The sequence below is a fragment of the Rutilus rutilus genome (genome assembly GCF_951802725.1).
Source record: "Rutilus rutilus genome assembly, chromosome: 9".
In the NCBI taxonomy this organism is placed as follows: domain Eukaryota; kingdom Metazoa; phylum Chordata; class Actinopteri; order Cypriniformes; family Leuciscidae; genus Rutilus; species Rutilus rutilus.
The window spans coordinates 15,874,062-15,996,368 of record NC_140223.1 but is presented as its reverse complement, the minus strand read 5'-3'; the positions used below and the strand labels follow the sequence as shown (position 1 = coordinate 15,996,368).

At 37.0% G+C, this 122,307-nt stretch overlaps 4 protein-coding genes across 9 annotated transcripts; 2 read left to right on the top strand and 2 right to left on the bottom strand.

Annotated features, from left to right (window-relative positions):
• The first annotated feature begins 2,701 nt into the window (after nt 1-2,701).
• phldb1b (pleckstrin homology-like domain, family B, member 1b) lies at nt 2,702-66,586 on the top strand. Of its 4 annotated transcripts, XM_084419483.1 has the most exons (27): nt 2,702-2,824; nt 3,904-3,999; nt 8,195-8,318; nt 10,442-10,612; nt 21,905-22,030; nt 25,760-27,261; nt 40,354-40,635; nt 41,672-41,818; nt 42,016-42,153; nt 42,819-42,878; nt 44,651-44,779; nt 46,728-46,883; nt 46,963-47,073; nt 47,975-48,064; nt 48,471-48,575; nt 49,637-49,762; nt 50,974-51,132; nt 51,336-51,479; nt 53,958-54,074; nt 54,251-54,353; nt 55,687-55,972; nt 59,549-59,639; nt 59,741-59,887; nt 61,358-61,577; nt 62,272-62,357; nt 62,564-62,593; nt 64,797-66,586. In XM_084419483.1, exons 1-27 carry the CDS (start codon nt 2,789-2,791, stop codon nt 64,935-64,937), a joined length of 4,923 nt encoding a protein of 1,640 aa, XP_084275609.1. In that variant the 5' UTR covers nt 2,702-2,788; the 3' UTR covers nt 64,938-66,586. The 4 variants fall into 4 exon arrangements, with proteins under 4 accessions (XP_084275609.1, XP_084275610.1, XP_084275611.1 ...); XM_084419484.1 differs by lacking the exon at nt 48,471-48,575; XM_084419485.1 differs by lacking the exons at nt 48,471-48,575; nt 49,637-49,762; nt 50,974-51,132; nt 51,336-51,479.
• Nucleotides 66,587-68,104: 1,518 nt separating this feature from the next.
• Nucleotides 68,105-88,641, bottom strand: LOC311297591 (alpha-2-macroglobulin-like protein 1). The gene is made up of 36 exons (XM_084419946.1): nt 88,533-88,641; nt 85,667-85,850; nt 85,194-85,350; nt 85,015-85,067; nt 84,809-84,829; nt 84,527-84,695; nt 84,358-84,442; nt 84,119-84,242; nt 83,026-83,131; nt 82,833-82,945; nt 82,448-82,615; nt 82,113-82,337; nt 81,423-81,486; nt 81,153-81,298; nt 80,891-81,040; nt 79,704-79,883; nt 79,526-79,613; nt 79,318-79,447; nt 78,932-79,157; nt 78,690-78,816; nt 78,095-78,216; nt 77,757-77,808; nt 77,201-77,284; nt 76,856-77,032; nt 76,399-76,480; nt 75,605-75,761; nt 74,720-74,794; nt 74,425-74,587; nt 72,567-72,760; nt 72,241-72,456; nt 71,862-71,980; nt 70,776-70,866; nt 70,610-70,678; nt 70,322-70,427; nt 69,944-69,992; nt 68,105-68,262 (listed from the first exon to the last, which is right to left on the bottom strand). The coding sequence occupies exons 1-35, from the start codon at nt 88,625-88,627 to the stop codon at nt 69,952-69,954; spliced, it is 4,359 nt and encodes a 1,452-aa protein (XP_084276072.1). The 5' UTR covers nt 88,628-88,641; the 3' UTR covers nt 68,105-68,262; nt 69,944-69,951.
• Nucleotides 88,642-103,953: 15,312 nt separating this feature from the next.
• atf5b (activating transcription factor 5b) lies at nt 103,954-107,322 on the top strand. The gene is made up of 4 exons (XM_084418340.1): nt 103,954-104,510; nt 105,215-105,434; nt 105,698-106,829; nt 107,037-107,322. Exons 3-4 carry the CDS (start codon nt 105,703-105,705, stop codon nt 107,221-107,223), a joined length of 1,314 nt encoding a protein of 437 aa, XP_084274466.1. The 5' UTR covers nt 103,954-104,510; nt 105,215-105,434; nt 105,698-105,702; the 3' UTR covers nt 107,224-107,322.
• Nucleotides 107,323-112,990: 5,668 nt separating this feature from the next.
• On the bottom strand, nt 112,991-119,465 carry LOC311297238 (uncharacterized protein). 3 transcript variants are annotated; one of them, XM_084419457.1, is made up of 11 exons: nt 119,134-119,416; nt 118,513-118,634; nt 118,397-118,421; nt 118,270-118,316; nt 117,557-118,161; nt 116,773-116,878; nt 116,537-116,683; nt 116,379-116,439; nt 114,563-114,726; nt 114,390-114,473; nt 112,992-114,214 (listed from the first exon to the last, which is right to left on the bottom strand). In XM_084419457.1, the coding sequence occupies exons 1-11, from the start codon at nt 119,318-119,320 to the stop codon at nt 114,194-114,196; spliced, it is 1,569 nt and encodes a 522-aa protein (XP_084275583.1). In that variant the 5' UTR covers nt 119,321-119,416; the 3' UTR covers nt 112,992-114,193. The 3 variants fall into 3 exon arrangements, with proteins under 3 accessions (XP_084275584.1, XP_084275583.1, XP_084275582.1); XM_084419458.1 differs by lacking the exon at nt 118,397-118,421 and having other exon boundaries at nt 112,991-114,214; nt 118,270-118,335; nt 119,134-119,465; XM_084419456.1 differs by lacking the exon at nt 112,992-114,214 and having other exon boundaries at nt 114,272-114,473.
• Between the last annotated feature and the right edge of the window lie 2,842 nt (nt 119,466-122,307).

Below are 122,307 nucleotides of genomic sequence, written 5' to 3'. Positions count from 1 at the left end.
GCAACCAGTTATTCAGCTGTGTGTGCAGCAAAAGACTGCTATTTTTCATGTTTGAGATTATATAATTATGTTAATTTTATGCATTCAGCATTTTTCCCCTGTGTTCATGACCCTATACCAGAACAGACCCAGTTTTGAGAAGCACAGTATCTCAGAGCTTACCACCAGGTGGAGTTCTCTGAGCAGGCAGCTCACAAAGATAACCAACTAGCTATTGAAAAAGCTCATTATCTCCCCCTTTCTCTCTCTCTGTCCCTGTACTTTTAAGCTCAACTAAAATTCCACTGATGAATAATCCACAGCGCCTCAAGGCAGGAACTAGAAAGCTGTTATTACCCTACAACAGTCAGGACTCGCTGCAAGCGTCTTTACCACATTTCCTCACTCTTATAAACCAATTTCAAATTTCTTCTCCTTCAGCATTTCCTGAGCATACAGAATATTATCTTTAAGGGAAATCCTTTAAATGAACCTCAGCAATATGTATGAGAGTGTAGATCACATGTGGTGGAACATCTACATTCCAAAAAGCACCATCATGTCTTTCCATTCAGAGATGTATCTACCATTAATCCGTGGCCTCCTTCCAGCCCACAATGCTGTCATTTTGAAGAGCTGAATGTTGTGTCATCCACCTTTCAAAACAATCCAACATCTCTTCTCTAAACTTGATACTTAAGGATTATGAAAGCAAGCCAACCCTCAGGCATTAAAAAAGTTTGAAAGAATAGTGTCACTGTAAACATTTTCTTATACTTTCTTTCTCGTTTAACATTTTTTATGGTGTCAAATATTTTTCAGACTTTTTTCATATAATATAATATATCGCAAATACACCCAGACAAGGGTGATTAGGTGGGATCTTGCATCACCCTGAAGAAGTTTATTCTGCAATAAAAACCAGATGGATGTATATTATTCCACTTATTATACAGCTTGCCACATAAGTAAATAATTAGCCTAGGGGTTGTTTGCACGACACCGTTTTCAATTAAAAACGTTAAAACTTTTATGCGTTTTGGCTATAAATTTACACGACAACATCGCTTTGAGTGCCTGAAAATGCAAAATTTTGAAAACTGGTTTCAAAGTGCAAGTTTTTGAAAACGGTCTCCGTGTAAACAAAAACGCGAATCTCTGAAAACAATCACGTTATGCACATGCATATTACGTGTTCAATCCAAAGTGTTTCATTGCCATCTAATAGCCTGGCAGCAGAATACAGCGTTTTTAGTCGTATTCGTGGATCCGTGTGAATATAGGGATCATTTTGACAATGGTGTCGTCAGTACGCGGAAAACTCAAAGGAAAAACTTCTTCGATTTAAGCATATCGTTGTCATGTAAAATGTTATGTTGAAATTTTTTATTAGGTTTTAAAATGCAAAGCTTTCGCAGAGAGAGAGAGGTGTGCTAGCAAGCGGCAAGTTCAAATTATAAGGACATTTGAGGGATACGGTACAGTCATTCCATTTATTACATGGCATTTCGCCACATAAATTAATTTAGGGGTAAGAGATTTTGATTTGAGATTAAACTGTTTTAAAATCTTAACTGTTTGTAATCTTATAATCCATTGCATTTTACAAAACAGTCCTTCCAAAATGGCAGCAACTGCGTTTGTATGAAACGAGAGCGAGTCTGCGATACCCAGATGACATAATTAAATAAGTGTAGCCTACACAAAATAGAGTTTTAATGTTGTATTAGCTCCCCAAACAAAAAACTTCCACAAAGAAAAATCGTTCCTAGCAAGTAGCAAGCGTATAACGCTGACTTCAGTAACCCGGATGAGCCGGTGTTATCAGTTTTTACCGGTCATTATCGGGAAATAACATACCGCTGGATGGCGCGATTGACCAATCAGAATCAAGTATTCCACAGATCTGCGTAATATAATATAATGTAATATAATAATCAAACTTTTTTTTATTAAAATCACTACACAAATGAAAAGAATCAAGATGATGTATGATAACATAGATATCGATTAGAAAAAATATTTTTAGAAGTGCGGATCCAAACATATGATTTGTTTCTTCGCTTAGTTACATGTGGGCTACAGTTTGGAGTAAGTGAGCAGCTAGATGCCGATCGACCACATCTCTTCATCTTTTTTCCATTGCGCTCTTCAGGCAGTGTCCACAGAGAGTGCTTTCCTATTTAGAGAGACAATCCCAGCCTTTATGCTTCAATTTGAAAAATGTGCTGTCCTTCACATTGTTTTTGTCTGGTAATATGTGAGCGTTTGCAAATTGGAACAGATTCAAACTCTGTATAAAGACACTAGAAGGGAAATGTGACTCAATGCCTTTTTATATTGTGCAAATTGGCTTTGATGAGCTAAGAGGCATGTGGCAATCCCAGAGTTTTGGAGTGTGATCAAACCCAATCTCAGTCTGTCGGATCTTCTGTCTGTCTGCCTCATAGTCTTTGTATATTTCCCACATGATATACATCAATTATTACTCACTTGTGTTTGCTTCAACTTGTTAGGCTTCCTCTCTTGTTCATCTTTCATTGTAATTTGCCGTCTTTCTTTTTTCTTTTATGGAGCTCCATCCTTTTATTGACCAACGCAGTAGGCTAACATCTGTTATCAGGCCTGTAGCCAACAGGCAGGAATGTGGGATTTAGCTCAAAGCAGCATGTATAGGCAGGTCCGTGCTGTTTTGAATAGGAGCAGGTATCCTCTAAATGAAGATGTTGAGAGACTAGAGAGACAGAAAATAGCAGTTACATTTTCTGAGGACTTTGATGCTGTAAAAGCTTGATCTCAATGCTCAAAAATGGATGCGTTGTGCTTGTTGGACACCTGGAAGAAGGTAAATTTGTAGAATTTATTTTGTATTTCACCTTTTAAACAGGATATTTCTTTTTTCATTTTTTAAATTCTTGGTGGATACATGCTCGGTTGTTAAATATTTAAAACCTCATCAGAATTTCATGAGAAGGTCATTTAGGTTGTAGATCCAGGCCTTTTTGTTCAGGTGAAGTGGTTTCAAGTATTAAAAGGTTAGATATGTGTGAAATTTGATTCAGTGCCGAGCAATTTAAATTCTCCAGCCTTCAAAAAAGTGTTTTTGTATCTCATAACAAAGGTGCTATCATCGAATCTCACAGACTAATTACAGTAATTACCTCAGATTATGCAGTTTTGGGTTTCACTGAATTCATTTCACCACAAGCCTGTTTCTAGATCCGAGGCTGCAAAAGTTACAATACATAACGCAGTTCTGCATGTGACTAGCCAACAGGTAAATGTATAAATTTAGCCATTGGAGGGATACGTTCTGCTCTGGTTGAAGTCAAAGACAGCACAGTGAGTAAGAGCACTGGAATGTCAGGGCAGGAAGGTCCGTGTGCGTGTATGTGTCAGGTCTCAGAGGAAAAGGCAGCTTACGGCCGATGAGAGTCAGTGCGAGTTGGGCCGACGGGGTAAATCAGCGTTATCTGTTTGTAAATGCCATTTGTATGAGTGCAGGCTCTATTCGTCAGGGCAGTGAGTCAGCTGAGGATGCAGACGGGGAATGCCGGAGGCTGCATGTCTCCCACTTTGCACTATTGTGTGTTTACTGTGGATACTTGCCTGGCATAGCATAGTTGTTATGTACTATAGACAAGACACCAATTAATGAGAATATATGTGAAAGAATGTAAAGTGGATCCAAAAAGGGAACGCTCACCCACAAAATTAAAATTCTGTAATCATTTACTCGCCCTCGAGTCAGCCGAAACCTATGATCTTCTTTCATGTAACACAAACAAAGTTAGTAGAATGTCCTAGTTGCTGTAAGAATAAGAAGTTACTAACAAAACCGAGAGATATACTGGTGAGGATTGTAAACTGATTCATTTGATACGATTTGTAAGGTCGCATCAACACTGTTTTTGTCTCTTGCAGGATTCTCATGTCCCCGAGCGAGTAAGTGACACACTGGTCATGGATAGTTTGAACCAAAATCTTAGCAGTGGACATCAGTCTCATCAGCTGCTCCAGGTGAGATCGAACTTTACTTAATATGTGTGACAACTAATTCATTCATACTCTTATTTGATAAGTAATATAATTGCATTATATCTTAATTATCATTAATATGTATAGTAAATTTATTAAAGAAAATATGCTAATACTTTTATTCAGCAATGAACTGATCAAAAGTGACAGTAAGGACATTTTGTAAAGCTACACAAATTTTGTATTTATTTATAAATATTAATATTGATAATAAAAAATGCATAAAAAATGCACCTAATCTCTCCCTCACATCACACACACACACGTGTAAAAAGTGTTGTTTAATTAAAAAGATGCAGAAAGTTTTCTGTGATGGTAGGGTTAGTGTAAGGGCATAGAATATGCATTTGTACTGTATAAAAACCATTACGCCTATGGACAGTCCCTATTGTAATGCTATTTTTGTACTTGTTTATTTATACATAAAGAATAGAACAAAAAATATTATATACGGTTATATAAATTTTCTATTTCTATTTTTTTGGTATAAGCAAAACTTCAGCTCAAAAAGGTAGAAAGCTACGTTTTATGCAGTCCTAATTAATGAATTTTACAGTTTGTATGACAGTAAGAAGGTAAATCCAGTTCTAATAGCGACACCTTTGTTCAGCACAGAGGGAGCTTTTGTCTGGCAGAAAGAACTGAGTGTTCATAATACGATGTGACAGTCAAAGTGTGAAACAGACCCTTGGGGGCATCATTGCCATCTTCACCTTCTGCTTCAACATGGCTGCTTACTCCTCGTGATAGATAATCCATGGCAGATGTGTTGATGGTCTTACTTATGAAACACAATGATCATCTCTCACTCACATCCTGCAAACTCTGCCTTAACCGATTACACTAATTACCTCCTGCTAATCTTGTTTAAGCATCCGGGTTTATCCTAAACTCAAGCATATACCGCAGCCCTGAGGTGATGATATGTCTTTAGCAGATATTTGGGAAGGTGGGTGCACAGCAATTATCTGGAAGGCTGGCGTACGGTTAAAAATAATATGCCTAGCCTATATTGCATAAGTCTGTGCAAAATGAAATCCTGTGCATATTTACATATCATCATGATTGTGCATTGAACAGAATTTACCATCAAAACAAGTTGATGGATTCAGCTAATTTCCAGTTGAAAAATGATGTCATTGCATGATAGCACAATTACAGGGTACAGTCTTCCATTCCCAGTCATTACCAGTTCACCCTGTTGCCATGACAACCTCCCCCTTGCTGAGCCTTTAAGTTTCCACGGAGGTCTACTCTCAAGATGTAACTGAAGGTTCTTCTCTCACTAAAGGGTTGAAGTATGAGCACCTAACCGCCTGCCTAGAGCTCAGCTTGAATTATTACTTCGGAACTTCTTATTGTTGTGAAATATCAAATCATCACTGACTGTATTTATAATGTTTTTTATCAGCAGTGTAAAAAAATGGCTTTACCTCTCAGATCAGACACGAACATTAAAAGCAGCAATTCTGACTCCATTGGTGACCACAACATTTAAAGGCCTCATGACTTTTCCTGCTGTTTATGATTTACTGAAAAAGGATTACGGATAAGGATTTTAAAAATATATATATACGTATATATTTTTTTTAATCATAATTTCAACCCAATACCCAATAGTTTAGTTTTTAGCAGTTTTAGTAAAAAAAAAAAAAAATTACACTAATGCAAATAGAGTTTTACCATTTTATTAATGTACATGACTTGTCCAGGTCTAAATATCGCACTTTTAAAATTGGGCTTCCTAATATATCCAGGTTTTTCAAGACATTTAAAAGGAAAACCTGAATTCAAATAGAAATATCTTGATTTTTTGTTGCTTAACTTATTTTAATGCATGTATTTTACATTGTTTTATATATATATATATATATTTATTTATTTATTTATTTATTTTTTCAGCAAGCAAAAAGAGTAAATCAGAATAGATAGTATCTAAAAAACTGTAGGTGAAAAGTTCATGGATGACCTACTACTTCCACTAAGATTCCGAAGTGCGCATATGTTAGACTTTTTACTATCCCATGAGGCCACGGGAGAGGAATTGTGAATGGTGGGTAGCCTATCCACCTTATTTTGCAATGCGAAAGTAAGCTATTATCTGTGAATGTGTGAGATTTCAAATTAATTTGGTAAATATCTATAGGTAAATAAAGTAGACTGTTTGCACAAATCAGTGTGTGTATTATTATAATGATAAATTAAAATAATATGATAACAAAATATCAGTTTGCAATATCAGGCAGCATAACGGACTGTTTTTGTGCAGCTATAATAACGGATGTCACCGGAAGCCTTGCTCATTCAAGTAACAAATGGCCGCACCCGCTCTCACATTAACCCTTTCATGCATGAATTATGATATCCTCAGTCAGGATTTTTTTCCTATGTGTTTTTATTGCTCTTAGGGCATGAAAAACAAGAATTGATTTTTATTTAATTTTTTTACAAATTTTTCAAAGAGATCTTCAGATGTCCACTTGAGTGGACAGCATGCGTTTATGGTTTAAACTGAAGATATACTGTATTAAATAAGACAATAATCAAAAAGATAAAGTATGTGAATTTAACAAACTAATCAATACAATTATATCAAATCATGTGAAAACTATAAAATATATACAAAAAATATAAATGCAAAATATTGCAAAGGCTTCATACAACTTCATACAAGTTGCACTTCGCGTATCTTTGATATCAGAACATGAGGACGTGATTCCATCAGAATTTTCTACAGCGTGTCAAGGTACAACTGTGGAAACCACTCAGATGCTCCCTCCAGTGCACCAGAGTATGGATATTTACCCTTATTAGCTGATCATTCTGATTATGTTCAAGATGGACATGCACATTTCTATCATAGCCCTCCTCTGAGAAAACCTAGCGATACGTTTTTTTCAATCTCATCTGAAATGATCAGTGTTGGATGTAATGCATTACAAGTAACATGCATAACCCATTCAGATTACTTTTTTGATGTTACAAGTAAAGTAATGTGTTACAAGTAACATGCATTACCTAATCAGATTACTTTTTGATCTAACAAGTAATTAACTACAAGTAATGTGCATTACCTAATCAGATTACTTTTTGATATAACGAGTAAAGAAACGCATTACAAGTAACATGCATTACGTAATCAGATTACTTTGTGATGTTATGAGTAAAGAAACGCATTACAATAACGCATATTACATAATCAGATTACTTTTTGATGTTATGAGTAAAGAAACGCATTACAAGTAACATGCATTATGTAATCAGATTACTTTTTGATGTTATGAGTAAAAAAACGCATTACAAGTAACATGCATTATGTAATCAGATTACTTTTTGATGTTATGAGTAAAAAAACGCATTACAAGTAACATGCATTACGTAATCAGATTACGTTTTGATGTTATGAGTAAAAAAACGCATTACAATAACGTGCATTACGAAATCAGATTACTTTTTGATCTAACAAATAAAGTAATGCATTACAAGTGTCATACATTATGTAATCACATGACTTTTTTCGATGTCAATGAAAATTACTTTCTAATAATACAAATACATTTATTTACAGTAAAAAAAGTCACTGCAGATTAAGTTTTTAAGTTTTAAATTTCAAAAACAATATTCACATTATAATTATGAATTGTAGCTGAAATATAGCAGTTGATGCATGACGTCCACTACAGTGGACATGTGATTAATCAGAGTTTTCTCTCAATCTAAAATCAAAACTTGGAAAATTTTACTGTGATATGACTCATTAGATATTGCTTGATGCTGCAATATTTTTTTTACCTACAAGAGTCTCCTAGAATAGAAGGAATGGGTGGATATTCCGGAGCAACTTGGCATGTCTGACTGACCCTTGGCCATCTTGGTTTGGAGGGGGAAAAAATCGAAATACAAAGGCTTGCCACTTGGTTGCAATTTATAGAATGATGCACAAGGGTCCAATGAAGAGGCTGATGTGCAACTTTGCCATAAAAACCCGTGCAAATTCAAGAAAATGCATTTTTAATAGCTGTCCACTGTAGTGACCACTATGCGTGAAAGGGTTAAAAATAAGGAGTACCTACCTAGACTGTCAGAAAGCTATTTCGGATGCAGTCAAAGTCGTATGGATTTAGAAACACATGAGGATGAGACAACGATAACATTTTTCATTTACGATACTTTTTAGAGCACTCCACTGGATTTGTTCGAGACCGGGAAAGCACTGAAGTTCCAAGCAGAGCGCCCCCATTTGGTCAGTCTAGGAAGTGGCCGTCTCAGTACAGCCATCACCCTCTTGCCCCTGTCTGAAGGTAAGGTTATTATTAAATTGGTATAGGTATATATTTATATGTTCACTCTTTAGTTTAGGGTCCGATTCTCACTGTTAACTAACTATTAACTCCGGCTTTTGCCTCAATAAACTCCTAATTACTGCTTAATTATTAATAGTTAGTAAGATAGTTGTTAAATTTAGGAATTGGGTAGGATTAAGGGATGTAGAATATGGTCCTGCAGAATAAGGCATTAGTATGTGTGCTTTATACTAATAAACAGCCAATATCCTAGTGATATGCATGCTAATAAGCAACTAGTTAATGAGAATTGGACCTTAAACTAAAGTGTTACCATTCATATTAATGATATTATTATATTATCATACAGTACTTCAGTGGACTGACTTTTTCAAAATGTTTGCGATCTTTTCTCCAAGATTCTCAGTCTTTACAAACTTAGAAAGTTTGGGGGAAAAGTAGAAAGTTCTCAAAATATGATCCAATAATGCAATTTTGTGGGAAGAAATACAAACCTTTAGTATAATACATATAGGCCTATTACACAGATGGTCAAATCCCCTGCATCCACCTCTGTGTTGTGATTGAAAAGCTAATAACCCAACCCGGAGCCTTAAGCAGCATGGGGTCTTTAAAAACACCCTCTCTTAATTAGAGAAACCCCCTCCTTCGCTAACCTCCCGCCATCATCTCCACCTACTTACTTTCTCTGATACTGACAAGCCATTCACACCAGTGTCTCCTTTATCAGTGTCCATCTGCCTGAATTCCTCAGAGACACATGGAGTACTCTTTTTAGGCTATGAAAAGGGCACAGGAGAAGAGGCTTTGAATGCTTATTTAATTTATATTAGTCACTGTGCACTGTATTAATATTATAAACTGATACACTAGCTTGTGTGATTCTGAGGTCCTCTCAGGTCACAGGCTTTTATCTCGTGCCTGATAACAGATGAGGGTGGACGGGGGCAGATGGGAAGCGGGTTGAGGAATGTGGTTCTTCTCTCTGACAAAGAGCAGGCCAACATCAGTGATTTCGCTTCAGTTTAATTTAACATTATAGGCATCACACTCTGCTGGAAGATGATAAATTACACATACTGTTTATGTTTGAAATATTATATAATTGTTATTTATGGTTGTTTCTTCAACTATTTGCACGTTACATCTCTTAAAACATTATTCACACTCTTGCTAGTTTATTGAATGTCCACTTACAACATCTATCAGTGAATACATTTATTATAATTTTGTACATAATTCACATGCGTCTTATACTTATATCAAGCTCTTCACTGACAATTTCATACAATAATTAAGTTATAATTTTTAAAATCTCTATTAAGATTGTTTGTAATAGACAAGATGCCATAGTCTATTTCTGTAAAAATGTAAATAAATCATTCTGACACAATAAATATTGCTAGATATTTTGTTAGATTATTATTATTACATTATACATATTGCTATGCTGCATTTTCATTGAACATCTGATGAGTGTTAAGGCAATAAAATCTATACACATACCGTTCAATGGGGTCAGTTAATAAAAGATATAAAAAATCCTTTTATTCAGCAAGGATGCAATAAAATGATCAAAAGTGACAGTAAAAAAAAACATTTATAATGTTACAAACGATTTCTATTTCAAATAGATGCTGTTCTTTTGAACTTTTTATTCATCGAAGAATCGTGAAAAAATGTATCACGGTTTTCATAAACATTTTAAGCAGCACAACCGTTTTCAACATTGATAATAATAAATGTTTCTTGAGCACAAATTCAGCATATTAGAATGTGATGCAGAAGACTGGAGTGATGTCTGCTGAAAATTCAGCTTTGCCATCTCAGGAATAAATTACATTTTGAAATTATTAAAATACAAAACAATTGCAATATTACTGTTATTTTACTGTATATTTGATCAATAAAGGCAGCCTTGGTGAGCATAAGATACTTCTTTACAAAAAAAAACCCATCAACATTAGTGTGCATAAAAGTAAAATAGTGCCTGGGTTTTCATTGACCGCTTTCCAAACTTCACCTGAGTTGTACTTTCAACCTGAAATTTTCACTAGTACATGTTGTCTGAGAGCAAATAATCTTTGAAATCAACATCCTGTGGGGGTTGTTTGTTTTAGGCAAGACCACTCTGGGTCACGGAGCCATGGACATCAGCATCCAGGGCCCAGGGATCTCAGCTCAGCATTGCTTTATCGAGAACAGGGCTGGAGTCATCACTCTGCACCCCTGTGGAAACCAGTGCAGCATGGACGGACTACCGGTCACCAAACCTGTGCGCCTGTCTCAAGGTAGCTTTTGTTCATTTACAATAGTTAAATCCTTCAGGACTTCGTTCAAATCAAATGTGGCCAAGAATTTCAGTCATTACCTGGTGATCCGCATCAGTCACGCCAAAATTCAAGCATGATTCTGAAGTGTAAAATCTATGAAAGGGAAACAATGCACCCAAACCGAAAGAAAGTATGCTCCTCCTCTGAGTCTTTTGTCTGAGGGAACAATTTGACTAGACAGGTTGGGGGGAGGGGTGTGTTTAGGGTAATCTTCATTGTGTGAGCTTCTAGTGTTTCACTATTGTTCAATACGTTTGCTCTGAAATATTTCGTTTAATGATCATAGTAAAAGTCTCATTTAGTGCAGCCCATGTTTTTATGATCTTCTATGTGTAAAGTCATAAAAGAGCAGGAACCTGTGGAAAGAATGTTAAATGCAGTAAGTGACCAGAAACCCCCCTCTTGCCCCCCCCACCCCCTGACATGCAGAGATTGGAGGCTCTGACTCAGGGGTGAGCAATTACACCTCCTCCTTCCCATCCCTAATCTGAGAGGGAAATTTGTTGCACCAGTGACGGAGACAGCTGTTCAACTTTACCACCCATCAGTGCGAAAGCGTGCAGGGGTTCAGTGACTTCAAAAGTGCTCGGATACAATACACCACCTCTGGGTTGCCATTCGTTGGACAGGATTATATTTCTGTGGAGATGTATGGTTTATAGTGGAAGCCTCCTCACTACGACTGCGTGCACCGGACAGCTGTTTGCACTGTTTCAAGTTAACGATAAAGAAATCTTATAAAGCATGGGGAATAATTGATGAATACTCCATGAACAAAGGATTTACCACGACCAAGAAAGTCAGTCTCTGCGTGCTACAGTTGTAGTATAAAACCATGTGCTTTCCCATTTAAAGGGACAGCTAGCATGTTACCTACAGATGGGACGGGAAGTTGACCGTTTGGATTTAAAAGTAAGTGTATAAAGACCTGATAAATTGGTTTGAGTTGTGAATAATTCAAAATAGATATTTAAAAGCAGCTTTGCTGCAGACAAATCTCAGATATAAGCTCTTTATTAGATACGTTGCCTTTACAATGTAGCATTGCATTATGTTGTTGTATTAACAATACTTTTATTCAGGAAGGAAGCATTCAATTGATAGTGCTAGTAAAGAAATTGATAATGTTACAAAAGATGTATATGTAAAAATGCTGTTCTTTTGAACTTTAGTTTAAGAATTTAAAGATTTCTGAAGGATCATGTGACTGAATAATGGAGTAAAATTCAGCTTTAACATCACAGAAATAAATTACATTTTAAAAATATATGAAAATTGAACAATTGCAATAATATACAATATTGCTGGTTTTTTATCAAATACATGCAGTCTTGGAGAGCATATGGGACTTCTTTTTAAAAAAATTAAATTATCAAAACAGAAAATAGATGGATGATAGGAATAAGATAACTATAACTACACTAACATGAATATAATATTATCATAATATGTGAATACGCAGGACGCATAACCCACAATAAACCGGTCCAAATCTTGCCGAGAGGTTTTCTCTTCCATGTTGGCCGAGGCATGAGTGTGTGTGTATAGTGTTACACTTCTATTCCTGGTCAATGTGACCCAAGAGTGCTGCTAATCCTGTTTCTATGCAGCCCTTCCTCATTCTCAACACACTGTTTGCTCAGTCTGACTATCCACACATGCTTTTATTTGTCCTGAACGTATACTGGCAACCCTGCTGGAATAGTTGACGGAAAGATAAGGCGATTGCTCCTTATTATTCTGCTTTAAGTACCCTGTTGTCACCATGTTCATACATAACCTCCTCTGAACTAAATGTAAAACCATCTGCTCAAGAAATGGCCTCCATCTAAGAGGTTGGTCCATGTCTTGAAACTTGAAAGTCTTTTTTGTGTGTCATCTACATTTTACATGCGGAATGATTTGTTACAATGCATTTTCACAGCCTTCACATGAGATTAAACACTTGGTGTTGTGATCATTGTGATTTATCTTATTTATATTTATCTTTGGCACACATAAGCTGTATCGTTTATGGATGTGAGCCACATGATTTCTGGTATGTGTGGAATTGGTGTAAGGTTAGAATGAAAAACTGGGTTGCTTTCCAGACGCAATAAAACTTATTGCCATGGCAACCGTTGAGCGTTCTTTTTGGCATTTTTGTCTTGACGTCTTCTGTCTCCTGTTCACATGCCTGTGTTTTGAGTTGGAACGATTTGGGACCCGTGACTCACCATTCTCTGTTCTGACAGCTTTATTGAGATCTAAACAATAATGCAATAATTTATGCAATGGGTTTGACACAGATCCAGCACTTTTATTTTTATTGAAAGTGCATGAGGCAGATCTGTACTGCACTGTTATATGTGGTTTGGATAACAACTGGTGTGAATAACTCTATGCGGCCCTTTTCATCGCTGTGATATAACAAGTCAAGATGAAGAATTGGGTCTCTGAGTCACTATTGTTTCTTTTAGAAGAAATTTGAACTCTTCCCACCATATTTGTGATGCACTACTGGATTTGTGCTATACAGTAAGGTCATCTGTTTTTGTATTGATTTCATGTGTTAAAAAATGAAGAGATATGGCATTTTTAAACTTATTTAGAAAGTTTGGTACTTTTTATTGACTCTCATGTTCTGTGTGATGTCTGAGAGACCCCGAGGGTCTTGCCTAGCTCATAAAACACACTTAACATTGAAGGATAAATAACTAAATTGTAAACTAAATTGTACTTAAACTCTCTAAAATGTTACATTATTTATATTTGGGGTCTCAGAGATTTATAATAAATTATACAATTATAATAACAATATTAGTACTTAATTATATTATATAAAGTTTTTTTTGAATTACTTTATATATAATGAATATATTGTAAATAATATATTATAATTTATTTAAATATATACTGTATATTTAAGTATTTTAACTCAAATAAAAATATAAGATGAACAACAAATAATCTTTATTTAAAAAAAATGACCTTCACTGCTATGTTTTTTTAATTACGTTATATATAATTAATATATTGTAAATAATATATTATAATTTATTTAAATGTATACTGTATATTTAAGTATTTTAACTAAAATAAACATATAAGATGAACAAATAAACAAATAATCATTATTTAAAAAATGACCTTCACTGTTATGTTTTTTAATTGTTATATATAATTAATATATTGTAAATAATATATTATAATTTATTTAAATATATATACTGTATATTTAAGTATTTTAACTAAAATAAAAATATAAGATGACCAAATAAACAAATAATCTTTTTTTTTTTTTAATGGCCTTCACTGCTATGTTTTTTAATTGTTATATATAATTAATATATTGTAAATAATATATTATAATTTATTTAAATATATACTGTATATTTAAGTATTTTAACTAAAATAAAAATATAAGATGAACAAATAAACAAATAATCATTATTTAAAAAAATGACCTTCACTGCTGTTTTTTTGTTGTTATATATAATTAATATATTGTAAATAATATATTATAATTTATTTAAATATATATACTGTATATTTAAGTATTTTAACTAAAATAAAAATATAAGATGAACAAATAAACAAATAATCATTATTTAAAAAAATGACCTTCACTGCTATGTTTTTTTATTGTTATATATAATTAATATATTGTAAATAATATATTATAATTTATTTAAATATATATACTGTATATTTAAGTATTTTAACTAAAATAAAAATATAAGATGAACAAATAACAAATAATCTTTATTTAAAAAAATGACCTTCACTGCTGTTTTTTTTTATTACATTATATATAATTAATATATTGTAAATAATATATTATAATTTATTTAAATATATATACTGTATATTTAAGTATTTTAACTAAAATAAAAATATAAGATGAACAAATAAACAAATAATCATTATTTAAAAAAATGACCTTCACTGCTATGTTTTTTTTATTGTTATATATAATTAATATATTGTAAATAATATATTATAATTTATTTAAATATATATACTGTATATTTAAGTATTTTAACTAAAATAAAAATATAAGATGAACAAATAACAAATAATCTTTATTTAAAAAAATGACCTTCACTGCTGTTTTTTTTATTACATTATATATAATTAATATATTGTAAATAATATATTATCATTTATTTAAATATATATACTGTATATTTAAGTATTTTAACTAAAATAAAAAATATAAGATGAACAAATAAACAAATAATCTTTATTTTAAAAAAGGGCCTTCACTGCTGTTTTTTTAATTACGTTATATATAATTAATATATTGTAAATAATATATCATCATTTATTTAAATATATATACTGTATATTTAAGTATTTTAACTAAAATAAAAATATAAGATGAACAAATAACAAATAATCTTTATTTAAAAAAATGACCTTCACTGCTGTTTTTTAATTACGTTATATATAATTAATATATTGTAAATAATATATTATCATTTATTTAAATATATATACTGTATATTTAAGTATTTTAACTAAAATAAAAATATAAGATGAACAAATAACAAATAATCTTTATTTAAAAAAGTGACCTTCACTGCTGTTTTTTAATTACGTTATATATAATTAATATATTGTAAATAATATATTATCATTTATTTAAATATATATATACTGTATATTTAAGTATTTTAACTAAAATAAAAATATAAGATGAACAAATAAACAAATAATCTTTATTTAAAAAAATGGCCTTCACTGCTATGTTTTTTTAATTATGTTATATATAATTAATATATTGTAACAATATATTATAATTTATTTAAATATATACTGTATATTTAAGTATTTTAACTAAAATAAAAAATATAAGATGAACAAATAAACAAATAATCTTTATTTTAAAAAATGACCTTCACTGCTATGTTATTAATTTATTACTTGTCAGGTGATTTTGGCATGGTTACACTTGCACTTTCTTTAATGAGCTTGGCTTCTCACAGTGCAGTTATGGCTGTTTAAGAGGAACGGTGGGGAATCAATCTCTCTGATTAATGTTGGGGAGACGGGCTGTGCATGGGGAACAGACACTTTCCTGCTGTGCTTTCCAGATTCACGCGCCTCTCTCCACTCTTTGTCATGCGCCAGTGAGGCCTGTCTTCTTGCAAATGGCCTCATGAATTTGATTACAAAATGGCTCTTAGTCATGCTTTGCTGGGGATGTCATCTATGACAAGGGGAGGTTATTTAGTGGTTTTGCTCTTCAGAGCAGGCTGTTCTGGAAAATGTGTCTTATTTCAACAGAAATTAAACAATTTGTCATTGGTATGCTTTATACTTTTTGTGCAATATTTTTCTGTTACCCAAGTTGCTGCATATATATAGTGGTTTTGAAATAGAGGAATTCACTATGATAATGGAACATTAAGTAAATATAAATATAAGTCTTGTCAGTTCACGATTCATTACATTTTTTTTTACGGTTGTGCTTCTTTAAAAGATTAGCATTTTTCAAAATATATGCTATTTTAAAGGTTCCCAATTTTCTTTTGGAGGTCTCCTACAATAGGGTTATATGCATCCAAGGTAAAAACAAAACAAAAAGCTTTAATTTTCCCATTATATACATTGCACATCATCTCTTTTCTCACTGTAAATTAAAGGGATAGTTCACTTTGAAATTAAATTTTGGTATGTTTTAGCTTACCTCAAGGGCATCCAAGATGTAGGTGTCTTTTTTTCCGCAGTAGTTTCAATTTTGATATTTTTAGGTCAAACCGTTCTTGTCTGTCAGTCATATAATGCAGGTCTATGGTCACTGTCTCAAAGAGCATGCACAGAGTCCAAATTAAAACAATTCCCCGTCGTCCAAATTAAACAATTCCCCATCGTAAGTACACATTGATGGCCTAAGACACGAAACGAGCGGTTTGTGTGAGAAAACGAACAGTATTTACATCGTTTTTACCTCTTATACACAGCCACGTCCAAGTGATCTGAGGGCGCGCGCGCATCCTGGTGTGTGACGTGTATATATCTAGACTGGTGCATAGATATATACACTAGATGTCGCCTTGAAGACATTCGTTCCAATGAACTGCCGTAGACAAGGCGACATCTAGTGTATATATCTATGCACCAGTCTGCGTACACGTCAGATCAGATCACTTGGACGTGGCTGTGTATAAGAGGTAAAAACGATATAAATACTGTTCGTTTTCTCACACAAACCGCTCGTTTCGTGCCTTAGGCCATCAATGTGTACTTACGATGGGGAATTGTTTAATTTGGACAACGGGGAATTGTTTTAATTTGGACTCTGTGCATGCTCTTTGAGACAGTGACCATAGACCTGCATTATATGACTGACAGACAAGAACGGTTTGACCTAAAAATATCAAAATTGAAACTACTGCGGAAAAAAAAGACACCTACATCTTGGATGCCCTTGAGGTAAGCTAAAACATACCAAAATTTAATTTCAAAGTGAACTATCCCTTTAAGGACTCGATAAAGGATTCAGTCTCTCTAAACCCCTCCTCTCTGAGAGCCTGCTCTGCTCTGATTGGTCAGACGGCCCAGTCTGTTGTGATTGGTCTACCGCTTACAGTGTGTCTGGGAAATGAAACACTCATGGCAGATTCTTAGCTACAACTACAGTGTTTGAGGGCAGGACAAAGTAGACATTGTTCGCTGGCAGCCAATGAAGACCATAGGCTGACATTATGCTAATTTGTTACAAACCTACATAGATACGTTACGGAAGTGAGACAGGAATTGCTGACGATTCGTTTCAGCAGTTCCGAATCAATTCTTTCTTTCAGGAGACAATAACTTTATTTGTCATGCACTTTGATATTTAATACTTTGCAGACCTTTTACATTCACAAACAGCTACACTCTCAGAAAAAAAGGTACAAAAGCTGTCACTGTGGCAGTACCTTTTCAAAAGGTACACCTTTGAGTGCATTTAAGTCCCTCAAAGGTACATATTGGTACCAAACGTGTACATATTAGTACCTAAATGGTACATATTAGAACCCTTTTGAAGGGTACTGTCCCAGTGACAGCTTTTGTACCTTTTTTTCTGAGAGTGTATATTACGCACTAGGTAATATTCGAGAGGGATACAAATTCTCTAAACTGCATGAATGGAACCTTATGCATTGTTTGGTGTGCCTCTCGAGATTCAGATTCATGATTTGCAAAAGTAATCTTTAGACCTCTTTGCAAACCAGTTTTAAGGATTCAAAAATGTATCAATTGATCTTTGGCATCACACAAACGGACAAAAATAAAGAAATATATACTAGTATAAATATAAGCTGCCACTGAAGGGAGATCTCAAAAAAGTGATTCAAAGTAACCGAACTGAACAAATGGTTCACTGATTCACTGAAGCTTTACTACTGTTCATTTCTTGCACTTTCCAAACACAAATGTAAGGAAAAGGTCTGGATAAATGTATTGGCGTAAAAGACTCAATTTTCTCTTTAAAATACAATGAGGTAAAATTGAAGTTAAGAAAAAAATTTGTAAAAGTAAAAGTCAAGTGAATAAAAATGTATAAAGTAGAACTTTCCAAAAATACTTAAAATAAATGTATTTGTAGGCCAACTACACCTCGGTTTAAAAATAGGTAAAAAGGCCTCATTGAAAGCACCATGATCACACATTCATACCTGCGGCGAGGGGCAGTGCCACAGGGGGCTGAAATCGTTATTCATTACATCTCCTTGACTTCCAAAAATATCTGTGTTAAAAGTATCCATAATGACTGGCAGAGAGAGGCCATCTATAAACAGCAGGGGAAACACTGTCCGTGTTTAACTTTGGATTTTACCCCATTGCTTTTTCAAACTCAGTGCCCCCTTCAGAACAGAATCATCAGTGACTGGGCGGTTTGTGGGCTTGATGTCTGATGTTTTTATGAATATTGTAATTGGGCATCATTCGGTAGATGCTGGCAGCACGTCTGAAACGCATGACGGCCACAGCGTAGATCGATGGATAGATTCCCTCCTCGGCAGGTGTGATTCTTGGCTCATGTATTTTCCCTTGTGTGCTGTAGTGTTGTAAATTACCCTCCATCGCTGCACTCCATAAATCTACTTTCAGACTCTTCACTTAGCATTGTGGGTAAATCCATCAACCTTTGAGGCACTGTAGTGGCCAATCTGAAAATATATAATGGGTTTTCAGTGATTTTCACTGACACCTAAAGTGTTAAAATGCAGGTTGGTCATTCACTGCAAGCTATTTTCTTCTTCGTGAGACATTGTGTGTGTATCATATTAACTTATGTAATATTACTGCACTGTTCTCAGTATGGCGGACACCATGGGGATTTCTTACCTCCTGTTTTACTGTTGGTATTACTCTATCAGTCATTTTGTGCATGCCAAGACTGTATTGAACACAGACCTTTTCACTTTCTGCCACACATAAACAAAGACATTATATTTGATATCCCACTGTTCTCTGCATAATAGGACCTATGTGTTTATGTGAAATGTTGCACTGAAAGAAAGCTTACAATAGTCCTCAACCACTTCCTGAAACTTTGCTCTTCATAGTGATAAAAGGTAACTGATATACATAAATACTGCTGAACTATGCTCTGTAAGGAAAGTTGCTGCCTTAAATGTTTAAGTACAATCAACTTGGATATTTAAGTCATTTTAACTTAAATTACATTAAACTGACTTAAAAAATGATTTGAATCTTGTATAACTTAATAAAAGTTTAAACTTATTTTGATGAGTTAAAGCAATGTAAAAACATGTTGTCATAACTTATTGATCATAAAAATGATTTTCAGTGTGCCTGAATAGTAATGATGGTTTACATGGTTAGTAGATCTTAAGGGCGAATACGTTTTTACAGTCGTGGCCTAATGGTTTGAGAGTCAGACTAGTAACCCGAAGGTTGCGGATTTGACTCTCAATACCGGCAAGAAACGACTGAGGATCCCTTGAGCAAGGCTCCTAACCCCCAATCGCTCACAGGGTGCCACAGCAAAAATGGCTGCCTATGCTCCGGGTGTGCGGTTTGCAGTGATTGTGTGTTCACTCACTGCTCCTAATGTGTGTGCACTAACTTTTCACTTTCTTTTTCTTTTTTTCCATCTGTGTATTGATTGAATTGCAGTCTGAGCTGTGGTCTGGAGCTCATTTGAGCTCTGCTTACTGCTGGTTTCCCTCATGGTGGAACAGTGAAGCTCAGCTATGACAATGCATGATGTTTATTTCGTTCAATGTTAATTTGGGGTATTTTGAGGCCCAGATAGACACATAGATTTTCATTAGTGGAGTCAGATGAAGTAACGAGGTAATACATATGAGAAAATGTATTTAATGTAATCTTGTTGTGTTGCGTGATAGATACAGATAGATAGATACAGATAGATAGACACAGATAGATAGATACAGATAGATAGATAGATAGATAGATAGATAGATAGATAGATAGATAGATAGAGATATATAGATACAGATAAATACAGATAAATACAGATATAGATACAGATAGATATATTACATTGAACTAAGTGTTTTCAATATCAGAATCTAGCCTTTGTTAAACCAACAAGGCTCTCCAAGTAGGCTCTGATTTAGTGGAACACATTATGTGTTTCGGGTATAACTCACTGTAATTTTAGAGTTTTGCAACCTTTTCTCTTACAGCAGTGCAGATGAATTGCTCAAGCTTGCTTGCCATCACAAGCACATATTTACCACATTACTTAATTAGATGCTGTGCGTCATTTTTAATGGCACATTTGTACTCACAATTTGAGCACAACGCTTGTAGTGTAAAATAGGAAGGCAGTGGAGCTTCTGTCGGTTTGTTATTTGGTGGCTTGTTAACATTGATTGAGCTGTCCAGAGCGGTTCGTGCTGATGCAGTGGATGCCACGGATATTGTCTGTAAAAACAATCAAATATGATTTCGACAAGGACCAAAACATGACATATATGAAACAACATTTGGCTGATGTGGTTTACACCACAGACCTCAATATACTGTTGCTTCAAATAATTATTTTCATTAAAAGTCTTTTCATTAAAACACTACACTGTAACTTGTCTGTTCTACACATGTGTTTTGTGTATTATGATTTTCTTGTTTATTTTCACCTATAGTTGACTTTGAATGGGCAGAGCACGTCAAGACTTGAGCAATCCTCTTGAAGAGTCTTGTTATGACAACAGCCACCATCAGTTAACAATCCATATTCTTTTATTCACTAACAACATGAAAGAAAACACATCGATGTGAGAATAAGTACACAATTTACTTTACTTGAAGCGGTTCTTAGTTTCATTGTGTGCTCTAAGCGTACCTTGTCCTGTCAGAACCTGAGGGGTAATCAAATGTTCTTCCTGGAACAAAAGGGCATCTGGCACTCCGCATTCATCACACATCTGCTACGGCTGGAAAGGTTTCCATGAGACCTTTACCTGCCTTCAATAAATACGGAAATTGGCCAGAATAGATCAGGCAGAGTGTTTTTTAAGTCTGATCCGACACCCTTACCCCCCCCCCCCCCCCCCCCCCCCATTGTTGTTTTGTTTTGTTGAGAGATCACCAACTGAGTCATCATATAAATACCTTGTACATTCTATTTTCTTTATTTTTGCCTTGTATAATGTGTTAAATATGTGTTAACAGTGTTCAGGACTGATAAATAATTAAACAGATAAATGACAGATGTTATTGTATACTATAAAGTAAAGGTAATCTAAAAAACAGAGAGAAATAAGCATTCACAAATAAATATGGTACTAATATATTAAAAACTTTAGGACAAGGCTTGATTTGATCTGTCGGAAATACATTTATTTGTTAAAAGTGATCTTTCTATGACAGATGGTTGGATAGAAGCGGCTAAAAAATAAGAGGGCTTGGTGACATCAGCAAAAAAAAGAAAGAAATCATTCATTATAAGACCAGAAACATGTATTAAGAAAGTAAATAGGGTTAATTTAGATCTCATGTTGACTTTAACTTTCTACACTACCAGAGTTTGGCTTGTCTATTTTTCCCCTCACTCAGCAAGCCAGGAGTCTGATCCGACACCAAAGTGTGAGATGTTCCTGCTTGTTCATGTAAAACGATGGCAAATATTCCTTTCCCCCCTCCGTACCTCTCGCACTGCGGTATAAAACTGGTCTAAAACTGCCAAGATCATTTGAAATGCTTTCTTCGGGCATATGTTTGATGTAAAGTGGATACACTTTCATTCTCAACTTCATAATAGTTGTTTTGGTTTGTGTGCAGGCTGTATGCTGTGTTTCGGCCAGTCCGCATTCTTCCGCTTCAACCACCCCGAGGAGGCTTTCCGAATGAAAAGCATGATGCCTGAGGGAGGACAGAAAGCCAGTGTGAAAAACTGGGCCCTCACAGGTAACGCAATATCCCACAGGAGAACACAACACACCATGACTCTGGCATGAATTATCTAACGCTTACCTCAAAGCCTGTGTTAAGTAGAACGTCATTTGTGTGGAAAAAAACATTCCTTCAGAGCTTAAAAACCTTGTGTGTACTGTCTGGAATAATAATACAAAAGAGTATGTGACATCTATGACATAATTGCATATAAATGTGCTTTACGTATGTATCATGTTTAAAAAAGAACCCAGAGAAAACAAGTGGTGTAAGAATAAGAAACAGATGCATATTTACACATGGGACATTTATGCAAATTTGGGTTTACAGGGTGTTGCCACATGGCTGAATGGCAAGGTTTGTTTCAGTAGCACAGGTAGCAGCTTTCAGCTGGGCCCTACTGCATTTCCGTTTCAAACTGTTAGCAATACAAGCCTGCCTCGATCCTGAGTTGCACCATGCAACTTTTATGAGAAACTCATTCCTGTGGGTCTCCTGACAGAGCGCTCTACATCTTCCACTCCCACTCACAGTGCTACACAGCAGCCAATGTTTAAACAGAGCATTTACAATATTTACTGAGTTGTTTTCCTGACTTTTCCTGTTGTGTGGCAGAAAAGGACACGTATAGCATATAAACACAGCTGGTGCAGTGCATTTCCTGAGCTGGTAATAAATTCTCTCCACCATGAAAGAAATTATTTTCCAACATACCCGCTGCATCCCCATTTCCCATTTATTTTTTCTTATTTCCCCATTGTCTATATTATATATAAAACTACATAGCTAAAAGATTTTTCAGACTTGCATGTATAAAGCTGTTCATGCGCTTTTGGCATCTGATATTTGTTTATAGACTGATTTATAGAGAAAAAGAACCCCCTTCACACTTTCTCTGTGCCAGAGCTATTTCCTCTTGCATCTCTTTTCCAGTTCAGACGGCTTTGTTGGCCATGCTCTGCTTATTTAAAGTTGAGGGGTATCTTTTACAATATCTATTTTTATCTTGCCACCCACCCTGCTCTCCAATCCCCTCCTAACTGTTCCCCTCATATTCCCTCAATATCCGGCTGCCTCGTTCTACGTTCTTGATGATATTTCAGTATGACTCAGAGAAGCATGCAATATTTTATTGTTGTGTCTGTCTACATTATCCCACTTCTTCTTTGGCTAATTAACATAAATAATAATTATATTATATTATATTATATTATATTATATTATATTATATTATATTATATTATATTATATTATATTATAAACTAGTATATACTGCATATCAGCTACCAGTTTGTGTGAGAAATTTTTTTTTTATTTATTTAAACCCACAGCCACGTTCGTGTCCATTTGAATATAGCATTAAAATGGGCACTGTCGCTTTAAGAGTGTAGGCCCCGCCCCTGCAGCCAGCAGTCAGTCACATCAGCACCGTGGACAGGGGAGGGAGGGGGACTCAGCGATGGTGTAGCGGCGCCAGGCTCACCAAGCCCGGCTGGAATATCTCATCTGCGGCGTTTTACTCCTGCCTGGGTACCGTGTGACCGGCACAGCTGGTCTAGGTCTACACTCGGAATGCGGGAGCAGTTCTTTTGAATCTGAGCTCGGTTATGGGTTATAAACCAAACGCAACGGCTTAGCGTTTCCACAGGCGTGTTCTCATCTGTAAGTAAGCTACTGATCATTATAGACGAGGCTGTATGTGTCAGATCGGCATACGGACGTATAGCATATGTATCATTTTATAGTCGAAGCTGACGTGTTATTTAGTGACATGTAATAATTAATGTATTGTCTTCATCTATGTGTTTGTGTATTCTTAAAACCGTTTCTTGTTCAGTTGGATTTGAATGGAAAATTAAGCCAGAGGCATCGTCAGCTGCTCTGACTTATTTCTAAACCATGATGATAATAAAAAATAATAAATAACACTTGGAAAGGGGGTTGTGTTTTATGCATTATTTATTTGTGAGGAGTTTGAACAGAGAGTGTTTTGTAATCAAGACAGAGATTTGTGGGTTAAACGAATTAGCTGGCCAGAGCAAGATTGATCAAGTTTTGGATGTTGTGAAATCTGTTCTGTGACTCACAATCTTATGTAGACTATAAATCACATATCTAATAAGTTTGATAAATGTTACATTTGGGGTGTCAAATCAAAAATGATTATTTTGTTCCAAATTGACAGGGAAATTATTTTAAGTATTGATTAGATCAGAGGTTTTCAAACTTTTGTGATGCCAAGGACCCCCAAATATGACGATTGTTTTAGGGGCCCTTTCCTAAAATATAAAGGATCTCTGTATCTCATCTATACAGGCCCATTTGTAATGTGTGAGAAACATCCTTAGCACGATATTATAGAACATGTTGTCTAAAACTAAACAATTGGCTTTTGTTTTATAATTCTACTACAGCCAAGCAAATGATTAAAATATTATTTAGAAATATAATTACAAATATATTTACAATAAGTCCCCCCCACACTATTAGCCTATACTATGTTATTTGTATAAACCTGAATTTAAGTATTTCCAACAAAAAGAAAAAAGAAAACATTTTGTTTAATCAAATGTATTTTAATTGAATTGTCTTTCATAGTAGAAATTGTTCCAAAGCAGCTTTACAAAGAACGTTACCATAGTATTACCTTGCAGCCCCCTAGCTCCCCCTTGCAGCACCCTGGGGTTTCCGGGACCACAGTTTGAAAACCCCCAGTTTAGATAATTACCATCTTTAGTTTGTAGGTCTGTCTCATTTTTAGCAGATGAACCATTTGAGATGGTCAGTTGCCTGAGAGATAGATTGAATTACCAGCAGGGCTGTCTGTGATTTAGCTATATGAGCACATATTCATTTGACGTTTATCCTCTCAGACTGGAGCCTGGCAGACTTTTTGGTAGCCACTGTTTCTACTTGAGCATTCGTCTTCTGTGGGATTGGCTGCAGTGTTAAACTTGGAGGTTGTTGAATGGGGCTAATGGATTAAATGCATCTCTGCAGTGCCAAAAGAGCTGCAGGTACTTGCATTAAAAGCTCAGGTGTAGTACTGAGGATAATAATTGGGGTTATGTGAGGAGAAGAAGCCAAATGCATCCACTTACTCTTAAGTGCCTTTCTCGTTTTCTGTACTCGGATTGGCTCATCTGACTAGTGATGGGAATTCATTTTGAGAATCGATTATTTTGAACCGGTTGTTTCAGTTAACAAATTCAGCATTTTATTTACATCATGTAATGATGTCATTTAGACACAAAATATTAAATGCTCCAAAACTTTGTCCCAGTTTAGTTTAGTTTGTTGCATGATTCAGCAAAAAAAATTCTAAATATTATTTGTTAGTGCAATAAACAATACTAAAATTCATTTACATTTATTGGCTGAAGCTTCTGTATCTCATTCATTAACAGTCATTAACATATTTCTAGTATGTTTTTTGTAACATTTCTGCTATTACACTAATGTAACTTCCTTTTTGATCCGTCAGTCAAATCCTTAAATACTGTCCAAGTGCTCACCTAGTGCTCATTATCAGCTCACCTAATAGTTTGAAAGCGATTAAATTATTTGGTGATTTGTCGACAAATCGTTCAGACTGGCTTTGTAAACCATTTTCACTGATACATTGAAAAGATGGAACGGTTTAATCATGAATCAATTATCAATCTACACCTGAACTGTTCTAAAAGATATGCCTTTTGATTTTTGTGTATGGCAAATGCTTATAATTGTTATCTTTTCCTTCAGATTCTGAGAACTTGGTCAATGGGAACCAGCCGTCAGGAGCGCCAAAATCTCACTTGGTCTCCAACGAGAGAGTGCGCCCTGAGCACAGTGCCATTGTCAGTTCCATTGAGAAGGACCTTCAGGATATTATGGACTCATTAGTCATGGATGACCCTCAGCCCTCTTCCTCTGAGTCAAAGAAGCCCTCCGGTCATCCTATCTCCCAGTCTCCCCTGTCCCCCATGTTAAATGGAGGGGGCCGCTTCCTTCTCTCACCCCCAACGAGCCCTGGTGCTATGTCTGTGGGCTCCAGTTACGAGAATAACTCCCCTCCTTTCTCTCCACTCTCGTCCCCATCGGCCGCCAGCAGTGGCAGCTACACCAGTCCCTTGCCTAGTGGTTGTCAGGACCAGTTTCACACGCTTCCTCCTGTGCCAGTGAGGTCTTCTAGTTACAATTACACCAGCCAGCCACCCATACCTCAGCCACGGACCATACTGCCCAGCTATTCCGGTGGCAGCAGTGGGCCAAAGGTGCCTGAGAGTCCCAGACTCCAGCGAAAGGCTCTTTTAGAAGCACCGCCAAGCCCAAAGCCAAGTCGTAGGGGGTTGAACCAAGACAGCTTGGTGGCTAAATCCCCAGACAGCCCCATACAGACTCACATTCTGCCCTTAGTCTCCATCTCTACTGCTCTGTCTGATGCCCCATCTGTCAGTCGGGTACCAGTTCCAGGTAGTCCCAGATTCACCCCCAAATTCTCCACCACATCCCCATCCTCCTCACCCTCTAGTCCCAGATCCAAAACTGCCATTGTTCTCCAGGATCGCCCCTCAAGTCCTTTCCGGGAACAGCCTCAGCCAGACCGCTCCTTGACGTCCAGCCCCTCTCACCAACTCTCCCCACCCTCACGATCTTTCCAGCCCCCCTTAGACCCCATTGTCCACATCATTCAGGGTGGACCTCCACACCCGCATCCTCGCACACTACAGCCTCCAGAAAGTCCGCGGCTGGCCCGCAGGAACCTTGAAGGGAGCAGCATGAGGGAACTTCCCCCTCTCAGCCCCTCTATAGCCCGCAGGGGGGTTCCTGTGCTCCCAGGAGCTCTACCAGGAACCCTGCGAACTCCAGAGATTCCATGCCCAAGAATTGTGCCAGAGAGTCCCAGACTCCGACGGAAAGCAGGGTCTCCTACGGAGGAGCCGTTCAGTCCTCGTGGTGTGCGTGCTCGTAGTCCTTCACCCACCTCAGGACTGATGGGGGAAGGCAGTGGACGGAAGGGTAGTTTTGGGAACTCGCTGTCTTCGGCCTTCAGCCTGGGTTCTCTACCTGGGTCATCGCCCCGATCCAGTCCCAGAAGCCACCGGAAGATGTCAGCAGGCCACAGGGACCTCCGGATGCCTCACCCAGGCATGAGGGAGCGCAAAAACAGCATTACGGAGATCAGTGACAATGAAGATGATCTTCTGGAGTACCACCGACGCCAAAGAGAAGAGAGACTCAGAGAGCAGGAAATGGAGAGGCTGGTAAGTGAGATGCACACTTAAAAATACATGCATTTATATAACAAAATATAAAACCAAGTGAGATTTATGAGAAATCTGACTTCACATATCCACTAAAATGTCCTTGAGACCGAAGTAAAGTGCAGTTAGCTCTGAGGAAATGTCTAGAGTCATTTGTTTGCTGATGCCCACTTGAAAGCCACATCATAGTATAAAGAATCTGTCTAAGAAATATTTCCCGTCTCTGTTTCTACATGTCATGTACGGTGTTGCCTCTACATGCCTTCGGATGATATGTAAATTGCAAGTTTCTGCAGTTAATATTTTCCAGAGGAGCTCCTCAGTGTACACTGATGGCTGAATCTAATCTTAACACACCTAACAAGCATTAGCATTTGTGCTTTTGGTGAGAATGCAGGACATTTGGAGGAAATGCTACTACAGGTCTCTGGCAGAACTGACACACTGACTAATCCGCTGTCATGCTGAGGCAGAGGGCTCTGATTTTACCATGGCAACCCCATTGTTTGTTGTCTCTTTTATTGAGAGGTGGGAGGGAACAGTAGACATCTTGGTCCGGTTTGCAGCCCAGAATGAAGCCGCTGAGACAAAGGCCCCTGTGAAGTTTTATATGTGTTTGTGTCTGAAACGTCTCTTGTCTGTTTCCCTTGTAATTACCCATTGTCGCTGTTTATTTCTCTCAGAAAAGGAGGTGATCTAATTGAGCGTACAAAGTTATGCTTCAATACTCACAACAGAGAGTATCTAGTATGTTATTTGCTAAGCATGTGCAGTTCTAGTAGATGCATTTAGTACGTTTATTTGGCTTTTTGCCGATTAACTGTGCTGGAATAAATGTAGAAAGAATGAGCTAAAACAAATGAGCTCAACATGCCAATGACCTCATCCCCACAAATGTGCTTTCTCCTGAAAGGTTCAGTACAAAATAAGTCAAACAAAAAATGACCTTTGATACAGTCCTTGTTCTGAAATATTTGCAAATTGAGTGTATATAGCAAAGAATGTTTGCTTGGTGAAGTAAGATCTGACTTTCTATTGATTTTTTTTTGTTACTGTATGACTGTCAGCCATTACATCACTCATTATCAGAACCATCTGTCTTGTGAATTGACTTTCACATAGTTATTTTGACATGAGCTGGTGTCTTCTGTGGTCCATTAACAAACAGCCCTCATCTGTTTAGGCGGTTATGTATCTATACAGCAGTTTGCATATCAATAAAAAACATCAGAGTGTGATGCATCTGACATGCGAATCAGCCACGTTGAGCTCATTTGACTGCCCGGCGGTGACTCTTGACGAGAAGGAGCGGGAGACTACCTAGCATGACAAGCAGAAATGTGCTCCAGGGAGTGTTGCACTGGGTTTTGATTTTGGGGTTTTGACAGCTGACTGTCATACAGAAGAGAGGCCAGGACTGTGGCAAAACATCACGTAGCATGGCACGGCACAGCACAGAAAGCACGTTCACTGCAGGAATCAGCAAGGAGACAGTGGTGTTGACCGCAGTCTGCTGGCTAAATCTTTAGCCTCCATGAGCAAAGGTGGCAGATTTTAAATCGGATACTTCCAAGGGGTCCCACAACTAGCTAAGCAATGAATTTGAATGCAAACGGATTGGTTTTTAGGAGTAGGGGTGTACAGTTAGCTATTTACTAGAAATTTTTTGAGTAATGCACCTAAATTATTATTATTTTTTATGAAACAGCGAAACCGAAATTTAAGTTTTAATTTAGCCAAAAAACTTTTCTTTTTTTTTCTGTTTTGGCTCAAAATGTTTGGTTGCCAAAATTTCAGTGCAACATTAATTTTGATGAACTAGTCACTGGTCATTTTGTTGCATAAAATCTTTGAGCAATACTCCAAATTCCAAATATCTTCGTATTACGCTTTATTATTAGTTATCACAAAGTCATTTGCAACTAATAAGCAAGAAAAGGGTTTTCTTAAAGACTTTTTGTCAGTAGGCCTTTAGGTTCAGTATAAATATGCTCTTAATGAGCTCTATGAAGGACACCACTTAGCAAACTAAGAGCATCTAAATTATTCGTTTTTTTTTCAAGGAAAATAAATCATGAGTATGTCTCAAAACTAAACAGTGTTTGTAAGTATGTAAGTGTATAATTTTTCTTCATTTTTTTGCATGTACAGCTGAGTGAATGTGAGCCAGTTCGGTGTGCAGTGCATAATTTATCATCCCTAAACTGCCACAAGGCTCCAGAGGCACACATGGTTACCTTAGATACAGCCTTGGCACACACACACTTGGCATATGGCGTCAGTCACTAGAAGACTTTTCTGTCAGTCAGCTCGAGTGCCATACTGATGCCAGCCCTGCTAAAGATTACCTCGTTTTTTTGAGAGCTCCCACAATGACATCACATTTCCATTACTCTATAAAACTGACATTTGCTGCACAGTGAAAGCAGAACTGTCAGTGAGGATGCATACTGTTTTAGAGAGAAGTTTATTTTATTTTATTTATTTTATTACTGAGACACGGATGGATTTTTTAAGTGGACATATCAAATTGATTAATCGCGATTAATCACATCGTTAATCAATTTGACGGCACTAAATATATTGTATTATATTATTTCATTTTATAATAAATATAAAATAATAAATATAATATAATGAAAAAACCTCTTTCATGATATGTCATGATAAACCTCTTTCATGACTGGAGAAAAGTGTCCCAATCAACCTGAATTCACCCTATATATATATATATATATAATGTTTATTAAATATATATCTGTGTGTTTCTCTGTGTGTGTGTGTGTGTGTGTGTGTGTGTGTATATATATATACTGTATATATATATATATATATACAGTATATATATACACACACACACACACACACATGTATATATATATATATATATATACTATATATACTGTATATATATATACTGTATATACACACACATTTATTATGTAAACACAAACTTTTATGTTAGATGTGATTAATCGATTTGACAGCACTAGTTATATTATATTATCAGGAGAATTTATTAGGATTTCTATTTGTGCTATCCTTGCTGACATATTTTAATTACACACACACAAAAAATACATTATGATATAACTCCTTTAAATGAACTGGAATGGTTGTAGGTTTATGAGGGATGATGACAGATTGATTGTAAGCTGTTCTACTATGAAGACATAACCACCTCCACACTGTTAGGAGGGCAGACACGGGTCATCTGCACAGGAGACACAAGGGGGTCTGTATGTCAAGCATCTGTTCCACTGCTCTCATGGATTAGCACACTAAATATATATCAACTTTCACTGGCCACAATATGCAAAAACATCAGTGTTTGTAGCTGATAGACAGGGAAGAAGAGACAAGAAGTATCTATTGTGATGCGTTAACATGGCATGCAACTGCGTTATGACCCAGTAAAGTGCAATTCGAATCTTTTCGATGAAGATAAAAGCAGTATCCTCTGACACAGCAACACGCATATGAGCTCCCTTTGGAGCATTTTGTAGATGGTTTAATGTGTTCGCTTCCTGTGCTCTTGCAGTTCAGTGTAAAGTGAGTTATCTGCTCTGGGACGGACGAGAGAGAGAGAGAATTTGGGTAAAAGAGACAGTTAACTGACTTTCTGTGGTGCTGATTATCTGGGTCAGTGGCAGTCTTTACTCATTCTGACCCGGCTCTTGTAATTAAGACAGTGAAGAACAACACTGAGTGCTCTTAGCAACAGCACATTTTGTTATATAAAGCAATGTTTAAGGATTCCCAGAATGATCTGTTCGACATCTGTGCAGGTGACCATGAAATCCTAAAAGACACAGCCATTGATTCTAGAGTGTGATGCTTTCATGAAGGGTTTTGTTTTGGTTAGATGTTTTTATCCTGTACTGTCCATCACCTTTAGTGCTTGTGTTCCCATGATTTAGATTAATAAAGACTTGTGAATTTATTACTGGTGCAAGTATCACTATGACTGTTGCTCTCTGCTTATGAACAAACTTCAAACCCCAAGTATTAAACATCATTGCATAGATCGTCCCACTTGTTTGTGGTACCAACACAAATGAAACCTCAAATAGTACAATTCGTTGAGGAGAGGGAACACATTTGCGATTTGTGGAGGAAAAAAATAAAGTCTCCATATCTACAGCCCAAAATATCATAGATACCATAAAGCCAACATTCTACTTCCAAGAACACTCTAGCAACCACTTAACAACACTCTATACAGCAACTGCTCAGGAAACGCTAAAACTATTCAGAACACATTAGCAACTACTTAGCAATACTCTAGCAACTCCCCAGAACACACTAACACCGTCTACACCGAATGTAACAGCTTGAGGCTGTCTACACTAAACACGACAAAGCAACCATTGTAAATCCATTTGTTCTCCATGTCAGAAGTTGCGCGAGTGCTTGAAGTATGTCAGAAATAGAACGGGGCATCAATTTGTTGTCGCATTACACCGCACTTCATCCAGTGTAGACCGCATCACTGACAGCATTGTCGCACCGTTCGCGTCTGGTGTAGACACGGTGTAAAACTACTCAGAACACCTTAGTAACACCCCAAAAACAACCAAGAAGACTGTAGCAACTTTTTGGCTATCACCCCAAACAACCTAGCAATCACTTAACTATAGCAGTCATCCAGAACATGCTGAAACAAGAAATGCAAACAATGACTATTTTTGAAGTAATTTTTATTTGTAAAAACTGTAAATTCAGAAATAATAATTGTCTTTGTTTTTTAGTATTAAACTTTGTAGATCATTTCGTGCATACTTCCCCATGCAATATTACTGTAAATCTTTTCATTTTTACAGTAAAAATGCTACAGTAAAAACATGTTATTTGGTTGGCTAAGTCTTACCATATACTGTATTTACGGTAAAAAAAACAAGTCCCTGCGTGACATCACACAATTATAGTTTATATAAAGAAGATTCTTCTAATTTTATGTTAACAGTGATGTATTTTAATAATATTTAGTATTTATTGCATTATTTTAGTGACGTGTTACCCTGGTGTTTCGTCCTTGTGTGTATGACCCTGTGCACCATGAGTATTGGCCATGACAGAGGATAATTTTTTTTTTTTATGTCACACATATAATGTAAATGTGTGATAAAATTCAAATTAATCTTGGCCCCTCATGCAGAGACCCTCCTCTCCCTCCACAACGGTGTTTTAGATAAGAGCTGGCAGTGAACTATAACTGTTCAAAAGCGTGCCAGGGGATTCACACGAGAGACGGTTAGTTCTGTCCTCTGCTGCATCTCGATGATCTAAGCTTGGCCATGAAGCGACTAGGGGTGGGAATCTCTATAGGCACCTCACGATTCGATTTGATTACGAGTGAATTCAAACGCGTTCTCACTGGATTTCCCAGCGCTGTGTAATAACAGTGTCGCGTAATAGAGAGCCTAAGTCCCTCCCCTCCGCTTCCGGCTCATGGGACCTTATTTCGGAAAAAATATGTATGGTAGTCAATGGCGAGGGACAACTTATCTTTTTATTCCGTATGAACTGTGCCCTGAATTACACATATGATGTTTGTCAATTGAAAAGATAATTATGAAAGTCAAGAAAGTCGCAGTTTGTCATAAAACAGAAGAGTAACATTTAGTTTTATGTGAAAATCGCTCAATGAACTACATCTCTCATCTCGCACTATGTTCGTCACCAACATGGCTCGTATGTGTGCAGTCTGGTACAAAACACTCAGGCATGACGGCGTAACGTTACGATTATAACGTAAGACTATAGAAAAAATGACAGACGTTAGCTTCAGTAAAGTTAGCTTCATTCATTGAGAGAAAAGGTATGACGTCACATGTGCGCCTTTTGGGTTTGTAGTCTTTGTAATTACGTATTTTCACAGTCTTATACCTCAAAAGTTTTACATCAAACTGCGACTTTCTTGACTTAAAAATGTATCTTTTAAATTGACAAACATCATATGTGTAATTCAGGGCACAATTCAAACGAGATCAAAATATTTGTTGTCTCTCGCCATTGACTACCATACAATATTTTTCCAAAATAAGGTCCCATGGTGGTCCAGGGACTTAGGCTCTCTATTGAGATCGGCCCACAAGTAAACCTATTCTGAGCTCGCGCCATTTCATGTTCATGTTCTGAGCTCACGCTCAACGTTCCGCACAGCGCAGCTCAAACGAATAGCGCGGTTTCGTTTCACTTTCGTTTCGTTTGCCGATTGATGTTTCTCGTATGTAACAGAAGTTGCAACTCTTATCAATTGGACAGCGTGGTGGTCACACCAGTGCGACCTCTTGTCGCCCATTTGGTCGCAGACTGGAGCCCTACTTGCATAAAGTGTGGCTCTTGTCCAGGTCCTTTTTACCTTCAACTTCATAGAAGCCAAAGTTACGCTAGATTTTAATGCAGAGGGTGCCGGTCGGATTTCTCGCTCAACCTTGCGTCATGCGTCTCTGTTATGTGCACAGCTGCACGCCACAGACTGTGGCATTACGTCATCAACTAACATTTAGAAAATCGATTTTTGACATTTGTGATTCGATTCAGAATCGTCCACATCCGCATCGTGATGCATCTAAGAATCGATTTTTCCCCCACCCATAGAAGCATCACGGGCAGTCAAACGATAAACCGGATGAGGCCATTGACCACAGGCTGATATCCTCACCTTTTTAATGCATTTGTACACATAACAGTCAAGGTCTAATAAACCACTATTTATGGCTTGTTCTTTTGCCAGGTATCTAAAGGCCCTTAGAGAGTGTTCTGTTTTCACAGAGGATATTGCATCCCTCATGTGAATTATATGCCATATTCTGTACAATAGTAGAGAAGTTTATCTTGAGCCTATTAGAGCACAAATAGACCTTTCAGTCTACTTTCAGAAACACAAGCGAGAGTACATAATGACAGAACTTTCATCTTTGGATGAGCTGTTTCCTTCAAGACTAAAATTTTAATGGTTTTTATGGTTTATCTCAGGCCTGATGAAGAAAAAGCAGACTGGTTGCTCATGCGTAGCTGTTTGTTTAGTCTAGGAATAGAGCTTTTAACAGCTCCTGTCAGATCTGAGAACCAAGTTCACGGTTGTGTTTACGCTCTTTGAGGCTGTATGACATTTCCTCACAACCTTATTTAGTTTCTCAACTACTGCGCGTTTATTGATGGAGTTATCAATGAGCTAAGGACTAATGTAAAAACTCTCCATTGCATTTTTGGACTCTGGATGCTTCATTTTGAGGGTGAAGCAAGGTCCCCATGTTTCACAGCTGCGTACGTCTAGACTTTTTTTTTATATTCCAAAAATGTAAGCTGTTTTCCTCAAACTCTGTGTGAAATTAGAGGTTCCCATCATGCTGAAGTGCAGCATGAACAGATACATCTGGTCCTGTCGACTTAGTTTGTGGTGTTTTTTTCCAAACATATTAAATAAGAAAGCAGTTGTTTATGCTGTTTGAAATATCACATATTTCAGTAACAGAAATGGCGTCCCAGGATGTTTACTGGAGGGCTTAATGTTACTGCTTGGTTTAGTCTGTGTTTGAAAATATTGGGTTTTCTGCAGGCAAGCTTTGAAAAGAGGGAAGAGAAAGACTTTAAAGGAGAAATACAAATTTTGTTGATGTAAAAAAACAACAACATGCCAGGTTAAAGTTGTCATGAAATGAAAGTTCACCCTATGTATTTGCTAAATGCATGCTATAGATCTTATTGTGAACAGTTAATCTGTGCATATTATTATTATTGTGCATGAATTTTATTTAATGAAAAATGTGCATTGTGCAAGTAGCCATGTGCTGGGAGATCACAATATCACGCTTTAAAATCTCTTGGATGTTTGTTTTGGATGCCCAGAACGGAAGCGATTTAAGTCTGTCTGGTTTAAGGTATTCAAACAATCCAGGCACGTCACAGCGGTAAGAGTGGCACCCACATTGACCCCGTCACACATTTAGATACAGAAAAAGATCAGGAAGAGCAGGGGGAGAGGCTCCGACATGGCAGGGGGTTTGAGAGGCTTTGACAAAGGATTTGAGGAGCTGTACGTTTGTGTGTCATTCCAGACTGAGGGAAGACAGTGGAATGTAAGAGCTGGGATCATAAGGCAAAGCCTGTGTCTCCTGAGCTCTGATTGGTCGATGTGTGGTTGGAATGCATACAAATGAGTGAGCAGAAATGAGAGAGCTGTAATGTTTCTACAAATACCATCTCTTAGTTTTTGTTTGGGGTTCCAATGTTGCTAATAAGCATCTGTGTAAAATACTGTACCATTTCACTTTGGATACGTTCACACCACCGTTGAATGTGGCCCATTTTTTCTTTTATATTCTTTTTTTTTTTGTATGCTGTATTAATCAGACATTTTTAAGTCCTAACAGTGGTAGTACTTAGTAATTCAGCAGTTATTCAGAATATTATTCTTCTTCCTTTAATTCAGTGAAACTGTACTGAAAAGTTTTATATTTATGTTATGGGTGGTCCATCATCTCGGATCACCCTCAATTCAAACACTGTACTTATCTGATTCAATCTGTCAGTCAGTAATTTCAGAATTAATAGGATTTTTTACATCAGTCTACCTGGGCATAATATTAGACTTGATTTACTTTTTTTTGTTTGCTTACTTGTTTATTTATTTATTATTATTTTTAACTATTTATTAGATGTACATTATTGATATACTGTGACACTGGCTTTGAATAATGGCAGAAAGTGATACTAAAAGTTATTAGACAATAAAGAACAATGAATGAAAGAGATTTTAGAAAGAAAGTTCAGAGTTTTTATAATTGAATACAATAAGAACATATTATTGAAATTTGAACATCGTGCCAATGTAGGGTGATCATTAAAATCATTAAAAACAAAACAATTCTAAACGGGATATTAGTGGAAAATCCACTTGAGATGTGAATGTAACCCTTGCTGTTTTCCCCAAATGGACACACATCTGAGTGAGAACTTTGCCTTCAAGACACGTTTTCCAAAAAACTCACAGCATAGCCGGGAGATGTGTAAACAGAGGGCTACGTCTGTTCATTGCTGTCATCTGGAAAGTATGAAACGCTTAACGGTTATCCTACATACCGGTACAGTGGAAACCGTCTATATTTTTCCGTCTGGGTTTCAGCATGCAGTGAATAGTAATTTTCACATTACCGGTATTTCTCCATCTGAGAGAACATCTGACCAGCACCCACGCGAGCCATGTTGTTTAGTGAGCACTGACCCCTGAGTGGGTTTCAATGAATGCCGTTTAAACTGACTGTGTTTGTTTTAAAGCCTTGATAGATAAAACAAGCCATCCACTTCAGTGAACCAGTGAATCAGTGAACATTGATTCATATCATTAGCAGCCACCGGCACAGATGTAGTGCGGTTGCTTTATGTACCTACCGGCACAAACTTTGAGAGTGTATGTGTGTGTGTTGGAGGCGGAGGGACTAGGGGCTTTATTTGTTCATCTGTCTCCGTGTGTGTGTGAGTTCTGGAGAGCTACTCAATGAGGAAACATCTGAGAGAACCACAGGACTCGAACTAGTGTGCGACTTTTAACACGTCACAATGAGGGTGAGTGAGTGGTTTTCATTGCATTCTTTTATCAAGGTTAGTTTTATTGTGCATATAAAAGTGTATTTAAGTCTAAATGTACCATAAAACTAGTGTTTGATTTACCAATGTTGTACTTTTAAACATATTAAACTGCCATATTCAGTCAGTGTGCATATTCAGTAGTCTGTTGTTATTCAGTCAGATGTGTTATGTGACCAGGGCTTAAACAAATTCCTTCATGTGTTGAATTTGTGCTCCTTTACAACACAATTAAACAGCATATTGCTTTAGAAGTTTTCAGGTAGCCCCAATTTTGATTGGAAACACTCATGAAGCTTGGCTATAAACTCTGGGATCAGAGGCTTAGCAGGCCTGTATGGAAACAGATCAAATGATTATATTCCCTCCTACGGTTCCTTCAGCCTCTGTGTGTTTCAGAGCGCTTTTAAAACTCAGGGTGTGCCACCATGATCTTAAACAATTTCCTTCCCCTGGGGGACCTGCTAATGATGACAACTACAGAGGACCCTTTAAACTCATAAATGAGTGTTGTGCACATGGGGTCTGCTGTGGTCCTGGTCTAAACTGGGACTAAACGTCTCTTTTAGAAGTGAGAGCCTCTGTATTAAAAAAAATCTCTAAAATGGGTGAAGTTGCTGTTGGCTTTAGTGGAGTGGCGTGAAGTGGAGATAATTAGCTGTTATTGTATACAGCAATTGCTGGTGCAAATTGTAGTTGACAAGAAGTTTTCTGTGATATCACCCCTTTGGTATTAGAAGAGCCTGGAAGCCTGAGGAATGAAAGCTTTTCGTAATTCAGACGTGTAATTTTCTTGATGAGACACCCCTGTCAGGTGAAGACATGTTGATGTGATTCTGATGTGATTGAAAGTTCTCCTGTTTGAGGAGCTGTAGACTTTTAAAGCAATTCATGTCACAGTTGATCAGTTTCAATGGTCTCTCTGAGCCTAATTTAAACCAAAACACGTTGGCTCAAAAATTTATATTCAATCATGTGTGCACACAGCTCTGGAAAAAATAAAAATTAAGAGACCAAAATTAGCAGTTTATATGTATCTGTTTGAGTCAAATGAACAAAGCCAAGCTGCTTGAATTTTTTCGCCAGGAGTGGCATAAAGTCGCCCAACAGCAGTGTGACCGACTGATAGGGAGCATGCCAAGATTCATGAAAGCTGTAATTTTAAATCAGGATTATTTCACCAAATATTGATTTCTGAACTCTTCCTAGGTTAAAACAGCATTTTGTTGTTTAAAAATGAATATGCACTTGTTTTCTTTGCATTATTTGAGGTCTGAAACCATGGGATCTTTTTTCGTTATTTTGACTAGTTGTCATTTTCTGCAAATAAATGCTCTAAATGACAATATTTTTATTTGAAATTTGGAGGAAATGTTGTCAGTAGTTTGTAGAAGTCAAAAATTTTCATTTTACTCAAAAAGATACATATAAATAATAAATCCAGGAAAACTGCTGATTTTGCAGTGGTCTCTTAATTTTTTCCAGAGCTGTACTTTTGACTTTTGCATAGTACTGTATATGCACACCTTGAATATACATATACAAATATAATTTTACTACGCTGCAGTCCGTAACTTTTTTGTGTTCAAAATTTACACAAATTATATAATGAGCGAGTACATCATGAATCCATTTTTCAAACCGTGTTTTTGTCTTATCCTGAATCACTACGGTACACCTATAATAAGTGTTTATATTCGGACTCTTTTAGACTGGTTCAGGTTGCACTACTGCAGAGTAGGCCAGTACCTGCGTGGCTCGAGCCGCTCGTCATAGACATAAACAGTGAGAAGTAGCTCCGGCTACAATGTTCTTCCGCAATGCAGTTCTGTTTATTAACTGCTAAAGCGCCAAAAGTTACGGACTGCAGCTTTAAGTAGCATTGATGGGAAAGAGCCATGGGAACAGTCTGAACTGATTCTCTGCCATGTTCCTCCTCTCAGTTTGATAGTTTGATCTTGGAGATTTAGTGGGCTGATGATTACAGGTTGGGCTAATTAAGGGTTTGGAGAATACTCATCACAGTGCTCCACAAATCACACTGAGCTCATAGAGTCTCTAGAGCACATCAAAGAGAGCACACACAACCTGCTGGAATACCAGCCTGCCTCTTTTTGTTTATCTTCCTTTTCTGGTGTAGATTTAAACATGTGTAATTATTTTTCCTCCTACGGCAGGGTTTCCTAGCCGGGGGTTTGTGATGGAGTGGCTTCTCAAGAGATTGAGATTTCATGAAAATTAAATGTCTTTTTTAAATGTACAGTTAGTCTTTATACTCACCAAGGCTGCATTTGTTTGATCAAAAATGCAGTAAAAAAACAATAATAATAATAATGTGAAATAGTACAATAGCTATTTTCTTGTGTATATATATATATATATATATATATATATATATATATATATAAAATGTAATTTATTCCTTTTTTATTTTATTTTATTTTATGGAAACCATGATAGTTTTTTCAGGATTTTATCATTAATATAAAGTTATTTGTTGGAAATAGATTTATTTGAAATAGTAGTCTTTTGGAACATTATAAAGGTCTTTACTGTCACTTTTGATCAATTGAATGCGTCCTTGCTTAATACATTTTTTTTTATTTCTTTCCAAAAAAAAGACTTACCATAAACTTTTGAATGGTATTGTATAAAATTAAAACAATAAAAACATGATATTACACAATTTACAATTGTACAATTCAACATATTTATATGCTGATTAGCATTGCAAAAAATTAAGTCAATTAATAATTTAGGTCATAGGACAAAAGTTTATAACCCACTGTCCTAGAGATAATATACATTTTATAAGCAGCCAAATATTCACGTATTGATTGTCAGCCTATCACTGAATGATTTCAAATACATGCAAATTTCTCAGTGATAACTGGTCGCACAGTAATAATATGCCGCAATTGCATTATTAAATTGCATTTGTAGGACCTAAACAGCATTTTTACATGCCTTATAACCACACAAAACATTACAGCAAGCATTTATAGATATTAACATATCCTGAAAACGTGAAAAGTTTATTCTTTCCATTTGTGTACCATACAGACTGTGTTACACGGTCTAGAGCAAATGTCATGTAATGGCCAAAGGTCACACTGAGAATGTGTCTTTGAGGTGGGCTCGACTGCCTTAAGAGGGCAGCTGTTACCACATTCAGACCCCCCAGGCTGACACAACGTGAGTTGTGTGTAGTTGCATAGCTGTTTCCGTGTCTGCTGTAAGTGAGGGTCTGTTCTGACAAGCGCATTGCTCTGAGTGTTTGTATGTGCTGAAAACTGGCCCGCATCCTCTCGCTTGAAGACAGGAGCCTGATAAGAGTCGCTCCAGACAGTGGCGCTTCTGTTTATTTCCTCTCCTCTCTCTTCAGATTGGCATCAGTTGGATGCTGAGTGCCAGAGGCTGGCGCAGAGGAAATTAGATAACGTGAGGGCAATTTTTGCCATCCCTGACTCATCTAATGTTGCTCCCTCTGTTGTGTTTTAGGAACGCCAGCGGCTGGAGACAATCTTGAACCTATGCGCCGAGTATAACAAGGGTGACGGGCCGGCGGGAGACCTGGGCAGGATGGGCGTCTCTGGGCTTGGCTCGAGGGAGGGGCTTAACAGACGTCCTTCCATGGACAGTGTTAGCAGCGCTTCGCTGAGGGTGGCGCAGAGACATCGTGAAAGCCAAGAGGAGAACCTGAAGGAGGACAGCAGTAGCACTGAGAGTGCGCAGCAGGACCGACGGACCCTACCAGTTCTGCTAAATGGACAAAATGGACAGGTCGGACTCTTTTTCCTTAGATATATCAGAACAGTTGTCGTTTTATTGGGTCATTGTATGCGTTTTCACCATTAGCAAAGTTTGTATCTACCTTTTAATCAATTCAACAATATTAATACTTATAACTACCATTTAAAAGTTTGGTGTCAGTAAGATTTTTTTTGAGGAAATCTGTACTTATAGTGAAGTTACTGTAAAGACTTTTATATCGTTACAAAAGAGTTTTATTTCAAATAAATGCTGTTCTTTTGAACTTTTTTTTAGCAATCAAAGAATCCTGAAAAATATATATCATGATTTCCAATATATTCCATATATCATGATATATCTGTTTTCAACATTGATAATAATAAGAAATAGTTCTGGAGACTGGAGTATCGCCTGCTGAAAATTCAGCTTAGATATCACAGGAATAAGGGCCAGATTTACTAAACAGGGCAAAGTAGCGTGAGAGTGCAATTCCAAAAAAGCGCAGATGGGAGTGGAAAGTTCTGCGCGTCATCTACTGACGACACGCAAATGAAAGAACAGTCACAGCCGGATCATTTCCGTAATGGCCAACACAATCTCCCGTGAGCAGCTAAAATTAGCGTTTTGGGCAGTAAATAATGGCACAAATACCAGTAAATTGATGAGCTCAGACCTCAGTAAATCACCTTGCATGATTCCTTTAAATACTCTCCTACCATAAATTTTGTGTCTGAAAAGGGAAACCCCTACAAATGCATGCAATAAGGTCATCCGCAAAAATAACTGTCCACGCCTTTTCAACGCTAATTCTTCACTGACAGTATATTTTTAACACCAAAAGAGGGTTTGTGCTGGCGCAAGGTGTTAGTAAATCTGGCCTTTAATTTTAAATATATTTAAATAGAAAACAGTTCCACAATATTTCACGGTAGTCTTGATCAAATAAACAGCCTTGATGAGCATAAGAGAATTCTTTCAAAAACATAAAAAATTCGTACTGACCCCAAACTGAATGATAGTGTACATACACAGTAAATCACAAAAACTGAGTGTGATGTGTATTCAGGCAGAGGACTCTCTGGGATCGGGCAGCATTGGCCGTCTGGAACTGGGGTACCTGGAGGAGGAGCGGGTTCGAGTGCTGGCAAAGGTAGATGAACTCAAAGGTCGAATCACAGAGCTGGAGCAGCAACTTCAGGAGTCCAAACAGGAGGTGAGCCGTTCTCATAAACATTTCTGTATAGCTGGTTAAATACACTGAAGAATATACAGGAAGTCCTTTCCTAATTATAGTGGATAAGAGCAGCAGGAAGTGAAGTGTGGTGGAACAGAGAATGTCAGATGGATCTCTAGGGTGTGTTAATGTGGACTTTGTGAGAATTGCTGTATCTGACGTGTTGATCTGGACAGGCGGAGATGGAGAGAGCTCTGCTGCAGGGAGAGAGACAGGCCGAGCTGGAGCAAATCGAGGCCGAGACTGAGATTATCAACCAGCTGCAGCGCAAACTCAGCGAACTGGAGAACACCATCCAGAGAGAGAAAGACAAGGTAGGACACTCACACCACATACTAGCACACAGAATGTAATTGTTCAATATTCAGACACACATTCCACAATAGGACATTTACCTTGCTGAAAAATCCAGCATAAACCAGCTTGAATTCCATGTTGTTCCAGGCTGGTATAGAGCTGGTCTAGCTATCATCACTCCCGCTTCCCAGGCTGGTAAACAGCAAACCAGCAACCAGAATACTATTTTGTTCCCAATATGCAAAACAAAACCTTAAGCTGGTGACCATCAATGCTATATTTTTCAGCAGGATATACATTCATTTGTCATTTAGATATAAAGGTGCGGTCATATTTATCATTGTTCTGCAAATTGTCCAGTAATAACAATAGGTATCTACGCGATCGTGAATTTCGTGTGATGCCGAAAAATTGCAGATTTTGCAACGGGTTTAGTTTGTCACATGAATTCACTGTGTTGACCAACAAAGAGCTGCTTGAGCTGATTTCTTAATGAGCGGTGCTTCATACATCTTCACTACTGACAATAGACAATTGGCCTTGTATTGCCCACGTAATTTGTGACCGCACCTTAATTGTGAAGTGAAGAGTTTCAAATCCCCGTCTGGATTGTGTTTTTGTTTTATACTGTTGAGCCTCTCTGGACTGAACAGCCCTTTCTGGTCTCTGACATTCCTTAAAGGCATGCCATTCTGCCGGATGGCCACTCAAGGCCCATTCTGGTCTCGATTGCCATCCCAAGGTAAAAAAAACAAAAACAAAGCGCGACATTGCTCATCCAAACTAGCCAAACCTCTTCCCATTATATCTGGTCATTCTACATTCTACAATAGAGGATCTGAAGATGATAGTCACATTTAAATGCAGTTCACTGGTTTAGTTTGGGCAGAAAACCAAGATACTGTTTGGTAATCAAGCATTCATTCACAAGAGGTATTGTCTTTTTCCTCTCCTTTTGTGGTGGTTCTCATCAGGTCCTCTACAAAGCTTGGCAACACTAACAAGCCTTCATTAACCTCTAATCTCCTCACTGCTTTTTTTTTTTCTGCACTCACAGTCTCTCCGTTTCTACCGCTCGCCCCCTCGAGTTCAAAACTGTTTAGCTTAGCGCAAACTCAGGCTTTGGGATTAGCGCACTGGCTTTGAGGGACAATAGCTCCAGTGGTGCGAGACTCGGTGACTGACAATGTTTGTCTTTTAGAAAGCCTTTTCCTGCATGCTGTTTTGGAAATCCAGCCTTTATTTCTTCCATTCATCTTGTTCTGGGTTTCTCTGGGTATTTTAGTATTTTTCAATTCTGCCAAGTATTAGGCTCTTGGAGAAATGCTTAAAGTGATAGTTCACCCAAAAATTTTTAATTCAGTCAATATGACTTTTGTATGACTTTCTTTCTGTGGAACGCAAAAGGGCACATTTTGAACACAGTTCTTTTTGTTATTTTCCATGCAATTACAGTGAATAGGTACCAAAGCTCAAGTTTAAAAAAAAGTTATGTCCCAAGTAATATGATAGGTTTGTTTGACAGACAGACAGACAGGCCAAAATTTAAGTTCTAATTTAGAGTTGTAAGTTGTTATCAGAGCTGATTCAGGCACATTTTGAATGAATCACTCAACAAATCACTTTTGAACCGAATTAACCAGTTGAAAAATTCTCCTTTTGTGTTCCACAGAAGGGGAAAAAGCAAACAATTTCCCTTATTGGGTGAACTCAGAATTATTCTTGATTATAAAAAGATAAAGAGTTTATTCAAAGACTCTGCATCAATCTGGATTGGTCCATTCAGGTCTTTATTGATAAATTTGTTTGCTTTGAACCCATTTCCCCCCGTGGGGATGGCTGCCAACTAGCTCATGTTACCAGTCACTGACCGGCTGTAATTTGTACTAGATTGATCTTGACCGCAGTCGATCTGTGCAGTGTTCGTGCAAACATAGATAATTCCCTTGTAAACTTTGGAAATGGCTTTTCTTTAAACAGAATGTTGTTCTGTCTGTGCTTTGATATATAGATTTTTTGATGTGCTGTAATTGTGCTCATATTGGTCTGGAAGAGAGCACAGTGCATGAATTCAATGTGCATTAGAGTATCTCAGCATATGTAGACATAGAGCTATCTCAGAACTAACTTATGTATCTGAAGCATCAAGTATGATGCTATTGCAAATCTTTCTTTTCATGATAAAAGAAAGAAAAAAAAGCCACCTTCAAACTAGCCAGCTATTTCATGCCCTCTGGTATGGCATAATCTCATCTAAACAGCACATACCAGCAGAAATTCATTACATCTGAAATCTTTGATCAAGAAATGCCTGAGAACAGAAGTCTGTTTGGCCCTGTTGACGGCCAACAGTCCAGTGTCACGTAGTTCATAGTGTTTTATAAGGCTTAGTGTTCATCCTTTCTGGCTCCACCCACTCTGTTGTGACCTCTAACCTCGGACGCTTCTGCATGGCGTGGATTTGAGCTGTGTTCTCTTTCTCTCCCCTTCCCGGATGGTGTGTTTTCTTTCTAGGAGAGGGCTAATGTTGACGTGGAGCGGGAAGCCCTGGAGAGGCTTCAGGATGGGTACAATGAGTTGAAGAGCCAGCTCCATAACTGCCCTGAGTCTCTGAGGGAGCAGTTACAGGAACAACTCAAGAGGGTCAGTGACCGTCAGGAACATCAGCACTTTACCAACTGCTTCCGCCCCACAGCCCTGGCTTCATAAACCCCACCTTCCAGATACACAACTAAGTTCTATTGGGCTGTCTATGCACCAAATCCATCATTATTATTAGAAATTATTGTCACTGGGAACACCATGTTTTAAATCTTGTCTGCCTTAGTTTAGTGCACTGAAGAAAGGGTCTAAAACATTTGTATTGGAGGTAAACTGGTGTTCAGTGGTGAAATGTTGAGAACTCTGCATGCTTTTGGGTGTATTATTGAGGTTTCTTTAATGCTACTGTCTGGTGCCAAAGTAATAATACCATTTAACTTTGTACTAATCTATTAATGCAGAAACTAACATAGTGCTATAGTGTTGTTTTGACACCTCTCACTTCTCTCACATGATTTCCCCCCCAATCCAGTTAAGCGCAAAATCCTCCCCACAGCCGATTTCATTGGTCAAAGCAATCACGCAGTCACCTGTCAAAGCAAGTTCAGATTTCAGAAAAATAATGGATGGATTAGATCAGATAGGGTTAGGGTTTAGTATTTGTTTCAGTGTGATGTAGGCAATCAGCAGCACTGTGATTGACATGACCAATAAAATCTTTTGAATTGCTTAGGGTGGAGTTTGCGCTAAACTTGTCTTGGAGAAAATCGTGCACTTCTCTCTCTATATACCACACAGATTGATACTTCTGCCAAAAGATGTTTTTGAGATGTATCTTCTTGATTTGATTTGTGTATAAAGACACTAAAATTTCAAAGCAGGACGTTTTTGTTTAAAATATGAAGAAATGTCATGTCTGCTATTTTCCTTTTGATTTGCATGGTCAAAGGAATCTCTTTGGACAGTGCTCGGGCAGTGGTTTTGATGACTAGCCCTTTTTGCAAAGAGAAATATCCCAAGGGTTGCACGAGAGAGAAGAGATGTCATTTGTGCACTGAGCATTCAAGCTTTACAATGTCAGAAACTCTTTGATGAATTGACAGCGAGGGTTTGCCAATGTCCTTGAGATCTGTATATAGAAAAGACAAGACTTCCCTACATTATAAACAGATTTTTTTTTTGCCTTTCATGAGATTCATTTATGTTCTGAAGGAAGAAGTCTCATAGATATTCCTCATTTTCCAGTTTTACCATCCCAGCTGAGTGTTTAAATTTTATTTGATGTATTTGGATTTCAGTTGGATGGTATTATATGATATGATAGATCTTGAAGGATTATGGAAGAGAGTATTATTTCCACATAGATCTGTGTGTAGCACAAAGGTTTTCAACTGGACCCCTGGGAATCCCTGAAGTTACTGCTGAAAGTCTTTGAAATGATATATACATGATGTAAAGCATATAGAAATATCTTAAGAATGTGTAGAAATATTCTCTATATTTCAAAATGTTAATATAATGTTAAAATTAAATTAATATTTTTGATTAAAATAAAAATAATTAGATAATTAATTAATTACATATTTTTTGTGTTAGGGGGTCCCTGGGCTAGATAAGATTGACAGCCCATAGTGTAGCATAACGTTCCAATCAGTTCCTCCCTGTGGTTTCTTAAAGGAAAATTTTGTCATCACTTTCTCACCTTCTTGTTGTTCCAAATCTGTATGAGTTTCTTTCTTCTGTTGAACACAAAAGAAGATATTTTAAAGAATGTTGGTAACCAGAGAGTTGACAGCACCCATTGACTTCCATAGTATTTTTTTTTTCCTAGTATGGATCTCAATGGCTACCGTCAACTGTCTGGTGACCAACATTCTTTCAAATATCTTCTTTTGTGTTCAACAGAAGAAAAAAAACTCAGTAAGTGATGACAGAATTTTCATCCCTTTAAACTGGCTCAGCTTGGCTGCTGCAGAACTTGCTCAGTGCTGTCGTTAATGTGATGCTTTGATTGGTTATTGACCCCATGCTCGGATGCATGTGTGTGTAGGAAGCTGAGACTCTTGAGGCTGCGACAAAGCAGTTTGAGGACCTGGAGTTCCAGCAGTTAGAGAAGGAGAGCAGTCTAGAGGAGGAGCGTGAGACCATCAGCCAGCAGCTGCTGCAGGACAGAGCCCAGTACCACAGCAGCGTCGCCAAAAGAAAGGTAAATAGCATACACGCATATAACAATGCATGGAACCACCAAGAGCATCTCAAACTCTTGTCCAAATTGTTGTTTCCAGGACAAGGTTGCAGCATTGGAAAGCCAGGCCAGTCAGCTGGGAATACAAGCTGCTCAGGAGTGTGAGAGGCTGGTCAAGGACAGAAGCATCACTTTGCAGCTGCTACAGAAGGTACAGGGAATGGAAATTACTTATAATATACACTTTTAATGTTATTCCTCAATTTAAGAACACTTAAGGGGGAGGACTGGCACCAAATTTCACCAAAAGCTCTTTCATCTCAATGTTAATGTTGTTGCTAGGTTAAAAATAAATGGGAAAGGGAAAGTTCACCCTAAAATGAAAATGAAATTTACTCTTACTGAGATAACTGAAGAAGGAAGCAGCTATTTTGTTTGTATAAATTCTTTGACAGACAGTTCAGTAAGTTTTACTTCTCCCCACTCCATTTCAAGCATAAGTGTATAAGTTATTATTATTATTATTATTATTATTATTATTATTATTGTGTATCTTTTCTGTTGTCGCACTATTTGCTTGAAATAAATAAATGAATAAAAAAAATAATAAAAAAATTTACTCACCCTGGTGTTGTTCTAATGACTTATGCCCTTTTATGGACCACAAAAGGAGAATTTTTAACAAAATGTCCTGTTCGCGCTCGTCCATATAATTGAAATGAATAGCATCAAGGTTTTTAAAAAAAGATGTAAAAGCATCACAGAATGATCCCATGCGACACATGTTTTATTTAATGAAATTCTTGACCTTGGCCGTTGGTCTTCTGTGCACGGCTGCAAGACGCGACTCTTGTTAGCGCTGCAGTTCACTCCATCTCATCCAGAAAAAGCACAGTTGTGAGAACTATTATTTCTGTGATGGCAAAGCTGAATTACTCCATTACTCCAGTCTTCAGTGTCACATGATCCTTCAGAAATCATTCTAATATTCTGATTTGCTGCTCAAGAAACATTTCTTATTATTATCAATGTTGAACAAAGTTGTGCTGCCTAATACTTTTTGGAAACTGTAATACTTTTTTTAACTGATTGATTTGGAATCTGTGTTTGAGGAAAAGGAAAGGCTGGCCAGTCTGGAGAGAAGATACCAGAGCATAACTGGTGGAAAGACGTTCCCCAAAAGCTCCAACACTATAAAGGAGGTAAGCAGGATTATAATCATAAAATGCTTGATGTGCCTGTTACGCAAGGCTACACTAAATAACTGCTGAATATCTGCTCCTCTGCTTGAAATAAGAATTAATTTGATGGTTAACATATCTTCAAAATGTTGTTGAGCAATTTCTGTGTATGATCCTACCATGTGACCCTAAAATGGTTGATGTGGACCCATAGTGTGTTTCTTTGCAAAACATTTTGCAATTCACCTTAGTGAACTTTGTAGTTTGGCTTTCTTGGGCTAGGAAAGCTATAAGGTTTAGCTTTTTAGCCATATGTTCCTGATAGCATATGCATCCCATGTGCCAACCCGTAATAATTGGGTTAGCAAAGCAGGAAATGAAATCTTTTAGACTCAGGATATTGTTTGACTTATAAACCTCCGCCCAGGATGTGCTTCACATCAGCGAGGCTGACCTCTTAGAAGATGACCAGCCCTCCTCCTCCCCCTTTCATGCATCCTCATTCCACTCATATCCCATCATGCCTCAGGAGGTAACTAAACTAACAGTCAGAGCATGCAGCCTGGCGCATCTAAAACTGCCGATATTGACTAATACGTGCTCTGAGAACATGGCAGTACAAAATATCTCAATTTGTGTTGCATTATTGAGAGCACTTGACTTGTTGGGATCTCAAGTTTGGAGGCTTCCAAAGGCAAATCACACTTCTTTGGAAGATCTGAATGGGGTTGATTGATTTTGTGTGTAGCCAAGGCACTTATAAATCAGTTGAAATAGATTGTATTGTTTGGAAAGTAACTAATAAGTGTTTTGCAAAGTTCATTATCAGAATCACTGTGATTTTTTTCACAAGATTTCATTAGTAAATCTATGTAAATTTTTTTTTTGAGATCTTGAGATCATAATTGTTTTTGTTCCAGATACACTACCATTCAAAAGTTTTGGGTCGGTAATGCAGTAATATTGTGAAATAAATGTTTTCTATTTTAATATATTTTAAAATGTAATTTATTCCTGTGACGACAAAGCTGAATTTTCAGCATCATTACTCATGTCTTCAGTGTCACATGATCCTTCTAATATGCTGATTTGCTGCTCAAGAAACATTTCTTATTATCAATGTTGCAAACGGTTGTGCTACGTAATATTTTAGTAGAAACCATGATACCATGCTTTTTTGATGAAAAGAACACTTATTTGAAATATAAATCTTTTGTAACAATGTAAAATTATTCATTTCTATAAAAAAAACGTAGTGACCCCTAACTTTTGAACGGTATGGTGTATATAATTTGATAGTTATAAAACTAGATAAAAAAGTAGATATTTCTAGAAGTGTTGTTAGCTACTTTTTGTTAAGAGTTTGCAGAGTAGCTACTTTTTAAAAATGTATTTGATTGTAGTTGGGCTATATGAAATTTGTAATTCTCAAGAGTTCGATGGAGGCACAACATTGTTGGTTGAGCAAGGCATACCATCACTATAGGTGTGAATATGAATATGACAGAACTGCTCTTATGGGGTTTGAATGTGAATAAACTGACAGCTGAACTTCTGTCCTGCGTGAATGGTTTGGCTGTTAACGTGTCTCAGGAGTACTTGAAGATGTCGGATGTTTATAAGATGTATGGGAGTGATTGCCATGACATCCAGCTCGCCAACGCTTCCTCACATGGCCTCTCGCTTGCCCTTGACCCAGCTGTAACTGCCCCCCGTGAGGTATCATAGCTGCTCTCTTCTTTCTGCTTCTCTCTTTTCAGCTTTTCCCTTTAGTGCTACTTACTTTTGTGTTGTAGTTTTTTCTGCTATACAATCATATACATGACCATCACCAAGCATTATGGTAGGGTCATGCTTTGAATCGGGTGCTCTTTCCATTTTGAGAGGATAATTGATCATAAACATTCTGACAAATAATGTGTTTAAGTGTTCATAAATTACACTAAGCCATCTCAATTTAAATACAGCGAATATATTGTATTATAATGCAATATGAATTCAGATTATTATCATTAACTAAAACTATTAAACATTTGTGTTAATTAAAATAAAGCAGAAATAAAATAAATTACACATTCATGTAGAAATGTTGCCTTTGCAACTAACACTAAAATTACTAGCTTGACATATATAATTACAAACTGAATTCAAATAAAAACTTCAATTAAAAATAAAATGAACATATATAGTGATGTTTTAAAAAATAAACTAATGAAAATGACAAATTCTCATTACAGAATTACAAAACAATTAATATGAATAATATAATAGTAAAAAGGTAGTTACTAGATTAACACTGGTTTGGATATAATTATGCTTTCATGAAATTTAAAGGAAGATATATGCATATAAATAATAAAGATAGAATATATTTTGCCTTCATTCAAAAATGCAAGTTGGAAACAGAGGTGGGACAGATAAAAAAAATAAAGGGACACAAATGGCACCTGCTTTATAGAATGACCAAGAATCTGATCAATCTCTAGGCTTGTTGCAATAAGGCAATCTCTTACATATTAGGTTTTGTCTTAACCAGCTGCATTTTGTCATTCATTTTTCTGTTTCTGTAACATTGTTAGATGGTTCTGCCCATAGTGAAATCTCATTGATTGAAATCTCACTCCACATAACTGTATATTAAACATCAAATATGTTCTAATTAGCTGTTTTCATTTTCACTGTGAACAAATAAACTACCCGCCGGTGGAAATTTGCCGCGTTGCACCTGGTTTGGACACGGTATAAGGGATGATGTTTATGTATTGAGAAATAGGGAACTGAATGACTTTGTTATAGTTAATTATGTATTCTAGTTACTTACATTCTTTACAGATGCCAAACTCTCCATAACATGTTGTCTTCTCTTTCCTGCTCTGCTACTTCCTGTTTTTTCCTCCTGGCTGTGTCCGTTTGTCACTCCTGAATTTCAGGAGTATGTGACCGTGGGCCAATTAAACCAGATCTATGGGATGCCGAAGGTGGAGTCTTCCCCTACCTCACCCATCCAATTACTTCAGCCTTCTCTCGCAGACTCCGCCTTCTCCTGCCTCCCCTCCCCTCATGGCTCCTCCCTCACTCTCTCCTTTGAGGTGTGTGTCTTCTCCTCTGTTCTCTCTCGTTTGATTCCTTGTTAGGGCTGGGTGTCGCCAACTACCTGTGTCATTCTGTAATTGTACAAATCATTCAGTTGCTCATTAACACTCTTCTCTTTCTCTCTCTGGCATTCCACCGTCCCACCTTTCTCTCTCCTGCTCATGCTCTCTGTACTAATGGATGTGCTGCGTGTGTAAAGCGTCAGTCGGACTGGGGCAGGCCTCAGATGCCCGCTCTAGATTTAGATCGCTGGTACCAGGAGGTATTGGCAGCTGGAGATGTAAACCAGCTCTGCCCTCCTGCCCTCCCGGCTAAAGCTTTCTCATCACGCAAGCCTGTGCAGGTAACAGCCAAAAGCTCAGCTGTCAGTCACCTTCTTCTGCTCTTCCACATTTTCATCTTCATAGGCCTTCATATGTCCAAGTAAGGTTTTTTTGTGAGTTCCATGTTATTTTGTTTGTTTAGGCTTTTGGCTGTTCATCATCTCAAGGTTGTCTTCCATCTTCTGTTGTTGTACTATTGCAGGGGTGCCCAATCCTGTTCCTGGAGATTGACTTTCCTGCAAAGTTCTGCTCCAACCTTGATTAAACACAACTGAACCTGCTAATTATGATCTTCAGGACAGAGATTGTCTTATTATTGGGAGATACGAGGGTCCATGGCTCTACCATTGGAGAAAGCATAACGGTTTAACTTGGATCACGTGTGCCTTGATAACCAATCACATTAAAGCCTTGACGTCATTGAATCGTGCGACAATCAGTCACTGTTTGTGGATACCATAGAAATCAATGAGAAGTATCATAGCGCAATTGTCTGTGACTTATCTTAAAAAATAGCTTCTTCTTTTTTTTGGCGTAAACTCTAAAAATAGATCAATCCAAAATGAATGTTTAAGAGCAAACATGTTGAAAATGAGCAGATGGGCTGTCGATTTGCAATTTATTCAGCCTAGTGAAGCCTCTCCTCCATTGACACATAAAAAAAAAAAAAAACAGCCTCTTGTCTCCTTCCCTGAGCACCACAACATTAGCAGGCGTTATGCTTTTTCCGGCTAAGGTTGCAGGCTTGCCTTCAAGTGGCTTTGCTAATAATTATAGTCAAGTGTGTTGGATCAGGATTGGATCAGAACTGCAGGAAGGTAAATCTCCAGGAACAGGATTGGGGACCCCTGCACTATTATGTCAAGAACCGTCTATAGAAGAAAAAGGCCTTTTGGTAAAGTAATAGTTTGCCTGAAAATGAACTTTTTACAAACCTGAACATTTCTTCAATGGAACACAAAAGGAGAAGTTGAGCAGAATGTCCGAGCTGCTCTCTTCTATTGCAGTGAGAGTGTTGGGGACCAGAAGCAATCAAGGTTCAAAAAGGCCAAAAAAACACTTGCACTATGTAATGACTTTGAGGAACAGACTGAATTTTAAGTCATTATGCTTTTAAAATCTTTGCTTGACAGATGTGATCACCATTCACTTTTATTGTATGGAAAAGAGCAGCTTGGACATTCCGCTAAACTCCCTTTGTGCATCATGAAACAATTCTGGGGTGCGTTTCCCAACAGCATCGTTAGCCAACTATGGTCGCAGGTTTCGTCGTTATCAGCATAGTCCAATGATTCTGTGTTTCCCTAAACCATAGTTCCAACGAACATTCGCAAACAGCATCACAAAGATGTGTAAGAGTGATGTAAGAGGGATCCTGTGATTGGTCTGGAAATAAAGCAAAACAAGGGAGAACAGAAATTGCAAAGCAGACTTCAGATGCCATGTTCACTATTTACAGCAATAATCAGACATTAATTTGATCTCGAACTGATTAACTAGCAGACGTTTTTACTCCACCACCTGCGTGACCTCATATTAACTATATTGTTGAACCAATGTGGTTTGAACGATGGATGTGCAATGAAGTTATGATGATTTCGGGAAACAGTCGTTACTAGCTAGTTCATTTCTCCAACGATACATCTTTCCATTGTGGTTAAAGCAGCGAGTTAAAACATTTCTGTAAACAAGTACAAACCAACTTTTTACTGGTCATGCATGTTTGTTAGTTGATTGTTCAGTGAAGTGTGTTAAACTATACACTATAGTTAAAATGTTTTAATGTTTTTGAAAGAAGTCTCGTATGCTCACCAAAGCTGGATCTATTTGATCCAAAATACAGTGAAAACATTAATATTGTGAAATTGAAATGTAATATTAAATATTACAATTTAAAATAACTGTTTTATACTTTTTTATACAATTTATTCCTATGATGGCTAAGCTGAATCTTCAGCATCATTACTCCAGTCTTCAGTGTCACATGATCCTTCAGAAATCATTCTAATATGCTGATTTGCTGCTCAAGAAACATTTCCTATTATTATCAACGTTGAATACAGTTGTGCCGCCTAATATTTTTGTGATAGCCTACTTTTTTAGAAAAAAGCATTTATTTGAAATATAAATCTTTTGTAACATTTGAAATGCCTATGCTGTCACTTGATTAATTTAATGCATATTTCCTGAATACAAGTATTAATTTCTTATAAAAAAATATTTAAAAAAGAAGTCCTGTTTAGCATTTTAACAATGTTGATATAAAAAAAATCGAATTTTAAAGGTGTAGTTCACTCAAGTTCACTTCATTTATTCTACTATATGTGCTATATCATACTTAAACCATATAATGGATTGTTTGTCTTGTTAAATCTACTTACATTCAAACGTGCAATGAGTGAATGAAGACCGAATTTTGTGTTGAACTACACCTTTACTCTGTTTAGTAACTTGAAAAAGCATCACTTCGACTCACGTTACGTTTTTCTGGCCTGCAGGTGTACCGCTCTCGACTGGACAGTGATACCAGCCAATCGTCACTGAGACCGAAAATCAGCGCTGGTCTGTCCCCCACATACACTTCGGCTACGCTGGGACGCAACACTCCTGCCAGGGTAAATACTGGGTTGACCTCTTGCCAGGGTAAATTCTCTGTTACACCCCTGCCAGGGTAAATAGTGCATTTACTCCCCAGTTATCAGAATCTCTTGCATCATTTAATGTGGCAATTTAGTCCCCTCCTTATTGTTAAATACGCTGGTGGAAATAATTGTTTGTTTTGTTTACCCAGAGTCCTCTGATGGTTGCCAACAGCACCGGGAGTCTCCCACGCAACCTGGCAGCCACCCTGCAGGACATTGAGACCAAGAGGCAGCTGGCTCTTCAGCAGAAAGGTAATGAGAACAACAGATTGACAGCGGATATTTTAGAGCTGGTTGTAAAATCAACACAAACAACTGATGAGCCGTCAAACTTCAAGAAATATCTCAACCGAAAATATCATTATTTACTCACCTTCATGTTGTTCCAAACCCGCATGCTTTTTTAAGTTTCCACCATGATTTTTTTATTCTCATATTCATAGTGACCGTGGGATGCCAATTTATCCATCTCTTCTTTTGTTCTCTTCTTTGGTTTTGTTTTAACCTTGCCCTCGAACAGAATTCTTTCCCTCCATGTTTGCGTCCTCTTCCAGTACGGACGGTCCCACAGGTAGTAGCATTGGACTGCCGTTCATCATAATCATCATCCTCAATTCTAATTCAACATTTTGTGCACTTCCTCCCCCCATTGGAATGGGCTTGACAGTGTCCAAATGTTCTTTTACCCCTAATGTTCTTTTTTCCGCTGATGGCATTCTTTAGACGTATGTATGGGATTAATCGTGCATGGATTGGAAGATGATATCAGTGGTAATCTATAAATAAATAGTTTAGATAAATGGTTTCATGCACTTTTGAAAGCTGCACTGCTAGTCAAAAGTTAACAAAATTTGTTTGTAATGATCTCAAAACCTTATGATTTAATTTGAGGCTTATGCTTAAATGCTTGAAATTACTTTTCATGCAAATATACATTGAACCTAATCCTATTTCTACTTATGAATGAAGACAAAACTTTTTTTTTTTTCTTTTTTTTTTTGCAGTTACTACATAATTTCCATATCAAAGCATTTTATTTTATCAGTTTAATTTAGTTTTTTTCACTATTACTTAAAAAAAAATTGTGGTTACTACATAATTCCCTAATCAAACAGAGAATACATTTTTAATTTGTTTATTCAGGTCAGTTATTATTTTAATTGTATCCATTAAATTGTTTTATTTGTTAAAAAATAATGACATTTTGATGACAATGATTTATTTATTTTTGTATTATTATTTTTGCTTAGTTTTGATGACTTCGGTATTCTAAAATGTAATAAATTACGAGTAGATGAGTTTAAACTTTTGACTGGTAGTGTACAAAGGGATGTTGAATCATAGGTATTGCTTGGGCTTTTTATTCAGCACACATGCATTGCATATTTTATGTGTGTATGTGTGAGGCATGATGGAGCAAATCGTGGGCAAACTGTGCCATCCTAAATGGATGTGCAGGAGTTTTAAAGCACTATGTTGTCTTGGCAGCTATCTTTGACCTATAAAATGCTTAGTTTGTTCAGTTTTGGGCACTTTTATCCAGTTTGTTGATCTGACTCTCATATATGTGTTTTATCTCCATCAGGTCATCAGGTTATTGAGGAGCAGCGGAGACGTTTGGCCGAACTGAAGCAGAAAGCTGCAGTAGAGGCTCAGTGCCAGTGGGAGGCGCTCCATGGCTCTCAAACACATCTCAACATTCCCTTTTCCTCAACCTCCGCGCCAGTCATGCACCACTCCATCCTGCACCACACAGCGCCCTCTTCTGGGGAACAACCGTACGACACCCTCAGCCTGGAGAGCTCTGACAGCATGGACACAAGCATCTCCACTGGAAACAACTCTGCCTGCTCTCCTGACAATATGTCCAGGTTCGACATTTCCATGTGCTTTCCTAAATCATTTTCTCAGAACGCTTAGCCAATGGCTCTGTGACAGGAACTTGTGGCGGCCCTGTGGCTTTTCTCTACATGCCTGTCCCAAGATAAATTATCAACCATCTGCTTAATGACTTTTAGCGAGTACTCTCCAAATTGAGACTCCAAATCAAACGTTCCGTTTATGAATCACATTTTTTAGTATTTTTCATTTTATTTTATTTTATTATTAAAGCTCATTTAAAATCAGTTTAATTATTTGTTTTAATTATTTAATTTACATTTTTAATATGTAAAGCAAGGTCATACTATTTATTTTCATTTTAAACGGCGTTTATCAGTAATTGTGAGGGTTTTGAGTTTGACAAATTATATTAATTTAAATAGAAATAATACAGTATTTTTATATAAATATTATAGCTTATAAATTATAATGTACATTATTGTTCACAAATTTGAGGTCAGTTTTTGAATGAAGTCTCTTATGCTCATAAAGGCTGCATTTATTTGTTAAAAAAATAAAGCAGTCATATTGTGAAATATTATTCCAATTTAATATAACTGTTTTCTATTTTTATTTATTTATTCTATTTTACTTCAATTCTATTTTAATATACTTTAAAATGTAATTTATTCCTGCGATGACAAAGTTCAAAATTTGAAACCGAAATCTTACAGTTTTACTGGGACTTGATCAATTTAATGAAAGTAAGTTTCATTTAATTTCATTCATCCTTGATGAATAAAAGTAAGTTTTGTTTCTTTCACACAAAAAATCTCCAAACTTTTGAACAGTAGCATATATTATTATAAATTTATATTACATTACATCCAGGTGAAAATGTGTAAAATAATGTATATTTTTGATACATTTACATGGATGTAATAGCTCAGTGTGTAGGGAAGCTATGAATCATAATGCAGCAACTGTTCTTCATCCCGCCCACTTTCTTGCGAAACGGAAAGAACAAATGAACGACTTTGATGCCTGAGGCTACAGATTAGGTTGTTTCTGGGTTAAACGGACTCTGTGAAGACACATTTAAGCTTGTAAGTTGTTTCTGGGTTAAACGGGCTGTGTGGAAACGGTCGTCTTGTCAGTTTCCTCTTAACAAGGACAGTCAAAAATGTCAACAACTGAAAAGGCATCTTCCATAAAACACATGCCTGAGGTTTTACTGTTTGTTGCTTAACCACCCTTCCTATCATAAATGAACTCCCTCTTCTTTTGTCTCTGCTCTTCATCAATCCCCTCTCTGCATATAAGAGTATAACCTTTGTACTTTTACATACAGATATGGCAATAACGTGTCCTGAAATTTATAATTTACAGATTAGCAAAATGAGAAAGCAAATAAAGGTTTAATTGGTTGCAAAACCAACAATTAATGAGGTGCAAACACTGACACGTGACACTAAGGTTGAGCGAAATTCAGAATTCAGTTCATGAGTTTGATTTGAAGGGAATTGGTCACGCCGCAGAGGATGTTAGAAAGCAATTTGATTTGGAATGACAGGAAAACGAATGCTCTAAATTGTAATTCAAAAAAATTCAGTATTCACATAACAGATTTTCTTCTTCACAAAAAATGCATAATTAATAAGGCAAGCCCGCTTTGTGTGTTTGTCTCCATTTTGAAGACTTCAGGGTAAATTAGAGCGTTCTGTGAAATGTTGGGGATGAAGTGCATCAGGGTTCATTTATTAAATATAATGAAATGCATGCATATACAGCATATACAAATGATTTAAAATCAATTTTAAAAAAAGTCTAAAAGCTAATTTATTGATTATTAACATTAATATTAATGGTTAATATATCATCTTTTTGTGGAATTGCCTAAGATACTATGAAAAAAGAAATGTAATCTATTGTTTAAAGGATTAGGGTCAAAAGATTCTCTTCTACTAACCAAGGCTTCGTTTATTTAATCAAAAATACAGTAAAACACTAATATTGTGAAATATTTTGCTATATAACTGTTTTCTAATTTAATATTTATTCATGCTGATCAGCATTTGTTTGAAATAGAAATAATTTTCTAACAATAGACGTCACAGTAGGCGGGAGTCACTGCGGTTACACCCACTGTGGAGCAAAAAGAGCGAGTGGCAGCATTTTGTGAATGCCGCGAATAACACACAAAACACATCTAAAATGGAAAAGAGCTGTGCGATCGACTGTACAAATAGATTCAACAAGAAATCGGAGCTGTCTTTTATAGACTGCTGAAAGCTACAGGAAAGAGAAGCAAATGGATCGCTGCAATTCACAGTAACTACTGAGGCAGAGAAACGTGGGTTTTGTGTCAGAGATATGTTGAATTTTGGGGTAAATTCATACCCTAGGTCATATTTTGTATTGACAACTCATCAATTAAATACTTACCATCCTACATTCTGCGTAACTAAAGTTTTTGTCAGCGTTTATTAAAAAAAAAACAGCCATTATGATGATCTTTGTGTTCCGCAAAGGGGGATAGACAAACCTATTTTTTCCTTACAAAGCAAGTTTAGATAGGTTTGTCTAGCAGAAAAAGCGTTCACAGGCTTTGCTTTATGTATTTCCCCGGCGTCTGAATCAATAAACGTCAGGAAACCCAATTCCTGGCCACATGTCAATATCAATGGACCACTGGTTCATTGGTGAGTTGTGAGGAACATTGTCGAGTCCAACTGCCTTTAATTTAAGAAGATGATCGTTTGTTTTACTCCCGTTTGCGCAGTTTCCTCTATTTAAAACTAGTCATGTTGCAGGATGTTTTGCCACTCAGTCCAGCGTGAAATTGATGTCAATGCATACCCTCTATATTAATGTATTTACTATCAAGGAATAAAAGTATTTATTTATAAAAAACGTACTGACCCCAAACCTTTAAACGGTAGTGTATTAAAAAACCTACAATTATAGCTGTAATATGAATTTCTTTGATGGAAACATTCCATTTTAAGTGTACTTTCTTATATTCATACCTGAATTTCAAAGGCATTCCCAGTTCAGTTCTGAATGGCCCACAACCCAGTTGGACACTGACATATTGTCTTTAGTTACAAGCTTTATCATGGGACCTGTGTGAAGATGTTGTAAACAAACGGCTGTAAAGTGCAGTGGAGCCGGACCGGGGCACAACGTCTTTGCAAACAGACGGCCTTCAGCTGTTTCTCTCTCAGGAGAGTATTTGTTTACTTGAAATGTTCTCGAGCTGTTTGTTTACTCTTGTCTTTATGAAGCTTCAAGCGAGTCTGGGATTCTTCTCCAGAGTAATCCACTACACATTTTCTTTTTCTGTGTTTATAGTCCACATGTGCTTCATTTAATGTTTCACGGCAGATGCTTGCAATCCAGCTGTATTTTCATATAGTATGACGAAATGTTTCGTAATCCACCAGTCTCACTGCTACTGGTCTCAATTCCATCATTCACCAAAGAGATGACCGAGGGGTAAATTCACGGAACGGTTGCGCAACGACTATTTAAATGGCTGGCTGTCTTGGTTCAAACATGCATAGTGAATTCCCCCCTCAGTGTAGTTGATGGAGACTTTGACTGAAGTTTTATATGTTTCACAGTGCCAGTGGTATGGATGCGCTGAAGATCGAAGAGATGGAAAAGATGTTGAAGGAGGCACATCTGGAGAAAGCTCGACTCATTGAGTCCAGAGTGAGTCGTGCCATCTGTACACAGTCACTTTCAACTAACGATATTCGTCTTTCTTGACTCTCAGTCATGTCTAATAACCGCTGCCCTCTTTTGGCCCGCAGGAACGAGAGACTCAGACCCGTAAACTCATGCTAGAGGAAGAGAGGAGAAGAAGGGAGGTGGCGGAGAAGAGACTGCAGGAGGAGACGGTACACAGACAGCAGCTGATAGAGAAGGAGGTGAAGATGAGGGCCAAAAACTTCTCTCAGGTGAGTTTATTGGGATTCTACTAGGACTGACGATTTAACGGATTCATTTTGTGCAATTAGTTAATTAGGGGTTAGGGTTTTTAGAGATTATTTGAATTTCGTATGATTTTGAAAAACATTTATACCATTTTCAAGAAAAGATTACATTTATTGACTCTTTTCGTACACTTTACATGAGAGTGCATACACATGCTTACATATAGTCCACAAGACAAAATGATATTGACCTTGACACACAGTCACCATGAGGGTCTGATTTGTTTTTTCTGTTTCTGCATGTTGGTTGTATCTTGTAATCAGTGCTGGGTAGTAACTGATACTGATTACATGTAATCTAGATTACATAATCAGATTCCAAAAAAATTAAGTACTTGTAATTAGATTGCATTACTACTTTCTTAAAAAAAAACATATCACTTATATATACATATACAAAGTATTCTAGTTGTGTGATTTGCACACATAGACCAGACACTTGTCAGGTGGCTATAATTACATGGAAAATTGGGAGGCCACAAACATTTGACCACTGGGTTTATAGAAATCATTTCACTTTTAAGGAGTGTTTTCACTACATTGCATATCGAATCAACTCCTGACGAACACATTAACTCATTGAGTATGTCATTTAACCATGTATTGCTATGTCTTTAGAAGGCTTTTGTCTTTCAAACAAAATTATTATCTTTTTTTTTTTTTTTTTTTTTTTTACATTTCATTAAAATCTCAAACGCCAGTTTGGGAAACTCTGACTTAATTTAATGTTTATTGCACTTCATGTTGTTGATGATAAAGAATGGAATTTATTTTTATTTATTTTTTTGTATTTTTATATCAATATGGTACAATCTTATTCAATTCAATGTGATAAACGAGTTAGGTCAAAAGCAATCTAAAATTAATCAAAAAGTAGTCCGATTATATTGCATAAAATGTTTTTTTTTTTTTTTTGTCATGTAATTTGGAAACAATAATTTCACTTTTTTTTTTTTAATGATGCATTTACAAATACAATTATTTCAGGACAGTTGTATCACCCTGACATGTTTTACCTTATGCCACACCAAAAAATATCAAAAAGAATTTTAATTCTGAAAATGAAAAACAAGTTCCTCATTAAAGAGGTGTTTTTAAATGATGGAATGTATGAACTGCATTTTTTTTTATAAATGAACTGGTACCACTTTACAATAAGGTTCATTAGTTAACTAACATGAACTAACAAAGAGCAATACATTTATACAGTGCATTAACTTTAAGAAATACAACTTTGATTTTAATAATGTATTAGTCAATTTTAAAATTAACATTAAGATTAATAAATGCCGTAGAAGAATTGGTCATTCTTAGTTCTTGTTAACTAATGAAACCTTATTGTAAAGTGTTACCAATTAACTGATTGGACAAAAAAACACGATATGTCATTAATCCTTATTACAAAAATATGAACCACATCTTGTTGATTTCCAGGCCCGTCCGATGACACGATACCTGCCCATTCGCAAAGAGGAGTTTGACCTCCGCTCCCACATCGAGTCCTCAGGTCACAGCGTGGACACGTGCTACCACGTGATTCTCACCGAAAAGATGTGCAAGGGCTATCTTGTCAAGATGGGAGGGAAGATCAAATCCTGGAAGAAGCGCTGGTTCGTCTTTGATCGCCTTAAAAGGACGTTTTCCTACTACGCCGGTATGTGTACCGCAGCGTCGCCTCCCAGCATCCTCCTTACTGTGCACTATGCTAATGCAACTCTGCAAACGTGTCGTTACGCTTTGGTCCCCCTGAGGTTGGGGAAAGAAACGAGGGCAGAACAAAGAGTGGATTGTGGGTGAATCCAGCAGTGGGGGGATACGGATAATTAGTAATTCTTAAGCTCACAGTGGCTGCCATGATTTCCGATAGCCTCGGGTTAGCTAGGGGCATACAAATAACCAGAAGCCCGTCCGCATGCTATCTGATGGTGATGAAATCTGCCGCAATGCTGAGGAAATCGTGCTCATCATCCAGCCGTGGCGCTCGGCAAAGCGTGAGCTCTCGCTCTTTATTTTTTTACGCGGACTGAAAATGAAGGGGTTGCACTGCAGTAACAAGGTCACATCGGTGCTTACCAGATCATTATTCTCGAGGGGAGTGGGGGCTTATTTGGTTTTGAAACCTTCGCTGTGCAAAACATTTGTGCTAATCAGTAGTTTTGCCCTGTTTTCCAGTAAAAATACTTGGAAATGCTTGTTTTTCGGAGAACACGTCTTGTTCGCTTGTGCCTTTTGGGTTAATGCATCTTGTTTTGATATTAAAAACACAGTTTAGACAGAAACATTGCAATAAAATTCTTATTAAGAGAACGATTTTTCGCAGCGTGACATCTCTGTTCTCCCGTTCACAGATAAACACGAGAGCAAACTGAAGGGCGTCATCTACTTCCAGGCTATCGAGGAGGTTTACTATGATCACCTGCGCAGTGCCACAAAGGTACGGCCCTCGATCAGACCCTCGCATAAGCACAGCTCACATCTCCCGCTGTTTTTCTGCTCTGCACTCCTATTGCACCATTTCATTTGATCTTTTTCTGTTAGCTTCTTTCTTCTCTTTTTTTGTCTCTTGTGCTGTAACTCTGCTGTCAATGTTCCCCACCCTTCTTTTTCTTCATTCTTTTGCTTTGCCGACTGTTTTCACAGAAAGGATTTTTCAATCTGAATTTGACAAACGTACGTATCACTTCTCCACCACTATCGCCCTATCCTGCATGTTTGCTCAGAGGAAAGAATTGCTCTAATTCTTGCATTTTTCACACACTTAACGCATACCTTGTGTTGTTTTAAATAACTGAACTATTTGCACTTTAACTGAGGCCAGTATTTAAAGTGGATATTTGTTTTTTGCATAATTACTGAGGATGAGAGTATAATGTAATTTACAACCTGTGCATTTCCCTTAAGTGTTTCTCTGCTACTCCCACCTGTGATGAGATGATAAGTGTGTATATATAACGTAATAACCCCACAGAAGCAGTTTTGTGGTATATTATACCCCATCGGCTTCACGTTGTATATTGTGATAGCATAACATAATTGACACTTTGTATTTCACAATTCAGACTTTTTTCGGAATTGCGAGTAATAAAGTCTTCATCTCACGAGACTTTTTTTTATTGCAATTACGAGTTTTAATTTCACAATTCTGACTCGCAACTGCAAGTTTTAAAGTCTGAATTGTAAGATATAAACACGCAAATAAAAAAGTAACTGCGACCTTTTATCTCACAACTCTGATTTGTCTCGCAAATCTGACTAGCAATTGTGAGCAAAAAAGTCCGAATTGTGAGAAAAAAAACTTGCAATTAAAAAAAGTAACTGTGACTTTATCTTAACTTTTTTCTTGCAATTGCGAGTTTATTAAATCTTTATTCAAAACGCAAGAGTTCAAATCGCAATTGTCAGTTATATAGTCTGAATTGTGAGATATAAACTTGCAATCGCAAGAAGAAAAAAAAGTCTGAATTTTTAAGATATTTCACAAGTCACAGTTACCTTATTATTCTGTGGTGGAAACAAGCATCTATAAGAATCCCTTTGTCATTTGAATATATATTTTTTTGCCTATTGAATGATGTAATATGGTCTGAAATGCACTTTAATAATGAGTGTTTTGTTGAGGAGAACTAATTATCATATTTTAACAAGCACCTCCTACTCTACTTATGCAGATGTGTTGAAATTAGAGAAGCCAATGATTATTAATTAAGTGGTATGACTTTCAATTAATCCATTTTAGCTCAAGAGAGATCAGTAAACACGTATCTGAGTGCACGCTGTTGCTTGTGCTGCATGTGACGTAGACATACAAGAAGCTTTGGCTTTTAAAAACAGGAGCACCAATGTCATAATAGTGTGTTGGAATTAAACAGCCGGGTCAAAGGCAGTGCATCCAATCAAACACTGCAGCATTTTGGTGCCAATATATGTCACTTGATAGAAACAGCCAAATTAGATATATGCCAGCATGAATGTGACATGACCTCGTCCTCCAAAACCATGAGCAAAACTAAACAAGGTAAAAGAAAATACAACTATGACTACATTAAATGCAGGTTCACATCCAGCGAGGATAAAAAAGCTTTGGTGAATTATTAAATGCAGAGAGCATGAAACCAAAAAAATTCAAAAGACATTAAAAAACAATATCAGTTTTACTACAATAAACATAAACTTAAGTTCAAAATGTGAAATGTTATATGAAATATATAAATATTTATATATTTAAATGATTATATATTATTCAGAAATATTATTTAATACACTTATCCATTCAAATTAATATCAATACTTATAAAATTTGTAAATTATATTAAATGAAATTATAACAATTTGATTAATTCTAAATGCATTAAAATACATTAAGATGAAAATACTGATACTTTAAATATCAGTACATTTGTTTAATTATATTATCATATCATTTTGAGTATAGTTGTTTGATTGTAGTTATTAAATATATGTATTAAAAAGTATAAATAAAATGAATATATTATAAAAATATGTACAAGACTATGTACACATTATATTATTAATACTTGAAAAATTCTTAAACTATATTATATTAAATTGGATTCATACTAAATTTAAATGTGTTAAAGAAATGAAATATTTCTTATGTTTGTTTAATTAACAAAAACTATATTATTATTATATTTATTTGAATTGTAGTTAAAATAGTGCATGTAGTATTTGGAGTCCTCCACATGCACTTTGCATGATTAATGAATTTTTAATTAAAGTCAGTAAAAAAAAAATCCTGAATATCGGCATCCCTGATGGATAAACAGCAGATGATGCACATGCCTTGGCTGAATAGAAGATGCGCTTCATACGTGGCTCCCTCACTGATCTGATTGTGTCTTTTTGAATGCAGAGCCCCAACCCCTCCCTGACCTTCTGTGTGAAGACGCACGACAGACTGTATTTCATGGTGGCCCCCTCCGCTGAGGCCATGAGGATCTGGATGGATGTGATCGTGACAGGAGCCGAGGGCTACACGCAGTTCATGAACTGAGAGGAAACACTGACCCACACGTCAAAACGGAAACCGTTCGGCAGGGAGACTTTAAATAACCCCACACCTGTTATTCCCAACGAGAGGAAAAACTTTATTTTGCTACTTCCGCCTTTCTCTTCTTCTCGTGTTTCCTGAAGATGTTATATATCCACTCAGCTGCACAGACAGATATCCACCAGAGGTTTTCCACGTCTGCCTGGATTGAAAAAGGGAGCTCTAGAAGACGAAAAGACCCGGTGAACCAAACCTGCAGGTGGTGGCTCACTCGCCATCTACCAAAATGCCTTTTTGCCGTCAGAGATATTTTTCAGTTGCAGTTTATCTTGTCTGGATGTGCAGAAACATGTAATAGACTTTCATTTGTAACGTTTGTCCCACTATTTCTTTTCAAACATAATGGGAAAAATGCCAAATGACATCAAGCCATTCTGGAATAGTATTGTGGGATTGACCGACACGATATGGTGAGAGAATGCCGCAGTATGTTTAAGTGATGTTTTAAATTACATTTTCAAGAGTATACTATTCACATTTAAAGATCCCGTATCACAGAAACAAAGACTTAATCCACCAAAGCTCACCTACCAGCTCAGGAGTCTATATTTATTGTAGAGGGACATCAGCGACTCCTGTCCAACTGTGTATCCCACTGTGTTCCCAGCTTATTCTTTTAGATATAGAGCCTCAAACACATGCACGCACTCCACATACAACAGTAGAGTCTATTTGCCAAGTCCTGACAACTTGATCATGTGATTTGACTCCCAAGGGAGGCAGCCATCTCCTATCACTGCCAGCCTATGAGAGTTTGGGAATAATTGCCACAAACAGGAGAAAACGAAACAACATCATAATCATGCAAGTCATGCAGTGCCTTGATATTGTCCCATATTTGTCACTCTTAATATTTGAACTGTGACACTAGTGAAAAATTGCTGGAATCACATGCTTAAGGTGCGGTCACATTAGCGAAATTTCACTAAAAGGGTCAATCGTCAGTAGTTGTAGCAATGTAAGAAACACAGCTCACATAGAAGACGCTTTCAAACCAAACAGCTTTCTGTTTGCCAATGTGGAAGATTCGTGAAGCGCAAATTTTTTGTGGGGAATTCTTTCGCCCTCACGTGTGGATTCCTATTGAAATGACGGTATTTTGACGCCGAAAAACTGCCAAATAATGGTAAATGTGACCGCATCTTTATTTCATGTGATACACAGTGGGCTTTACTGTTTTAGGAGATTGTGAACAGACACATACTGTACTTTAAAAAAAGATCAGTCAGATACTGCTTTAATACAATTTAAGGAGCTATTCAAAGGGTTGAGTAGCTCTTCAAGTGTTATTAATGTTGACAGGTAGGCTTTTAACTAGTCTGCCCAACCTTGTGTTTGTTTTGGGGAAAATAAAAATGTTTATTTATGGTTAGCGATGTTATCGAGCAGCTTTGACACTGTTAAAAAAAAAAAAGACCGACAAAGTGTTCTGCTCTCTCCTGAAACCAAACGGAAATCTACAGAGAACTCAAATCGACGTGAATAATTAGTCTTCATTTTGCGTGTAAGATGTCTGAGTACTATCACACAACTAGCTGAAAACAGTGTTGTAAAATGTTGAACATGAATACAGTCACAGTTTTCCTTGTTTCAAGTGGTTTTTTTTGTGTTTATTTGCCTAATTATGAGCTATGCTAACACACACTTGCGGGAAAGACTGAGCCCAGAGGTCACAACTAAACTCGGACTTCAGATGTAAAAGGGCAAGTGATCCTCACTGCCGTAATTAACAATGCAACACAACACAAGCAGAAGTCTTGCATCATAGCTACTGTGTTGTTTTCATGACACCAGACAAGAGAGTCGCATGCTAAATTAAAAAGCTGCTACTGCAATAAGAAAGTTTGTTTTGATTGGACAACACACTGCATTACTGTTTCATAAATTAACCTTAGTGAACAAACTCCATCGCACACCTGCAAGTGATAGGTGCGTAGGTCCTGATGAAGGTCGCGTGACCGAAACGTTGTGTGTTAATAAATATTAATTTTAAATTGCAAGTAACGATAGTGTGCGGGAGTTCCTTATCTGTCTCATAAATTAACCTTGAAATAAGTCACTAAAAGAAGTGAAACGTGCGTGAAAATACTCTTTCATACACTTAAAGAAGTGAACGGTAACAAAACGTTTTTTTTTTAACAGCAACGACTAATATGTTTTGTAAGATACTATGGGGGGGGTGTTTTTGTTGTTGTTGTTCTGGGGTGCAGTCAAAGCTAAATCAAGCAGTTTACATATAAGCCAAGTTCTGGCCTAAAAAGTCATGTTTAAGTTAGCATTAGGTTCAAAGTTATATTTTGCCGTATAATAATTTCAACAAATATGTGAAAACTGCCTTTCAAATGGAGGTTATCACTAAATATGGAGCAATTTGCTGCAAGGCGGAACTGAAAACATTTTCAATCTCTGTAGAATTCAAACTTTGAGAAGAAAAAAACTTAGCGAGGATCAGTTCGGTCTTTGAGCAATATGTAGGCAATACTTATTGAACTGTTTGGGGTTTACTGTACACTTAGTCTCTGAAGTGAGTTGTTCGCTGATGCAATTTGTTGGGATTGTTTACTGAAATTATTTGGTAATTCCTGCAACGTTGGGAAACTGACACCATTTTAGTGGGCAGCAGTAGGAGAATATTCGCAATTAGCATTCTAACATGATATTACTGAAGTTAACAGGCATTTTGAAAGATGAATTCTTGCCGTTAAGAAGAGAGGATAAAAAAATCGGAGTGGTTTTGATATGGTTTTTGACTGCATACTTTTAAAGACTCAAGGGGGAAAGCGGTACAAGATATCATTGGGTGTTACAGCAGTAAACAAAACGTTTGAAAACAGCTTTAATGTGTTGGCGATAAAATCTTGTTTAAAACTTCAGTTGCTGAACCAGAAGAAGAGATGAATTAATCCACAATGTCCTATCAGTTCTACTTCTAAAAATATCAAGTGCTTTGAAATGTGGGTTGGGTTGTGATTTTCTGCTGTGATTTAATTCATGCTTCAGATGGCTGATATGCACCCTAAAGTCTAGTTTATTTTAATATCCAGATATTTTCATATGTACAGTAATAATGATAACAGTAGATTATAAATAATAACAGGATGCAAATGTTTCAGATGCAAAAATTGTTTAATAGCAACTAAAATGCATAATCAATTCTGCTGTATTTTTGAAAGTTATAGAAAAACAGCTAAAATGATAGAAAAACAGCTAAAATAAGTATTAATTCCGTCTCTCCATACGCTCAGCCATCGGCACTTCAGATCATCATCTGAAAAACAACAGATCAACCTTTTAGCAAAGCCACATACATATGTGCTGATTTGGTGCTCAAGACAGTTCTTAATATCAATGTTGAAAACCGCTTAAAGAAGCTATAAGTAAGAATTTTCATGAATTCATCGTTTTTTATTGGCAATGTGTGATCTGCTTGCAATGAAACTTAAAAAAACTAGACCTTCCCTGACTTCCTTGATAGTCTTATTTTTATATGAAGGACTTGTGATGTTTTTGCCGAGAAAATCAAAAGTATGTGACGTTTATGCGTGCACCCGAGAGCCTCTTCCGTATGACGCATGAAACAAATGATTATGTTCAACATAGGCTGAAAGAGCTATTCTGTACTGTAATAATGTCAATGTGTCATGCAAAGAGAAGGGATTAATTCAAACTATAATCTCAACTTTATTATCAAACTATCATAACAGTGTAATTTTAATGACCTCATCTGTCAACATGATGCCAGTGAAGCAGAATTGGGTTCAGTCTCTTGTACGTTACGGCATTAAAGGGATAGTTCACTTTGAAATTAATTTTTGATATGTTTTAGCTTACCTCAAGGGCATCCAAGATGTAGGTGTCTTTTTTTCCGCAGTAGTTTCAATTTTGATATTTTTAGGTCAAACCGTTCTTGTCTGTCAGTCATTTCATGCAGGTATATGGTCACTGTCTCAAAGAGCATGCACAGAGTCCAAATTAAAACAATTCCCCATCGTCCAAATTAAACAATTCCCCATCGTAAGTACACATTGATGGCCTAAGACACGAAACGAGCGGTTTGTGTGAGAAAACGAACAGTATTTATATCGTTGTTATCTCTTGAACACAGCACACGTCCAAATGATCTGAGGGCGCGGGTGGGTATAGATATATACATAGATGTCGCCTTGGCTACGGTTTCGTTCCAATGAACTGCAGTAGCGAAGGCGACATCTAGTGTATACATCTATACCCGCCCGCGGGAGGGTATAGATGTATACACTAGATGTCGCTTGGCTACGGTTTCGTTCCAATGAACTGCAGTAGCCAAGGCGACATCTATGTATATATCTATACCCGCCCGCGCCCTCAGATAATTTGGACGTGTGCTGTGTTCAAGAGATAACAACGATATAAATACTGTTCGTTTTCTCACACAAACCGCTCGTTTCGTGTCTTAGGCCATCAATGTGTACTTAAGATGGGGAATTGTTTAATTTGGACGATGGGGAATTGTTTTAATTTGGACTTTGTGCATGCTCTTTGAGACAGTGACCATAGACCTGCATGAAATGACTGACAGAAAAGAACGGTTTGACCTAAAAATATCAAAATTGAAACTTCTGCGGAAAAAAAGACACCTACATCTTGGATGCCCTTGAGGTAAGCTAAAACATACCAAAATTTTATTTCAAAGTGAACTATCCCTTTAAGTTGCTGGCTGCAGTTCACTTAACGGCCACTGGTGTCGCTAATAACAAGGGTTTCTGAATTCTATGTTTAGCCCCTTTCTTATTTTTGTAGAAACCATGATAATATTTTCAGGATCCTTTGATAAATAGTTAAAAAGAACAGAATTTGTTTAAAATAGAAATCTTTTGTAACATTATAAATGTCTTTAAATGGATTAGGGTATTAAATTATTAAAATATGCTCAATTTTTATATAACCTGCTCAACAATTACTGTACTTACAGTAGTGTTTATGCACATGGGGAGGTGTAGTCAATCACAGCCAATTCACCTGGAGGAATAAAAACACAACATGGTTGTTGCTTTCTTGTGCACTACATTGTTGAGCTTGCCCCAATAAAATAAAAATGCATTATGCAAAGATTAAATACAGGCTCGTGAAACACAATTACGCAACACGTATATCATGATGTCACTAAGATTTATGTAAAACAAAAATCTCAAACATTAAAATGGAAATAGGGTTTCCCATTTTTATTAATTATTTTTACTTATATATTTTTTAAATGTATTATCATTTTTGATGGGTTTTTAATAAAAAAGCTCGACTGCATTTCCTTTCAGACTTTTTAGAGTGCACAGTGATGAATGAACACGTACTGATCTTGTAGTAATCATAGACTATCACCACAGCTGGTTTAAGGTTCTGCACCGGGACGTCCTGCAGGAGCTGCAGGCTGACAGTCTTCACCTGCTTCTTTTTCAGCTGGACAAGAACAGAAAGTAATTTTAATGCAAGATTGCGAAGAGATCTATTTTATACGGGGCACGAACATAAAAACGTGTGTCAAATGCACAGGGTTCATTTTGATTTCATATAGAAATATAGTGTATATAGTGTCAATCGCAGCAATCCATCCCAAAAATGTTTCAATCTAATACGCTCACCCCATCCAAATATATAATGACATGATCCTCGTCCAGATCCACTCGTTTGACGGTGGGGTCTTCCTTCAGCTGTGGAGACAAAGAAAGGAGGGATTGAGAGCGAATCAAACATTGCCTGCAGTACTTGAGTTCAAAAGAGTGCCAGAGCCCTTCAAGTGTCACTCACAGCCTTCAGAGACGTCTCATCCAGCTTAAACCCAGACAGCAGCCTGATGTTAATGATCACCATGTTGGTCTCCTCTCGTGTGCCGTCATACCTGTCATACAAGCGCTCCAACAGTCACAAACAGGGTTCACAACCACACATTGTTCTGCATGTAGTCTGACAGACAGCTAAGTCTATTAGGCCATAGAGTAGGTTCCATATTCATTCATTATTTCTTTCTTTCTTTATAGAATAAGTTACTAATTCATTTCCTTATACTTTACATTTAGCAGTATAATTCCAAATGGAATTTTATTACAGCTGTATGCAGGACTTCTATACATATATATTTATTTTTATAGTCATTATCATTCAAAAGTATGATGTTGGTAAGATTTTTAACTTTTTTTATTTATTTAAAATTCTCTTATGCTCACCAAGGCTGCATTTATTTGATCAAAAATACAGTAAAACAGTAATATTGTGAAATATTATCATTTAAAATGACTGTTTTCTATTTGAATATATTTTAAAATATAATTTATTCTTGTGATGGCAAAGCTGAATTTTCATCATCATTACTCCAGTCTTCAGAAGCGCATGATCTTGCAAAAATCAGTCTAATATGCTGATGTGCTGCTCAAGAAACATTTCTTATTAATATAATTTTGTAACATTATAAATGTCTTCTTATAAACTGTTTCTTTTGATCAGTGTAATGCATCCTCACAAAGTAAAAGTATACATTTATTGGGAAAAAAACACTAATCCCACATTTTTTAACAGTTATATATATTTTTCATATTTATAATTTTTTGTCACTATTGTTTTTGTTGTTGTTTTTTTTTTTCATATGGAAAAGAGCTGAGTAAAAATACTTCAAAATATCTCTCACAGGTTTGAAAGGACATGATGGTGAGTAAATAATGACAGAATATTTATTTCCGGGTGAACTATCCCTTTAAATAATAATAGCATGTATAGTATAAAAAAGATAAATAATGATATAAGGAATGAAATTTGTTGCAAATAAGCATGTTAAAAGTGTTATACTCATGAGGGCCGTTTCCATTAATTAATAATTGTTTCTAACAGAAGTATGCTCACCGGACAGTGGTGGTTAACGTAAAAGCTGCGTTCCTCGTGTTGTTGCAAACCCCAGTATTTGCTTTGACGTTGAAGGCCAATGAGTCTGGAGGAGGCGGGATATTGTAGTGCAAGGCGAACTGAGAGACAAATAACAGAAGGATTTCATCACTTACAGTAGCTTTTAAAAGAATAATTCACCCAAAAATGAAAATTTAGTCATGTACTCATCCTCATTCCGACCCCACATGACTTCCATGTATGATCCATACAAGAAGGAAGAAGGTTATACATGTTTGGAACAACATGAGGAGTAAATAATGACACAACTTTCATTTGTGGGTGAACTATCCGCTTAAGTTCTTCTCAAACTGTGCTTCATAAGAGGAAGTGCACAGACCTGCACAAACACACAGCCTTTGCCTTCTGCTCTGAGCTTGTATGTGCCAGTAGTTTGCTGAAGCTGTTTCTCCTGGTAAAGCAAGCGGTTGTTTCGGTTCACGGTGAACTGGTTTTTCTGGCCTGTGGGGGAGGTCACGGTGACGGTAATAGATCCTTCTGGATTGTAGGTGGCAGCACTGTACTTAGCGAGGGCCTGGAGTGCTACTACAGTATCCTGCTCACAGCAAAAGAGGGAGAGCAACACCACTTACAGTCAATAATGAGAAAACACATAATAACAACTGAGAGGGGTCTCAAAAAGCTGCATGAGATGTATAACATCACCTGGGTAGAGGAGAATCCTCCATAGGCGTTCTGCTGCTTGCTTAGCCAGTGCACTATGCCAGCAGAGTAGTTTAGTCCAAAACCGGGTAGAGAGGGTCCCGAAAGCAGCGCCAGCAACACGTAAGCACTCATCTCTACCTCCACAGAGCCTATCGTCTGAGCATTATTAGCCATTGTCCAATATCGTCCAACACCTGAAGTGATAACAGCAAGAACACATAAGACTGGAACACTGAGGTCTTGTGATCGTGTTTTTAAAAGCTAATAATCTAGATCATGGGTTTTCAAACTGGGGTCCACAGAAAAAAAATAATTAAATAAAAATGAAATATGTGTTTTCTCCTCTGTGAAAAACAAGGAATTGTGGACAAAGTAAGAATTTGTTCCCTCAGTTTTGTTTAATCATGGCCACAGTTTAACTACATTAAAACAAGGGAATGAATTACCACACTGTAAGAAACAAATCTATAGAAAAACAAATCATATTCTGGCAGAAAATTACCTCTCCCCCGGTTTCACAGACATGGCGTAAGCCTAGTCCTAGACTAAAAGGCATGTTTGAGCTGTTTTAACTGAAAAAGCAATTTGCACTGGCATATTTATATTTGCATATCTGTAAAATATGTGCCATTGTTTATCTCAAGGTGCATACCAGTAATGTTTTAAAGGAACGTTTATAAAAGTGACTTAAATGCCCTATTAAATAAAGCCTAATCATGGCTTAATCTAAGCCCTGTCTGTGAAACCAGGCCTTAATGTTATCCGTTTATGGGCATTTCCTCCAACCCTAAAACACAATACAACGCAGTAATTAAAAATACATGTAAAACACCTGTGAAAAATTCAAATGAAAAATTCCTTCATATTAACATAAAGCTGTATTTTTACAGACTTTTTTCTGCAGTGTACAATGTGGCCATGATTGAACTAAAACAAAGGAATGAATATATAAAATGTGGAAACGAATAAATAAATGGCCAAAAATGAACATTTGGGAATTAATTCTTAAAGTGATAGTTAACCCAAAAAATTTACTCACCCTCGTCATTCCAAACCCGTAAGACTTTCGTTCATCTTCTGAACACAAATGGAGATCTTTTTAATGAAATCTGAGTGCTTTCTGTCCCTCCATTGACAGTAACTACAACTCTGATGCTTCAAAAAGTAAGAGATTGCAAAACTAATCCATATGAATTGAACCAATGAGGTTCATTCTCGTGAGGTTTGTTCTCAGGTGTAAAGCAAGTTTGGTTGAGCTTCTGCTTATGTTCGCTGATCAACGTTTATATGTAAAACAATCCTAAATTAAATCTGTTTGGCGTATAAAGTGATCGAGTCTCTTCAGAAAATTCAGACTAAACCGCTCTATTCATATGGATTAGTTTTACGATCTCTTTATGAACTTTTTGAAGCGTCAGAGTGGTAGTTGTGTAGCTGTCAATGGAGGGACCGAAATCTCTCAGATTTCATCAAAAACATCTTCATTTGTGTTCCGAAGATGAACGAAACTGATGGGTTTGGAACGGCATGAGGCTGAGTAATTAATGACGATTAAAATGTTTAGGTGAACTAAACCTTTAATGTGCTGGGCTCCGTACTATAGAAATACATTTTATTGAAATTTAATTGAAAATTTAACAGAAAATTAAAGACATAAGTAATAATTTTATTTCTTGGCTTCAATGAAGTATACAAGTTTAAGTAAATGTGGTAAATTTAGCAAATGCAAAATAGAAAAGCCTTTAATATATGAAAAATTAAAGGAACTTTCTATTTATATATATATATATATATATATATATATGTATGTATTTTTGGAAAATATACATTTTGCACATAATCTAAAGGTGAATGGTACCTTCTCTTTTGGCCTGCTGGTTCAGGTTGGAGAGGAGGTTCTGCCTCATCTGCACATCTCCAGCAAGAGTGAAGGTGTAGGACAGCAAGGCGGTGGCGTAAGTGTTGGTAATGTTACGCGAAGCCTCCTTTAGACACGCAAGGCTTCTCACCACCATGGCATCCTTACACAGCATACAAAAGACTTAATGAGTGTGTGCTTCCTTCATTAGTCACATTATCTGTATTGAGTTAGAATGATCTGTAACTACAAGAGTTCATCCCTTAGGACCGATAAGGGGGGGGGGGTTACTCACAGATGTCTGTACTCCTAATTCCAGTAGCGCTGCAGTGATGTATGCAGAGAGAGTGACTTCATCGCTGACGCCACCCTGTAAGAGCAAAGCATCATCAAAGATCCTTCCCACCCTCAGCACTTCAAACTCCTCCACTTAATGCAATCTAACTGACATTTCCAGAGTGTGAAATCATGGACCACCAGACTAAAAAGCCACTTTCCTCCCCATAAATGACTCTGATCCATTACCTCTCCCCGAATCATCTCCTCAACCCACTCATCGCTGTGACAGCTTTTCATCTCATCTCATTTTTCTACCATATTTCTGAAACAGTATTTGATATTTATTTATCTGATTTTATGTAGAAGATCAGAAGATTTAATCGTTACTCTATGCAGATGACATTAGAACATCAACAAAGTTCTCTTAATCAGTATCAGTAGATTTGTTTAATGTTTAAACATCTTTAAAAAGAGAATAAAAAATGTGTTGTGTAACAATTAAAAAATGTAACAAAGGATACAACTTATTATATAGCTTATACAGTGTATTTTAAACATGAACCTCACTAAATCCTGATGCATAAACTCCTACTGCACACCGCAAAAGAAAAGCCTTGCAGATACCAATGTTCAGTTCATGTGTGCTGTCAACACCTATCAAATGAAACCTTGATGGATGGAGTTTTAATGGCTTGATTAAATATCTCTGCTGAAAAATAACATCTTGACTGAAACTCTTTGATCACACTGGTCTTCCAGGCCAAAACTCTTATGAAATCAGGAAACCCAACCAGATAAAGTCCGGCTGAGGAGAACAACTAGATCTGATTAAACCAGCTGGGACCTTAAGAAGTTTTTCAGCAGTAGATATAGGAACTGAGCACGACTCTTCTGTTCTCACCATCATCTGCATGTGGTAAAGCTTCCCAACAGAGGCGAAGCAGCCGTTGTCCATCTGCTGTTGACCCAGCCAATCCTTCGCCCTGTCGATGTTGTTCTGATCTATAAATACGTACTTCTTTGCCCCACCGAAAGTCTTCATCACAAATGCAGTTAGCCTGAGGAAACAATATAAATTGCTGTCAAATTCCTACACTTCAGTAAATCTGCTTTAAAGTCCTGTGGTGATCAAAGCTTTTAATGTTGTTTATATGTCTATGTGGTGTTTTTAATATGCTTTAAGACAAACCAAGTGCAAATTCATAAGTCAACACGATTGCTGAGTATTTTCTCCTTAAAGGTGCCATGAACCAAAGAAAGTCTAAAAAAAGTCGGTTTGAAATCTCTGGTGTTTCTGACATCACAAACTACCTTGTAACCAATCACGTCAACGTGTGATCGTCAGTCAGTGGATCTCTGAGCTGGTGTGAGTGAGTGGAGGCGGGGCTAATTTGCATATTCATAAAGCCGCATATACTAAACGAGGCAAGGGTGTAGAGTTACATTCAAGCTATTTTAAGGCATGAAAAAGTATGCATTTAAATATGTCATTTTGGTGATCAAAGGTGAGTTTTAAGGGATACAATTTTGACTACAGCAGGTTTTCAGGAAGTTTCCTTGTGTATAAAGTCCATGTGGACTAAAAACACCTGACCAGAAAGGCATTAAATCCACATACGGGAAGCCAGAATCCACAGCACAGTAAGTCCTAAGTCAAGCAACTGAATGCTTTCATTGTCTCTGTTTCAGACTCACCAGGTGTTACCAGAAGGATCATTCGTCCCAAAAGCGCTGTAAGATCCGTCATAATGCTGGTAAGTCAGCTCTCTCTGATAGCCTGCAACACAAAAAGGATGTTTTATTTTTTATTTAATTGGGGTTCAATATTTCTCTCATTAAGTTATGATTCACCCCTGAGTTTTTAATCAAATCCAGATGAGGAATGATGCAACGAGAGTTTTGGTGAGCTAGCTTGAAAAACGCTAAACTATTTATCTAATTGTCTGCAAGTTGACATTGTTAAAATATCAACGTAGTTCATTTTTTATTTAAAAACTGCAAAAAACTTGACAGCAAACAGTAATTTCCAAACAGTATTTATCTCTTCCACAATAAATCTATTTAAACTTATATGTTTTTATAAATAGTATTTACTGTTCTGTAAGATGCATTAATACACAATAATCTTTTATTTCATAACAGATTTCCTCACCGCCCTCCAGGAAGGTTTGGGCTCGTCCTTTAATCTCAGGAGTGAGTTGCCCGCTGCTCTCCAGGTACTGAAGGATGTAAATATTGGGGGCAAAAAGCAGCATGTTCTGCTCTCCACAGCCATATGGCATAGCCAACAGATTACCAATGTTCTTCAAAGCACGACCCATCAGATCACCTACGGTCCAAAGAGCCAGGGGCATACAACCATTAGTATGATTAAAAATCAGAAAACCTTCTAATGAGAGGAATTATATTCATTACATATTATTTCATATTTAAATGATAATATGATGCAGCAATGAGTGTACATCATGTACATCTTCCAGCATATCTTTAGGCTCACCCAGAACAGTGACGAAGCTTTTGGCAGAATCCTTGACAAAAACTTTGGGTAAAGTGAGGGAGACTGATGTCTCCTGTGGACGGTCTAATGGAATAGAGCAAAAAAATGTCAAAACACTTGCTCATGTTGTACTTTCATTTACTCTAATTTCTCGTAAAAAAAGAAACTTTGAGTTTATCCATTGCAATACCTTGCTCATAGGCCCTGTTTACACCTGGTATTCGTCAATCCGATCACAAGTGGACGAGGCTAAATACAGGTGTAAACAGGGTCTAAAAAGTTTTGAGCTTGTCCACTTTTGACCACTTCCAGAGGTAGTCGACAACGCATTCGAATGAATTGCTTTCGCAGTGTGGACGCTCATGTGGTCTATCGTGATCCGATAGACCACAACGCATCTTAATATCATGTATAAACAGGTCCATAGACTTGCACTGTAAGTAAATTGCTATAAAAACAATGTTTGCTTATTTTTACAAAAGTGAAGGTCAAATAATTCAAATTAATTATTGATTAAAACAGACAACACAACACAACACAGTGTAATGCCACTAACCTGTTAAGCAGATGAGTTCATTCTGAGTGATGGACTGTTTAGTTCCCTCTGCCTGAGATGGATGGATGGATGGATAGATTAATAAATAATAATACATAGAATAAATTCATTTCACATTTAATTACTGTTAACTATTTTACAAAGACCCAAAACAATATCCAAATAGCTATTTTCTAAAAAATATCCTTTAAACACAGTATGACAGATGAATTTGTGTTAGGAAAGTGATTATGTAACGTTCATTCCATGTTGACTTGTTAGCTTGTTGTTGGAGATAGAGTCACATGATTTCAGTAAGCCGGTTTTTAATAGCGCTAACATCCAGTAAAGGCACGTACCTCCACCAGAACGCTCTGCATCACAGTATCAATTCTGCCTTTGTCCGGAAAAGTCACCACTTCATTGCCACACAGTTCTCGGGTTTGCACCGCCTCAGCGCGCACTGTAATGTTCACCTTTCCTGTAAAACACACACACACACCAGTACACAATAATCCTTTGTGTGGATTTAAGTAACAGAAAAACAAAGTGCCCTGGGGCCTGCAATAATGCAAATCTGTGACAGTCTAGGCAGGACCTGTTAAAGGGATAGTCCACCCAAAATGTTTTAATTCTGTCATTATTTACTCATGTCCTGTATGATTGTCTTTGTTCTGTGGGACATAAAAGAAAATATCTGAAGAATGTTGGTAACCAAACAGTTTTGATTCCCATTGACTTCCATTATATAGACAAAACCAAAACTGTGTGGTTGCCAACATTCTTCAAAATATCTTCAGGTGAAAGAAATAAAAACAGGTTTGGAATGACATGAGTAAAATTAATGACAGAATACAAAGCCCTGGTGCAAACATGAAATAAACTTTTCAGTTCGTGGAACCAATTTCTGTTTGTTTTTGCTCATATACATAGACGTCAAAGTATCTGGCTTACCCAGGGCAGAAGGCGTAACAATCCACTGAAAGGTTTTGCTCTCTTCAGAACACACACACTGAGTGTATGTGCAACCTTTACACGGCCGAGCGGTGAACTGCTGTGAGTCTGCCAGCGTGACCTTCACCTTTATTAAAAGACACAGAGATTTTGTATTGTGCCGGTCTACAGGAAATGGTTTTACTACAACCGCTTGCAAAACCACTCCAGGGCATGCAAGTAAACAAATTACAGGGCCTTACCATGATACATTTGGGGAGGTAGTTGAATACAGAGGCTTTGAGAGTGAATGTCTCCTCACGGATAACAGAGTAAGGGAGGGAAAGGCTCACAAAGAAGGGCTTGAAAGCAATGAGATTGGTGCTGGGGGCCAGTCCAAACCCGGCAGGGGATGTGCAGAAAGCCCCTGCTGCCCATTTAGTGATGGTGTCCGGGACAGTCTTTGCAACATCCACAGATCCTGATTTCCTGGTGAATTAAAAAAGATATAGTGCTTCTGTATAATTTAAAAAGACTGTGCCGTATATACTGTTTACAGTAATCCAAATGGGCAAATAGTTCCAAAAAAGGGCTGCACATTATGAAGACTTTACTGAGGAATAGTACTGCCATGGTACAAGATACATACCCCACAGGGATAAGATCCCATATCCAGGTTTCCGGAAAGAATTTGCGGATCTTCCCAGCAGGATTTCTCATATTTCCACCAAAACCCATTCCCGTCGGGGTCATTGCAGCCCCACCATCATCCACTGCAGCTGTTCGAATTGATAGTTTGTAAATCCAATAGATAAAAAAGGGCATTTCTAAATCCTAAACAAAATCAAATGACTTACATTCCCTCATTAACATGTTATTGAAAACCTCAGTACAAACAACAGGTGCTTTCACATCCGAGTTGGTAGCGATTCTGATTCCAACTTCCTAGAAGAAAAGCAAGCTTTATCTGGTGGATAGTGTACAGTGAGGCTGACATTGTAAGACCTCTGAAATAAGAAGTGTTGTTTATCTTACTCTAAAGATGTTGTAGACATCATTTTTGATGCTGTAGTAAGGGTAATAGATGCTGCGCCTGCTCCTCGCAATTTCTGCAAAATCCGTCTCCAATGGACGCCGGCAGGGGTAAGGCTCCATTATTTCCTCAATGTTGTATGGGTACCCCCACAAAAACTGGACTGGTAACATTCCAAAGACCTGTTGAATAATGATAAGATATTGATCCGTAGAATTGACAATGTAATCTCCTAATAATCACTGAAAAACATTATTAAAATGCCATAAGAGTGTGAATAATATGAATAATATAAAACTCCAGTTTAAAGCACATGCTGCAAGTTCTTAGAGATGTACTTGTTGTATTCATGTTTCATGTGGTTTTGTGACATTTGTTGCATTTTCAAAAAACTATTTTCTATTTAATAATTAATAATTAAAATTAATGTAATTTGGTGTAACCAACAAGTACAAAGTAATGACATATTTTTATTAAATCACATGAATTTTGCTTGAAAAAAACTTTTAAAAGATTAATAAACTGTGAAGCAGTTTTTAAAAAATATTTTTTCAATAATAAAATATTTTTTAACAAGTAAAAAGTAATAACATATTTTCCTTACACTACATGAATTTTGATATTTTTTAATATTAATAAGCAGTGAAGCAGTTTTGTTAAATTCCTTTTTTAAATATTTTAACAATATTTTAATATTAAAAAATATTTTAACAAAAATGTGTCACTTCTTATTTATTACAGCAAATGATATTTCTAATGTCATGTGCAACCACCAAGTAATTTCCCCCACAAAATGAATTTTGTTTTGAATTTTTTTAAATATTAACAAGCAGTGAAGCAGTTTTGTGGAAATATAAAAAAAATATTTAAAGAAATAATTATAATTGGTTATGCCAAACTACTAAGTTTCTTTTCAAGAATTGAAACTTAAATGAATTGACTTTTAATAAGGCTTTTTTTTTTTTTTTTTTTTATTAACTTGTTTTATGGACAACTGTCTCACTAAAAAAAATGTTTTACTTCATGTGCCCCCAAAAATCTATCTAAAAATCTGAATTTTAACTGGGAAATTAAAAACATGCCTATACTGGAAGAAGTGTATTGAAGTGTATTCTTTTTTTTTCAACTCATTCAACTGGTGAACTCATCTATTAGTTATAGCTGTAATGTAAGTTATGATGTAACATACAACGGCTGCATTGAGCTCGGCCTCTGGCCTCAACAGAAGAACACTCTGATCGATGGCCCGAACGGAGCACAAGGAGCCAGGACTGGCTTTCAGGTTAAGAGATGTCTTCTCTCCAGGTAGTGCCGTGGGAGACGAGAAGTTTAAAGACACCTGTAAAAGCACAAGCACAGTCTCATCACACATTCATAATTAAAAAAATATACATCAAAGCTTGAAGGGCACATTGAATTCTGAAATGGGAATTCATGTGGGATTTTCTGACCTTGTTTGGCAAACATTCTTCAATGGGGAAGTTCATACTGTCTGCTACTGCTTCTCCGCTGGGAAGAACTGTGTAAACCAACACCTGAGCGAATGGAGCCAGAGCTGCTGTCTTCTTCAGTGAGACTATCAGCTCTCCTTTGTTTTCTATTATGAGAGAGAGAGAGACCATTTGTGAAAAAAACAACACAACAAAAAAAACAGGCACCATAAAAATACACTTGTACCCTATACAGAACAATGTAAATGTTATTTAAAACAAGCGGTGTACCTTTTCCAGTCTTCACACTCACGGACAGACGGCCATTTAAAGCCATGCTGCCTTTGGAAAGGACCTGGAAAGCAAAAGGTGGATAATTACTAACAATTTATGCAATGCTATACAGAGCTCTACAGCTTGATTAACATTGCGATATTTTTCATCATCATTTCTCATAGTGTAAAACAGAGTCACCCTGCAAAATTTAGGAAACCTTCAAGAAAAATTCTGTTTCTGAACCAAAAAAGGGGCAGAAACACTGATATTAAAATTCTGGCCAATTATTTTCATATTATGGCAGCAATGGCTGATATTAAAAGTCTAAAATCTTTTTGTCTAAATAAATTCAAATTAAGCATCACAACATTATACTCTACAGTATGAAAAAAATGGTTATTCATTATGAGATTAGCTAAAGATTACATTTATCAATGTTTTTGGTGTTTTAAGTGAGCATTAATCTAAATGTAACATTTGGGGAAATAAGCTTTGACAGTTAAATTATATGATATAAAGTTTATATATAAGGTTCCGATATAAAGCTGTACAGATAAAAAAAATAGATCTCTAATATTGGCTATGACTAATATGGTACTGATATATCATGCTTCGCTGAAAAGGTCAAAAAGCTTGTTGAGCAATAAAACAAAGGACCAAGCAATTGATGGACAAATAAAAAAAGAGTGTCAATATTAAACATACAATATAGAAGAAATCCAAGGTGTTCTGGCCTGGTTTCAGTGCATTGCCCTGAATGATGTAACTGGCCACCACAGTTGCATCACTGTTACAGCTGAGCTTCCCTGAAGCCTTCTTCAACATCAGGAAACTTTTGCTTTTGGAGTAAAAGGGTCTTATGTAGAGATAGCCTGATGGATAATATCTATAACCCCAATAATCAGTCCGCTCTTCTCCCTTATGTTGGACCTAATAAAAAAAAGTTTGCAAATCATTTTACTGCACACGTGAAATGTTACAGTAAACTGCATTATATACATACAGTAAACATCATGTTATAAAACAAAAACACTACTAACCTGTAAAGACACAGGTTTTTCTGACCACTCAGAAGTGTTGAAAGAGAAACTGGCAGAACCAGTGCTGTCTGTCGTCAGTGTCACATTAACAACTTTTTCACCATTATCTGCATAGACAATCACTGGCTCATTTTTCATCGGACTGGACTGTTGATTAGTGACCACAACCTTTAAAAAAAACAAAAAAAACATGAAAAGAAAGATAAAAATGATTAGCTCACAAACAAATGTTACACTTCCTGTACACAGTATCGCTATGCTAACAGCTAAACAGGTTGTTTATTAATGCTGGTACCAACAGTTATGGTACCACAATTAACTTTATTCTAACTTTATAAAGATACATCTGGACTGTCTGCAGAGTTACTTTTGGAGCAGCTGTTACCTTTCCCTTAAAGAGCATGCCAGGCCTGTATGTTTCTGATGTGTCCTCAAAGTTAACATTGACATAATCACTGGTAAACATGGCTGTAGTAGTAGTACCCGACACAGTTATGCCTGGAGGAACAAAAGACCATGTTTCTTTACTCTGTATAGGAGAATTAAAATAGACAGCAGCGGTTGTTCTACACTCTCACCTGTTCCAGACTCTTCCACGTTACAATTCACTTGGAGATTTCCTCTGAATTTTAAGTCAAATTCGGTCACATTGACCACCCATGACCCACAACCAGTCTTGTCAGTCTAAATAAACAAGAATTAAATGAAAACAGCAGTTTAGACTTTTAAAATACTAACCCTTGTAAAAAAGGGTACTTATTACAGAAATGATATACTTTTATAATATACTGTAATGTTTTCAGACATTTTGTATGATAATTGCAATTGAATGAAAGTCTATTACCGTTTCAATTTATACTAAATGCTAATAGCTGAAGAAGTGCTTTTTGAACCACTTAATATGACTTTAGTACATCTTTAAATGTCATTTTTTACATAATTTTTTAGACAATGTCTTGTCTATTGCCAAATATTCTACTGAGAAATATTATGGAAATTGAAATTTAGCACATTTAAAATGTATTAACTTTAAATTCATTATTGAATAACATACTACAGCTAAAGGATTCAAGGACTTTACATGTGCTTTAGTATGTTAGCCTACATATCTAAATAATCTACATATCTAAATAAGTTTACTTCATTAAAGCATGACAAAAGATAATTAAAAAAAATTGTAATATGTTCCTTAATGTTAAACTTATTACAAAGTTTGCTTTTTAAAAGTGTACTTAAGAGTGTTAAGAAACATTCAGGAAAGTGTACTCTCTTTCAGTACAGTACACTTAAGTGGCCTTTTATTTCATTAATATTATATTATCTGCAAGTACAGTTTACTTTTAACATTTGAAGTACACTACAAGTGCACATTCAATACAATTAAGAGTACTGCTTCTTCACAAAGGGATAATGGTGTAAAACAGTAGTTTTTATATAGCATATGCTGTTTATAAAACACTAGCAATTTGTGTCAGAAATACTGTTCACTAAGAAATTGCATAGAAAATGATTATTAGCTATTATGGCATTACTATTAGCTCATTGTTATTTCTTGGACTTGGGACCTTATGATATATAAAGATGCTTAATAGGATACATGCTAATTAGTACAGTGTTTTTAGGATTACAACCCAAAAGGTAACGGTTTTGTGTGTGCAGAAGGTAACTTACCATCATTGAATACGACTTGCATATGTTAACCATGTCATTAGAGGTTCTATAATGATGGTAATACTGGTCTTTCCCACACACTTCAGCATTCACAGACCCCTGCACAGGCTTCCCATAAGTGTATCTACAGACAGTGGAAATAAAGGTTTTTTTTAATCAGGCGTAACATATCACTGTAACAAAGGTGTGTGCCTAATTTTTTCTGTAAAGAATTTAACATTATTTGAACAAATTCTTACTTTGCACAAACTTTCAGAGTGACCTCTTTGTCCAGGGTGGTTATTACAGTTGGAAAATTGATGTTCACTTCATATTTTGGCAGAACTAAAAGAGACATGTGGAAAAAAATACTAAATATATAGCTGATCAATATTGGATTGCATATAAAAGCTGATTTCTAGTTCTGACCATATTCTTTAATTTCAAAGGTGTGTGATGTTTGGAGGTTCTTCGCATCCCAAGCAGTGATTGTGTAGAAACCCTGAGTGGCTTCTGGAGATACGGAGTGGAACAGGTCCAAAATGCCAATCCTTGTTGACTGATTCAACCACTGACCAATGCGATTCGAGTTAGGGTCCTAAACAACAGTGGCACATAATGAAAAAAAAAAACCGTACAGTGCTTTTGCAACTGCATTTAAGTGAAGTAACAAACAATGAACCGATCATGGCTGCTTGAAAGTTTTTATACCTGGAGTTCTACAGTTTGAAACTGCAAGAGAAAGACAGAAGAAAATAATTTCAGTTAGATAAAAAATAAAATAAAAAATATATATTCAAATTAAAATTAAATTAAATAAAAAATTTAATTAAATAATAATAAAATAAAATAAAATTATATATAAATTATATATACTGTATATATATTTTTTTTCATGTAAACTGAATTAAACCTACCACTTGATTGCGAGGCAAGAAATTGGAATCCAGAGACACAATGCGAAATTTAACTGGAGAAAATATGAGAGAATATTAACATGCAACACAGAAAGATTCACAGGTTCAGATTAGTAAATATGAGTATGAGTACTGACAACTGAAGCTATTGTGGAATAATTTGAATAGAGAAATATTACTTGTTTGTCCTGGCTTGTAAATAGGCTTGTCTGATTGGATGAAAATAAGATTTTGGGGGGGGTTTATGAGGATCTGAGTTGTTTTGTTCAGGGATGTTGTGCCTCCTCGGATTGCAACGTTGACGGATGCCACAGATGACATAGTGACTATAGGGACCTGGAAGATACAAAATAAAATAGGGAACAAGAACTCCATGATATAACTCCGCTTGTGAATTGAAAACATCATCAAGACTGCAGGGACCACTGAACAATTCCATAGTGAAAAGATTGTGCAAAATGAATAATAAATGCAAGTTTTAGGGTTTTAGTTGCACAATAACGATATTTTATATCTCATCATGGATATGCTCTTTAACACTGATGTCATTTTATAAGTGTTGTTCAGACGAAAGGCCTCTATAACATAGCATTACCAGATACACTCCAGTACACTCTGTTTTGTTAAGCTATATTGAGTAGCCTATACCAACCTTAAACGGGACGCATTTGTAGAAATCCTTTGTAATGGAGCCCTGTTGTAGAATGGTCACATTTCCACTGTCAGACCTCAAAGTTACAACTAAAGAAAGTGGTTCTTTGGGCTCATGGATCTGTGCACACAGAGTCTCTGTGCTGCCACTCACCGCCTGGGAAGTGACAGCCACCAGGTATATGCTAAAAAAAAGACAAAACACAGAGAAATATAGACTTACGAGTTTGGTTGATGCAGTATAAATGTGGCTCTATGAATTACCTTAGAATTAAAAAATAAAACGTATTATATTTAACCAAACAATACATTGTGCGTAAGACAATACATAAGTTTGGAGTAATTAAGATTTATTTGAAAATAGCATTATTTCAAATATCTTTTGTAACATTATAAATGTCTTAATTGTCACATTTGAGCAATTTAATGTGTCCTGGTGAAATTGAAATTCTTTAAAAAAAGAATTTTGGTAGTGTTTCAGTTTCCACAGAAATATTAAGCAGCACAACATTGATAATAGTAAGAAATGTTCCCTTTCAGTCAGTCACTACGAGTTACGTCAGTGATTGACGAAATGGGGGTTTCGCTAGAGCCCTATCACCTTCTAGTTATTAGAAAACGAAAAGTCTGCAGAATTTGCATCGCGAACTCCGCCCCACCGCGCGGGTAACAAAAGCTGCCGTGAGTACAATCTCGCATTATGTTTCAGCTTCGGAGCCGAAGTGTTATGTGTGCTTCTCTTCGCCTTCTACAGCAACGAGCGTCTCTCTTCAGCAGTGTTGGTGTGACGGCGTGTTTCAGCGGGTTCACGTTCCTGCTGCTCGTCTGCGCAGTGATTTTGCTCATGGCTCGAGTTCTCCCCTGGGCGATTCGGCACTGCTGAGAGAGCTTTTCTTTTTCAAAAAGAGCTGCACGGGCACGTCTTTTTAAAGATGTCTCGCCCGTGTGTTTCTGGATGTGGGCGCATGATCCATCCGCCTGATGGTCACGGGCGCCGTCTAGTGTGTTTGGGCTTTAATCATGCTCAGACAGCGCTCGTGGATGAGTCATGTTCTCATTGCGGGAACATGACCATTGCGGTGTTAAGATCAAGACTCAATTACCTCCGTGGGGGTAGAGTCCCCTCTGCCACACCCAAATCCATCTCTTCCTCGAGAGGGGATACTTTGGCTGGTGGCCAGGGTGATCTGAGGGTTACAGTGTGGAATAACCCGACAAGTCTTCCTCGGGCCACACCCCCCTGCACATCGCAAACCGTGGAGCTTCCGGGTGAACCTGGTTCCTTTCGGGGACCCAGTGTTTCATTCAGGGCTCTGGCGGATGACGCCATGTCGCTCACAGCATCACAAGGCAGGCTTGATTCCACTGGAGATGAGGATTCGGCTGCGTTGCCTCCCTCGGGAGTGCCAACGTTGCCCGAGTTGGATCCAGAGCTGATGGCCATGCTTGCCCAGGCAGCTGAGAGCATCGAGTTGAAGTGGCGCCCGCCGCCCTCCCCCGAGCGCTCAAGGCTGAATGATTGGTTCCTGGGGGTGGCGCGTGCTGGCGCTTGCTTCCACGGTAAGTCTTTTCCCTCGGCAAGAACCCTCTTGCCATCTCGAGGTTGAAACATTCCACCCTGTGGGCTGGATACCTCTGAGTTCTCCATATGCATCCCGTTCTCAGGTCATATGTGTTTTTGTATACATATGTGTTCCCTGCGGGTAGGCGCTGTGTCACATATTCCATCTGGGATATGCTACCCAGTGTACCTTGGTATTATTGCGTTAGCCTGGCCCTTCACTCGTACTAACCTCACGACAAGGAGCTGGGCTTGCGCAGGACACTGAAAGACAGCCGCACTGGCGAGATTAAATTGGGACCCCCATTTCGTCAGTCACTGACGTAACTCGTAGTGAGTGACTGAAAGGAAATGTCTCGGTTACGTATGTAACCCTCGTTCCCTGAAGGAGGGAACGGAGATGTTACGTCCGCATGCCACTGCCTCTGTACCGCTGAAACGGCCGGGGCGCACAGTCTTGGCTCCTCAGCAGAAACAAAATGCGAGATTGCACTCGCTGCTCCTTTTATACCAACGCGGTGGGGTGGAGTTCGCGATGCAAATTCTGCAGACCCATGGTATTTTCATACCATTGGCTCGTTTTCTAATAACTCGAAGGTGATAGAGCTCTCTAGCAAAACCCCCATTTCGTCAGTCACTGACGTAACGTCTCTGTTCCCTCCTTCAGTAAACGAGGGTTACATAACCAAGATGTTTCTTAAGCACTAAATCAGCATATTTGAATGAATTCTGAAGGATATTTAAAAAACATTTAAAAAATCTTAATTATTCCAGACATTTATTATTCCACTGTATGTAGTTCGTTATATATTTAAGTAAAAAGTAAAGCTTTATAATTTATGAGGGAAAGGGCATTCAGAATTTCCTGCACAAAAAAAAATCACATTTTATTCTATTTAGCATTTTCAGTTATTTAGTTAACATTTTAGCATTAGTTAAGTGTTGTGTGAGACTAGTGGTGTTTTGTGTTTGTATGGCTAACACCGGGCTCTGTCTTTACATTGTTACTAAGTTACTGGAGAGGCCAATATTGAGATTACCTCACAGATTTAATAGCTAAAACAAGCTGCCATTTTATAATACTATTTAATGTAAAATACGGTGACCAATGCTCGTCCAAATAATTATTAAAAAATAAATAAATTACAGAGTGAGAACACAAAAGTGCAGTTGTTCTAAACTTTTCATCAGTGTTCACTGTAGTTGTGAAAGACGCGCTTGTCTAGTCCTCGACCTGCAGTTTTCCTCTTTACTCTACCTTCTGTTATCAGGTATCTGTGAAGATAATAATCATAAAGGTTCTTACGGATCAGTGGCTCCACTCGTTAACGAGCATTGAAGCAGCAGCAGCGGCAGTAGCGACAGCAGCATCCTGACTCCTGAGCAGTTATTCTGGCACATGCGCAGAGAACTCGCCCACTGATCCTATCATTCAAGTGCGCACTTTTATACACCTCTGCCTCCTCCCTGTCGACCCCACCAAGGCAAGGAAAGTTGTGTAACTGTTATGAGTTGGATAAATTGGGAAAAATTTCTCCTGGGTTGTGTAACAATAAATTGGAGTGATTCATTAAGGTCAGTTGTTGCAATAAGGCTGAATGGGTTAGCCTACACTTTTTTGTTGTTTGCAAAGATTACTTTGACAAACAATCTGTATTGATTATTCAGTTACTTGACACTTGGAAATGTTATACATTGCAAACAAATAAAATAAAATATAAAATAAAATAGATAGAGGACTTGTAATCTTTGTATGAGGCATGCAGGTAATATTTATTCCAATGACTTTTAACTCTTGTCCCTCAAGCTTGACAAATCTTAAACTATTAAAATACTTCATAAAAATACTGTTACTGTGAGGGTAAGAAAATGATCTTAGGACATTTTTTTCTTCATCCACATGTTCATTGTGTATTCTATAATATAATATTCATCAATATTCAAGTTGCATCCCACACAAAAATAATCCAATGTTTAGCATAATGTGTAGATTCATTTTTTTTTTTTTTTGTTAACACAGTATATGTTTTATGCAGAAATATAACAAAAATATCATTACTTTTATTGGTTGACAGTTACAGGTGTGACAAAATAACAACCACTGCACGTATCATGTGGAAGAACATAGAACCATTAGAAAAATGCATGAAATATTAGCCGGCTACATACATTCAGTTTGAAATTGATGTCTTTGTAACCATACAGACATTATCAAGAGATTTAAACCCAAGTTTTGATTGTCATACATGGACAAAGACTCACATTTAGTATGTTCTGGAGCACAAAAGGGTGTGGGTTCTCACATGTGTATTTAGATAAATCTGGGATGGGGTGAAAAGCTTTTGTTTCAATGACACCACCAATGTGGTGATTCAATAACGGACTGGATAATTGGTAAGGTGTATCTCCTCCCACTTCCTGCTAAACAGGTTGTAGATTTTTTTTTATTTCTTTATGTTTGGAGATTAATTTGTAATTTGGAGACTTACAGAGTTTTTTGTTGATGACCATGCCAAACGACAGTGTTTGTTCTATTAGTCACAAGTTGTTCAGTACCAAAATTAATATTCAGCTAAACTCCCAATTTCTGAAAGGTGACGCATGGGTCATTTCACAACAAGGAGCAGTTTTCCAAGCCAGACCCACCCACTTGTCAAATAAAACACATTTTTGTTGAGGCAAAAATAAGATCATCTATTCTGTATAGGTGAGAATGGACTGTCAGTACATAGTTAAAGACACCTCTAAAGTGTGACCATTTTAAGTATTTCATATTTTGTTTTCATGATTCTTTTTTAAGTAATCATTTTTGTTTTTTATTTTTATTGTATGTTTATTCACTCCAGTGATACAGAACAGACAAGAACAACAACAAAAAAAGGTTGGGGCAACACAGGTTAAGTAAAAAAAAATTTACGAGACCACATGGATATCTGACTACTATGTTCTCTTCAGATCCTGCACAACTCTTAATCCTACAACTGTAAGATTTAACCTCTTAACCTCAACCACACAAATATTAATGAGGATTTACATTATTATCGAGCTGACTTGTGTTTGAATAATCTAAGCAGATCTGTTCATTGTAAACCAAGTGCAAATTTAAATAAGGACTATACAAATAAAATGCAATGAAATATACAATCATGCTGTACAATTCATAATTCACAGGTGCAGTTTTAAGTAATTTAATTACAGAATATTTGGTGATTTTGGTATTTTCCTACATTGTAAATTTTTATATTTGTTTTGTAACAATTGCATCACCAAGAAGCAGCAGTGCCATGGCTCCCTTATTAAGGATATGTCCTGAGCTGTCAAATTCTGTGCGTGTGTGTGTGTGGTCCTGATAAACCCTCTGTTATGGGGTCACAGATGTTATCCCCACAAAGATGGCTGTCACGGTGTGGTGCAGGCAGAAGAAGACGAAGAAGAGTCAAAAGTTCCAGTGCAAACTTTTACTCACAATATAAATCAAACTGGTACATAGCAGACGGACAGAGGGTTCACACACACTTAATACGACGTAGATCAGACAAATACTTACTGAACAGATGGAATTTAAATACAAACACAGATAAACACTGATTAACAGAACACAGGTGAAACAGATGATGATTAACTAAACACAGGTGATACAGCTGAACCAATAACTAGAGTAACCATAGATACAAAGGAGTGGCGGGAAAAGAACAAAGGAGAACAGGAACCAATCAAAACTCAAACTGAAAGTCCAAACAAACACTGACACGTGACAATGGCAATGTACAAAATCCATTTTTTTGGTCCCCATGAGTGTCACATATGGTGGCTGTAATGAAGTGCACAATCACGAAGAATAGAACAAAACAATCATTTAATAATATAAGATCCATTATGGAAAACACTGGAGAATCACAGGGAATCAAAATAGCACAACCACACGAAACATCAATGACAACATTGAACTGAGGAAATGGAGGGCTTAAAGGCAGGGTAGGTAGAAATGGTCTAAAAATTTTATTTTTCAAATTTGTTTAAACTTTATGTACATATCAATACATAATTAAAATGTAAGTACTCTGAAAAAAGAAAGTATCAAAATCGAGTGTCTGTAGACCTCTCACGACTGTTTTAAAGACATCTCATTATTTCCATTCACTCCACCCCCTCATTTCTGTGCTTCTTCCAAAGCCACGCCCCCAAAACACATGAACGCGCGACTCCGACCGCTGAGCTAGAGGACGCATTATTTACCTGAGACAAGCGGAGGGGAAGGGGCATTTTTTTGCCTGGTTTGCCTTCACTAACTGCATATGCCGGTACTGTAAATTTAGATTGCTCTTTCTCTGCCATTGTTTTGGTATTCCTAGGTTCAGTGCCTTCTTCTTCTTCTTCGATAGATTTTATTGGCAGCTTGCAAACATAGTGCATTACCGCCATCTACTGGACGGAGGTGTGATCAGGTTCCGTGCTTCTCGCACTCCTCAAATCAAACGGTCGCGCGCAAGTGGGCAGGTGCTGTGTGGCAAAAGGGTGGTTGCCATGGTTGCGAGAGAGTGACAGTCGCCTAAGCCAATCCTTTGATTCGTCCCGAATCGAAATAATGAGCTGCGTTTAATACAGATTAAACGGTCTAGAGTCACTTGATTTTTATACTCTTTTTTTCAGAGTTCTTACATTTTAATTATGTATTGATATATATAGAAAGTTTTAACAAATTTGGATCTTTAATTTTTAATAAATCCTACCTACCCTGCCTTTAAATACACAGGAAGTATAACTAAATGAAGAACAGGTGAACATAATCAGTAACTAAGGGAAGAAACTTGCACAAATTAGCAAACATGAGCTGTGTCCCAATGTGAAGGCTGCATCCTTCGAAGGACTGAAGACTTCAAGGATGCAGCCTATGCGTCCTTCGAAGGACGCACCATGTAGCCTTAGTAGGATTTCCTAATTGCGCAACCATGTGTTTCTGATCACCGCTCCTGGCGCCAAGCAACGGTGCGAGAGGACAGCTGCCATCCTGATAATTCATTTGATATAGCCTAATTGAGTAAACAGCTATTGTTATTATTGGCTATTGTCTTTTTATTGTTTTATATTTTACTGAAGGACATGGTGAGGATGTTTCAGCCCCGGCGCTGCCAGGCCATGTATTTTCGGTTTAGCCCTGTTTGAATATAAGACCCAATTGAATATAAAAAGTCCAGTATTTCTCGCGCTCGTCATTGGCAGCTGTCACAGTTGCCAGGCGACAAGAACAATCCTCCGTAGGCTAGACCGGTCCGAGCGCTTCAGATGCGCCCTTTGATATGGGACGCAGCTGTAGTTAGCAACAATTTGTTAAAGGAGCTGTATGTCAGAAATGTATTTTAATTAATCATAAAATGGCCCTGATATGTCACTAGACATTAAGAAATCATGTTCATTCATTTCAAATACTTATATCACTGACAACAGTAGTCCAGCCAGGATATTGTCATTTAAAAAGTGAAGTTGCAGCCCTCAACTGATGTTGATGTTGTCATGTTGTGTTTTGGCCTGAAGCGCCACCCTCCACCTATCTACCAATCACAAAGTCAGTAGTGTTTCGGCATCCGGGTTGCCAGCTCAGCTCTAGTTACCACAGCTGCAGCTACAAACGTTCGTGCTGGATCCTGCAGCCTATCTGGCAACCTCGAGTCAGGGGGGAGGGGGAGGGGATACACCGCTCTACAGTAATTTGAAAGTGAATGCAGTACCAGTTTTGGCCACAATCTTACATATGGCTCCTTTAATATTGTGACAATAGACCTACATTTAATTTCTTTAATTTTCGGAACTGCATGTTTCGTTAAGTATTCACGTTCAAATGTGAAGTAACCTACTGAAGTACTTTTTTCCCACACATATGATTTTACATTAAACTACACAAAAGTAACAACCTTGAAAATATACAGAAGTAAAATGCAGTAGTAGCATAATATAAATACAAAATTATAATAAAAACCCTGACAAGGAGTTTTTCCCCTGCAGAATACATAAACCTCTAGTTTTACTCTTGATACTTTAAGTACATTAGAGTATGCAAGATAATTTTGCTTAACTAAGGTTTTAGTAGTTTTTCCCCAATGCAGTATTAGTAGTTATTAAAAGTACTTTTTCAGAAATATACTCTAAAAAAAAAAAAAAAAAAAAAAAAAACTCAGTGACATAGTCGATTGAATCAGCCCTGCAAACCTGTTGGTAGACAGCTTAGTGGACAGTGTAAATATGCACTCAAACACTCTGGAGACCATCCCAGATGATGTCCCACCAGCAGGAGGCCTTACCAGGGGCAGCCCATCCCGGTCCAGCAGCACACCAGGGTCTCCCTTCTCAGCTCAATAAAAGTCGACATCATTTTTTTCTTATTTCATGTATTGTAAATGTAAATGTTTATGTTGATTTTGATATGTTTAACGTATGTTGTTAATAGTTGGAAAAAGTACTTTAATGTAGCCCGTGGAACAAATGATTTTCATTTACCAATTTTATTTGAAAACAAACGTATAGAAGAATTTGTTTCATGTAGAAATTATGACTGTCATTACAAAAATAAACAATGACCAGAACAATTCATTCTCTTTTATTTACACATTTAAAGTTGCATAAAAACAATGTACATATTTTTTCTTTCCTTTTAAAAAATAAAAGTGAAAAAAGTTAAACAAGAATATGTAGAAAAAAATATATATTTTTCAATCATTCTCTCAAGAAGAGAAAACAGCCTGTCCATCCTCTCCCTACTCTCCTGAGCTCTCCTCGCCTCTGCCTCCCTCTGTAGTTGCCCTTTGTCTCGCCGCCTTCGTGCTGGTGCTGGTGCTGGTTTTTCTGGTGGTGCGGGTGCTGCTAGTGCTTGTGCTGCTGCTGCCCCTGGCTCCTCCTCACCGTGGGCACCCACTGCTGAACTTGGCCCTGGTGTGTCCTCAGGGATTGAGGCAATGACGACACGGGGGTTGGTGCAATGCCTCTGTCCGACTCCCAACACCTCATCCATGAGGAAAAACCAGGGCCAAGTTTCAGCAGTGGGTTTCCCACTCACACCTGTCCCAGGACACTTGCAATCCTAAGGGCAGAGCAAATGAACCATGGCTTGTTAACAACAACAGCACAATACATTTCAGCAAAGATGTGTGTATTAATTCTTACTTCTTTTTTTGTTTGTTTTTCTGAATTGCTCTAAAAAAGCTTAACACAGGGGTGCAATCTTAAGTGCATTGTTAACACGGAAAAATATGACACATCAAGACATGCATACAAAATAATTCAGAAATAATATTTCTCAAATTTGGTTAAAACCACATAGCTTTCATGACAGCACTACAAAAACACATAAAAGTGAAACCCCATTCCCTTATCAACTGCTTTTCTTATTGTTGTTATAGGGTGAGTGATATTTCTTATAATACACAAGTGAGATAGACTAGTGCAAATATTACAAATAGGGCGTTAAACTAATTAGCACAAGTTTTGCCTCAAACTACCTGACAAATGAAGCCACGCAATGATGAAAAATGAGTTAAGATGAAGTTTATAAGAAACTTTAACTCTGGTTTCGCTAGCTATTTGAGTAAATGAAAACATAATACTTACATTTAAATTTGAATTTGCTGTCCATCACCGAACTCTAGTCTCGGCCGCCTTTAAAAATAAATAAAAAATGCTGTCGTCACCGGCGCGCAATGACTTATGGGGTAGAATAGGGTAGGATAAGCCGCTAAGTGTCCATTTATGTATCCTTCCTTTCACGGGGAAACGAAGGGTGCATTTGGTGTCGCTTTTGAAGCAGGGTAGCCTTCATCGCGCCGCGGTGACGCAATCGGCCTTCAAATGCGACCTTCCAAGGATGCAGCCTTTGAATTTGGACGTCCTTCGTCGCGCCGCTGTGACGCAATCGGCCTTCAAATACGGCCTTCGGAGGATGCAGCCTTCACATTGGGACACAGCTTAGGTCAACTTACAATGACAGAGAACATAGGCAAACAGAAACAGGGAAAACAGAACCAGAACAAAATGTAACTAAACAGAACAGAACATATACAAGACCATACAGGACGATGGCCCAAGGTGGAGTTGTGGGAGCGGGGAGCCATGGTGGCTGATGACATCAGAGGAATGACTGACTGAAGGCTTGTTCGACTTCATGCAGCTCTGCGCAGACCGATCGGCGGCTGACTTGTAGCAGTGCATGCCAGTTAGAAATTTTGTCCAACCTGATACAGCGTCGACGCCACGTCACTGTGAAGTATGCCATCAAAATACCACGAGAGCGATTCGAGAGTAGCCGGAGAACTCAGCCAGCGCAGCTTCTCAAGAGCGGCTGCACGAGCTCTGATGACGACACAGCTGTTCCACGATTGGCTGGATTCACCGCATGACAACAATCACGTGTGTTTCGTGTTTATTCGAACACCTTTAGTTCCTCTAAAGCTCACAAATCAGTTTTTTATAACAGTAAACACTGTTATATTGTGTCATGTTTATCAATTTAAAACTGATTAAAAAACATAGACTCCACTTCATTGATAATAGCTGAACTTTATTCTTGTTAAAACAGACGCTGTATGAAGCAGTACATAAAGTATTGAATGAAAATGTCTCAGAAACATCTGTGTATTATTTGGCAAATATTGCATTTATTTCACTTCAGCTGTGGAGAACAAGCTGTAAACAAAAGTATGCAAACACCACGTGAGCGGTCACTACGGCAACCAGAAAGTGTCTGACTTCACGTCTCCGTTTGCAGCTCCTCTCCGCCTGCCCCGTTACATCCAGCCGCAGCCGATGTCGAACACACCTTGAGACAAAGCAGATGGAGGAGGAGACGGAGAGCTGATAGGACCACACGACACTGAAGGTTCAGGCGGAGCTACTGCAACAAGAGTCTGAGGTAGAGCCATGGTGCCAGAGGATGGAGGCGAAGCCAGTAGGACCAAGTTGGAGTCGGAGGGAAGGCAGAGTCCGATTGAGCAGAAGGGGTGGAGTGTCGAGGCGCAGCTGGAAACCCGGAAGTCCATGGCATAGGTAGAGCAACGTCTGACCAATACGGAGCCGGAGGAACGAGGAAGCCTGGTGCAGCCACAAGGGCCATGGTCCCAGGTGGAGCTGAGGGAGGGAGGAGCCAAGGTGAAGCTGAGTGGTCGCCGAGCCGAGGTGGAGTGATGGGCTCTGCGGCTGGAGGCGAAGCCATGGGATCCTTGTGCTGAGGTGGAGCTGGAGGCAGGAAGAGCCAAGGCGAATTCAGGGAGCAGAATGGAGTCAGAGGAGGAGCTGAAGGGAAACAGTGGAGGGGGGCAGAGGAGGTGGGAGAGGGAGACTGGGACACACAGTGTTGCCATTTCATGCACCTGGTCAGACTCTCTGTAGGGCTCATGCTCCGAAGTCCTCTTATCTGGCTTGTGCATCGCGGTGGGCTCTGGCGTTAGCTCAGTGCAGTGTGTGGGCGGTGGCTGGCTGGGCTCTGGGTCCGGATTGTCATCACCTGATGTCATCCTCAGCAGGGCAGATGGTGAATGCGACCTGTTATTCACCAGCACCCACTCCAGATATGTCCCCCGAGGACCATTACCGAGTAGGCGTGCCTTGGTGCGTTCGTTTAAGCTGGTGAGATATGAGAATATGCACAGGGAATGATCTGTGAAGCTTGTGAGGTGTGCCAGATGTAGAAATCCTCTAGTGTGGTCCTCGAGGGATTGCTGCACCTGTTCCAGGCAGAGAACAGCACAGGAAATGGACAGCCGGTAAGTCAATTTTTTTTGCGCACGATCACCAGGAACAGAACCCAAAAAAAAAAAACGTTTTAATAACAATAATAATTAGGGGATAGAATGACTTCCGTGGGGCACTCCTTTGTTTGATAGACTCGCGGTTAAAAGGCTCCGTTTGTGTTTTTTATTGGTTTTGGTTTTTATCGTCTGTCGCTTCTTTTTGGAATTGGAGTTCGACGCACAAGCTGTGCAAATTATTATGATGTGCGTGGATTTGAAACACTGGATACTGTTTTTGTGGATCTTTTTATGTGCTCAACCTGTTCGGGCAAGCTGAAACTCACTGGCAAATTCATATACCACTAACTATACCACTATGGCGCAAAGAATTATGCTTGGGCTGATCTTTTGTAATCAAGCAGGCATCTAAAATCATTGGGACCTTGCAGATTCAACCTTCAAAAAATTATATCTGTGCAGTCAAGAGGAAAGCAGTTTCTATTACCAAATACCCCTCTCATCCTCTTTATTGCTTTTTTCAGTTACTTCCATCAGGTTGCCGGTTTAGAGCTCCTGCTTTGGCCATAAAAAAAAAGGCTTACAGGAATTCTTTCATTCCCACTGCAATATCCATTTTAAATAAGGTTAAATAGTTTATATTGATCTTTATCTTCTATGTATAATTTTTTTTTTTTTAAGGTGTTTGCTTAAGAACAATTCTCTTTGTCTGATATATGTGATATGTATTGTATGTATCACAAGCGTTGCAAGGCAAGTTAAATAGGATCTAATCACAGCAGTATTCAGGCTTTATTTTATCAACAATTGCAACAATAGCAGACAACTGAACAGAACCAAACACAGGGCTTAAAAACACAGAAAACAAAGGAGCTAATGAAATATCAGGAGCACAGGTGAATGGAATGAATGAAGAGGGAAATCAAATCAATAACCTTGACAACCTACAAGGAGCGGGAGCATGGAAAATTTTCTTGCCATCAAGTAGCCATCAAGGACAGCACTACCTTCTCTGGGCATAGTTATGGGGCTTGAGAGACCTCCTGGCCGAGCTCTGGGGCTGGAGCAGACTCCTGGTTGAGCTCTGGGATAGGAGCAGACACCGGTGCTGACTCATGGGATGGAGAGGTCTCCGGTGCAGACTCATACCCCTTTTCCACCAACAAGAACCAGGTGCTGGTTCGGAGCTAGAGCTAGTGCCGGTTCGGAGTTGGTTCGACTGACGAGCCTCCAAAGAACCGGTTTGCTTTTCCACAGGCTAAAAGAGCCAACGCAGAGCCAGGTCTTACGTCACAGCTACGTCTCATCTTTTCAGCAACGTTAGCGCGGCGGCGCCAAACACAAACACATCATCAACAATGGCGCAGGTTGCTTTGCTATTGATGTTCATGGCTTTGCGGACCTACATCGGCATCCAAACACGGCGGATCCAACGTGTTCGCGCGGCTCGCCATTAGTACAGACGGAGATTACAAGCGAGAGTAACGGCATGTACATAACATTTATTTTTAACAATAAGATGCCGACTTTAGCCTTAGATTTATATTTTAGATCGCGTCCATCGTGTTTAGCTGCTGTTAGCTCGATTAGCTGCTATTTGAAAATGGCGGTCACAAGTTTCTCTTCAGTCTTGTTGGCCACGGTAACCCCGCCCCCAGCCTCTGACGCAAGCGGTTCTTTCTTGGCTCCGTTCTAGACCCTGCAATGATTTGGTGCTACTTAAGAACCAGTTTTACTGGTTCGGAGCTGGTGCTTTGGCGGTGGAAAAACAAAGAACCGATTTGAAACTAGGCTCTGGCTCCGAACCAGCACCAGCTCTGCCTTGGTGGAAAAGGGGTAACAGGGGCTGGAGCGGGCTCGTGACTGAACTCTGGGGCTGGAGCGAACTCTAGACTGTGCTCAGGGGCTGGAGCCAACACTGGACTGTGCTCAGGGGCTGGAGTGGATGTGTGTGTGTGTGTGTGTGTGGCCCAGACACACATAGCAGCAGCAACATATATAGAAAGGACCACATATTCTATAGAGCCAGAACTGACAGTAAGAGCTGGCTCTAGAATTTCCCTCTTAGTGCAGGCTCAGGAACTTCACTCACTGGAACGGACTCAGGAATTTCACTAACTGGAACGGACTCTGAAATTTCACTAACTGGAACAGACTCGGAAATTTCACTAACTGGAACGGGCTCAGGAATTTCAGTCACTTGGCTGGTGGCTGGCACGCTGGTTCTCTCCTCGCTCTAGCTGATGGTAAAGGGGGAACCATTGCAGAGTAGGTCCTCTGAAAAACACACACAGGCTGGAGTCATCATAGTGAACGAGATGAAAACTGAACCAGATTTCGTCATGGGACAGCACAACCACGTAAACGCAACAATAACGGACAACTGAACAGAACCAAACACAGGGTTTAAATACACAGAGCAAGTAAAGGAGCTAATGATATAATTAACAGGTGAATGGAATAAATATTGAGGCAAATTAAATCAGTAACCATGACAACCAACAAGGAGCGGAAGCATGGAAAATAGGGTCAAACTAAACAGGCAAACCAAAACTGAACACAATGAAAACTAAATAAAAACAGAACCTAACCATGAGAGTATGTGAGATAAATTTCTAGCACTGGTAGATAGGCATTAAAGTTTTTGAATTTGAATACAGTTTGTGCAGTATACAAATCATTCTCTGTGGAATATTACAATAAAACATGAAAACCCAAACGTGTGTGTGTGTGTGTGTGTGTGTGTGTGTGTGTGTGTGTACAGGTTTGTATTATAGGATAGTAAAAAGGATGGTAAAACCCGAAATCACCTAGTGGGGTACCAGCCAGCAGTCCCCAGAGGGAAATTAATTATTAAACATTTTAAATTGTCTTTTGAAAACGTAAAAAGGCAAAACGTTTTCTGTGATGGGTAGTTTCAGGGTTAGGGGATAGAATATACAGTTTGTACAGTATATATCATAAACATCATTACGCCCAGAGATTCCCCACAACGAGTATGTGTGTGTGTGTGTGTGTGAGTTCAGACATTACAATAAATATTACAGAGTAGTTTAAGTAACATTCAAGCAGAATTCAAAGAAAAAATTACTAATATGAATGTTTAGCGATATTTATTATTAAATATTATTAAATATTTTGACCATGTGCATCAGAGAAAGAAAGCTGAAATATTTCCCTCCAAACTATCTTAATTTTGTCAAGCTTCCACAGAAAGCTTCTAAAATGTTATTCATAAAACAGTAGTATTATAAAAATATATCAGGCTATTATTAAAATATATTAGTATTTTAATATATTATGTATATTTACTTTGACTATGCAAATATAATTTTTTTTTAAACTTCACTTTCAATATCCATTTCAAACAACATTGTTTTTTCTTCTGGTTTTTGAAGGAAAGCTCATTTATTAAGCTTAACAGCACATACTGAATGGGTGTGGAAAGTCACTCTGAATAGATTCTTAAGGATTCAGCAAATAATGCATGCTGGAAAACAAGCACAGCTCAGAGAACCAGAGTGCTTCATATAGACCACGCACCTGTCAGCTGTCATCTGTTGAAAAGTGACAACAAAGAGCTGTCAAACACACTCCTACCTCACCTTTGTTTTGCAGGTTACATGCCTGAACACTGTCAAAGAACAGTGACAATTCCTGTACCTTTGCTGCATGTTTGTTTTGCATTTTACACATCTAATGCAAAAAGAAGTCTTTTACTTTTTCAAAAGTAAACTGTTAAATAATATAGTATTGCAACAAAATGTAAAAATGTAACACTTCATTAGTGTCCATTACACAAATTACATGTACTTACTAATAACAGCATATTATGCATAATTACAGGCAAATGACCCTAAACCAAACCCTAACCTTAATTATGTTGTTAATTAATATTACTCAGTATATATTTGTATAATTACATCATAAATAAAACATAAAATACATTCAAAAAATTATTTGAGTACAGAAATCAGACGGAACAGGGTAACTTTTACCATTTGAACTTAACATATGAGCTTCATTAGGTTACTGTTGATATATCTCTAATTCAGATAAAATAATAAGTAGCCTACAGTAAATTATTGTAAAATTGTATGAGTGTAGGGAAAAAAAATGCCTCCTCTCCCGAGTTTTTGAGAACATGACGTACTAGCATTTCCTTGTTTTACAGCAAGAACACACCATAATTGATTAAGATTATGTACAATAAACATTTGAGAGTACTATGTGCACTTTTGTAATTCAAAAGGAGGGGTAAAAATGTATGTCTGTAAATGCCTCCTTCCAGTGGCAACTATGAAAGTGCATCAAGTGTTATTCAGGAATAAATATTAAAATAAAAGTTTTTACATTTATATACAATGCTAAAAGACAAAAATAAAAAATAAACAAATTTTTGGCCACTCATTTGGCTTGGTATATGGTAAATAGATTTTGTCTGCACAAAGTCAGACTTCTGTGTCTGTCCATACTATATAAAATAGTGAGACGGCAGTTGTCATATCTGATTTGTGTGTGTGTGTCCGTTATCATTGTAAACACCGATAAGCAAAATATTTTCATTTTAAACCCCATATTTTCTAAATCAAACCCTTCAAAATACAGTAAATCCTATATGGAAAACAGACCACACTCCCACAGCGCTTTCAGGTCTCAAAATCTCACAGACTGATTACTCAGCCTTGAAATATTCTCTTATTTAAACGCTATTTTAAAAAGAGAAAAATTATCATAATTTCCCACTAATTACAGATATAAGAGTATAACTGGCACCTTAGCAACAGAATTTCTTACAACCCATGTGTGCATTTCTAATGTTACCCCAGATAGAACATAAAACATTAATGGGGGCAGGATTCTTTGCAAGCTGGTGATGAAATTATGGTGTAACCTTTATCAATGTACCAGAGTCTTCATGGCAGCGAAGCAAGGATGGATATCACAAAACAGCTATTCTTACTGCAAATGTTGTTATGATGACAAATCACAAAGAATGAAATAAAATAAGAAATGGGAAAAGTTGCTAAAAAGAAAAAATTAAACATAAAAAGATTTTCCTCTGACAAAAGTGAAAGGCACTACAGTCTGCAGTGGAGTGTCATTGATAGATGTGGGCACTCAGAATCTGAGAATGACCTCGTTCTCTTTCAGAAAACACATGATTATATAATGCATATTTTACTTTATACAATACATATTCTACATGAGCATTTAGGACATACTAATAAACTTTTTCCAGACACATGATGCACTCAGGAAATATTCATTTTGAAAGTCTTGTGTGCATATACAGATTGATCATCCATTGCAATAAAAAATATTGTCAAATTGAAGATGATCAAAAAACCTTGAAGAGGGTGAGAAAAGCAGACAGAGAGAGCAGTATTCATTTTGACTTGGCAACAGGACAAGAGGAGGTTCAGTCAGTTATATTTCACACAGCGAGAAGTGTGCAATGAATCCAAGCATGAGGTCGTATCTGAGTGTCAAGGTAATGGAGTAAAACTGAAATGTCAGATATGTGATCTAAAAATGAATGCTTTAGAAATGCACAATTTTCTCACCCCTTTAAGATTAGTTTAACTAAATTTAATGTAGATAATAATGCATCAGAATACCATAACTATCAATTTGTTTCTATTTTCTACACTTTATTGGTAACTGTGACAGTGGAAATAAATTAAGGTGAATACGGCTAGAGATACTTTTTACTACAGTGAATATTTCTTAAACTGGGTTTATTTCTATATAGACACAAACCTCAAACAGCCATTCAACCTTTCCACCAGTAATGGCCAAGAAAAAAAAGAAGAAAAAAAAAGAGTTTATTATATATACATGTTGTAGCGCTATATGATGCAAGTTGTCACAGTGAAACCTGCAATTAGAAGAAGCTTTTCAATTAAATGTGCAGTGAAAACAATTATGAAATGCAAAATGCATGAAAGATATTTATTTTAAATGAAACAAATATACACACTACCATTCAAAAGTTTGAGGTTAGTAAGATTTTGTAATAATTTAGCAAGATGTCTCTTATTCAAGTCTGCCTATATTTGATTAAAAATATAGTAAAATAATAATAATAATAATGTGAAATATTATTACACTTTAAAATACCCGTTTTCTATTTTGAATATATTTTAAAATATAATTTATTCCTGTGATGACAAAGCTGAATTTTTTTGCATTATTACTCAAATCTTCAGTGTCACATGATCCTTCAGAAATCATTATAATATGCTGATTTTCTGCTGTAACAATTCTTTTCAATTTTGTTCTTAATATTTTTGTGGACACCATGATCATTTTTTTCAGGATTCTTTAATGACTAACAGCATTTATAAAAAAAAAAAAAAAAAAAAAAATTTATCAGTGTACAAATGTTCAATTTAATGCATCTTAAAATCTTACTGACCCCAACATACATCGCCTATCGATTTAAAATACAGGTGACAACTTGCACCAACCAGACACCTTTGCCCTAAGAACAGTTCCGTTAAAATTTGCCTTCATTCTATAGTTGACACCTGTCTGAATGTATATTCAACTGCTGCAGAATAAATTAAATATTATAATTTTAGTTTGGAGGGCAGAATTCGACCACACACAAACACAATCTAAGACTGATTTGATGTTTAAAACCAACATACAAAACCACAGCTAGAGCAACACATACATTCTTGTAATTGGACTTGTGAATCAAAATCCTGTTGTTACTGAGATACAGCCTTTGTGACAACTCAGTGTGACAACTTCTCAGTGTGACAACTAGCCCCGGTCTCAGTTATACAGAAATGGAAGTGTGGTGCAAATCAAAACAAGCTAATGAGAGTTTTCACAGCAAACGTCTTGACTTTTTTTCCCCTCCTTTGCAAACAATGGTCTTAAAGATGAAACCTCATTATACATGTCCAAAGCATAAACGGATCAGGACAAATGTGGCAACAAAGTTTCAACTCGGGCAACATTCCAGCAGGTCTGATGCAACAGGGCTGCAACAAGAGTTACATCTCCATAGTGTAATATAGTGTCCTTCCTCGTCGCATGTGGTTAAATAGTGCTTTACATGGGTCTCTGTGCTTAGATTTTGTGCTTAGATATACATCCAGTCTGGTTTTGTCCAACTGGACCCACTTAATAATCATCAGGATTTACTTAGCCTCTACATTTGGAAAGGAAATACACGTATAAAACGCGTATGCAGACTTTCTTCGAGATCAAGCGGGAAATCACATAGCTCTAATGACTGATTTGTGGACTCGAGGCTGAAGTTCGGATTGAACTTGTCCCGTTTCGAATTGGACTATACACTGAGGGGCGAGGCGGCGGATGGATACGAACTCGTGTGATGCGGTTACTGTTTGGTTTGACGTGATACTCCTCTGTTCTCCAAAACTTTTGAACGATTTATCGTGTAACCGATCAGTCTCGACATCAAATGAAGAAGAGTGAGACAATGTTCTGCTAAATTGAAAACGTGAGCTCCTCCACTGCGGTTTCCTGCGCTCACAGAAGCTCTTCAGACCTGACCACCTCAACACGATGGAGTAAGTGTCAACTTCCATTCAGACTTTTATATGAGCTACAACTTCCTGTGACAGTGTAAATCTCAGTTTAACTAGTTTTCAGAGTTTCTGAACTAAACTAAACCTGCAGAAATCTATAGAGATGAGTTTTCATCATGTCATTTGTTATAGCTTTGTTTGAAATTGCATTTAAAAATGCAGAAATTGCTTAACTTGTTTTTTTTTTAAACATATTTTCTGTACTGCTCACAAGCTTCTTTTTGAACAATATTGTGTTTTCAGGCACTTTTGACCTTTTGATGTTTCTGAGTGGATTTATAAATCATACGATTTTTTATATTTTAAAATTAAGTTTTCATTTCTACAGTATAAACATGCATTTGAATTTTAAACTGTAAAAAAATCCTTTTGAAATTAATATTTTAAGACTTTACTTTAGCCTCTGTTTTACATTTGGCACTGAACCTGACTAGAGGCATCATATTACAGCATACTATATGAGCTCTAGCTAAAGGTCATATTCATTAGGTTTAGATTTTATTATTATTATTTAAATTATTAGAAAAATTGCACTCTATCTTATCAATTCAGTCAATTTAACTTATATATATTTTTTAATTAATCATTTTCATGATAGTCTATGAAACTGTGCATCTTTTATTTGGAAAAAATGAAATGTTTGACAAGAAGTGCTTTTTACATGTTTTTTTTTTATTTTAATATAGGTTTCAGTTTTTCACATCTCTTTCCTGTATGAGGCATTTCTTCGATTCTAATGCGTTGTACGCAATTCACCATTTCAATCGAAATTGTGGCGGCATTGATTATTCCCAGGAATACTCCCCTCATTTGCACAGCCGGCTTAAGAGCTCCCTCTTTCCTACTGGCTAACGAAGGCCAATCATAGGCGGAGGGAGGAGTCTGCACAGACGGAGGACTAAATTGGTAAGCAGTACGGCACTTTTATTTTGTCCGATTGTTGGTGGGAACCACACTGCAGCGTATGTGTTAATGGCGTACAGTAAGTAAAGCAAATATTTTGGTCATCCACATCGTTTCATCTTTTTTTTTTTTATCGCCACTTGCATGTATTGTTTAACAGGAAGAATATATAGATATTCGTAGTTCAGTGTTATATTTGCAACCATGCATATGCTGAGATATTCCATCTGTATGTTGAAATAATGCTGAATTGTTTTTCTCAACAGATTGGATGACAAAAACTTTTGACGCTTACCCAAACTCAGCTTCCACGGAATCCTCTCCTGGTTCCTCTATCCCACCCTCACCTCTGGAGCATGACGTCCAAATGCCCTCCGACTTGGAGGTTATGACCACTCTTCTTAAAGAAGAACTGGCTCAACTGGAGGATTATTACCTGTATGAATCAACACCTATGAAATTGGAAAAATGGCAAAAGTGTGACAAAAGCCTACAAGCTATGGCTACGCAGTCATACTATCAGTTACCCTGCGCTTCGTATAATGTTAACCAACCTGAAACAAATCCCAGGCTGGTGTCCCTGGGGACTGGAGAGCTCGACCTACGAGGCTTCTGCGGGGGCTCTATGAGCCGACCGAAAATGTCTAGACCCAGCCCCTACAGCTACATTCGGACACACTGCAATAGCCAAAGAATATCAGCAAACGGATGTAAAGATGTGGAGGTGTTTGAGAAAGAAACGTGGACTTTCAAAGGGACTCATTCAGGTTACGCAGAGTTGGGTTTTGACCAGTGCTCTGTCGACAAATCCTTCGCAAAGAACCACGGCAGCGCTAAGAAGGTTCGAGAATGTGCTTTACTGTTGAAGGAAGAAGAAAAAAGTTTCACGGAAGACGTGTTTTACCGAGCGGAGATGATGAGAAGTTACGATCTCGGTGGGTCCCTGGAGCCCCACCACAGGAGAGAGGGCCAGAGCCACGGGATGAAGATGCTCGGCCACGACGGAATTGCCATGCCGATTTTGCAGTGCGCCGAGAGCGAGAGCTGTCCGCCGTATAAACAATCCGAAGTAGCCGAGTGTTACTTTCATCAGATTACTGCCAATTTAGAGCCATATCACGGCTACATGAATGAAATCGATCAGCCAATCAGAACTGGGGCTGTTGATATCCAGAATAATGTCTATTTGCACCATGAATGCCTTGGGGATCAAAGCTTTGAATGTCTGTCCGGTGACAGTGTTGAATCCTCTTTGGAGTTGCCAGTCCAGAAGCCACTACAAAGGTCACGGGAAAGTCAGTGTGTGTTTAAACCAGATGTTAAAGTAGGTTCTTTGGAGAGAAACCATGGAGAACGCAAGCAGAAGAAGAGAGACCAGAACAAGTCTGCTGCCCACAGGTACTGTAGCCATTTTTTTTTTTTGTCTGGGGACAAATAAAAATAAAGTTGTCACCTTGGTCAGTTAGTCAAATGAAAGCGCTGGAATATTGCATGAGCTAATAAAAATAAGTCAATTAAGAAAGCATGTTTATTGTTGTGGATCATACGAGCAGAAAAGCTGAACCATGCTATTTTATTCCACAAATGTTGCCATAAAAACAATAGGTACCGTCAGCGTAAGAGGGCGGAGCAGGACTGTTTGGAGGAGGAGCTTCATGGTTTGGAAGGGCGGAACAGAGAACTTCGGGACAAAGCAGAATCTGTAGAGAGAGAGATTCAGTATGTGAAAGATCTCCTGATTGAAGTCTACAAGGCTCGCAGTCAGCGCTTAAAAGAGGATTCCAGTGCCTAAACCTCTGTCTCTTACCAGCATTTCACTTTTACCAGGCTCTGACAGCATGTTTTTATGCTCTGAATAGTTAGTGAACCTCAAAAAAAAAAAAAAAAACAAGAGCTCATGTATTAAAATGGTTTTGTTTTTCCAAAGCGAAAGCCGCATGGTTTCATGAAACTGAGAGCATAATATCTGAAGCACTGTGATGATAGCCTTGAATACATTCTAATGACCTTGCTTGGTATTTGAATTTACAGCGATATATTTAATGAACAGCTGCCCTTCAAGATTTGAATGAATTTCACATGGGACATTACATTGTTTTAGTGTACAAAATAAGATTTCTTGTACAGGCTTGCTCCGTTCTTTATTTATCATGAAATATCATGCTTACTCAACAGCACAACATAATGAGAAATTGTAATCATGTAGCGACATGGTCGGAATTCTTACTAATATTGTAATAATGCAAAGCACTGCAATGTAAAATGTCACTAATTTTTTGTTGTCTTTTTTGCTTTATAATTTCATGTATTTCCTTATATTTCTCCTTTATTTGTGAAATATCTCATGTAATTATATATAGAATACAGGAGAAAAAGTGCTTTTGCAATGATATTTAAATTGCTTTAAAATATATTTTAAACTAACGTTTATAGTATATTAATGACTGATTTTTTTTTGGCTCAGGTATGGAATGCATGTCTAATACATCGAAAAGCATGTTGGGTTACAATTTATTGCATGACCCCCCAAATAAGAAATGAATGCTTTTGTGCATTATGACAATATGTAGAATTTTTATTTTGCCCATTTGTTTTATTCTCATTAACATAGTGCTTTAAAAGTGTGCTCTTTTTTTTATTTTATTTTTTTTATTAATGTGTAATCCGTATGAGATATAGATTGTTTTTATGCAGGTTTGCGGAAAACAATCACTGTCATTTGATACAGGACTTTAAAATTCTGAAGAATTTGAATGATTTCAACATTTTTGAACAGGTGCACATTACTACAGTAGTATACTGTGCCTCTGAAAACCGACAAGCGTAGCAAATTCTGAATGCATTTATTTCTGCAGGTTCTAATGTGTTTCAGAATCTACCGACACTTGATTAATAAATACAAATTATATTGTGCAGTAATTCTTATTTTTGGTTGATTAAAATGTCAATAAATGATTCTTAAATATTTTATGAACATTGTGATGAAGAATTATTTTGCTTGTTTACACCTGCTGATATAAATGAATATTTATGCAGATAAATGTTCAAAGAAAAAGAACAGTATATCAGCAAATAAACATCACTGAAAATAAAACATTCCAGTAATTTTTCCAAGCAACTAAAAGGCAAATTTCTGATAATGACTGATGAAAATACATTAGAAAACGATCAAAAACATGTTTTTCAATACATTTTATACTTTTTAAAATACAAACGTATACAGCTGTTGAAATAACATATTTACATTTCTTTAGCATTTATTTGATATGAAAAGCTTTAACTTTTTATTTGATATGAAAAAATTCACGTAGGCTATGTGATAATAAATTCGGCAGTCCACCTTTTCCTCTTTATTACTGTTACCTATATATAGATTTATTAACATTTATTGTATTTTTTATTGTCATTAAATAGGCCTGGTTTTATTATTTATTATTCTTTATATTTTCAATATTCAGGCTAATGTGCTTACAAAATGTTTTGTTTTTGAGCAGAAAATTGACATCAAACTGAAACGCTGTATTCTTAGCTTTTCATTATAACCCATTATAATTATGAGTTCATAGCGCGTTAGACACGACAGCTGGTTGTAATGTGTGGTGTGGCCTCACGATGGCATCAAAGGAATAAACGAGACGGCAGGCAACGGGGTTCCTGGTTCTGTTTGGTGAGTGAGAGAAAGAAACCTTGCCGGTTTATTTCAGTCTAGATCACAGCGCTCAGAAGCAAGTGCCGAATGTACTCCAGATTTGGCCCAGACTCAGTTGCTATCTGGGCTGTATTAACCTACAATTGTTTATGAACATCATAGGCTACAGTTACGGGAAAAATTATGTGATTATTTTATTTACCATGAATTTCTGCATAAATTGCTCTTAAAATTTGATCTAATCTCATACTAACAGGATCGTTTATTTAAATATCACGCAAATAACTTTTTTTTTTTTTTTTTTCATATTACAGGATTGTACGTCACTAGTCTAATAACATCCAACCGCTAATCAGGAATCAAACAAGAGTCCAAATAAAACGTCTTAGTGTGTGAAAATGATTATAATTGGGGCAAGTTTACTGTAGGCCTTCCCCTTTATCATCTTTTTCTTTTCTTTTATATATATATTTAATTTTTTTTTACGTATGGATGGTGCAACATTATCATGTACACAATATCATATCTAAATATATTCTTATTTATTAGTTCTGATTGGGGTGTCTTAATACTCCTCCCTTGCGTGTTTGAAGCAAAGTGTTAAGTCAAAGAGTCTCTATAGCGCATAATCATAGAAAGAGAGAGAGAGAGAGAGAGGAATAATTGCAAACATATTTTTGATTGATATTTTGACTGTCTTTCGCTCTTTAAACCTGAAGATGCAAACCAAGCATTGTGCAAAACCATAACATACAGTTAGCTGAACAATATTTTCACATTATCTTTGAATAATAAGATTTCCCCTCTCCCCTCTCTCTCTAAAATAATGAGAGGGAAAATATTTTCAGAGGAAGAAGAACATATAGTGGATTTATATATATATATATATATATATATATATTAAATCTTAGCTCCATCATTCATGTTTAATTTCAAGCACACCATTTACTAGAAATTTTACATCATTTCATTGTAAAAAAGTGAATCATGTGTAAGTCAGATCACACGCTTCTGAAGACACGCATCTGGGGAATGCAAGCTGAGACAGTGTGCGTGAGAAGCTTAGAGGCGTTAACTTGTGGCCCTCAAGGCAAAGGGCATTTCACTCAGCAGTCTGTTTACCTTCCAGCTGACTGAGCCTGAAGGTGTATACGAAAATCATCTTCAAAGAAACACACCCCACAAATCCTTCAGCAATAAGCTGCTAAGTAAAAGTGATCCTTATCAATTTGGCAAGGGATAGTTCAGTCAAAGAATGCTGCCATCGTTTACTTACCCTCATGTCATTCCATAAATGTATATATTTATACATCATCAGTGAAACACAAACAGAAAAACTTTGTGCTGGGGACTGGAGCTTTCAAAAGCAGAATTGTTACTGTTAACTAAAACTCTAAAAAATGAGTTTCCGTTCATTAATATAAAGTAGATGAAAACATAAAACTTCAAATTAAATTAGAAATGTTACCTTGGCAACTAAATGAAACAAAAAATGACAAAAACTTTCAAGCTTTCAGGCCTCCAAAAAGATGCAAAAGCAACATAACATATTGTTAAAGTGGTCTGTACATTATAATCAAAGTCACACAACAGCTTTGTGTGAGGTACAGATTAAAAGTCATAATTGAATGAAACTCTTCCGCTCCAGCTGTGTCCGGATCAACCAGTCAGTGAGCTTAAATTGAAAGATCAGAACAGTCTCTTGTGAACTCTCATGAACTTGCTAAGGAGAAAAATGTTACTGCTCTAAACTGGCATGAAAACACAAAAACAGCAGCAGTCAAATTTAACAGCTTTATTATTTTTTTTCCAAACACCATCAGCATGTATACAGTATGTAACAGGGACTGTGTCTTAAAACAAGACTTATTCTCTCTCTCTAACAGGGTCAAGATGAAAACAACAAAGCAACAAGATAATTACACTGGTATCTCATCTGTACAAACCTGCCCCGTAAATGCCTCTGGCACAGACCTGTGAGATAAGACTGATGGGAGTCCTGAAACTCATTTTAAGTTTATGAAAACGCCTCTTCCCACAGTAATACAAAAATAACACCAAATACCAATAATACAAAAATCTCTTCTACCTATGCATGATTATAGATAATCGCAGACATGGCCAAACAACTTTTGTTTCCACAAATCAAATGTGACTCAGATCTGTTTTTGTTTTTGTTGTTTTTTCATAACAGTGTGAACGGCACAAACAAAGTGGAATCTGATTTGGGTCGGATGTTTTGCAACGCGACCTCAATCTGAATATATATATATATATATATATAAAAATGTTCAGAAAACTGTCTTTATCCTCATTTATCCCCCTATGACATTGGCAATAAATCAGAATTGTGAACGTATGGCCTTTGTGACCTCATACTTTATCTGCAGCACTTAACAGGTAATTAACTTGGAAACAACATGCATTAGTAATTTTTTTTTATAAAACTACATTGTCCTATAACTTACCCTATTATCCTCAATAAAGAATTTGCCACATCAATAAAAAAAAAGATGTATTTAATTGGCCAATAATATTTAATGTCCAATGTAAACTCACATACACCCTAACTTACAATATATACTATTAACTGATATGAGCACACTAATGTAATGTAGTGCTAATGTAAATGTAAATGTAAGCACACATAAAAACAGTTGCAATCAAAATGATACAACCTGCAAGACATTTTGCTGCTGATAATGAAATTTTATGGTAACAATTCAACAAAGACATCAGTAAACTATGATAGCAAGTTTATTAATACACATCTGAGTGATTCCGAGAGTGTAAAGTTGATGAAAATGAAAAATGAATGGCTCTAAACATTCATATATAAAATTATTTAACCCACAAATGTCACATTTTTTGCAGAATATTTTATTCTTTATAGCCTCCAATAAACACTCCTTGTAAGTGCTTAGAAGCTTCTGTAACCTCTCTACTGCAATCTTGGCCCATTCCTCACATTTGGTCTTCAAATTCAGTATCTAATCAGTATCTCTCACAGAAAAATTGCAGCTATAATTTCTAATTTATTCCCACTCCCATTAATATGCTATGTGTCTATTTTGTTTTTAAAACCATATTCATGTTAAAAATAAAATAAAATAAAAAAGATAATCGCCACACTTTACAATAGAGCATAAACAAATATGACTAAATATGTCATATACATACAGCACCCATAATATTTTTGCTATGCAAGATATGAATCACCCCCTATGTGCCCATGTAACATTACCTGTGTTACATGGTGCAGGTTAAATAATGTAAAACAGTTTGAGATATACTAAACATAACTGTTACCTATTACAAAAATATGCTAAATACAATGTAGTTGGAAACAACTTATAGTACCCAATGCCCAAAACAAATAACTTTCATTCTATCAGAGGGATAGTTCACCCAAAAATGAAAAATCTGTAATCATTTACTCACCCATTTGTTGTTCAAAAACTGTATGAGTTTCTTTCTTCTGTTGAACTAAAAATTTGAAGAATGTTGGTAATCAGACAGTTGATGGTAGCCATTTACTTCTATAGTAGGAAAAAAATACATGGAAGCGAATGGGGTCCATCAACTGTCTGGTTACCAACATTCTTCAAAATATCTTCTTTTGTGTTCAATAGAAGAAAGACACTCATATAGTTTTGGAACAGGTTCTATCCCTTTAGGAAAAGCTTAAATCAGGGTCACACTCATGACTCTGTATTACTGGCTTATCATTAATACAAAATACAACATTAAGAAATGGACAGCTTTTGCTTACACAAGAGCAATTTTTTGTAAAATTAATTAAGAATATTTTAAAGCTTCTTACCTCAAATACTAACATATACCTTGTAATTCATATATATATATATATATATATATATATATATATATAATTATTATTATTTTATTTTTTTAAGTCTCATGCTCGCCAAGGCATTTGATAAAAAAATACAGTAAAACTGTAATATTGTGAAATTACTAGAATGTTTATATTTTCAGCATCATTACTCCAGTCTTCAGTGTCACATGATCCTTCAGAAATCATTCCATGAGCTGATTTGCTGCTCAAGAAACTACAGTAGTCAACATTTGAAGTGGATCAAAAAAAGTCCAAAGTTGTCCTAAGACAAGAACGGGTATTGTTAAAAATGTATGTATAACTTTGATAAAAGTTTTTGATCTACTTCAAATGTTGACTATTGTATTATTATTAATGTTTAAGAGTTGTGCTGCTTAATATTTTTGCTGAAACTGCTATTTTTTTCAGGATTATTTGATCATTAAAGAGCAGAATTTATTTGAAATAAAAATCTTTTGTAACATTCTAAAAGTTTTTACTGACACTTTTGATCAATTTAAGGCGGTCTTGCTGATATATCATATTTTTTCGGACTTTTCTTATTGAACAATAGTGTACATCAGAATTCACTTACACCTTTGCAAAATGGAGAATAAAACCCAGCAATAGGTGTATATTGTTGTAAAAAGCTATTTGGAAACATCAACATATATTGTTGTGCAAAAGCAAAATGCAGCAAATGCATTTTGTCAAAATTGTGTCTCCTAGATTCAGAGAAATGGAGTGTAAAAATTCAATAAAAAATCAAATCTGTTCCATTGTTGGCACAGCTTCTGCATTTTGCTATTGTACGCCAGTATATGTAATCATGACAGTCTCCTCAGTATCACAACTATTTACTCTTGGAGTGAATAGGAACTGTGGCATTCGACAGACTCATAGGTCTTTCCACATTTTTTTCTTTTTAAAACATTTTGCTACTCGAATGTAACTAACAGTGGAAGTTTCATAGAAACCAGCTAATGAGCAACCATTGTGTTTTTGCACAGCGAAACACCTCACTTTTCGCCTGAGCACTTAACAAAATCTATGGTTGCATAATACATAGCTTTACCTTGCCCTGAAGACTTTTCTCATTATCCACAGAAAAAAGAAAAAAAAAGTAACTGATAACTAAAATATGTGTGTGTATACACATGTACATATTGTCTTCATTGGCAGGTTAAAGCTTGTATTCACTCAAAAACATTTACCGTCAGTTAACAGTACTGCGTGGCCATGCAGAGAAAACAACTCATGCTAGAAGCCAAACCACTTCTAAATCATGTTGTTGATGGCCTGAAAAACAAGAAAAACAATTCAATAACCACATGGTTTAAGAATTTGTGCCTTGAACAAAACATGTCAGATATATTCGTGCAATGTAACAGGTTAAGTGCATCAGTTTAACACCATTTCAAACACTCCTGTCCTCATAGCACACCAGTCATCTAATATTAAACATGCCTCTCACCTTGATTTTATTTGACTGAAAGAAGGCTGCTTGTCCACATGGCTTGGAATCAACACTGTTCATCGTATTGAGGCGAGCATGTTCCTATATGAAAAAAAAAGAAAAGAAAAAAACCTATGAAACTCCTACGCAAGTGATTTATGTTAGGGTAATGGCATGAACGTCATTCTCACCGGAGCATGTATAAAGCACTCCATTTGAAGGAGGCACTCAAGCGTTTCCATCATCTGCTCCTTGCGAAGAGTGTGCAGTCTAAGATGGCCTGCAGACTCGTACAGCTCCAGTTCACGCACAGTGTGGTTAAGAGCTACTGCTGCACATTGCAACGCACTGAGCCCTGCAAACAAAATACTATCCATAAATCCCTGTTCTCTTCACATGCTTTAGAAATACACTTCCACTTAGCCATTTAGCATATGATTTGATCAAAAACAACTTCAATGTGTGAAAGCTCATGGCCAGGATCCAAAGTTATTTGTCTGGTAACTTTATCAAGAAATACAACATATTAAATCATGTAAATTGCAAGAACCTGCCATTGCATACAAGTGCTCTACTGAAGTGACCATCTAATAATGCGTGATATGACTTTTTACAACCTGAACTTACCTTGCCTTGTCATTAAAATAATTAAATTAATCATTAAATTGATAATAGTTATATACAAACTAACACGCACAACTGCTGAAAACTTCCAGTAATTAAAAAGCAATCCAGCCCCCTGTCAGTGGAAATTAATAACAGCTGGTTCAGTCCCAAATGATGGCCTACAAAAAGGTCTCATTGCCAAGGTGTCACACAAGACACATCTCATGATGGGTAAAAGCGAAGAGCTGTCTCAAGACCTTCGCAACCTAATTGTTGCAAAACATAATGATGGCATTGGTTATAGGCGCCATTCTAAGCTTCTGAATGGTCCAGTGAGCACTTTTGGGGCCATAATACGGAAGTGGAAAGACAATAATTTCACCATAAATTTGCCTCAACCAGTGCTTCTCGCAAGATTTCTGATAGAGGAGTGAAAAGAATAATCAGAAGAGTTTTCAGCAGTTGTCTTGGCTTTCCATGCCTTTTTGCGCCTCCCTTTCTTCATGTGTTCAATACTTTTTCCCTGAGTCATTTCACAATATTACACAACTTAATTTCTGAACTTATTTTTGTTTGTTTCTTTGTATGTATGGCTTACTTGGGTTGTTACCAACATCTGGTGAAAATCTCATGTCAATAGCACCTTTGGAAATATATTTACTGAGAAAAATTATGACGTGTTCAATACTTATTTCCCCCGCTGTAGATAGATAGATAGATAGATAGATAGATAGATAGATAGATAGATAGATAGATAGATAGATAGATAGATAGATAGATGTTAAATATGAGGGAAGAACAAAACAATGAACTCAGTTAAGGTATTCATCTGACAAAATTATTGGGCAAAAAAGGCTTTTTTTTTATGCATAGGCAAAACAAAAAGCTCACAGGAAACTAAACTAAAGACTGGACTTTGCATCAACTACAACATAATCAGTTATTCATATGTTGTTGATTCTCTCTTGTTTTTGCATGTGTTCTTAATTTATTTGTATGACAGCCTGGCCAAAAACGTATGTCCGCACAATTTAAGAAATATTTATAGCTGGTACATTTTCTTCAAATTGATTCATTTGCACACAATTTTTACAAACTTTCAGCTGCTAGCCCAGATCTTTAACCAATAAACCACATCACTTCTAAGACTTTCTTTTGTAATGTAAATTCTGATTACAAAACATACTTTCACAACAGGATTATGAAACGACAAAGTTTGTGACTAGTACTACAAGATTCTTTCTAAGGTTGAAGTCACAGCCTTACTCCGGCAAAACCTCATAAAAGATTTGGAAAATGCAAATAATCTGGATGACTTTTATGGAAATGAATGGGGAAATAATAACTGGTCCCCTAACGCACAATTACATTATTAGCATAAATAAATGAAACTGAACATACCATTTGCATCTCTTTCCTCCAAATTAACATATACGCCAATTCTCATTAAACCTTTCAGGACCTGACAAAAAAAAAAAAAAAAAAAAAACATTTACAGTATGAGTGAATGTGTAGAGGTGGGATCTGTATGCTAATATTCCAGCACCACATAAATTTACCTCCAAGACTCGAATATATCCATTCTCTGCACTGAGATGGAGACATGTCTTTCCATATCGGTCCTTCGCATTGATATTTGCACCAAGTGACACCAAATCAGCCACCATGAAGTGTTGATTCTTCTGTGCAGCAAGATGAAGAGCAGTCTAGGAAGAAAAACAGGCCCATGCAACATTTATGCGTGTTTGCTGAATGACTGACACTCAGAGAATATGTATGTATGATTGTTTGTCACCTTTCCCTCTGAATCTTTGATATCTAGTTTCTTCAGAGCCATCATCCTTCTGGCAATAACATACACAAGGGATCTCTTTCCCTCCTCAACAACTCTGTGTAAAAAACTGTGGAGAGAGCACGAAAGCAGTCACTTTCCATTGCATGATCTGTTCCCTTTTCAGTGTCAGGGAAAAGCTATTGCTAATTGTAAACGGCTGTGTTCAATAGGTGGAGTTCTACTGGCCTATTCCACGGAAAGGTAAACAATGCATCATCTTTTAATGAGTCTGACATAGTTGTTATTTCAACTGGTGTAGTCTTTCAGGATGTTTGTCAGGTTTACGTGAAAGGTCATATCAATTACCATTGTTCCAATTAATTCTGTGTGCGAGAGGGCTTGTTTAAAGTGCCATTTTTGTTGGTACTGAAATGCTTCCAATTTCAACCGGGTTCCTATGCGAGCCATTCATCTCTTTTATTCTGCCCTGCTTGAGGAGTTAATAATGGGGTTTGTCATAAAGTTGTGAGCGGAAAACTAACGCAGTCACTTATTGAACGTGACAACAACGATGGGTGACCCAATTTCGTTCTTTCTGTATTTCATAAAAAGTTTCAAATGATAAAGATGGCACTACAAAAGTACACTTGCAATTCTTGCTACTTGAAGATTATTTTCAGAAACTGTGCATTTTCTTCATTTTTATAAATTACAGCCGTACTTTGAAAGATTACCCATTAGAATCTGCATGAAGAAACCATCTGCAATGGTTTCAGTGAGTTTTTGAAAAGTAAAATGATCTTACATCCTTCCGGTTTCGTCTACAGCAAGAAGCTCTTGGTCAGATATCTCCTTCAGCAGATTCTCCTCTCTTTCCATTTGAGTACAGAAGAAGGTCATACCGCTGCACTCCTCCTGCTGAGATTGTGGCCATGGTGGACACTTCATCTTTTGTGGAGAGACCTCCCAGACTTCTGGGTTGGGACTTGCATGGAATGATTCTTGTGGGAAGGGCACTTGGTATTCGCAAGAGTTTACAGCAGAGCAGCTCATTCCATTTAGATCATCACACCTGTACTTATCGGACTCATAACTGCTATATTCTTCCTGATTCCCAAAGAAGACATCGGTACCCTGGCTGTAAGTTGGGGACGGGTAAGAGCTGCACACAGAATGGACAGGCGAGGTTTCAGAGGGTACAGAGTAGCTTGGAGATTGAGGTATCTCATTCTCCTGACCGTATGTGTTCATCAAACCCGGTTGAGAAGCTTCTTCAACCCAGAACTCTGAAGAGCATGACGCTGAATGGGTTTTGTTTGGTGATCTGTATGACTGACAGGTCTTAAGATCCTCCTCCAACACTTCTACTATAATAGCAAGCTCTTCCAGACCCTTTGTTTGATGTTTCTTCTGTGGCAGACAAAATATTTCTCACAACCAGCCTATGTACCAGGTAACCAATCCAAAGAAGTTTCCACAAAAAAAAAAAGGAGCTATAGTTCTGCAGAAGTCACTCACCAGAAAATGTCTCCGGTTTCCACCTGTGGTAACTCGTTTCTTATCTCCTTTGTACCAAAGACATTTCTAATTAGAAACATAATGAGGTTAAAATGATCATGCTAACATTTACATATTTCAACCTTACCTTTAGATGCCTTAGATTTTTTTCCCTAAAAAAAATACAGTCAGACCATGATCAACATGCCTCAATGTGATTGTAAATAAATGGAAGAAGAAACATCATCAGATACATAATCATACCTGCAGATCTTTATGGTCAATACCCTTGGCAATCCGTATATTTCTGAGAATGTCCCGTACTGGCATTTTCACTCTAACTCCAAGGTATTTCTTTTCAGATGTGGACTTGTGTTTCTTCAGTCCTAAAGGAATACAAGACAATTAGAGAAGCAGTGGGCTTTATATCTGAAAATATAGGCCTATTTTCTTTTCATGTCATGTCATTCTGGAATGGGACATACCTAATGTGATCTAACAGCACACAAACCCATTTCACAATTCAGCAAGGAATTAATTTATGATAGATAGATAGATAGATAGATAGATATAAATAAATAATATATATATATATATATATATATATATATATATATATATATATATATACACACACACACACACACACACACGCACATAATAACATTTATTATATAGGCCTATGTCAAAATGATTGTGACATCTTAAACCAATTTAAGACGGGTTTGATGGTTTTAGCTGCTAAATAGGCCTAGCTAGGTAATAAGACCTAAACCATCTAAGACCAGCAGAGCACACCAGCTTAGGCTGGATAGACTTAAACCCAGTAGGGTCACAATGATTAATCTTCTCCTGGACATTGTTCAGGAGATATGTTGTGCCCACCTGTTTGGGAGCTCTTCTTGGCGTTACTGTCCTCTGACGGTTTCTGCGTTGTTATCCGTAGATTTGCCCCACTTCCATTTGAAGGAGTTTCTGCTGGCAGCGGTGACTCGTCGCACGAATAGTCGCGGCGTTCGGTGTCTTCAGGCAACATATCTCGCCCGGTGGCCTCTACCTGACTGCTCACCATCCTGTTATCCGGTTATAAAGCTGACTAGAACGTGCTACGCGTTTATGATAACAAACATAAAATGGTCGAGTAATGGGCTGCTAGTCCTCATTCAACAGGTGTGTAGTGGAAGAGACGATGTGTTTTCATTACCTGACTTGAGGAGGCGGGGCAGTCAAAGTATCTTTGATATATATTTGCGAGATGCGAGAACAGTGAACCCATGTGGAGCAAAGATGTTAAGTCGAAGATGAGCTCTTTAATTACATGCAGACTAACTCAGTTCTGTTGAACAAAATAGAATAAAATCAAGAAAATGTAACCCTAATATAGCCTAAATAAATAGCCTAAATCTTAAATTGAACCTATAATCTATTCTGAGGCTTATAAAAACATTAATTTTGTAACTATTTTTTTCGTCCTCTAAATAATATAAAGCAATATAACCTTAATAAAGCAGAGGAAAATATCCTGACAAACTTTTGCAGCGTAAAACTATGATTATTATTAATAATAAAATATGTGCATTATAATCACTGAAAAGCAGCGTACGTGGGATCTTCATCCTTCAACTTTGGAGTTTGAACTGTCAAACAAACTCAATCCATGACGTCCAGAGAGGATTCTGGATTCCATTTGGCTCTGCGTGCCATATTAAATCATACACTGACATCTACCGACGACACTCAAACATACACACACAAGTCCGCTTCAGCTGTATATTAGTCTGAACCAGGTCAGAGACCAGTTGACATGTCTGTTCTTCCCATGTGGAGTAGTATCTAATTATTGAAAGAGTAAATCCTTCTGTTTAAAAGTGCTTGTGAATAGCCTTTATGCATCTGCCTACTACAGTAGTTCTGTTGTGTTTGTTTAATGTTTGTTCTGAGAATAGACATGCCTTTGCTTTCCTCACTGGAATTCCTACACAACTTGCAATATTCTAAAAGTAGCCTACTGTCAGTCATCATTAGAGCGCCACCCTCAGGCTGAATAACGCAAGCAAGGACATTAGAATTCTGCCAAAAGTGTTGCTCAGCGATTAGTGTTGCTCAGTTGATCATAAACTAGCGCTGAGACACAGGTGCATGCCGCTACTGTTTGTTAAATACATTCACCTTATAAATCCATATTTACATCCGGCAAATAGGCAACCTGTACTGGATCATCATATAACGCCTTATTCGAAATATAGGCCTATATGCTTGTACATTAATTTGTGCATGTTATTCACCTCTCAATTAATTCTTCATCACTTTAATGATATATTTGTGTGTTTTTTTTTTAAACTTATACATATTTATAATAAATGTTAATAATCTGACGATGTTGGCACATATTGAGTCATAGCAAGAGGGAAAAAAAGATGGAAACTAGAAGAAATAAGACTTTGCACCAATCTGTTTCGCAGATTAATACACATTAATTAATTGATGCATTTTTTAAGTCCCAGTAGACAGGAATCATTGTATGATATTGTTTAGTTATAGCTATTGTACCTAATTAGATTTATTTAACAAAAAACACATTGATTTCTAATTATTAATTCGATGAACGCTGCATCAACACTAGGTGGCAGTGCTGCACTGCCTTGCAGACGCCACGGTATAAGCCACCTTTGTGTCTTTTGCTAGAAAATCATCTAATAATCTATGATATATGATTCAAAATATCCAATGTTAATAAATTCCATTGTGCCTTCTTAATCTAAATCAATATAAATATATGTTAGGATATAGGTTGCAAACTGTAACAAACAGTTTCATACCATAGTCTCATACAGGTCTTTTTAAGGTAATGAGGCAAAGTGCTTATAAACATAATTAAAAAGATGATATTTATTATTTTTAAAATAGTTTCATCAGAGATAACATTTTAAGTTTATCCCCTTCTAGAACATAATTTTGCATAGAGTATTGAAAGGATCAAAGAAAGATTTTTTTTTTTTTTTTATAGTAATATGGTTGGTGCATAACATGGTGACACATCTTCATGTCTACAATTCAATGTTGCATTTTTTTTTTTTTTTTTTTTAACGGCTTTGGTTTCAATCATTATACAGTGAACCTAATCTCACATCTATTTTGTGCACAGGTTCCTAATATATCAAGTAACACCTGATTGAAGCCCTGATAATGGATAATGATGAGGGGCAGGTGGTCTTTTTCTACTTTTTTTTTATTGTAAAAAAAGTTTAGAACTGTCTGAGAAAGATGTGTGAATAGCATGGATGTGTATCGATGATCTGCATGCCACATTCCTGACAACGTATGGATCCACGAACAATAACGTTGGAGCTACAATTAATCTTGTCACCTAATCTTGTATACATTAGCACAAGCCCACACTTGTAGTATAAGTCAGAAAATACTGAGCGTTAACTTGACCTTAATTTGACAAACTGTTTTTCAAAGATGTATGAACTTATTCAACTAATATTTCCATGTGATGCACACATTCAGAAAGTGTTTAAAATCAAGAATTTTACCACATAATCAGGATTGGGAGGGAGACCCAGACTACTGAGAAATCGGTTGACCACTCCTTTGAATATTCTTTTCTTGGACATTAGTCATTATGTATAATTTATAATCCTGGTGTTTTGTTTTTTTAGATAAGGGGGACTCACAACTTCTGAATATATGAAGAATAAGGGAATTCCAGGGTACCATGTTCCTTGGAAGAACTTGACCCGTCCTTTTATGGAAAGCTAGTGTTTAACCAAGATAAGCTTTTAAAAAATCCCTGGCAAGAAACCATTTGCTGTTTATTCACAAAAGAGGAAGTATGTCACCGTTTAGGGCCATTAAAACAGAGACTGCAAAGTTTATATTTTTCTGAAATGGTTAGCTGTTCAGTAGCCTACGTGTATTGGGTTAATGCTTAATCACAGTGTTACATAGCTCTAAATTATTTATAACAATTAGGCTTATCCTTGATTTAAATGACTGGTTTAGTTGAGGTTTAAAAACACACTGAAAAGGACACTTGAGTTAATACTGCTGCAA

Bases quoted from the DNA above. Each gene is read 5' to 3' on its own strand.
- LOC311297238 (XM_084419456.1), bottom strand. From the start codon at position 119,320: ATGGTGAGCAGTCAGGTAGAGGCCACCGGGCGAGATATGTTGCCTGAA. The intron at 118,317-118,396 runs GTAAGGTTGAAA...TTTGGTACAAAG, and splicing joins AAAATCTAAGGCATCTAAAG to GAGATAAGAAACGAGTTACC. The intron at 114,474-114,562 runs GTGAGAATGACG...TTTTTCATATAG, and splicing joins AGTGCTTTATACATGCTCCG to GAACATGCTCGCCTCAATAC.
- LOC311297591 (XM_084419946.1), bottom strand. From the start codon at position 88,627: ATGTGCCAGAATAACTGCTCAGGAGTCAGGATGCTGCTGTCGCTACTG. The intron at 79,614-79,703 runs GTAAGATAAACA...CTTTTCTTCTAG, and splicing joins ATGTCTACAACATCTTTAGA to GAAGTTGGAATCAGAATCGC. The intron at 77,033-77,200 runs GTGAGCCTAAAG...TTTGGACCGTAG, and splicing joins AAGCTTCGTCACTGTTCTGG to GTGATCTGATGGGTCGTGCT.
- atf5b (XM_084418340.1), top strand. From the start codon at position 105,703: ATGACAAAAACTTTTGACGCTTACCCAAACTCAGCTTCCACGGAATCC. The intron at 106,830-107,036 runs GTACTGTAGCCA...TAAAAACAATAG, and splicing joins AACAAGTCTGCTGCCCACAG to GTACCGTCAGCGTAAGAGGG.
- phldb1b (XM_084419483.1), top strand. From the start codon at position 2,789: ATGGATGCGTTGTGCTTGTTGGACACCTGGAAGAAG. The intron at 44,780-46,727 runs GTCAGTGACCGT...ATGTGTGTGTAG, and splicing joins TACAGGAACAACTCAAGAGG to GAAGCTGAGACTCTTGAGGC. The intron at 59,640-59,740 runs GTGAGTCGTGCC...TTTGGCCCGCAG, and splicing joins CTCGACTCATTGAGTCCAGA to GAACGAGAGACTCAGACCCG.